This window comes from Apteryx mantelli, chromosome 1 (genome assembly GCF_036417845.1).
Source record: "Apteryx mantelli isolate bAptMan1 chromosome 1, bAptMan1.hap1, whole genome shotgun sequence".
Lineage (NCBI taxonomy): Eukaryota > Metazoa > Chordata > Aves > Apterygiformes > Apterygidae > Apteryx > Apteryx mantelli.
The window spans coordinates 185,570,421-185,679,034 of NC_089978.1; the positions used below are offsets into that span (position 1 = coordinate 185,570,421).

General features: G+C 36.7%; 1 protein-coding gene and 2 long non-coding RNA genes across 8 annotated transcripts; 1 reads left to right on the forward strand and 2 right to left on the reverse strand.

Annotated features, from left to right (window-relative positions):
* Positions 1-3,048: 3,048 nt before the first annotated feature.
* Positions 3,049-4,873, reverse strand: LOC136994854 (uncharacterized). Its single transcript, XR_010886690.1, has 2 exons — positions 4,702-4,873; positions 3,049-3,671 (listed from the first exon to the last, which is right to left on the reverse strand). It is a non-coding gene; the product is annotated as an uncharacterized lncRNA (long non-coding RNA).
* A 9,285-nt stretch (positions 4,874-14,158) lies between these two features.
* MON2 (MON2 homolog, regulator of endosome-to-Golgi trafficking) lies at positions 14,159-97,948 on the reverse strand. 5 transcript variants are annotated; one of them, XM_067314199.1, is made up of 36 exons: positions 97,726-97,948; positions 82,803-82,866; positions 78,310-78,437; positions 77,326-77,457; positions 74,608-74,737; positions 73,967-74,064; positions 73,167-73,292; positions 72,139-72,333; positions 71,193-71,317; positions 70,718-70,857; positions 67,134-67,287; positions 63,205-63,437; positions 60,554-60,635; positions 59,590-59,771; positions 58,077-58,189; positions 54,676-54,780; positions 54,247-54,327; positions 54,086-54,159; positions 53,917-54,007; positions 52,416-52,517; positions 49,962-50,072; positions 48,999-49,174; positions 45,462-45,624; positions 44,677-44,970; positions 43,751-43,949; positions 41,220-41,848; positions 36,735-36,878; positions 36,163-36,180; positions 35,769-35,897; positions 33,666-33,856; positions 24,934-24,994; positions 23,478-23,601; positions 22,439-22,646; positions 21,801-21,883; positions 19,611-19,753; positions 14,159-19,527 (listed from the first exon to the last, which is right to left on the reverse strand). In XM_067314199.1, exons 1-36 carry the CDS (start codon positions 97,834-97,836, stop codon positions 19,513-19,515), a joined length of 5,154 nt encoding a protein of 1,717 aa, XP_067170300.1. In that variant the 5' UTR covers positions 97,837-97,948; the 3' UTR covers positions 14,159-19,512. The 5 variants fall into 5 exon arrangements, with proteins under 5 accessions (XP_067170300.1, XP_067170319.1, XP_067170293.1 ...); XM_067314218.1 differs by adding an exon at positions 96,764-96,913 and having other exon boundaries at positions 14,159-19,753; positions 97,726-97,785; XM_067314192.1 differs by having other exon boundaries at positions 14,159-19,753.
* Positions 97,949-98,057: 109 nt separating this feature from the next.
* Positions 98,058-101,004, forward strand: LOC136991160 (uncharacterized). Of its 2 annotated transcripts, none has more exons than XR_010883203.1 (2): positions 98,058-98,140; positions 98,720-101,004. It is a non-coding gene; the product is annotated as an uncharacterized lncRNA (long non-coding RNA). The 2 variants fall into 2 exon arrangements; XR_010883204.1 differs by having other exon boundaries at positions 98,082-98,140; positions 98,653-101,004.
* The last annotated feature ends 7,610 nt before the right edge of the window (positions 101,005-108,614 follow it).

Genomic DNA, 108,614 nt, shown 5'->3' on the forward strand with positions numbered 1-108,614 from the left:
GCATTTCCCATGCCGAAGTGTACCCGCCTCCTCCAGCCCCTTCCCATTACATGCAAGCCTTTCACTCAAGCAAGTCCAATTAATCCCCAATAAAGATAACTTTTTGTGTTATATTTCTCCACTCATTCCCCTCTTCAGTGGCAGGACACATGTTCTTTGACAGAAATTCACAAAGTCTATACCTTAAGGCAGCTGAGAGGCTAACAGATGTTTTGACTCACCTAACTAAAAAAGTTGAGTACTTTCTCAAAAAGAAGGTAGATATCTAAGACCATTTCACAAATATCCAAACTTTCTTCTTCTGAATAATGACACTTCTATTTCTGCTGAAGAAAAAAACCTCACTACACACATATACCACTTGCAATATATAACCTCCTCGAGAATCAATGTTCTAGAACCATTTTCTATCATTTCTTTGAGTAACACTTAAGCATAGGATAGTGGAAGGTGCAAGTAAGTTAAGTTAAATATGAAGTATGCAGTCCACTTTCATTTATAATCACTAACGTAAGAATTTTCTAATGTTAATATTTACCCACTCTTGCAGAGTAAAGAAAGCACCCAATGAAGAGTTGTATGTACAGCTATTAAATGCACTCACTGAAGGGTGAAAAATACACCTGATATATTTTAGTTCAGTGCTTATGTATTTATAGACTTAACTCTCAAGAAACTGACATTTCCTCTCTTACTGTCTTGAGCTGCTTCCTATTGTAAGCAAGAGGTCTTCCTCAGCAGGCGTATTACCCAGGATCTATTAAAATAGAAGAACCAGGCCAACCTCCAGCAAAGACAAGTTCTCAAACACTAGTTTTGCTAGCTGGGAACGCAGCATTCTCCTTGGTGACAGAGAGGGCAACTGCACCCTGCAGGGAAGCAACTATCACGAATCTAAGATTTTAGGTTGATGTGTGCCAGTGTCTTTAAAACAGGCATTGACAGACAGTACCTGGAGGGATGAGCAGCTGGTGACTGTTCTTCACAAAATAGGTAAGACAATAGTGCAAAAAAGACATCAAACCAGCAAATAAGAGCATCTAAAGCTTAACCGACTATGCTGTGAATCTCAGTGTATTTTTTATTATTCCATGAGTCAAAAGAAGTGCTCAGAAAAGCTACATAAGAATGTTTCTTGCAGTACTTTCTCATCCAGCACAGCAAACAATACACAATAGAGATACTATGAACTAAATAACTTTATGCAGAAATTCCATCAACTCAGCCATGTGCCTATTTTAATGTTTCTGTAACAAATTCACACAAGTTTGACTGAGTGAAACCTCTGAAGAATAAAGGAAAAAATAATTCAGCAAGAAACAATGCCATAGACAATAATGTGCCAGCAGTACAGCTTTTTAATTGGCATGATGCAATTTTTTTTCCAAACTAATTCATCAAATCACAATAAAGGATCATTGAATTTACAAGATATGAGCCATTCTTTCCATTTAAGGTTTTCTCAGTATTTTCAGAAATACCAGCTTCAATTTTACAGCCTTACCCCTAAGATAAGGCTCTCCATCCCACTACAGAATTAATCTTTGTGCCTTGAAGCTTGATGCTGCAGCCCTGTTCATATAAATAAGCAATGCAAGTTGGACAGTTAAGCAATAAATACTGAGACTGTGACAAAGCTAGGGACAGAACTTGTCTGAACTCTTATTTCTATACTTTGAACTAAGACTGAGAAGTGTTCTGAACTAAGAAATGTATGAATACTCCTAAAGCAAAGCTAAACATCTTGAATATAACTCCCTGAGGAAACAATTCACATGTATGCACCCAAAATCTACCAAGCAATACATAACTGAGACCTACATAGACATGAGGAGAAACCACCTCGTGTATTACACAATAGGTCACGAGTAGTCCTCCTACCTGCATTATTTTGGTAGCTCTATCTTATTTTAATATAGGCTTTTAACATTCTCCTGAAATTTGAGGTTGCCATCCAGAGCATGAAGAACTGACTGCTCAGGTGGCAAATGAAGTTTAAGAGAGATATTTTATATAGAAGGTGAACAACCAAATGTTTAAAGGTAGTGGTATTGGAACAAATCTCTCATTGATCATCTTTTCAACAACCAAAAAAACCAAACCAAACCAAACTACAAAGGGAGCGAAGTCCTACTTTGATCCAGGTTCCCTGAGAATAGGAAGAGAAAGCAAAACAGAGAACAAACTCACACCACTCATCTTGAGGGACTCGGCTCCTTCACCTCCCTTACAACCAGCATGCAGAGACAAGCTCCTTCAAAGGAGCACTCAGATCAAATAATGTTAGGGTACTCCAAAGAGCAATCCACATCAGGGACCTACCTCTCCCTCCTCCACTGAAGACAGAGGAACTAGGGGATCAGCCAGCTAAATGCCTAAAGTTAGGTGATGAAAATACCACATTAACTTCTAAGTGGCTCTGTTTGGGAAATGCTGTTTGTTAGGATGCGACAAGCATGCACCTACAGCATCCATTTTCCATTTTCAATTAAGGTATAAAAAAGGCCAGGAGTATGTTTCAAATTTGTGGATAGTCAACAATTATGACAGATATTACTAGTAGATTCTCTTTGGAGTAAAATAACCATGAACATGTTAGTGTATTAGTGAGCATGAGAATATTTACTTTTTAAAAAGTGAAGTTTATGACAGAGCTCAAGTTATTAGATTATGCATTGCAGTTTACGAATGAAGTATTATTAAATTTGTTAACTGTGACGACTCCTATATTCTGCCAGACACTTTATATTCAGCAAAGGTGAAAGAGCAATCTTTACATGGGTTCTAAACAAATAATTAGCTCAGACATTAAAAAGAAAAAAGAGACAAAGGAACTGAAATATTTGTAAGTTTGACCAACTCTTCCCAGTAATAGAAATGCATTAGACCTGTGAATTACAAGCACTACTAAATCACCAACTTGTTAAGTGTTCATCTAGAGCTTTGATTTTCAGCATAAACTCAAAAGAGCAACCATAACCTGCTTGTATTTAGATCTTATAAGGACTGTAAAACTAACTCTCATTAAAAAAGAGACAGTTATGCACATTTATTGTAAGTGTTTTAATATATTCCAAGTTTATGCCATAGTAATAAATGGTCAGCACACTAAAATTCGTATCAAAATGATATCCTTAGCCATCACTACAAATATATCAGCAATATAATTAAGGCACAGTAGCAGTTTCATGGGTTTGCATCTCACAAAAGTAAATCAAGATACACAGAAAAAATATTTCAGAAGTTCACCTATAAACTGTTAGCACTAAACAGTACAATCAACTATACTGTGAAAAGACTACCTTATCAATGTAAGGAAAGTGATAATTACATATTTTGGCTTTTGTTAGATAAATACGCAGGATTTCATACCACGCAAGCAAGAGCGGTTAAGATCACACATACAAGGTTTACACATTCAGAACACAGAAAATACAAGACAGTCACTGATTTCCATCTTCATAAAACAGAAAATCCACCTCTTTCAAGGCTGCCATGTGAATAATAAGGTCTAAGTATTAGAAGAAATGCAGACGCTTGCTCTTCAGCCAAAATTCAAGTGCCCTCCAAACAGTGTGAAACTAGTGGTTTTTCATCCAGGTCTGCGAAAGAGACAATATCCTAGTGACAGGGCTCGAACTCCACGCATCTCAGTGGCCAAGGCTAGACTCCTGCAGAAGTAGGAGGAGAAGGAATTGTTGCCACCTCAGCAGCATGCAATCCCGGGAAAACAAAGGGGATTCCCATTGTCATTGTCTTCATCTGCAGCTGATCATCACCAGCACTAGCAAGGCAGTAGCTTGCGCAGTTATCTCCACAGCGGGCAATGTCACAGCCCGACCAACAGCACAAACTACTACCTCAGCCAGGGCCCTGGTGCACCCGACCCTTTCTGAAGGGGCAGAGTAAGCAGACAGACAAGACGTCAACGATAAATGCAATCAGAGGGAGAAAACAGCAGAAAGATAAAAGGGCTCTAGGGTCTTTTGATGATCCTCTTGTCTCCTTTATCTGCTGCAGACATCAGCCAGACTCCGCTCGCCTGACTGTGAAAAGCAAAGGGAAACCCCGCCCAGCTCCCTCCCCAGCTTTGCCCTTTTCCTTGCATGACCTGAAACCGACGGGAAGGGCTTCATTTATCAGATACATTACAGACCCCAGCTGGTACAGTAAAGATCACGTTTAATTTCAAACAGCCACAGCTCCGCAAGCCTATAACAGACGGGGAGGCGAGGGGAGAGGAAGGGAAGGGAAGGAGGGAGGAAAGGAAGGGGAGCGGCGGCGCGGCACACCAGCACCCCCAGCCCGCTCCAGCCTCTCGCCGCGTCCATCCTGCGCAGGAACCGCGGCAGCGCGGGAGAAGCCGGCGGCAGCGGCGGCGCCCACCGGGACCTGCCCGCGCCGCCCCCCACTGCAGTACTCCCGCCCCGGCCGCGGCCCCGCCGCTCCCCGGCCCTGCCCGCGCCCCCCGCCGCCCCGGCCCCGCCGGTCCCTTCCGCCGGGGGGGGGGCGGGAGGGCGGCGAAGGGCAGGCGGCGCCCGGCCCCGCCGCCGCTCGCGCCGGCTCGTCCGCGTGCGGCGAGGAGGCGCCGCGCCGCACCGCCCGGCTGGGACCGAGACCCGGGGAGGGACCCGCCGCCCCGGTGCCCTCCGCGGGGAGTCGCCGGGGGCAGCCCGGAGGGGGACGCAGGGAAGCGCTCGCCTTTCTCAGGCCGCAGACAAAAGGGCGCCGAGCGGCCGCCGCAGCCCCCACTGCTGCCGAGGCTCCGTCCCTCGCCGCCGCCGCCGCCTCCTGTGTGTCCGGCTGAACCATAGAGATCATTTAAGGCGGGGGGAGAGAGGGGCTCGTCCGCTGCCCACGTGACTGGACATGTCACTCACCCGGCCAGCGCCATCTTGGAGCGGGAGGGGGGACGCTGCTCGCAGCTCGTATTCAAGATGGCGCGGGCCGTGCGGGAGGCTGCTATTCACAGACGGACGCTGCGCCACTCCACTGTAGCTCTCCCTGCGATTCCTGCCGGACTGCACAGGAAGGTGCTACGTCCGTCCTGGGGGATGCCGGGAGGGGGAGACTCTACTGCTCTCGATCCGGGGCCCCATGAAAGACGCGGGAAAAGCGGCGGCCGGGGCGGAGGCCGTGCGCATGCCCCAGCACCGCCCGCGGAGAGCCGAGGCGGGCCGGTAGGGAGAGCGCCGCGGAGGGGAGGCTGTTCCTAGTGCTGGCGGTGGGGCTCGCTTATAAAACATCTTCAGGGGAAAAAAGATGTTTTAAAGTGGGAGTGGAGTCCCGTCTGTAAGTGAGATCAGCTGGGGGGGGGGGTGGAGGAGGGGGCCGGGAAGCGCCCGGGCTCCCGGGGCCTCGGCGCTGACGGGAGCCGCAGCCTGGAGGCGCGCACAAAGCGGCTCTTCGAAACCGCCGAAAAACAAGTTGTACCGGAGTGCAGTTCTTTCCCGACGGTTTACTGTCCGACTACATTGCATGCTTTAACTAGAGGTGTAAAGGTGCTCTTTCCACATCATATATGTGCAGTGTGATGAGGTTGGCCTACAACTGCTAACGTTAACGGCAATAAGTAAAGCTAAATACTTAAAACTTTTTAAGCAAGAAAGAGGGCAATTGTTTTAAAAGCACAAAATACACATTACATTCTGTGTCTGCGGGCTTTAACTTTTAAAATGAATTAATTTTTGCATTCTGTAAAGCTTTTCTACACAAATATGAAGCCTAGAAGCTTTTTTTTTTCTCCTCTAAATGGAAATGGACCACAGTAAGATTACTGCATACGAAAAACTGGACCTCACAGAAATAGATTGTAATGAGGTTCACAAATTCACAAAAACTACAAACACATTTTGATCAAATTTGTTTTGGCCCTCACCACCAACACATCTTGTGAACAAATCTGGGGGGAGGGGGACCCTCCCCAACAACCCTACCAATACACAACAGAAACCAAGTTGCAACGGTCAAAAAATGCATAGTTGGGCTTACAGAACCTGTATGAACAGCAGTGATCCAAAAAATGGAAATAACCTGGCTTGCAGCTTTCTAGTGCAAAACTGATTATAACATGGCTCTGAGAATAAAATCTGTTGCCTTTAGTGACAGCTTGCAGCAAATTTATAGCTGAGAAAGCCACGCTATAAAGCAGCCAAAACAGTCACCTTAAAGAAAAAGACAAAAATAAAATATTTTCTTACTGTCTTTTAGTTCCTTGTTTTTAAAATTGCTGCCTATATTAGACATCAGACTAGATTAGATCATTGACTGCTTAAGAGACATTTAAACCAATGACATACTGTTGGAGAAAATACATACCAAAAGAGTTTCTATACATTTACAGAGTCCATATGTTTTAATACAGACTAGAAAGTTAAAGAACATTCTACAGATGAGCAAACGGAAGCATCTAGTAACTCAGTCTTTTGCTTCTGGTTCTGGAACACAGTGCCTAATCTCCTCCAGACCACTTTCTCCCTATTCCTCTATTTTCCTATACAAAGCCATGTAATATTTTTTCTCACAAGAACAGTAAGATGTAATAGTTCTGCTATTTGAGGTCAACTCAGAAAAAGCAAAGTATTACGAAGAGATGAATGAACCAAGGAAATGCAGGATCCAGTTTTACTCAGTTAAGTTTGTGTACACATAAGGACCTAATTCTGAAAAAGAAACACTATAAAACTGGGAAAATTAAAGAGTTTATTAAAAAAAAAATTGAGGTGAGCAAAACCCAAATATTCCAGAGCTTTTTTTCCTACCCCAAATTTGGGGTAGATTATATGACAAAAGCTATGTAATAATGGAAAAAATCCTCCATATTCAGTCAAGATACTGAAGTTTAGTTAATTCTGGGGGTTTGCCTTTTTTTTTTTTAAACTGCTCTCCTGTTTTAAGGCTCCTTCAACAATATAGTATAAAACTACTTTTAGACGAGACACTATCATGTTTTGATGACTCTCCTTTTGCTGTACTAAGACCTTTTTTACATTAATGAGTTAACAGACTGAAAATCCATCTTAACAATATGAGCACTTTTAGGAAGTTTCTTGGACAAGAAGTTTTCAATTTCTGTATGAGGAAAATCAGCACTTCTGGGTGAAAGTAAAACGTAAATGTAAATCACTTCCATTAGGATGAATTTAATGATTATATAAATATATATATGAAGGGGCAGATAACAGTAGAATAGTTTCCTCTTGATATGAAGGTTTGATATGTTTATTAATTTAAATATTTGTAGTCTATCATATATTGGCAAGACATTTTTTAGTTGTTATCAGATATTATTAAAAGCTTGTTGCAGATATTCAGCATACTTCACAAATTTAGTATACAGCAAATCAGAACACTGCACTTTTTTTTTCTTGCATTTACATTTATCTGAAAACCAGAAATCTGAGGAGTTAGGATACTGAAAAGTAATGAATGAAAAAGTAATGAAAAGGATGTTTATGAGAACAACTGCATTGCATTCATAGGCGCAGGTGAATGCAGGTACCAATCTGCAAGCTCTGGAACCTAATGTTTGTTGGAGCCCTTCACTTCCCTGCTTCCCTCACAATCTCCCACACCCTGTAATGGCAAGGTTCTGATGGATTTAGAGGATCAGCACCCTTGATAACTTTCTGCAGCTCAAGTCTTCTTTACTAAAACATGAATGTCCAAAGACTTTCAAAGTCATGCTTACTAGCAAATATTTTTCTCTTTTTCCTTGAAGGTGAGGAATTCAAGGTGGAGAAATGCCAAAAATAAGCATTCAAGCCCCAAATCATAGGTAACAGAAGCAACTGTAACCTTGCTAACCTGAAACAATTGGGTGGAAAGCATCAGTAACATGCTATATAAAAACAGGAAAAATCCTCTAATGAGGAATGCGTGAAAGCATAGCAGGACCTGAAAAGTTTACTTTGTTTTACTGAGTTCATTAAGAATCTATTGAAAATCAAGGCAGATCATGGTAAGAAAGTGAGTTTACGGTTCAAACAGGGCCATGTTTTCTATATTAAGAGTGTATTTCAAGCCCTTAAATCGTCATCTAAATATTTAGACTAATGCAATGACTACAATGCTATCCTTGCATATACAGTATACAACGTATTCATACTTAAATATTATCTAGGTTGGGGTGGTGGGGGAAGACACACACACACAACAGCCAAACCTCAGAGCAGACCATAGCAAAGGACATGTTAAAAAAATAAAAATACAAAAACAAAAGCAAATGTGTGGAATGAATCGCCTGCTAGGACAGTCTACTTGTCTTCCCAGATTATAAATGAAAGCCACGCTATATAATTTTGGTGTAGACCTCCAACTTTTAATTATCTGAATCTCAGAAAAAGAATCCAATCAGTTGTGCCTCTCAAACTGAATACCCCATACTGCCTCACTGATAAATTTGATTCCAGGAGGAATGATTTCTGTCAAAATGTTTTTAATAATGATTCAAATAAGCAGGGAACTGTGGTTTAAGTAATTTTAACCTTGTTTTGCATCTGTATTTATCTTTCCTAAAAGATTATTCATATTATTTCATTAGCAATTATGTAAATGTTTGTAATTAAATACAGTCTTTGCACTAATATTGGCAGTCTTTTTCTAACTAGGGAGTACATTATACTTATTTAGCAATTATATAGCTTATCACATTTATTAGATTTTAAATTGTTAATTTTATTTTAATCAGAAAATGGTGCTGGGTACATTTTTTCTTGATTACTTAGTATTTTAATAGTTGGTATAGCACTCTATTTGGATGCAAAGTAGAATTATATGAAAAAAATGGTATTCAAAATAATTCTTTCTTAGACTGATCTGTTTTAAATGTATTGGGTTCATTCTTGAAATATATGTTGTTAATACCAAGGACAGAACTAATTGTTTCTGGCTAGCACTGCCTTCAGCTTTTAGATACAGTAGATCTCATCCTCACAGATCTATTCTATTTATGGAAGGGAAAAGCAAGCTTCTTTTTCAACTCCCGATCTGTTTCCAAGTTTGAACTAGTCATCTGAATTGAGCTGATGGGATAAAGTGAAATCAAACTGTAAGAATAAGCAACTGCTATCAAAGCATGGTTTAGCACTTCAAAAACTCTTGCTTCCTGCTTCTTACTCTGTAAAGAAGGGTTTCATGCTACTCCATTCATCAGTTCAGTACTTTCTTTTACCACTTTGGCAGCACATAACTGCTTAATATTTTAAGAGATGACAGTGCCTATTGCTTTAACACAGTTAGGAATTTCATATTTTCAGAGAAAATACTTAATTTAAATCCTTGTTTTCTAAAATAAATGTTTATCCTTCCCCATTTGATGTTCTAGGGCAGTGCTGTGTGCAGACTCTAGGGCTCATTTAGCGGCAAGGAAGTGCCAAGTGCTGCAGATCAAAGCCCCAAGGCATTAACAGATTAATGAAAATGTTCAGTAAGTAGATCTGCAAGTAATAGTTCTGATATACTCCAGAAATAGGTTCTTTGTACATGTACAGGCCAGCGGTACTATACCTGTAATATTCCTGTCCTCTTCCATGTGTTCTGATGAAAGAGGATGATCAAAACCAGCCTGCTGTCTGTCCTTCTTAAAGGTCTTCTGGGAGTGAGAAGAAAGTCGGCTGCAATTCATATGAATTGTCCTGTTGGTGGACATCTACTTTTGGTTGCCATTTTTCTGTGGGGCCTCTCAGCCCCTCATGTGACTAGGCAACAGTCTGATGTGACAGGGAAAGAAGTGTGAATCCACTAGCAAGGAAGCCAAAAACCTAAGAAATTCCTTGGCAACTTCAATAGTTTCAAGTAAGAAATAGTTAGCAACGAAAGCAAGACAATACAGTGTCAAGTTTCAAGTTCCCAATAATCTCTTATCCTCACCAGACTCTGCAGTCTAGAAGCTGTCAACTTCAGAAATATCATTGGTCATGGAGACTCATGCCAAGTCTAAGACAGATACCCTGTACGCAGAGAACAACAGTTATGATTCCAGCTTGAAGCCCAGGATCTTCAAACACAGGACTGGCAAGATGCTAAACAGATACTTGACATGCAAGGCATTTTCCTTCTCTTTTTATTTATAGGTAACCTGCCCCCCTGAAAAAACAAAAAACTGAACAGTAGACTGACAGGCATAGGCAGAGAGCTTCGAGTATGTTTCAACTTTGCAGTACTTTTGACTGAAGAAAAAGATGGTGGCTGTATATAATTCATCCTTTCTGTTAGGAACATGCTTCAGGTAGAAAGAAGATTATGCTGCTGACAATGAGATTCCTTTAGAAGTTCTTAATGTAGGCATCTGGATCATCGGTGGGAATAAACATGTATTAACATGAAAAGAAACAGCATATCATACAGATTTTAAAAATCAGATTATTTAAGAACTCCTCTAAATGCAGATAGTAAATTAAATTTCAGCAATGAATGCTAATCTCTTGGTACTGAAATGCTGTAGTTAGCATAGTAAGCATACTCAGAGAAGGCCAAAACATACATTTTTTTTTATCTAATCCATTTCATAATCAAGATGTAAATGCTTAAACAAGGAACTCAAACAAGGATCAGTTTCTAGCATGTTACTGTCAAACTGATAGGACATAAGGGCTATTATATTCTGAATCAGAAAACACAAAAAATGATGTAAACATGTTTCATTCTTAGCAAATTCCTATCAGTTGTTACTTACCTCATGGACATCCTGCTGATGCTAACAAACAGTTTTTATTTCTCAGAAAAAATGGCTAATTGATCTATAATTTCTATCTTCTCTTAAAAAAGCTAAAACACTGGGTTTACACTTTTAAAAGTCTTCTAGTAGCTCTCTTGTTTTATGCTAGTTTTCAAAGAGTCTGTAAAGCTCGTGAAATTGCTCTTTAACTATCAGGATGAAGTTCATCAGGCCCAATCAATTTGACAACACACAGCTATTTTCTATTCCTGTTTTTCCTTTTTCTAGGTCAACTTCTTCAACCTTTGTCACTGATATCAGTTGTGTGAGCCACATACTGACATTTGACTTCTGACTTTTTGGATCAATCATCTCTATAACAAATCAAAATAATCCAACACATAAATTGCAAAACTGAGCCAAACGCATGATCACTTGATATGTAAATAGTCTTCTCTTTCAAATAGTCAACACTTTTGTTGGTGCAAAGCTTTTAATACTTATGTTTTTATTCTCTGACAGTTGACGGTTTTATCTGATTTTGTTCCTTGACGTATTTAATTTCGTATGTGTTAACACTGTTCTTTCATGGTATCTGCATTTATTTATCTGACCTATATTTCCACCTTCTGTAGTCATCCCCCTTGTGTTTGAAGTCAATAGAGTTCCTGATTTAACTAAACTGGTCTCTTATTACAGCTCCTCTCCCTCTGCTGCATTGGGATATACTTTCAGTTGTGACCTTCCCATCTGCAAGGAACTGTATTATCTCCTCAGTTCCCCTGTTACCTCAGACTTGCCTTCTGTGAGATCTTACCCATCACTTTTCTGAGGTCTGCCTTCTTGAAGTCCACTCATTTTATTTTGATGTTCTCCCTCCTCCCTTTTTAAGGATCGTGATCATTTAATTTCACTGTCTTTCTCACCCAAGTTGTCTTAAACCACCAGATTTCTTCCTCACTTACTGGTGGTATAGTCATTCTTGATCCCAGCAAGTGGCTCCTAGAGTGTGTAACACTGTCTGTCTATAAAGGAGACAGCAGATACTTGGAACCTGATATAAATCTGAACGCTATAGCTCAGCTATGAAATGAGATTTACGAGTTCCTAGAATACAATGCAACCTTCACTTAAGGAAAGTATTCTCACTGAGGAAATATGCTTATATGCTCGTGCCCAAGTTGTACTGAAGTTTTCTATTTGAAGAGTGCTCTCCTGAGACTTTAGGTGAACTAAATATTGCACAGGCCTTGCTCATTACATTTACTCATAAACTGCAATCAGGACAAAAACTACCCATGTCCTATTAGCCTTGTAATGGACAAAATTATTTAGTAAACTACAATCAGTGATGTCTCCAAACAGTTTACATCCCTACCTAAGCAGTTTTACCTAAAGATGCTGGAGATGAAAATCCTTAATCTCACCTACATGTGAAAACACTAATCATTAAGAGAGAAGGCTTTTGTGTACAGAACCAGGTTCACAATAAGAACCATTCATTTGCTTAGAATATTTTGTTGATAGAACTGGAAGGCAATTTGAGAATTCTTGGAACAAGGCACAGTCAGTTCGCTAAGCCAAAGAGGAAAAAATCCAACATGATCCATTGGTACTACAGAGACGTTCAGTTTGGCATAGCTGATTCTTTCATAACACTATATGCATACTATACACATTTACACAAGCTGCAACATTTTGTAACCTCCCCTTTTCCCCCCAAGAAAAGTGACATGGAGAACAATGACATATGAATTATCAAAATGAATGTACAGAAAAAGTACTGTATTTTCTGAAGTTTATGAACCTCTTGAAAGTAGGGCAATTTCTACTAACAGTATTTTTTAACTCAGATTTGTTTTTGAAGAAAGACATTCTTAAGCATCCAGAATTCTTAGCTTGGGCTTTTCAGTTTCCTTTCCAGGAGCAGACCTATACTCTTGCATAGAGCCTGGGAACTCTGACTTTTGCATCACTTTAGCCCAAGTTTAGACTCTTCAGGTTCTCATCCATTAATTTTAGCTGCAGCACTATTTTCATTCTAGCTCTTTTTTTTTCCCCTCTCCTTTCTTAGCTAAATTTGTAATAAGCTGCTGTGGCTTCCAGAAAGCATTTTTATTTTTTTCCCCCCAGAGAACAAACAACCATATCTATTTACACCCAATTCTTAGCATTCTCTGGGATAATGCTGATTCCAAACTTAGCTTTTTATATTGATGACATTAAACAGTAATAGCCCAGTCTTCAGTCTCTTAGATGATTCTAATGAAAATCAGAATATAAAATAAAAGCTAAAATAAAGCTAAAAAACAGAATGAAAAATGCTCATTTTGAAAACAGTTCTCTGCAAGGGAAAATATCCATATTAATCCTTACGTGACTTTAAAGGATAGAAAGAGGAAGGAATTATTTTATATTCTCTAAGTCCTTTGCAGACTTTCTTCTGCATATGCTGCCTATTCCACTTATAAGTACAAAGAGGCACTACTCAAACATCTGTTTCTGATTCAATTTCAAGATCCATATAATTTGCTTAATTCATTTTAAAAATCCCTTGTAGTTTTGCTTCACCTACCAGATAAAGCGTCTTTCTTCCTGCCCATTTCTATACTGATTTGGCAGCAGCTGCTTTTTCTCCCTGCTCTTCATGCAGTTTCACCATTTTTAGTGAAAGACTTCCACGTAGTTCTTGGTATCTAAAGAGATTTTTGCACATCTCTACCTTCATCGTATCTCTGAATTTTCAACTAAATAAAACTAAAAGGCTGTAAGAAATGGAAGTGTGAGTTCCATTACAATTTATAATAAGGTAAAAGCAGCCTTGTCCGATATGCATTCCAACGTTCAACAGGGTAATACTAAAACTGTATATGTTTATGTCAGTACAGCAAAACACACATTTATAACTGAAACACACTTGTAAACCCTAAAGAGTATTTACTCCCAAAATGAAACCACTGTTCTACATAACTATTACAATCATTTTTATTTGACTTGCACTGGCCCTGATGTGCAATATACTGCATGGACAGATAGATGTCCCTGCCCCAAAAACATACAACTGAAGAAAAGCACACACCAGAAATGTATTGTCAGAAAAAAAGGGGTGGAAAACCCAGGGAAAAAGAAACAATACTGGCATCCTTATCATTCCTCAATGAGCAATGTCTTAAAGAAACACATCACATAGCAAAATAGTATGTGTTAAAGTAGTAAGTGTTAGTAAGCACTTACAGATAAGCCATTTAAAAAGATCAGATCAAATGTCCACGAACAGATCCTAATCTTAAACCAGTGCCTGTAAGTAATGTAACTAGTTTAGGGAGAAAGGAAATGAAATACTTACCAGATTGCTTCCTAGTGGTAAAAGCACATACCTGTTTTGTACAACTTAAGCAACCTTCATGACTAAATAATAACTGACTGCTTTCTCTCTGAATAAAAAAATAATGCACCATGCAACTCTAAATTTAGCCTTAAAAAATTAAGGAGAAAATAGCAACTATTTTGTTAGAATGAATTGCTGCTTATGTGCATGGCTCAGGAAGTTCTGACCTGAATAGCAAAATGAACAAACCTCAAAGAAACAAACAATTTTATACTGCTATATCGGGAGCAATTGAAAACGGTCTCAAAATCCAAAGGAATAATACATATTTTTTTTCCCCCGAACAAACAGATGAAATTCATGCTTCAGCTCAGCTTTCTTACTTCCCGTCTTACTCTGCTTTCCCAATAAATACTTTGTCTTCCACTAGATACCCAGTCATACAGGATAGCTAATTGCTAGCATAAGCAGAAGGATACCTTTATAGAGCTCATTGCTTTTGTGACCCAACACCTAAACGAAATAGGAATTATGATGAATTTACTTTTTTTTTTCCCCTATGACTGTAAAAGGTGACTTTATAAACTTAAACATTGTTAACATGTTTACTTGATTTATTCCAATATACAATTAATTTCACATACAGTAAACTTACAAAATACTGTTTTCAAGAAAAACAAACTAAAATTTCTGTAGATGTCTTATAGCTATACCTAAATAAATAACATTAAGAACACAGCTAAACAGTATTCTACAATGTGCATTACAATTTCTTGAGGGGGGAGAAGAGAACAGATAGAAGAACTTGTCTAGAGTTGCTACACTGTTACAGTAAGCAGGTCTCACTTCAATTTATATGTAGTGTACTATAAATGCAGATCTACATTCCTTTGTCAGAACAAGTACACTTAATAAACATGGAGAGATATTTTATGAGTACAGTGGCATATAAAGATCCTACAGAAGAACATTTTTGTCTCAACTCCAATATGAGATAATTCCATTTTTTTCTTGCAGTATCAGAAATGAAAAAATAAAACAACCCAACAGGAAAACAAAAGAGGATGAGAACAGAACTCACTAATTTAGATAAGGACACTGCTGGAACAACCTAGCGTTGTCATCATGTAATCCAAAATTAACTTATAAGAATTCTGGATGTACTCTAAGATGTTGAATCTGAGGCTACACAATTGAAGATTTTGCAAAGAATTAGACATGATATACTCGGGTCTTTTGAGGCAGTCAGCATCGATCAAATTTTTCTTCCTTTGTGAAGTCAAGCATTAGAACCTCCACTGACTACAGTGAAGTGTGAATTATACTAACTCACTGCTTCTGAGGACACAGTAAAGTGTATTAATTTATCAAAGTTTCAAAGGACAAGAAATTATCAGACATTATCAGTCTACATTTTAGGAGGAAAGTCTTTTCACCTGTGTTCAACTAAATACTTTCTGAAATTTTGATTTCCTCAAGGAATGCAAATATTCTGTCTATTAATATTTTGCTGATGGAAAATAAATATTCTACATGTACAGATATAGGCCATACCTATCCTCTAGTTTGGACCCCAGTTTAAACAAAACCCACACCCCCGTTACCTTTTTGTAACTTTCTGACATCCAGTATGACACTTTGAAAACCGATATGCTCCAATCTTACACAGCCTTATGGGCATGTACTAGTCTCTATAATCAGGATGTGCAAGGCTACTGTGCAGGACTTCCTTCTTTCACATGTAGAGCCTCACCTTAGGAGGATTCAAGTGGAAGGTTGTAGGAGATGCCTGGCCACAAAGGAAAGGAGTAGCAGGCTGCAAATTCAAGGTGAACACGCAGTGAAAGACACAGAATTGAGGCTTATAGAAACAGAAGAGGAGAAAATACGTTTTTTTCAAGAACAGCAATATTCTGAACTTTTAAATGAACTTCTGTAAAATATGCTGATGACTAGGACTTGTGTTTGCCATATGTAGAGATATGTTGAGAAAAGAAAAGGCATTAACCTCACTAAAAATATCTTGCCTGAAGAGTTCAAGGTCAGCTATGACATGGTTTGCCATTTTGCAAGAAGAAACAACTCAACCATCTGTTGGGGGGAAAAAACCTATCTGAAGAGTATGATGAAAAATTACTGAAGTTGCATAGACATACTGTTACTTGCTCCTGCAAATGTGTAATACTGGCCATACATACATGTGGCTTAATGTCCAGTAACATTCCACAATTCATCAATAAACAGAGGAGGAAGCAAGCATATGTACACAAAACAAATTTCCTGTTAGATAAGCATCTCTGATGATACGCAAATAATTACTCTGTTACCTTTAAGAATAAAACTTCTCCTACAAAGTTCCCAGTTTAAACCATCTGCTTTTTTCCTAATCCTAAAATTAGGACACTATATAATCTTAAACACTTGCTTACATTGAGGCAATGGTCATAGCATGGAGACGGACAAGTTTTCCCAAATAATCCAGTATCTTGGAATGACCCTTCTGATAATCTGTAGGCCTCTCAAATTTTCACTTTGGATTCCCAATCCAAGGCTTTTTTTTTTTTTTTTTTTTTTTTAAGGAGGGGAAGAAGAAGAAAATGTAATAGGTAAGGGAAGTGGTTACATTCAGCAATTTACGTTTATCATAAGGGAAGTGGTTACATTCAGCAATTTACGTTTATCATCTAACTTCCACTTTACTTATTTCTATACAGTCAACTGTATCCCTTTCTAGCTGATTTCAGTGACGCAGTGCAGGCTCCAATTCTGAAAATGTCCATGCATTTTACCTAATATACCTAAGCAGTCCTGCTGACTTGAGAAGAACAACTTGGACATGGATTTATATGATGGCCAATGTTCTTTCTAATTAGATTTCTTCAAGAACCCGTACAAGATTTGCCTTGCTAGAAATAGATGTAAAAATGTGACATTTTACAAATTCAAAAAAAGCTGTTGGCATCAAAAATATTTAGTAAAAGCTATAAATAGAAAAAAGAAACTAATACTTGAAGTTACAAGTAATATTTGAGTGCTGAACAAGAAGGCACAGTAAAGGGGTAATTCTTATTTACAGACAAAATTAGTCAATGAAAAGCCTCCTTTTTGGTTCTCAAACCATTTATACAAAATATGAGAAAAATTTAAATATGGTCAGCCTCACCTTGCACATCCGAAACTTGCCTCAAATAGCACAGGTATTGTTCATTTGATCATTAAGGGGGAAAGTAGCAAAGGTAGCTGATGGGTAGATTGTATTTCACAGCCTTTCAAAGATTAATGCCCATAAGTGATAAAGTATACTAAAGTCTAGAGGCTTAGAGAAAAGATATATACACATATATGCTAGCATACCCTCCTTTTTAAATATAGATAAAGCTGAAAAGAGTTTACTGAAGATTTGCTTCATTAGACAGAATATATCTGTGCTATCACTGAAAAAACAGACTAATTAGAAACAAGCTCATCCACAGTTTGGTCTGCATGTCACTTTCCAGAAATTCTGGTTAAGATGGCATAAACAAAATTAAGACCCTCTCCCGCCAACCTCTGTTTTTTAAGTGACTTTATAGTGCTTGTTTATCTTCCATTAGTTAGCACAGCAGTTGCCAGGTTTTCACTTCTCCAGAACTGATAAGGTTCTTAGTTGTATATGGGACCCAATTCTGCAATACACTGGAACTGCTTCTCCAAACAAGCTCTTTTGACACAAACCCATTAACAGGAAATATTTGTTTCCTTAATGTAAAATGTGTGTTTCTCTAAAAACTACCCACGTTTAAAGATTAAGTTCCATGCAACTTTGGTCACAGAGAAATACACAAGGTCTTAAAGCCCCTTGAGTATTTATTGTACATTCAAACAGAGAACTTTTGAAAAGGAGCATAAACTGGAGGCTTGTGGGAACAAGCTGTTCAAAGCTGTGCTTGCATAGCATTATTCACACATGGTACTTCTAACCCTGACCAGCTTGTCACACTTTCACTTGAGGCTCCTACAACTTTTACATCTGTTCACATGTACCAATGAATGTCCCTTTAGCCAGAAAAGTGTAAAGCAAACAGATATAATACCATCTCTTATGCATGATAATTGCTTTTAATATCTACAAATGACTTTAAGGATCAAGAACCTAAAAAAACTCTGAAATCCATAGAAAGGCACCTATCTTTCTCTTTTTTTTTTAAACATTGGCCTTTGTGCTTTCACATCACGGCATGAAAGTATGTGTGAATACAGGTGAAATATTATTGAAATCATAATTCATTAAATAAAAGTTTAATGTGCTAAGCCACAATTCAAGCTTTAAAAAGAATACTATTAAAAGTATTTTGTTTCAATAGTGTCTTATGTGAAAATGAAACAAAATACACATTTACTTAGTGCCAAATTTTAGTGCACTCTAAATGGTTAACTATCTTCAAAAATACACTTCTCATGATTTTATATCAGACATAGTTTATAATTAAAAGGTTAGAACAATTTGTTTGGATTGAAAAGACATTACAAAACAAAGCACTTAATTATTGAACAAAATATTACAGACAAGTATTTCAGATATTTGAAATCACCTTTCTTAAGTCATAATTCAAAGCCAGTGACATCTGTCAATACGGGCAAAGAAGGCAGACAAACTTCATGTATTTTTTTTAAAGCAAAGCTGCAACTACAAAAATGGATAGAGTTGAATAAAACAAACATCTTGAAACACGTATTTTATGAAGTGAGGTATGGTAGTGTTGAAGTGCTACAGTGGATTTCTGCATATTCAAACTTATTTCAGGTCAACTATTTTGAAGTTTGAGATCAGCTGATCATTGACTGTTTGCTGCAATCTTTTGTCATATGACCTCTTTGTTTAAATGTGCAATGGCCACAGAGAAGATACATTCAATTTAGCAAAAACTAACAACACGATCAGATATGAATAAGCATATCTGGCAATTAGAAGGCAAACTAAGTAAAAATGCAAGCATACAACTTATTCATAATAAATACATTTTCAAGCATGTAACTATCAATATTTTAAAAAGAATTTAAATAATAAATGCAACTATTTTATACAGAACTGTACCATTTATTATACACACAAGTATATCAGTTCCTTTTTTTTTTTTTTTTTTTTTTTTTTTTTTTTTTACAAAGGCTGGTTACAGATAATACGGAATGTTACAGTACCATCTTGCATAAAATTTTAGTACAATTTGTACTTCAAAAAAGGGTGCAAAACACCAGCCTAATAAATCTGACTGAATTGAAATATTTTTAGTTACATCATTAACATCATTAACACATACACAACAAGCTGTACATAAGCCCACTTTTCAATCACCACTTCAAGATACTGTAGCAAGTACATTAGATTATAAATGATTCCACTATTCAGTTAAATTTATTAAAGGTTTGCACTGCTACTCACTCTGGAACCTTTGAGATATAGTTTGTATTCATGAATTACTGAGCTCTTGTTAGTGCAGTTGAAAGGCAGTCAACACTGGTTGCCAAGTACTAGCCACAAGAGATTTCCTCAGAGAAAGATCACCTGGGAACAAACATTTTTGGATACTTTTTTCTTTCAAAAATTAAAAAAAAAGTTTTATGGGGTCAAGACTCTCCATTCTGTACCTTGGATGCTGGTGGATGCATGAAGTCCTTAAAGGGAACCAGTGCCTCTTTCAGAGCAGAACACACTTCTGACGATGAGCAGGTGATGCACTCTACTAAAGTTGGGTACAAGGCAATAACTTGTGCCCATGTGTTACCATCAACTGTAATGAAAAAAAGAACAAATTAAGTCACTTGCTGATTTCATACAACATTAATATTTTTACTACAGAAATAAAAAACTACTAAAAGCTAGAAGAAGTGGGAGTAAACCAATTCTCTAACGTGTCCAGTAGTTCTCTTTATGAGAAAGCCAGCAGCAGTCTTGGCAATCATTGTCATATACTGATCAGGAGAAGCATTTCTCTCATCCCAGGAAGGGGGACGTGGGGAACAGTCTAGCTGAACTGAATTGGCTACTCTACTCCTCTAAGGAGAAGGCCCACCAAGGTAGCACTTGAGTTGCCTTCAGGGTATGCCAAACAGCTTCACCTGTTCTGGCATAGTTTTACCTTCACCTTTTTATCGTCAGACTTAAAAACCACATTATCAATAAATCTGCCTACTCACTGATGCTATGAGTAAGGCATTACATCCTTCAGGAAACCCACCTGCCTATGTTTTTCTGGAAAGGCCAGTTTGTTTCGGGATGGACAGGTTTTTTTCCCCCTTGCTGATAATATTAAAAACAGGGAGATGGAGGGAAGTGATGTGTATGTTATTCTGTCAGAGTTGCAGAGTCCAGTGCAGCTAACTTAACAAAGAGTCAGTATTAGGCAGCATGATACTGCCTAATAAATAAACATCTGATAGCAGCTTGAATATCTGGAACTTTGGGAAAATGGGAACAACCAATTAATACGGACAGAAGAGTATCTATTTATCCAATACAGTCTTTAAATAAAAAAATTAATCTATTGTCTGACTGTAAATTTTCTGGTGAGAACCATCTATGCATACAGTAGATACAGCTTACAGGAGATAAAGATTCTTTATTATAAAGGAAGTTGTGATCTTCCATTTAATTCAGCCCTTTAAATACATCTGTCAACCATCTACTTGGGCATCAATGAGCTAAGACATCTTTCCTTCTCCAAGAGAGAAGCATGAGACGTGTTTGTGGCACTGTCATTTCTGTTTTGTCTGAGACAGCGGAAACATGTCTAACTCTTCATTCTCACAGGCTTAAATAAATAAATAAATAAATAAAGTCAAAATAATGCTAAATCAAAGAGTGTACATTTTGCTTTATTGGGGGGGGGAATTAACAGCATTATATTTATTATATTTTAAAGATTTATCAAAAATATCTAATACATTTTTATTTTAAAGGGCCTTGACAATGCTGCATTTCTTCTCTCTGGGATCACTGGAACAAAGCAAAATAATGTTTAAACTAATCAAAATGCCAATGAGTTACTATAAAATATCACAAAGTTTCAAAAGAAAAATTAAAGCAATCAAAGATATTCACATTTGTGTCACTCCAGAGCTTCAAATAAAAAGAATTATGTTAGCTTGAATAAAAAGAAAGGATCTTCAAGAAAAAATTAACATTCCATTAAAAATAATTAATGAGACTCACACTTGTTATATACGCTGTTTTAAGCAAAACTCTTGTTTATTCATCAGAAAGGCCTGACTAAGATTTTTTTTGCTTTATTATTGCTACAAATTATTATACTGCGTATGGGGGCAGGAGGTACTACAATAGAAAGGGAGGGAAGGCAAGACTTAAGTATGAACAGCCGACCCATTCATTTAACTTGTACACCCCTTTAGTTGCAGACTGCACCTAAGGGAATGAGATCCATAGCAACCTACAAGGACACCATAAGGAAAAAAAAGGATCTAGTAAGACTAGCAAATATAGTTATGTATATTTAAGAATTCTATAGTATTTTCTGGGGGGTTTTTTGTTTGTTTGTTTTTAAGAAGATACCAAGCTCTTTTTAATAAAAGATATCAGAGATGGAAATTTTCTACTTTGTTAAGCATATCTTATGATTTTATACTGTTAGATAAACTGGAAAAACTCTCCCCCTGGCCAATCTACCTGACATCTACATATACATAGAATTGCAAAATACCAAATCTTAAAAATTATACTTTCCTTTCCAATTTGTGTTTATTACAGGAAAGAATGAACATGTCTATGTGGCAGATATAATTTTATCTTGCTTAGAACCATGTTGTTTAAATGCAACTTACCATTTTCAGGCTGAGTTTTTTTAAGTGAGTCTATGAGAGTACTGACAGCTTTCAAAACAAATATGATTTCTGTTACTTGTTGCCTACAAAGGGAAAAATACAAACAATCAACTATACAATTTAATCTCAAGAATACAAATTTTCTTTGAAACTTACATAAAATAAAAAAGACAAAAATGTATTAAAAACAGCTGCAATGAAGCCTACTGAAAGGATATTATGTCATTACGGTTATCATTGGTCTTTAACTTTTCCACCATCATAGCTGTTGCTGGCTAGGATGGCTTTAAATTCAATATTAGAAACAGTAACAGCATACATATCTCAATCTGAAAATACTGATGTATGTGATTAGCTTTAAAATGAAAACAATCAATTCTATCAGTCATTCATTGAAATACCTTGCAGATTTAAACCATCAAAAACATTTCTGCTGAAGTTAAAACATAAGTAAGTTCACATTTTAAAGAATTTACTAATTTGACCTATACTTAGGTCAAATTTTTTGTTTCAACAACAATTACTTCAATAAGGATTCACAACAGTGCTACTGGATGTTTTATCTTACTTTGGAGGAGACTCTCCACCTCTCAGTTTAGAGACTACTACCCTTGATTTCCTAAAGATGTTGGACATACCGTGGAAGAGGACATTTGCCACTCAATCTCTCATCTTCTATGTAGCGATGCAATACATCCTGTGACCTTTTTAAGAGCACAGAAAGTGCCATTCTAGAGATGTAGCCTTCCTGAGGAGTTGTGACTTTATTACTGAATGAAAACTGGAGCAGTGTTTCAAAACATACTTTAGAAAATTCCTCTCTCATTCGAATATCTATTTCTGCTTCTGTCAAAGTAAAAAGTTTTATTTAATTGTGCAATGTGCATGCTAATACACTAAATGTTGCATTTCAATCAGTTAACTTTTTTGCAAAATACAATTAAAGTATCATTCCTATAGAATTAAAAAAAATTAACACTGATCTGAACTAATATTAAGAACACATTCTAAGAAAAGGTGACTGGACAATAATCATAATAGTCCCCAAAATAAAAGAAAATATGCAACACAATTATTAATGTGTCACCCACTTACATTGCTTTAATGATAAAATACATAAAATTATTAAAAAATGGTAACCCTGGCTCTATAGCATAAGTACTAATATTTGGTACTGTACAATCCAAATGTTTTTTTCAGTAATGGTTTATGTCCAGTTTCTTCATCTTTCTCCAAAAGCTCTAACTGTTTTTTCTTGAAGGCAGAGAATATATCTCATTAGTTATACCATACAGCTATGCTAAGATCATTTAATTTTTAAGAACAGGATTTTATGTCTCTCTTACAATTGTCTGAAATTATTATCAGGACTATTTCAACTGGCGTAAAGAAAATAAACTATGTAGGAAGTCCAGTAAAAACTATAAAGAAATACAAGTACAATACTGAACATGGTACTGACCAAGAAGTAAAGAAATAATTAGAAAAAAAAAACCCTGCATGGAATGCTCTGCAACTTCCATGAGATAAAATATAACTTATAAAACCAGTGATTTATACTGAATACGTGTCATGAAGCTTCAAGTTTTTATAAGAATAAGTACTGTCATCATTTTCTTTACTTTCTAATACATTTAAACACCATTTTCTGTATCTTTTGTCATTCAGGTACCATACCTGTAAACGAGGATGACTGAGAATGTATTGAGCCTTTATTGAGCATAGTCATTATTTGACCAACAAATTCCTTAGGAATAAAATTAGCATATGGCAGTATCTCTGTGCTGATAAGCTGCACCACCTAAAATAATATAAATATATTTATTTTGATTTTCTGAAAATTAAAGTTTATAATTCTAGTACACGAAAGGCAGATACATTAAGCAAAATACAATGTTCAAGAAAAATCTGAATATCCCTGCCTAATGAAACTTCAAAAAAATTTTCCAATGCTAGCTTTTACAAATTTGCAAATACATCCAAAAATTGTGGACTTCTGTATAACAGGTTAAAGCTGAGCTACTATTTTTGGGGGGCTTCTGAGTTTTTGAAGCAGTTATCACTCAGATTTCCACTGACATTTGAAATATGTTCTTGAAATTGAATTTACAGTTTTGAAAAGAGAAGATCAGACATTCAGAACTAACCTCCATCTCCCTCTCTCCACCCAATTCAACATCCTCATTAAGGCATTAAGACGTGTCACATGCTTATGATGTGACGTCTGCAAAGCAGAGCAAGAAAGGCAATTATCTAAACAGTTTAAGGCAGCGCACATTAACCAAAATGCTTTAAATCCTTGGCCTTGATGTTTCCAATCAGAAACAAAGTGGGCATAGATCTCTGTACGTTAATGTACCAGACCTCACAGTCCTGCTCTCTGCAGACAGCACCACTCCTACATTTATCTTGAAGTCTTTATGGTCCAGCTGCCACTCTGGAGAGATGACAGGAGATCAAACCCATAGCTATCACCTCCTCTTCTCTGCAACTCCCTTTCCTGTGTACTCCTACTCCCTGGTCTGCTGCACCTCTTTGCCCTGGAGCAAAAGGGGACCAGCCCCTCTTCATTCCAAATATCGTCTTCTCTAAATTTTCTTAAGTGTTACCCAACCAAATAAGATTTCCTTTACAATCACAGTGGTCTCTGTATAGCACAAACATGACATCATTTCTCCGTTTATGCTTTTTGGTATAGAGAACACATTTAGAGGGTAAACGTCATCACTGACTGAATACCACCCCTCAACACAAAAAGCATTTGCTGTACGTTTGATTGTCAGCTTCCTCCATTCATTTATAATGTAATTACCTGTGTAATTGCTTGACAATAACATAAAGAATAAGAATCAGAAAATGGATTAGAGGCAGAAACATGTTCCATTTATCCACTTTAGGCTATCTCGAACTCCAGATGACAACAAGAAAAAAATTTTTGGCATGCAGCTTCCTACTTTTTGCAAATTCTGGGCTTATGAATTTGTTGTCCATCTTGTTTTCAGAAAGGAAAAAATATTGCCAAGAAATACTGAATGGATGATTTTCAAAAATTATTTCAGGAGTACATGCAATCTATTAATGTCACTACCTTGTATGTTTGACAGTATAACATAATTTTCTGTAGTCTCCTTACCTCAACATCAATACTCTCATTCTTCTGAAATTCTTGAATTGAGAGATTATCAGGAGGTGTACTAAAAATAAACATACTACATTATACTTTTAAATTCACAAAATGTGTCAGGAGATAAATATGGGGGGAAATGCATTACATTTAAAGAAAAGTTATTACATGCATCAAGTTTGCACTGTATATGGTAATGATTAACAGTTTTGAATAAAATATTTTATGAATAATGATGCAGAAAATGGTTTGAAAGAAAAAAGTATAGTTAATAAGATTTAAGAGTTAAAACTGATGGACTGGATTAAGGACTTGCAATACCAACACCATCATTTTTCATACCTGTATAAATAATCTCCTTTGTCTTATATATTCAGAAGTTGCAATATCTGCTTAGCTTAATGCGTGAAGGTAATGTAAGGGATCACAGTTTATTATTTTTTACTTTTTCCCTGATTTTCTCATAATCTTCCCAAGATTATGAGAGATTTTTGATTTTCAGCATTACATTTGAAAAAATTAATTTTATATCATTTTCCTTCTACATTAAATACTTTTCTCATTCATGAGACAATACTTTGTCTCTCTTTTTTGAGAACTCAATGTGATACATTTGTTCTCATTCTTAATTAATTTTATAAAGAGAGAATCCCATTTTACAAACAATGATTTTGAAGATTTCATAACTTTTTGTCATTTATCCACTACATACAGAAATTTATTCACAGATAACATGTCCAGAAGTTCTTCAACCATGAAATTTACCCACTGCTTTACAAGAGGTCACCTTATCTGCTTGTAACTTTGGAAATCTTACATTATTTGATTGGAAATTTTATGCCAACTATCAGTGACACAGTTTTCTTCCAGTGAAGTTCTGTCTCATCCACTGAGTCATTCCTTGTACTTACTGGACCATCTGTTAAGTTGATCCAACTCTCCAGCCTATAAGAAAACTAACCATTTTTTCCTTTGCTCAATTATGCTTCTGCCAAGTTAGTGAGCTGAGTTCCTCAGGAGGAGAGAAAGAGAGGGGCCTCCTCTTTCGATAACAATCAACTACTTCATTGCTTCAGCTCAGGTGTTTTAATTTGGATCACACACTGGCTTTAAAGTGAATCTTTCAGTCATCTCCATTTACCAAACCTTGGCTCGCATCTGGTCTCAGAGAGCACAGAACTGGATACCTTTTTGATGAAACTAAACCAAAAGATGTACTCCAAGCTCTAGCAGATGTTCACACCACAGGAAGCCAGACTACAGCTACTCTGAAACAAAACTCCTAAATGAGCATTCCCTGGATGGCAGGTCCTCACCAGGAACTGTTTTACTCTACAGATCCGCTCCTGCTGCACGATACTGTTTTTGCTAATCGAGATGCAGTACTTAATGTATGATTTCTGCCCCCAAATAAGAGTTTGAAAGCAGGAAACCAAGTGTCAGGTTTGGGGGGGGGGGGGGGGGACATGGGTGGTGGAAATCAAAGAAGGTATTTCACTCAATGGACAGTTAAACTCTGGAATTCCTAGTTTATGATCCCACATCATGGGATTAGATGCTAAAATGTACACAGATTCAAAATGCAGTTGGCCAAATTATAAAAATAAAAATCTGTTATGAGCCGCTGGCAGCCTCTGGTATAGGAAGTTTCCAAGCTGCATAAATTGGGAGGTTGGAAGAGTATTACAAGAAAACATCACTACATAGTCACCTGGCACACCTCCTCTGGTATCCACTAATCTATCAGAAACGACATATAATAAGTCTAGATACCTATCTGTTCTGACCTAGTTAGGCTTTCCTGTTTTCCTGACATAAAGCAGAAGCCAGAATCCTAATGCCCATGTTCCTTTGAAATTTAAAGACAATTGTGAAACCCCTTGAAAATTGTAGGTTCTACTTCTCCGTCATGTCTTGCATAAACACTAGTTTGTATAGAAGATAATACAGTATTCTATCAGAACTAATGTAATAACTAGTAACATTAACAATAAAGATCTGAGACAAGGGTCTATAAAAGGTCAATATGATTCCAAATAGTAAATTCTCTTCCTTCTCCCTCAATTTTATGTTTATCTTTTTAAAACAACTACATATAAAATCTCCAAGCTAAGCAACAGCTTGGAAATTCTACCACTTGAAAGGAATGGATAGAAATAGTAGAAATAAGATTGCCTGTGGTACTTCGACTTACTGCTGTTGTGTATATTTGTGTGTGTTATGATGCATCTTAAATTAAATGAAGCTTTATTTTTTCCAGAGAAACCATCTGATTAAGTACACAGGACGGTCACTCCTAGGAGGGAAGGGAAATTATCTAGTCAGTCTGCCACATTCCCTGCCTGATTTATGGCAGAATAGGCAGATGCAAGGACAACAGAGTTCTGGACTGAACAAAGAACGAAGCTGTTTTGTAAGCAGCGGAGTCAGTGAAGCATGGTAGTGGCAGGCAAACCAGCATCCCTTGGCTTGTTTCCAAACTCCCTCCCCCAAACCCCAGCTTTTCCCCCACCTTCACACTCCCCACCAGGCAACAGCCCACTTGTGCAGCAGTAGTTCAGAAGCAGGTACGTGCTGACTGGCAAGGCAGCTGCCAAATATACGATGGTGGACCTGTGCCAGCCTTTTCTTCACAGGGGGTAGTAGTCTGGGGCTGCCTTCTCTATCTCACTGCCAATTTTCATGAAAGGTTTGAGAACTTTGGTGTCTTCTAAATCCGGTTAGTTTGGCTAACATTTTTTCCCCCAGTGTTCCTATATGATGCTGACCACGTCAATTCAGAGATTTTTCCAAGAGAGTTCTTTTCATCTTCTGGATGCTCAGCATGAGCATGAGACACCTGGAGTTCAGTCTGCACAGCTACAGCTAACATTCTGACAATCGTGACAGTATGCACCAATGTTCCCCCTTGAAAACAAAGATATCTCCCTACCTCAAAGGGATGTTCTGTAAATAACTTCACCTCTGTCTGTGAAACATTCAAGTGCTATGTGTATGACTAGACACAGAAAAAAGCCAAAAAGAAGAAAACAAAATGCTATATTTAATACTGGTTTGGATGTTAGGCAGTCAGCCAGTTTGGGCCTGTATGCCGAAAATGAAGAAAATACCAAGAGGCTGTTCAGTCAGTACCTTGTGTAACATATAAACAATAAAGAAGGTGACTATGCAAATCCTTTAAATAGTCATAGAAACTATTATGATGCATGCATATAAGACATGGTAAATTACATGGCAAACTTGCATTCTGACATTTCCTAAGTTAAGAATGCCTGACTTTCTGAGCTCAGGTTTACTTCAAAGTGGTTTTATGACCTATCTGTCTGGTCATCCATATTTGATCTGCCATATATGACTTACCAGTCCAGTCATCCATGTTTCGTCTGCTATATATGCTACAGATTATGCTAAACTCTTGTTCGTGTAGCAAGTTTCTCCCAAGTAAATAGATTTTTGTAAGGTGTCAATATGAAACACCAATCTAGGAGCCAAAAACTTTCCTTGTTTGATGCAATACAGCCGAACTGTACCAGAACGATCAAGAGCCAGTGAACACAAGAGGCAGTGCCACGCACACTGCCGCTCTGTTCAGCCTTTCCTATGTGTGGAGCTTCCAGCCACCGCCCACGCTGCCTAGGGAAGGGAAGGCTTTAAAGCATAACAACTAAGAGCTAACAGGCACCGTGAGACCTGCCATGCATAGCAGCACCCTGTTCTCAAGCATCTTTCTGGAAAGTATTGATTTAATTCCCCCATGTGAGCACAGACTTCTGCTCTAATAAATTATATACATACACATTAGTTGAATTTTATTTTATATAATGGCTTGACATGTTTCTGTGAAACCCTCTGGGAAGGAAGTATGATATGAAATAATAAGCAGACCAGTCTTTTACTAGAAGACAATTTTGCGAAAATTAAGTTATGTGAAATGTATTAATTTTAAAATGTCATTTTGGTTTATAATAAAAATCAAGATCATTGAGCCTCCTCAGATGTAGCTTGCTAGAAAAAAATAATAATAAAGCTGAAGCTTGTTGCTTGGAAGTTGTTAATTCTCTGACAGTAACATTCCACTTTATTTACCTCAGCTCTTTTTGCTATATTTTAAATTTCTTGATGCACAAAGCTGCAGAGATTATTTCTGCTGTGCTATGTACATTTCAAACATCAGTAAATACCTCCTCTCATTCAGCACCATACCTGCCTTGACAGCCTACTCCAGTCCAAAAGACAACGGCAAGGCCATGCAGACGAGGTTCACTATTTTAGAGGTCCACAGGTTTTTAAGGGCTTTTATTCGCAGAGGCCTTTTGGTTAACCAATGCCAATTCAGTTTCACTAGTGGTAGCAAAATTCTTCTAATCGAAGAATTATGAGCTAAGTTAGACCAAAAAAGTGTTTTAAAATGTCGGTTAAAAACTGAAAATGCCAGTGAAAGAAACAGCTGTATCTACTCTAGGAAAATTTTTGCTTCCTCAGCCAGGTGGGGACTTGGAGGATACAAAACCGAAAAAATTTACATTGGGATATTTTAATGCACAATGTTAAAGGGAAAACTAGCCAAATGTGTTACATACCACTGACAGAAGACTGACTGAAATAAGATATTTTTAAGTTTTAAAAAGATGTAAACATTTCATAATTATAACTATACCAGCAGTGCCAAGTCAGCTCTGAAGAATAAGGGTTTGAAGGTCAGATAAAAAAGGAAGATGTTTACCTAGCTTTGAATAAAGCCTGGACAGATAACAGCATGGAATATGTATGAACCTTAAATAGTGGAAAAAATGGAATATGAAAAGGTGTACAGGAGTAAAGGAGGAAAAGTAAGTTCCTTTCTGACAAACAACATTTCAGTTTCCTTGAAGCAGAGAGATCAGAAAACAATTAGATAGTGGTAACATGAAAAAGTTAATTTTCAGTTCTAACTGTATTCAGTTTTTCATTACAAGAGGTAGGAACAACTAGACATGCTGTATAATGGTAAAAATCCAGATAATGCAGTAATGCTATTAAGTCTTTGTCTCACTGATAGTCTCCCAGGATGTCTCTGAATTGCATTTTCCAAATTCTTTGAGCCTTTTCAATCCATGCTGGTCTTAAGCAGAGTGGCCAGATTTGTGCACTTCTGTACCTGACTTAATAAACCCTGTTGGACCAAAGCTCGTATTGCATGACATATTTGCAAGTTCGAAAGCCATCAAGAGATGACTGAATCACCATAAATGACAGTCAGCACTACAGTCAACAGAGTAACTAAAACTAAGTCAAATTTACAAGTCACAAATCTGACTAAGAGCATAGGGAGCGCTTCTCATCTGTGCCTTAGCTAACTGATTTTGGCAATACAGACAAAAATCGAGTACACACTCAAAGGTTTAAAAAGCACAACTCGTTAATATAAATACATCAGGGGATACATTGAACAACAGTCTTTGTATCACCTAGCTGACTTAAAAGAAAGGACCACCATAGTCTTTAGAATGTATTTTGCCACTGCCTTTTCCTATAATTTAAAGGTTGACATGTACTTCAGTTCAACAGATAAATTTTAGCTATTAGTTACTTTCAAAACAGTAGTTAAATTCTCCCAAATTATTCTTAAACAAGACACCACTATGCTTAACATATGATTTCTATTAGAACCATAACCAAGAAAAAAAAAAATTGAAAGAACAAAAAGTAAAATTGAAAATTCTGAATTCAATTTACTTTGAAACAGAACAACTACAGATGTAAGACACTGACTATACTGTAATTACAACCAGCTCCAAGACACAATAATTTAGAAATTTCCAAAACAAAAGGGACATTATCCTATTTGCCAAGGCGAGTTTCACAGCGCCTTGCACAGAAGTGCAGAAGGAAATAAGAAGAGAATTACCTCAACGTGGGCAACTTCCACAGCTATCTCTAGAACACTCCTGTCATCCCAGTGAGAGGGGCGAACTTCAGGAGCATTGTGGGGATGAGGAGGAGGATGAAGAAAACGAGAAATGACTGCTATTGCTAATTGTCCTGGCATAAGGCAGGCGTACTCCCTTCTTTAACTCCTACTAGCACCACGTGGCTCAGGCTGACAGAGGGCACAGAAAGGCTACCCAGTAACAGAAGGCAAAAGGCTACAAAGAGATATAGGCTCTAACTATAAGGAAGAGGAGCACGCACTTGGGAAGACAAAGTGCTATTTAACAGTTAGAAAAAGATGGATATTAGGAAAAAAAAAAAAAAGAAAGACTTAATAGCCATACAACAGACAACTAAACAGGCAAAAAAGCATCTACTAGTAAATACCCTGGAAGGAGTAAAAATAGTGTTCTGTAACAGCAGAAGCCTAGATAACCAGGAAGTTATCCAGCTGTACACATACGGGTCTATAAACCACCAGTCTACCATTAATATTTTACATTCTTTAGAACCATAATGCTTCTAAGTGAGAAAGCAGAAACGTTTTATACAACTTTTGTGAGAAATTCTTTAATTCTGATGAAATGCTGACCCTTAAAACTCACCTTGTAGGTAAAACTATAGAATATACTCTGGCCTTCAAAAAGGCAAAAACAGAATCTTAAGTGAAGACAGACAAGATTCAGGGCATCATAAATATTCACAGAAACACTGTTTTTCCTTTATCTCCAGAGAATATTCTCCTATGCAGAAGAGCTGGTAAAAGCTGTTAAAATTAACACCAGCAAAGATTGTTTTCAGTAAGCAACATGTTAAGATGGAATTTCTGTGGTTGGACCAACTTTCAAGAAAAATATAAAGCACTCAGTGTAAACTAAGAAAAACAGACAACATATTTGGCCAAAAAGGTCAGGCAGATGGCAGCAGATTATCTTGAAATACTTTTAAGAACCATGATAATCCTACTTCCCTGGATTTTTGAGTAGTTAATACCCCAAATTGTAGCAGTGCCAGTCTGGGTCAATTAAAAACATGCAATATGGATATGTTTCATTTGTTTTGCAGATATTTAGGAATAATTCATTTATAGCAAATAGTAGTACCTGTTCACAAAGTAACATTTAAATGAACATACGTTCTTCTACTGTAATCTCAGAAATCTTCATTGTAATACTCTAAACCCAATAATGATATTGATTGTAGGCTGTTAGCTGATTTGCTTATCTCAGAATGGAAGCAGCGCTAGTAACAGCAGCCAAAACCAAAAAATTACTGCAAAGATTATTTTAAATTAAAGAAATAGCATCAAAACAAAAATCTGGATGATTAATTTGTCTTTTGCATAGTCTTGATGAACTCTTTAAAGTTCCTCCTACTTAATAATACTTCTTTGACGTATATACAAAGAGAAAAGACAGTTTTTTCACTGAATTACCCTATTACCCTATTAACTAAATTTCAAATCTACTCATATTACAATATTTTCAATAATGGATGTATCTCTAAAATTAAGTTTCATTTTCAGTTATGTTTTTGGGCAAGCTGCTATTTAACCATTGTTAGTAAATACAGCTGTGTTTGGTTGTTGAATTTTTGTGTGTTTGAAAAGTGTATACACACCCACCTACACAGCCTATTATTTTTAGGTACAGAATTGCCCTACTGTTTTCTATTAAAAAGAGAGAGATTAATTTGTTACTGAAATCAACAATCACACACACAGAGGAAAGGAGGATGTAAGGGAATTTGATTTTTCGTACTCCACATCCTTCTTTAATTTGAGGCACAATTAGATAAACTATTCCTGAAAGGTTTTCATCCAAAGGTGTTCATAGAAACTTACAACAGAAATTCCGCATCTGTCCTAAGCAATCTTCTATAATACCTAACCTTCCTTACAATAAAAGTTTTTCTTAATGCCTACCCCAGGTAGTCTTTGCTGTACTGAAATTCATTTTTCGCTCGTCCTCAAGGGACAGTGAAAATTGCTCTAGAGCAACCTTTTACCCTATTCTATAGACTTACCATGTCTTCCTAAAGATATATTCTTTAGGCTGAACAGACACTCATAGGCCAGATTGATCATTATTATTGTTCTCTTCTGGGCTTTCTCAAAAGGCCTGCATCTACAGAACTCAATTCTTGAGAGATTATGCATGTACCTATATAGCCATCCGTCTAATTATAAATTCAAATATTCAGCTATCTTTTTTTCACAAAATATTAAAAATAAAGCATAGTTATTTATAACTTTCAGTCAGTTTACCTTGGGTAGAAATACAAATGCAAGATAACTACAGGTTTCTAAGTGAATAGCAATATTAACCAAAAATAAATAAATAAATCAGAACACCTAGTAGGTGGAAAATTTCAAGAACTCCTCAAGACAAATACATATAGTTGATGGTGCTCACCTTAACTGAAAAAAAAAAAAAAAAAAAATGTTGTTGTTCTCTTCAAATTGGAAGAAAAGAAAAGTGAGTACACATTAATAATTCTTTGTCAAATCTACAGTAAACATTCTTGGGAGTCCATGCAGAATTCCATGGGCTGATTAGAAAGCTTAGGCCTTTACTCAGAGCTCAGTTGAGCTATTTCTTGCCATGACATTTTACCTTTTCAATGAACTTTTCTGAAGTAGAGAAAGTGGTTACCTTTTTTCCTTCATTCATTAAAATCACTTCCAGAAATCAAAAATCCCAGAGATAAGGCCATTTTTACTGAACTCTACCAGCATATTGTTCTGTTTCTTTACTAAACAAATTACTTAAGAATATTTGCCAGTTAAAAAAAAAAAGAGAAAGAAAGAAAGAAGAGGAATTTGTATTTACCTTTTAGTGAATAAAAAATCTTCAAAAGTATTGGCTAGCTCTGGCCACATACTGTCAAATTTTCCAGAAGATGCATGCTGCCTTGCAACTGGTAGTCCAATAGAAAGAACTTTGAGAAGAGAGGACACTGCTAGTTTCCATGTGCTTTCAGAAGGACAAGAATATTTCAAACTAAGAGGTATTCTCAGCGTCTGCAAAAAGAAAGTTCAAACAAGATTTATAGTTGCTCAGAGAAATATAAGAATAAGACAGACCTCTGCAGAAGATCTCAGTAGATATTTTCATAGATGACAGTACATATCCCTATCTTTCCTCTTTTTAAAATAATTGTAAAGAATATTTATTGCATGCTATCTGGCTAAAGCACAGATCTGTTACCAAGCACAAGGTTAGGAGCTGGAGTTGATTCATTACTACATTGGAGATTACCTGATAATTTTCTTTTTCTATATTACCATCTATCATTTCTGCTAACCAGCCAGCCAAACAGGCTGTCATAGCATCTAACAGATTGCAGGCAGTTCATTAGCATGAGTATATTCTGGAGAGTTTAGTGCTGTTCCTAGAAAGTTATACCAAGTGCTTCCAAAATAAAAAAAGTCCCACTGAAATTAACTTTTTGTAAAATGCAAAAGTTGAACTGTATGCATCACTGTAAGACATTTGGTCATTACTGAATATAAAAACAGATGAAGTTTACAAGTAAAAAGAATTAGTGAAATTCCAGACATTAAGTCTGCAGTATAACTTAAATGTACAGCAGATAAAAACACAAGAAAACTTAAAAATCTGTTAGACAGCTTTAATATCTATAGAAGAAACTCATTAATGATAAAACATTTAGCACACATACTGTTTGCACTGTATTTACTCCTTTTAATATTGTTAGTCAAACAACAATTAATTAACTAGGAGCTGATACCAAGTTATCTTGGAAATCTCATTCTTAATTTACATTTCAAATATATTTTGACTACATTCTGGTTTTACATACATGTCTCTAATGTGTTTAAGGAGATCTCTGATTTAAGGAAAGCAAAGGGAGAACTCACTGTCAAGAGTGAGGCAATTGAAAATAATTTTGGGAATGGGGGGTTGTGAGAGCTAGGAATTAATCCTAGAGAAAAACAGAATATTTTTCTTCTGATACTATTGTTCGGAGGGGTCAAATCTTATTCCAATGTCAACATGGGCTTTAGAGAAATGGATAATCATTTTAAAAGTGTTTTCATCTACTGCAGTGGAATACATTAATATCAACTTTCTGAACTTTACAGAGAAGTGGCATTTATATCAGTTTCAACCTATTCCATTAAAACAAAAGTGGAAAGCAACTGTATTGAAATACAAAAATTCAATTCACAATAGATTATAAATAATACCACATAATTATTTTGAACATATTAGTGTTTTTAAATTTAGGTACAGGAACTACCTGAAGCCAGCCAAAAGTCATCACACACAAACCAAGGTCCCACATATATGTATATATATTTTTTTTAAACAAACATTTGTTACTACTTTGATTATTTGCCAAAATCATTTCCTAAAATGGAAACAAGGTCAAAAGAGGTTAACAGCTTGGTGATTTCCCCTTAAAAGCCCACTTGTGTGACCATAAAATTCTGTAGCTACATTAATCACACACAAGGGCATTAAGTGCACATCAAAACTAACAGATAGAACACAGCTCACAAGTACATGCCGCAGTAGATAGCTGATTTTGAGAAGTCCGAGTCTAGTCTTCAATGCCATATATAAAGGGTCAAACTAAGAGGCCTGCTTTTCGGATGCAGGTGCATAGTAATTTTTGACTTTGAAAGTCTTATTTTGTGGACTAACATATCTTTTAAATTTTGTCTTAACTTTGAAATACTGGTGCTGACATTATTGTATCATCCAGCTAAAGAACAAAATATACAGCCTAATCAATAACAGCATCAAAAGAAATTACCCCCTGCCCAACTTCATAAAAAAATCCATTTGATTATTAAAGCTTTAAACTTCACTGAAAGCATTCATTAACATTATCCCAGAATAAAACTCAAAGGTTTCAAAAATAAATTCATTAATTCATAGCATAAGCATGACACAAACTTTTACCTTAATAATGTTCTGAAGAACTTTCTCATTTACCACAGCTTTATGGCAAGCAGTCTTTTGATACAAGTCTACAACAACTTCCAACGATCTCTCAGCAAACGGTACGTAATTCAATGCTACCCATTCCGCCTAGGAAAAAGAACAGTAAATTAATGACCTGTTTATGAAAACATACTAGTTAAGGAATAAAAAATGTTTATTTTGCATTGAACTCTCCGTTTAATGCATGCAAGGTTTGCTAAGAATATGGTCCAAGCAACAAAATTACAAACACAATGTAGTCTGACTTTGACAATGTACTCTACAATAAAGTAAAGCACATTTAAGTAAGAGAAATGTTGCAATCTATGCAAGACAACTACATTAGGACAATCTTTAAGGAAATTTAACTCACCGGTGCAAATAGTTGTATCTAGTGTGATTCCATTGTGTTGCAGGACAAACAGAATAAGAAGAATTAATACATACATAACAGTTACCTCTTAGATTACACTGAATCAGACTGTCATGCTTAGTGAACAGCAGAGTACACAGATTTAAAGAACTACTGAATATGTTCCACTTCTCTACAGCATGTGCAATACAAAAATTGGAAGCTTGAAGGAATTTTCTCCATTCAAAATTATCGTGTCTTTATTAAATTTGTTACCAAATACAGGACAAGTTACTTTAGATGAATTCATTGGACAAATTCAGACACATTCACTATGTCTGGTGTTCATGCAAGACTTTTCCTATAGGGAAGAATACAAAGTATAAAGGAAAAGAAGAACTCAAAGGGAACAAAAGAGGATAAGAAAAGCATGTAAAAAAAAAAAACCCTAAAAAACTAATAAATTAACTCATTATGCAACACACACAGCAAAGTTTTTACAGATGGAATAAATGCATCTTGCTAAACAACCTCTATCTGAAGCTGAATTGTTCATCAGCCAAATGAAACAAATGAGATTTCTAATAAATTACCTGATTATACTTTGCATTTGCAATATGTTTGGTTTCCAGCTGTCCATACTGTGGGGGCTTACAGGAAAATTCTACAAATGCCAATAGCTGGTCAAAGATTGCAGGATACATTATCTGCATATTTTCTGAGCCCACGCATATAGCCTATACCAAAACAAAAAACAGAGAAGCTTAATACGTATCTTGAGCTTCACTATTCAAGAATCTGCCTCAATACTAGGACCTTCTAAAAATTCTAGAAATTGTAGAAATTCCCAGTATCACAAAAAGGAGTATGTTATAAAAAACACAGATTATCAGTCTCTTAGCTGCCTTTGTTAACAATGAAATCTACTGTTTTTTAGCTCACGATTGATTTTGCTATGCTAACATAATTCTAAAGCTGTAACAACACAATCAATATGAAAATAAACTGACTGTATAAATGCAAGATGAGTACTGTCATGCAGAAACTGGACTATGCAAGAGTCATGCTCTCTAAAACACAGTGTATAGTTTTAACAGTTTAAGGAAAATGAGTTTTATTTTATTAAACCAAATTATGTTGCAAGATACCTAGCCATATAGTTTAGCAAATACAGCTATCTCATTTGGTCTAATAGAAGGTATCTTTTCCTTACAAACTCTGCTATAACATGACAGCAGAATATGAGTCTTTTATAAGTCTTGTCTGTTGATCTCAGCCACATCTTCTTTAAGTTCTACTTCAAGGAATATTTAAATCTCAGAAGTAATTCATACAAGGTTTTTGTAAGTAGTCAAAATTTTATTTTACAGAAGGAAACATAAATCAAATGAGAATGATATGGTTTTAGCATAATTGAAACTCATAATCTTGCTTTAAAATGGAAAACATTTTAGGAGGAGTGTACTTAGATGTCAGTGGAATATCATGTTGTCATAGACTAATGATTTCCTGCTGCAATGCAAATCCCTAGGCAAAGGAAGAGCATTTATTTTTGAAGCCAGATACAACGATCCTGTGAAATTATTCAAATTATTTTCTTTCATATTAAATGCTTTGCTCTTCCTCCCAAAGTCCCTCTTCTCAAAGCTACAAAAACCATCTATTTATCGCTCCACAAAAAAAACCTTGGGCTTGTGCTGTCATTTTTCTCTGGGGAGAAATCAAAATCTTTTCCTTTAACTAAAGGTCGCTCATGACCTGTTGCAGCCAAACTTGGTCAAGGTGTGAAGACGTTTGAGTGCAGATCGCACGCCGGGGCTATGTTACATGAGCTACGACAGCAGAGAGGCTGGCGAACGACCTGAGGCCCCAGGCACAAGAGGGAGCAAGCAGCAGGGGTACGGCAGCTTGGTTGCTAGACCAAGCAGCACATTCAGGCAACCGACAACCCGCGGCAGAGTGCACTCTGAATCGTTAATAGCCTTCCCCCTTTCCTCAGCTTTCCGCAATATGAAACGTGCGGTTTTTGGCAGCCTGATGCTCAGCAACCTTAGCCAATGTTATGAACGTAGTGGAACACTCCTTCTCCTAAAAGGTCAGACTGCGTTTCCAGCGCTTGAGCCAAACGCTCTTCTAACTCAAACAGAAGAAGCTTGGGTGCTAGACACTCATCTCTGCGGCAAAGGGTAATTGCTGAGCTAACGTGTCTGATACACTGTAAAACAAGTTCAGCTGACATGCTGCTGCACTGAAGTCACTGCACTAAATTGACAGGTTAATGCAAGAGTACATATATTTAAAAAAAAAAGGATTCCACAGACCCATGGAAGGAAAAGAGCATCCCCAACCCCCTATAACTCTCACACAAATGTAACTTACTTAAGCAGATCTTTAATATTACCAAGACAGCACCTATAGAAGACTATCTTAATATCTATAATGGCAAAATTTTAAAATATATTTGCCATTCATTCTACTTTTCTACTTTATTATTACATAAGATAAGCGGCAACTGGTTCCAGGCACTACTACTTCTGTACTCTTGAATAAAAGCAATAATTACTTCTTATTTAAAGTTTGGGCATTAGTAGCTTCTTATTCTCAATATATCATGAAACTCCTCAAAAGTTTTATTTTACAAATAAAAGTGTTTTCCATCCATTAAAATAATAGTCTACTGGGGTATTTTCAACTCTTAAAATTAGTCATAAAATACTTATAAAAAAGGGGAGGCTAGGTTAGTCATTTTTGAAAATTCATCTAGCTTTCATTCATATTTTTCCACAATGCTTAGAAAATGAGAGGTTACAGCAATGAAAACCCTCTTCAAAGGAAAGAATAGGAAAGAAGTTCAAATGAGGAATATGAAGAAAAAAAAGAACAAGACAAAAGGTCTAAAATGGGCTCAATACATAGAAGTCTGGAAAAAGAGCAAAAGTTCCCTTCTAGTTCTATATTCTTGAGTTATAAAGTCCTTTGGCAGTGCAGACAATCACATCATAAAATCTCATTATTCAACCAAGTCAGGCTTCATCTTAAAAAACAGATGACTTTTTTTAAGCTATTCTAATTGCAAAATTGTTCCAGAATTTCTCAGAAAATCAGAATTGACCCGAATCTTCCTATAACAGTAAAGAACAAAACTTAATCTGAATCCATATGCAAACATGTACTAAACATTTTGTTTAAAAGAAGAGGACAAATATTTACATAATCTTCTTTACCTATCAGAGTAGCTTCTGCGTGTACACCTCAGAGTATTTATTTATTTCAACAGAGGAAAAAAAGATACTGTTGCGTTCAGCAAAATTAATTTACAGATGGCCTTTGCTCCCCACGAGCCCTGGCTGGCCGCCTTGTCAGGCAATTCTGCTGTGTTACATGGCCTAGAGGAAAGATCACCTGACTTCACAGAACTGACCAAGACCAAAATACATTTTAACTTATTTATTAATGACATAAGTGCTGTTCTAAAAGTAATATAACTATAGTAGGGCAGGAAATATTGAATAAACTTAGGGTACCTAAGACTGCCAATTCTAAGTCCGTATTTTCAAAGGGCCATGCTACCCATTTAGACTGTGTGGGGGCACATCTGTTTTTCACGTTTTTTTTTTTTTTTAAAGAAAACTTCAACTAAAACAGCTTAAGATCTTGATAAGAACAAGACTAGAGAGAGAAAAAAAAAGTGTAGTTTGTCCTCATGTTAAAAACTCTGGTATCCCTTTTTTTTGAAAAGTGCTAATGCCTGCAGGCTTTGGGAGCTAAGAACATCTGGACAAGGAGACCAGAAAAGAAACACAGAAAACTGAGGAGTGATTAAGTGAGGAAAACAGGACAGAAATGAAGAAGTGAAGGAGGGGAGAAAACAGGACTTGGGCAGAGCTGACCTGCAGGAGAGGGAAGGGTATAGAAGGCTCAAGACTAACTGGAACAGGACTAAAATTTAGCAAATATGACTGGTCTTAAAACTCTGTATTATTTATATCCCCACCTACAAAACAGACATTTGATACTAACTTCTACTCTACACTACTTCTAGCTCTGCTCTCAAAATACATTTAGGAATATTTGTTAAACATGCAGACTACAGGAATGACTGCAAGATAATGATTCTGCCTTGCTTGAGATAGGCCAACACACGCTAAGCACAAAGAAAACAAGATATTGAATTGCTGCTTATTAAGTAAATATCATGCGTGCTATGAGCAGAATGAGGCAGGATCCTGTCGGGGGTGGGGAGTATGACTGCATAGTTAAGTAAAATACATGAAAGCCACAAGAGGATGAAGTCAGGTTACATGGGCAGTTTTAATTCTGGCATTTCCTGATTACTTTCTTTTAAACCATGCTTAAACTAAATATATGATCTCACTTATTAACAATGTTATTTCTTTGGAATAAATACATTTTCTGAGAGAACAATCACTTTTGCAAAGAGACGTTTTACAATTCCAGAGAAAAATACATATTTTTTTTTACTGTCCAGTCATAGGACACCCTAATTTTCTGTTTTCTGATTCAGTTGCATGAAGGGTGCTCTTTGAGGATGAGTTCTATAGTAAGAATTCCTATGGCAAGATGCTGCATTTTCCTTAAACTACTAATTAATAAGAGGTAAGAAGGTGGTCCGCTGGAGACCTTTTCAGATTTTGTTTTGCAGGAACTCCAAGTTCTCAAAATCAAGATCACCATTGTTCTAGATTTGGTTTATGGCATGACCAGGGCAACATAAGGAACACTTTTAGGGGGGAATATTGCCCCACATCCACTTCCAGATTCTTATAAAAATACAATACTTTAATAGATAGACAAGTAAACCAATAAAAACATAACACAACATTTAAGGTATTTCTACAATCAAGCAAAAGTGCATTTGGTAAAGATTACACTATTCCTTTTCAGGTAGAGCAGCTGGGTTGCACCAGGAATGGAGTTCTGATTGCTCTAACAGTATGCTGGGCAATTGTAAGTAATTAAACAATTAATGTTTAAGTCACTACACTGTAGCTCCAAGTAGAAGAACTGAGCCACAGTATAGTTCACCTTTCACCACATGTTTGAAGTCACATTATTACCTTTTGTAAAACATCTAAAGCTGTAAGCACTGCTTCCTGTAAACTTGTCAAAACTGCTTCGGTATAAGATGGAAGGATGAAAGGCGAAGCATCAGAACTGATCGGAACTGAAACAGCACCGTGCAAAATGACACCCAGCTTTTGGAGATCATCCATGCTGAAACCAGTTTTGATGTGTTGGTAAAGAGCTGGGAATATTTGAATTAAAGCTGTAAGAAAAGGCTGGCTGGGAATGAAAGTCAATTTATCACAAGTAATTGGAGGCTTTGTACTTTCTGAGCCAATCCGATACCAGCTGTTCCAGGCTGCCCACCAAAGATTCAAATCTTCAATCTCATCTGTTATTACAGGCGGTTCAGATCCACTGTATCTTCCAATTCTTTCTCCTATGGAGTCAGTTCTCATGAACGATCTGCCAAGACTAGTGGCAGTTGTTGTCCCCGCAACCACAGGTACAGAAACATTGAGAGCGGGTGGTGTGTCAGGTTTCTCTGAGTCTCGGACAGGAGAAACAATCTGTAAGATTTCCTGGAAGCTTTTCAGAGCAGCCAAAGAAACTTCATTATTTTTGCTGAGTGCTGCTGACTGGATATGATCAAGAAGAACATCCCAGGCTTGGGAAAAGTCTCCTATTTAAAAAAGAGGAAACAAACATCAGCTTGGGGCTGGCTTGTTATTTTTTTTCCCTTTCTCTCTGAAAGGCTGTTGGTATACATGTTACTTTAACTCAGAGAAATTTCATGAGGTCGGGTGATTGCTTCATTGGCTTTTGGAATATATCAGTTCAGCTGTAACCAAAGAGAATGAACGAAATAGGCAAATACACAAATATAAGGATTGAAATAATAGATCACTCCTTATACCAGAATTTGCTAGCAATATATCACATACCACTGAGGGAAATAAGTTTTCTTTATTCTGGAGAGTAGAACAGATTTTTCTTATGCATACCAGATGCCTGTTGATTTCAGAAAGAGTTAAGCACATAGAAGAAATACAGAGTCAAGCCTAAAGTCATGCAATTTATAAGGATTTGATTTTAAAAATGCTATGATAATTATACTCTATAGTAAGATTTCATTTTGGAGTATAAGTTTTTCATCATTTTAAGATCATTTAAGATTTTCATTAAATTTAGGCTTAGCCTTAAATTTTCTATGCCGCTAATTACTGGTTTTCAATAATTACTACATCCCTCTAATGTTTTATTATTCATTAAGTTTTATCTGAAGTTTAAAATAGTCTCAAATCCATTACATTTCTTCAAATAACTGATATTCTTGACAGTTGTTAATATGTTGGTCTCTATATCACAAATAGCCAAAGACCATGATATTAAATGAAAATAAGTAAAGCATAACTTATTTTTAGTTATGCATATATTAACTACATACTATGACATGGTGAAGACATATTAATGCAATTTGGAATTCCCTGTGCAAACTATACATTAGTTATATCACATTTTTAAAAGTAATGTATGTCAAGTAATCCTAGTTAATTTAATTAGGAAATGAAAAATTGTTTTGAAATTATATCAGAACGTCTCTGATAAGAAATCTAAACCGAAGCAAAACATTTGTTCTAAGCAAAACTAACTCATGGTCATGCTGCACTCACTATATTCATTTATTTAATTCAATACATTTACATTGTTCAATTGTACTTAGTAATAACTAATAACAATATCTCGGTAAATAACCTAATGCTTATTTTTTATAATAAGAAAAAGAAAAAGGGAAAAATTAGAACCTGAATAAAAAGAGAAGAGGAGGAAGTAAAAGCACCAAGAGAAAATAAAGACTCCAAAAGGGGAGAGAGAAGATTTTAAGGAAAAAGAAGAGGTGAGCTCACTTCAGTTACCTTTAGCTGGGGAATAGACAACAGAAAAGTAACTCAAATTAACACCTTTGTCTAAGACTGAAACAGTGGATAGATGGGGAGTGAGGAGGCAAAAAGAATCACTTGAAAGAGCATAACCTTAACAACTTTCATGGCATAATGAGTCTCACTTTTTCTTTAAGAAATTCCCTTTTTTCCTTTTTAAACAGTTGACTTTTTTTTGACAGTTTTGACAGTTTTGACTTTTTTTACTCCATTGACTTTACAGGAGTTCTCTCTACATTTTAATAACATTGTTCAAACTTGACACACTGATGTTACAGAAGAGTTCTAGGCACATATTCTGTAACCTTAAAAAGACAAGAGGAAAAATAGGTTCTGACAATTTTTCTGATCTTTTGATTATTACTGTTACCAGGCTACCATAAACAAAAATTATTTGGTACCTAGAATTGTGAACAGTGAGATTTAATCTCAGCTACCGTGATATAGAAGATGAATTTGATACTTAAGATTAAGGCTCTAAGGAGCATGAATCAAAAACTCCATGATTTTCATCGTATTTGAGGTGAGACACAGCAGAACACACCTCTAAGATAAGATTCTTGCCCAGTACTCTAACTGAAAAAAATATACAAAGCTGAAAGTACATTACTGTATCTTTCAATAATTTTAAACTATGATTTTACCTAAAGGCTGCAATAAGTATCTCCTGGTGTTAAATATTCTTGCAACTCCAGCCAGTGTTAATACCCATGTCTCAGCCCACTGTTTCTCAGCTGTATCCCTTGAATGATGGATGAGGATGTTGCCTCCTCCCGATTCAATCTTCTCTTTGTCAGCTGTGGTAGAAGATTCTCGAACCCTATTCAACAGGTGAAATAAAACCTGTAATAGTCAGAAAAAGGGAAAAAAGCAACTCTTGAAATAAGATATTTGTGTTCATGCTAAAACAACAAGGAAATAGAAAATTTATTTTCCATTATCCTTTATGTCATTATGGAACCTGGAGAGTTCCCTTATTCTAAACAGCCTCTGCAACAGCAAAGAGTAACAATCAGCCAAACGATTAGTAAAGTATTACACAGATGTTCACTTGAGAAGGGCTAGAAACAGCATGATCAGAATCACCAAGAATAGTGTTAGTACTAACGAAAGGCCAACATCTATGGATCTCAAATACTGCTCAGATACAACAGGCAACAACTGACTCAGCTACAGCCCGATTTCTCCATAAGGCACTACTAACACGACCATGATCCAGAAAAGGACATTTGATTGATAGATCAAATCAGTCCAATTGCATGACCCTCAAATATCACCAGATCTTCACACAAAGGAAGGAGTAATTTATCTGTGCAGGAAAGGAGCACCCTTTTTATACTATGTTGGTATAAGAAAGAAATGATCAAGGTACAAAAATGAAGTTTCATAAGAGGCTTTAGGAGCCAGAGAAAAGAAAGTGTTAAAAAAAGAGGCAGAGAGGCAACTTCTGCTACCATACGTTGTCTCCAAAAACTCTTAAAGAAAATAGCTGATGTAACCTTCACAGGCAGGCTATTTTAAAACATGAATGCAATATTGAAAAACTTCAGTAGAAGCTCACATGTTATACCTTCCATATTACAGTGTGCCATGTTGAATGCTGCAATAAAGTTCCATGAGCAGCAATAGTAGAAAACAAGGTCTGCCCAGCACTTTTTCTAACTGCAGGTCGGGGATCCACACAGAGTTCTCCAAGTTTGGCATAGAGACATAACCAAAGACAGTCAAATGGTGGTGCAGGATGAAATGGTCTATTTAGCATCACCCCCTTTTCTTCTGCCTGCTTCTGCAGCACTGCTTCTTCTTTGTTTAGCTCCTTTTCGATTATTTCACCTCTTTGGAAAAAATAATCCGAAATATTCCACTGCAAAATAAATAAAACACATTGTTGGACAACAAAGATATTCTAATGTTCTTAATGATCATGAAATAAATCATTTATGATTTTCATGTTTAGGAGTATTTTGCAAAGTACATCAAATACACTGATGGAAGAAGATTAGCATGTAAATACTGCAAGATGCACAAAGCATATTTCTTAGCTGTAGCTTTTAGGACATCATTATACATGAACTACTAGAAAGGGAAATAACATATTAGAAATAACATATTGGTGAACATGTTTGCAACACAGTGCTATTTGTTTTACATAACCATGGTGTTACGCAGCATTAAAGATAAACTGTGCTCACTCAGTCTACATATGATTCCAAATGACTGCATGGGAGTTCTGTAATAATTCAAAAAATGGGTTTTGGCTTTCATTTGTAGGACAGACTACAAATTTATTTTCATTAAAAAAATAAGAAAATGAAAGCCAGAAGCAGCATCACTGTAGGTTAATATAAAACTCACCAACAAACCAATTGAAGTTAAGCTAATATTTAGCTCTTGATTGTGAAGTCCAAAGCTTCCTGCAACTTCAACAACTATCTGTAGACAAGTACATGGCATTGTTGGAAGAAAGTCTGTCACAACCAACTGAAGACACTGGAATGCAGTCCGTATTAAGGACTCTCTTAAGAAAACAAAACAAAAACAAAACACACACACACACACTCATTTCAAATTTCTTCAAGAGCACAGAAACTTTTTGAATACAATACCTCAGGAGACAGCATTATTAAAGAAAAAAAGAAAGATCCATTTAAAGTTTTCATGATAAATTTGAAACACTTAAAATGTTTCAATGAGGATTTTTTTTGAGATATAACATTAACCTGAAGCTTCAAATTCTGACAAAGCATTTTAGTCCATGTTAACTAGCGAAGTTGAAATTTAGACCCTCCAGTGGTCCTCAACTAGTTTTATACGCTAAAGCAAAGTCTGCTTCACTGTTCTGAAGTTCTAGGACTTGTTAATTTGAATGTGTAAGCTAAGACATTCTAAAAAAGCCACAATAGGCAAAACAAAGCTTAAGTTTAAGCATTATAAACTTCCAAAGACTAAGCTGTTCTGAACAGTTTCTTGTTTCAGGAGTTACAAAGAGAAATTACTTAAAGTATGCCAACCAGATGGAAAGGCAGAATGTCTTTTTACTTATTAGCAAAGATGCTTGCCAACTTAATGGCTGCTTGTATATAAGGTTTTACTTGCTTCAATACAGTATTATGTTAGACAAAATCTTTGGAAAATCTCTGCCACTAAATATATCTTTGATAAATATTTCACTTTCAGAATTGGATTCTGAATACAAATACAGAATAACACTACAGTATGGAAAAGGTTTATGAAAGAAGCTCTCACAAGCAGGATGGTCATCTACAACCAAGAACTTGCTTAGTAAGAGAGGAAATGAAGAAATCAAAAAGGAGTGGTGGAGTGTAGATAATACAAAATAGGGAAGGCAAACTGCTGCAGCTGCATTTAAATTTCACTATAGAATTTTTAAAAAATGTTTAATATTCAACCTAAAAAAAAAATTCAAAGGTTTGTAATATAGAAACCTCATGTCCTTCAGAATATATATTCCAGGAAAAAATCCAGAATACAGGTATGTTAGTTATACATTTCAGAATGCTAAATAAAAGAACCACTTTTTCTTTCTGTGTAATTCAAAGTAAAAATCACCAGTGGGTCTGTATTGTGGGTCACCAGTTTCTACTGTATTCTAACAGCCAACAGAAGATGGAAGTGAGAAGAACACACAAGAAACTTCACATGAGAATAATTAGTTACACCATTATTGTCCTATAAAAAAATGTGTACTGTAGTACACCCATCCTACTACAGAAGACCAAAGGTTTTATCTTTGCCATACTCAAGGAGCAAATGCTCATACACTACCTTCCCTCATATTCACTGCATGAGTTTATAATGTGAAACACACCCAAAACTGTTTTAGTTCCTTCTCAGCTAGAGTTCCAGAGGTATGTGATCTTCAAGGACTCTAAGGGAGAAGGGAAGGAGGCAGGAAATGAAAGTATGGTTACACTACTCACTTTGAATCGAGTTAATGGGAAAGTAGCTTCTCTTTTTATCTTCAAACGAGAGGCCACTAGAACAAATTCAAAACACAGTTCATTTCCCAATTAAGTTCCCTGCAGTACTATGTGTTTGGAGGAAGGTTTCAAAGTCCTTCACGCAAAAGACAGCTCTTCAAAATGTTAGATTGCTCTTAATGCTATGAATGAACACCCAAAAAGGAAATACAAATGCAAGAAACCTAAGCTTAGCTCTAGAAAACTTTAAGATTATTTATGGCTTTATTCAACCTTAAAATGGACAGGGATATCCCATTGAAAAGAAATTCTTCAAAGGAAGAATTCTTTTTGCTTGGCAGACTAGTGTGGTGCAATCAAGAAGTGACTGAAGTATCACTGGTGCTCAAAATAGAATCTTCTGTATTTATAGCAGCCTGGCAAAAGTTCCAAAAGATAAATGGATCTCTACCCTGGAAGCCAGGATGTTCACTGACCAGATGGAAAACACTTGTGAAGAAAGTCTAATGAATGATCAATAAGCTTAAAGCACAGCAATAGTGTCCACATCTCGTGATCACAACTATAAGCAAGGCAAGGTATTCAGTTGTTTCCCAAGGATAAGAGGTGGTTTGCTTAATTTTTTTTTCCTACTGCAATTGACATGATTTGGAAAAACAGTGCTACATAGTTGAAGGAGGGTATTCTATCATCTTTGTACTATGAGACTAAGGTATAACACAAGATCTTAGTAACATCTTGAGACATTTGCCAGCAAAGTATGGACCTGAAGCTAAAGGGATCTGAAACCTATCCCGAGAATATGTCAGTGCTGGTTCCTGTACATTAACAATAACAGTGAAAGTGAGACAGCATCTAGGAACCACAGAACACACTGTACTAAAAGTGGAAGCAGCAGGTACCAAAGGAAGCATGGTTAAGATGGAATTTTTCCTTAAAAAAAAAAAAAAAAAAAAAAAAAGTTAGCTGACAGCCAAGAGTGTCAAGATCCTTGGGGGATGTTTGGTGAGTACTGCTGCTAAAGCAAGTGATACTGGTGGCAAGAACAAAATCTCTCAAGCATTTGGAGGCAGTTAGGAGGTCTTGGTCAGAGGGCCAGAAGACAGAAGCTAAGGTGGGGAGAAAGGAGAGAGATGCACCAAGATGAATTCTTCTGACAGTTATTTGATGACCTATCCTCATACACACAGTCTTGACTAGTACCAAGGAAGGAATAATATGGTCTAAGTGTATGGATACAGTTCTTGGTGCTTACAGCTACAGGGTCAGATTCAACTGCTAATTTCAAAGGCACTTCTTGCAACTTCAGCTCTTGCTTTCCCCTGTGGTTGAGAGGATTTCAAGCACCAAACATCAGTACAGTTCATGCCCCCTATCTAGCAATATAGTAATCAGCTGTGTTACTCAGTCAAGGGATTCACCCACAGCAAGTAAATAATCTTCCACCTTTGTTTTAGCAGCAGCCACTGAGAAAGTAAGTCTTAAAAAAACAAACAAAAAAAAAACCCAAAAAACACAGATAAAGTTCAGAGGAAGACAGATACTAGAGGCTATCTAAAGATTTAAAGAGAAAAAGAAACAAGAGAGGAACTGCAAGCAACAGCTAAGTCATACAGAATTCTTTGGTGGCACCAGAGATGTGTCCACCAGACGGTTGCGATAAACTGAATTGGCACAAGGAGTACTCCTTGGTCTATACTGCATGCTGACCACAGAAGGTAGAATGTAACAATACTTTAGTCTTCTGGAAGATCAGTTCAGTAAAAAACACGTGCTACAGGAAAAATACCGAAACTGGATTTCTGTTGAGTAAAATTATTCATAAGCTAAAAATGACAATAAAAATCATGACTATCAACAGAGTAGTTATTAAAGTAAAAAACTAAAAGCAGAATTCTTTCTGCTGTTCTTATCTTTATTGATTTTTAATTTTTTTTTTTCCATCACTTACCCCTGATCACTTCGGATTGCCCCCATGACTCCAAGCACCAATGGCCAACCAGGTCCCAAGCTGTCACCCTGACTTTGCAAAATCTGCAGCACACACTCCAACTGTTTAATCCTGATATCTGGATGACTAATGTTTGACAGCTCCTTTAGTGGATTTAATAAAAGTAGCTGCAGTCTCTAAAAGTAAATAATAAAGCATATTAAGCATGCTAAAAATTAACAAATCTTTAATTATTCTCATATATAATATGTAAAACCATACAGTGCCAACGTAAGATTCTTAGGTTTTTAAAGTTACCTAAAAAGCTGAAATTCAGTGGCACACTGGCCCTTCTAAAAAAATGTTTATAAAGGATCTCAGCAGGAAATCTGTATTTTTTTTTCTTTTTCACCTGTTATCCAGGTCCTTCAGGGAGGGACCAGCTAAATGCCAACTATAGCATGCTGTCACAGTTGTATAAAAACATCATGCGATTTTATGCTGACCCAGCAGGGCTAGACTAAGCATCCTACTAAACACATCTTGGAAATAATATCCATTGAACCTCAGTAAAAATATTAGAATGTTTTATTAAAAATGGACTGAATAGCTGTAATTTACAAGGTAAGAAAATTTATTTTTTGCCTGCCACTAAATCATACATATGCTTCTAAACATTCTGAAACTGTTTTGCACTCCTGAGGGTGATCCACAATTCCTTCTAACAAATGGACGCAACGTGCAAGCAACACCATTCTTTGTTATGCGCTTGCAAAAGGAAGGAGGGGAGAGTTCATCAGAATACATGAGGCAATTCTCAATAGTTACATCTGAATGTTACGGCTTTAGGCTTTATAAACTCAATGGTAAAATTGCTTTATGAATGCCACCTACTCATTGAACTGTAAAAAACTTCCTCTAGGGAAGATTTTGATTTCATGTTCACTGCAAGTTCCAGAAAAGTAAAGCATAAACTTACTTTACCTGATTTTGTGATAAAGGAGGATCATGGCTGAACATCAGTCCTGCTTTAATGAGAGAAGTTAAAGCTTCTGCTCCCCATTCTCTCATTCTGGAGTTTGGATGCTGACAGACCTGAAAACACAACAGTTTTGTTTAAGGCCCTTTTTATTTATATATTAAATATATTCAATTCTTGGTTAAAAATTGGATATTTCAATTATAGCAGACTTTTACAAACAACTATAATAAAATATTATACAATAATAGATAAAATACAGCAATTCTCTAAACGATAAAAATTAAGTCTGACAGTCAAAAAGAAAACTTATGTTTTGGACAGACATACCTTCTGAATAAGGAAGCAACAGGAAGCAGGGAAAGACAGGAGGAAAGAAAATGAAGATCACAGCAGTTCAATTCAAAACATTCTCCAATGTCAAGGTACTAATTGCTAATTCAGATAATAATAGATTAAAAAGCACCAAAGAACTCTAATGCAGCATGCCTGAAACTCTTAGGTTTAATTTGGTCTTAGGATACTATGAAATACAAGTTTTACCTTCCACATTCAGTTTAACATAATCAACTGTGGAAGCATGATAGTAACCAAGACAATCCAAGCATCTGCTCTTCTATATGCTCAAATACAAAAAGTAACTACATGGTGAATGTAAAACAAGGCTTAGAAACCATTATTTCAAAAGCTTGACAAAACAATAGTGAACACTGAGAATCTGCTTAAGTTTCCAATGCATTTTTGTTTCTTTTTGTTCTTTGCATCCTAATTATCTAAACCTAATGGTTTTGCTAGTTGCTTTTCACAGAACAGCAAAATAAAAATACTATGCAAATCCATTCCACATATACAAACATACTATGAACTGTGCTCCCATACCTGATATGTGTCTGTCAAACAAGATAAAAGAGGTCTACAGTCTCATTGACCTCTAAATGATTATTTCTACCCACCCTTCTAGCCCTAGCTCAGATGATGTGAGAATTCAGAACCTTTCAAGGTCCAAGGCAGGTTCATAATGAAGGCAGATGGTTTGGGATGGCAGACTGTCTCCTTATTAGCCACTAGCAAAACTGAAAAGAAGGCTGAGACAGAATAGCTAGCTTCATGTAAAAAACCAAACAAACAAACAAAAAACAAAGCCTCCAAAATGCAGACAAGACATAGCTACTCTCCTGAATTACTCATATTTTCCTTACTCCATATTAAAAAAAAAGATAGAATTTGAACTGCTTCATGATACTGTGAATCTGACCAGACCATCAGTTGAGAGACAGGGAAGGAATTCTTCCCCCAGGTTGCATTTAATTGAATTTGCGGGTGGTGCTTTCTCCTTCCTCATTGCTCCTTGAAGACTTAGATTTAAAAGGAAATCAGACAACACTTTAAAATGTGTATTTTCTCCAAAACAGTGGCAAATATCCGTAACAGATAACAGACTGAAGTGGACAGCTTACTAGAGGACACATGAACTCCCAGGATGTGGATGGTGAACGTTATTTGCTGGGGGGGGAGGAGAGAAAGAGATGCTTTTGCTTTAAGCCTTTAGACTCTTGAGTATTCAAATTCTTTCTCCTGAAGAAAAGGTAAGATTACATGGAGGTGAGCTGATTTGCATAAATAAGGTTAGAGATGGCCAATCCCTAATACTGTTTGAAATAAAATTATTATAATGTACTGGTTCTAAGGAAGTGTCCAACACTTGCTGGAAAATGAGGAGGAAAATCTCTCTCCTTTACCCACTTTAAATCCAACCTGTTCTTGGATTTCCACTCCTCTACACATCATTGAACAGGATAAAAACTTAACAATTACAGACCCTCACTTGTTTTTAGTTCCAAATTCAAACTCAAAATTTAATTTTTTTTCCCCTGATGAAGCACGTTTTTTCATATGGAAGGTAAAATAGTTACTCAAGAAACTGAAATACGGTAATGACAACTATTTTGTTATTTATACAAGATTTGCTTCTATGAGACCGCCCAAAATGTTAGTTTACATTTACTATTAACAAAAAAAACCCCACAAAACAAAAAAAAGTTTGGTCAATCTAACGGCTTCAATCTATCTGGTAAAGGCACAAAAATGTATCTTAAAGTCTCCCTAGCAATTTGTACTATGTGAACCCAATATAAAACATTCTTGTGCTTTACTGAGTATAAATCATATGTGAAGTATTGTAAACTAATATTTATCACTGTGTTTATAAGATATAACACCAACAGACAGCACCATGAAGAGAAAGTCAGTAAGAGCTATAAAATACTGTGATTTAAATATTTAAATTCACCTTTAAATTCAACCTGTGATGTATTCAAGTTGTACAAACAAAGTGCATAAAACATCTAAATAGGGTTTAAATTAAAAAAAAAAAAATTACACTTGTGGAAATGCATTTCCACAAGATCTTCATTATCACAAATTAACTTCTGGGATGACTGATAAAAGAAAGCAGTTACCTCCAGAAGATGACCGGTCAGAGGTCTCCAAAGAATCTCAATCCTGTGCATGTTAACTAGTCCCGTTTCCAGTAATTTAGCAACAGCAAAAAGCGATGGTTCCTTTGTAAAATGGAATTTGAACACATGACTCTGAGGTAACTGAAATAATGTTAGAGCCTTTCTCTACATTATATTTTATAAATTAGGATGTAGCTAGTCTGCATGAGAGTACTGTATTTCATAAACTGTTGTGACAATATTCACAGCATAAGTAGCAGGACTGGAAGCTTCCATAGCAGCTGCAGTACTTCAAGAGAAGCCACAAGGGGGTAGCAACAGAATACCACGAAGAATATTCTTTTCATAATTTTTCACGTAGTTTTCTCCTAGTTTGAACATGGAGCCAGAGTCCTAATATTCCTTTCAAAACTCTCATTTTTATAAAACTGGTATGAGGCAGGACTACATAACATATTTTACTAGCAAAATAGACTTGTTTTCCATCATGACTTTTAAAGTCAGAAATTATATATAAACAAACATTATAGATTATTTCATTTAAGGATCCCCTTCTGCTTTATCTTCCCTCAGCTTCACAAATGCTCTGCAGGAATATGTAAATTTCCATTTATCAAATACATATGCAAATATTTACAATAGACTTCTAAAAAGAAAAACAATAATAAAAAAACAACATATATTCAAAGTTACTGTTGCACTGGAATTATTCTGCTCTTCACTGTTCCCGTTTATGCTGATTTTTTATTCTCTTTTTCAACCGATTTTAAACACCAACTACTTATTTTAGTTTATTTTCCTCTCTCTGCCTTAAAGAATTGAACTGATGCTATAACTGTCAGATATTCTAAACACAGAAGAGTTTAAATCAAACTTCTATTTACTTATTTTCTGTCACTATTATCTCTAGTGTAAAAGATCAAGCAACAGGGCTTTCAGAAACCCTCCTCTGGAATTAGATTATGCCTAAGAGAAGATATGTTCAATCCTCTTCAATCACAGGGTCTTTAACAATTCTGGGCCAAAAGTTGTTTTCTCGGCTGCCAGAAATTCTATCATTTTCCCAGGTAAATAAGAACTATCAGGCTTTTTTTTAATATCAAAATTGTCATGTTTATTCTTGAAGTGTATTATTAAAAAAAAAGGAAGTAAAAATGAGCACCTCACAGAATGTACTGTGCCATTCAAAATACCTAACCTCTGAATTTAAAAGGGCTTTTTAAAATTTTATCTACCGTAATCTGATTAATGGAAACCCATGACATTCCTTAGTTAACAAAAAACGTAACAGGAACACAGTGAAAATGCTCAGAGGATTTAGTAACCATACGAACCATTTTAATCAAGATATTTTCTGGTTCTTAACTTATTTTATAGTCTAGAGTATCAAATGTATTACTGGCTTAATATTAGAAGCAGTTAGCTTAAAAAACAAGCAGACAAATCTTCTGCCTGTCTCACAAAAACATCGAAAAGGAAAATAAAGGACTCTTTTTTCTACCTTATTGTTTCCGTAGGCCATATCCATGGCTTCCAGAGACAAGGAGCAAAGGGCATTTATTAAGTGATGTAAGGACACATCATCAAGATACCTGAAAAATAACAGCTATCAAAGCACTGCCAAGTTTGATACACACACATTATTTTAATTATAAGATGAGGTCTCTTACTGTGAGCTTTCAAAAAGCCTCGAAAGTATGTTGGATATAACTGGCAGATCAGTCATAACTGCTGTAGTCAGAACCTAAAAAAGAAACAGAAATTTATCTTATAGATTGCAACAGCAAACACTGCATCATCATTAAGCTACAGAATGAACAATCATGCTTACTGTACTGGGCCCTTCTACAGCTCTTCCAGGCTTTAAGGCACCCCCAACACCTGGCTTCAATCCCAGAATCCACACAAGATGCTGAAATACAAAAGGATGATTTTTCAACATAGATTTCTATAAAGTGGTAGAAATATTTAAACACATTATTTTATATTTATTTACACAGAAATATTTAGATCTCGGGTATTAGTGTTTCAGCAGAGAAATCTCTTCAGACAGAAAGGAAACTAACACTACCCGAGTTAGTGGGCAGCCAGCCAGCCAAACAGAATTCAAATGAAATGCTACAGTACTTATTCAAGGCAACTCAAAGTACACCATGAGCAGAATCAAAGCTTTTTCTATTGCTCACATAAACACTCAAAGACAAATTATAACCAAAAAAACAAGGCATCAGAAACCATACACTTATTTCCTATGCCATACCTGAAGAGTAGCCAGGACAAGTTGCCACGATGTACCAAGAACAGCTCCATGGCAGTGGGCTAAGCTGAGTAATGTCCTCATACACTGGATATTTTTTGAAGTCAGCTAAAAAAAATAATATTGTTCTACAATAATAATGTTTCTAGGAAACTTGCAATTTTTTTAAAATTTTTTTACTAAATAGCTTAAAGATTACATTTAAAATTAGCACTGGTGCAATGTATCTGTTTTACATAAGTAATTCATCCCTCAGTCTTATCTTGCTGGCGTTGAATACAGTTTGATCAGTGCCTTCTCTCCTCCCAAAAAGTCACATTATTTTCAGCGTTACAGAAATTACAGATGTTTTCATACAGGTGTCTAACACACTTTGAATGAAATGGTTATCTGGGTCATACGGCCCTGACTATTATTACAGACTTTAAGCACTGGATCAGGATACAAAAGGAGTATATGGATGTCAATAAATGGTGACAACATTAAGTCTCAATTATGAGTGTAAAAAGAAAACATCAGTAATACCCTAATGGCCAAGGCTGCCCTACAAAGGGTTGGAGAACGCTGCTTCACATGCATACACAGCCATTTTGGATGAGACCACCTCTGAGCTCTGAGACTGCAGACCAACACTCAGCTTATGCCACTTCAGAACACTCCCAGCAGAAGCTTTCCCCTAAATTTTGAAGAATTTTCAAACCAAATCCCAGAGCTTCTCGCACCTGACAAACTTGGTTTGCTTTAGGAATTGTTTCCTGGTGGAAAAAATCATGGCGTAACTGGGTGTGCCTCAAACATTTGTGCAAAGGTTATTTTTAGGTCAACATATTTAACGAGCACTCTATGTGTTCCTGTTCCATTAAAAGAAAAACATTTCTCCTTTGTTTTGTCATATCTTAATGTGTTAATGAAGAGTACATCCAACAAAGTAAAGGACTTGTAAACTGTGTGGCAAACACTGGTGACAGTATGTACAGTATAACAATCTGAAGACTTTCTCTTGGTGGAAGAGGATCAGGTTAGGGATCACTTAAGCAAATTGGATATACACAAGTACATGGGCGCTGATGGGATACACCCACGAGTACTGAGGGAGCTGGCTGCTGTCATTGCTAGGCCACTCTCAATCATCTTTGAAAGGTCGTGATGATCAGGAGAGGCCTGAGGACTGGAAGAAAGCAAATGTCACTCCAGTCTTCAAAAAGGGCAAGAAGGAGGACCCAGGGAACTACAGGCCAGTCAGCCTCACCTCCATCCCTGGAAAGGTGATGGAGCAGCTCATCCTGGATACCGTTTCCAGGCACATGAAGGACAAGAAGGCGATCAGGAGTAGTCAGCATGGATTCAAAAAGGGGAAATCATACTCAACCAACCTGATACCCTTCTGTGATGGAATGACTGGCTGGATAGACGAGGGGAGAGCAGTGGATGTTCTCTACCTTGACTTCAGTAGCACTTTCCACACTATCTCTCATAACATCCTCATAGACAAGCTGACAAAGTATGGGCTAGATGAGCTGACAGTACGGTGGATGGAAAACTGCATGAACAGCAGAGCTCAGAGGGTTGTGATCAGTGGCCCAAAGTCTAATTGGAGGTCAATAACTAGTGGGTGCACCACTGAGCATCTCTCATATGATAAAAGGCTGAGAGAGCCGGGACTATTTACCATGGAGAAGAGAAGACTGAGTGGGGATCTTATCAATGCATATAAATATCTGAAGGGAGGGTGTAAAGAGTATGGAGCCACACTCTTTTCAGTGGTGCCCAGTGGCAGGACAAGAGTACAAACTGAAACACAGAAGTTCCATCTGAATCTAAGGAAGAACTTCTTTACTGTTGTAAGGGTGACAGAGCACTGGAACAGGTTGCCCAGAGAGGTTGTGGAGTCTCCATCCTTGCAGATATTCAAAAGCTGTCCAGACATGGTCCTGGGCAGCCTGCTCTAGGCAACCCTGCTTGAGCAAGGGTGTTGAACTAGATGATCTCCAAAGATTCCTTCCAACCTCAACTGTTCTGTGATTCCATGATTCTTTGAATCTCACCAACTAGACTGAGAACTTTTTTCCAATACAGGGGAAGCCAATCATCATCCTCCAGGAAGGGAAGAAAAAAAAAAAAATCAAGTAAATATTAACAAGAATAGAGATGCTTCCATACAATGAAAATGATTACTTGCCTTCTTTATTACTATCTCAAGGCTGTGAATACTGAGAGGTCAAACACTGCTATTTCTAAGGGAGCTTTTCACTGAACTTGCCACTAAGTTTTACCATTTGGATCCTCTGGAATAATAATCCATCCATGTAAATCCCATTCAAATGGATTCTTCTAATTAAAAAAAACAACAGTGTATGCTAAAATATGCCTGGCAAACACAACATAGTAGAAAATAGGTCACTGACTTCCTGTCTGGAATTAGAAAATAGCCTCTTGCATTTTATGTCATCCAGCTACTTGTGTGTTTCAAGACTGACTCTGAAGTTTGCTATCTGGACACCGTTTTTTTTTCCTGCATCATCCAGATCCTTTTTCTGCACTTCAAAAATGAGACTGTCCTACCAAAAAATTTCTTCAGCCCATGAACATGATTCATTTTGGTTCCTTTTATTATATAAGGCCACACAACCAAGTTCTCTGCAGCAGAGACAGGACGACACAGAAATCATGAATTCTGAAATTGCTATGCTTTGTTTTGCAGCAAGAGGACTTCAGAGTTTTATTATTTTCCCTTTTAATATTTAGCTCTGACCATTTCTTAAAATATATGTCTTAAAATACCAATGATGATTTGAATAATTCTCCTCTAATCACACTCTGTGATGTAAATCACAGTAGAGATTAATCAGAAACCCAGTGTGCTTTTCTAACTAGGAGATAGACTGAGACATGTTGTGACGCTATTTCATTGAACTAAGCAGAGAACAGGCTACATGTAAAGGTCAAACCAGGTAAAACCGAAAGCAATAGAAGCTCCTGACCGAAGAGTGGGTCATAAGCAAGACAACCATAGTATATAGAACTGTGAAAACTCACAGGGGAACTGGAAGATCAAAAACACAAGTTCAAGTACTCCGGCTTTAACCGCATCTTCTCTACAAAGTCAGAGCCTGTCTCACAACAAAACTTACAAGCTAATCTTTGCACGCAGACACATAACAGAGCTGAGATCCAAGGGCTTTCAAACAAAATAGGCAGGAGCTGAACTAAAATTCAGATAAAAGCCTGGAGCAAACCTTCTTTACAATTACAGAGCTTTGCTGTCTAAATTAAGAGCCTAAGAAAGTATTTCAGATAAACAGCATTCTTACAAACAAAGATTATCTGTTGTCTCTTTTGAGACACAGTGAGATGCAGAAAGAATCTGTTAAGCAAGACAGAGAACATTTACAAGTTTTACTTACCATCACTGTTCCCTGTGGCTGAAGAGCTAAGGGCTGACCTACTGCTACAACTTGCTGATGAGACTCGCTTGAGGGACTGATCATTTGAACATTCTGTCCCTGAATAGAATACGCTAGAGGAAAATAAAAAAAAATTCCAAACTTAAAAGCCAGTACTCACTGTAGTAACAACCACCACATTCTGATAAACAAATTTCTGTGAATTTTATCACAGTACTAGCTTTAAGGTAGCTCACTACATTGAGATCTTCAAATATATTTAGATTATTATAGTATTGTTTTACAGGGTTAAAGGAACCAGTATTAATTTGTCCCTCATTAACTACAAGGTATGGCTTGCAACTTGTTAATATATATTACGTCCGAAATATTTGTGCAAGCACATACAGGTTGAGTATATGCCTCAACTCAGTTATGTGTATAAAATCACTCTGTGCTACTGTTGTACTTGTGCAGTCTGAAAATAAAGGTGTTATATCTGCTATGTTGTGATGTTTTTCCAATACGGGTCTATAAGGGATCCTTTTTGTAACTCAGCTGTAGAAAGAAGAGTAACATACCAACCTAAATATAAAAAGGTGAAGCTCACTGCTTCTCTCCCCTCAGAAAATCTAAAAAGCATATTATAAAAATATCCAGACATAATTTATTTTATGTTTCTAAACTACATTTGCAACTTGCAAAAGTACTGCACTTTAGCAGACAACAGAACCTCACTGTTAGCACTGTTTCACGGACTCACGATCTAATAATATACTCAGCTGGTGGGCTGAAGAAGAGGTTCTGGTCCTTGTTCCCAAACAAGGGTATTTTCATTTTATGTTAGAGGTCTACTGTTAGACCCATGTGCATATTCTCCAGGTAATTCCATTTCTAGCTATATAATAATTCAATTTCAAAATCAGAAACAGAGTACACCACCATCTAGCATATCCCATAACTTGGTGCTTGTAGCACTCTCAGGATGTGGGAAGCATCAATTTATTCTTTGTAAGCTGAAGGGAGCCAAGAACTTAAGACCTGCCATTTACTCAGTAAGTACTACAGTCACTAGACAACTATAGAAAAGACTGAAGTACACCACAAATGAAGGAAGTTCTATCCAACTTTGGAGTATCTGTGATTTTTGCCCAGGGACTATCCAAGAGTTTGAGTGTCTTAACTACACATCATACAAAGCTTTAGGATAGTAGATCTTCTTACAATAGGAACTTTAGATATATGTTAAACATTCAAGGAAGTAAGTTTTAGCTTGAGTAGAACAGTACCTAGCAGGCTTAGGATGCTGCAAGACTAAGACTAAGATCTGAAAGGCAGGCAGTCTAAATCCTGCCTGAGGATTCTGACTAAATTAATATAACCAAATACTTCATGCCAAAGAACACTACTCTTATTTATGTTTTCAACCACATCTTGAGAAAAAAGTTGGGGTTAGAGTTATTTTAACATGGACAATACATGTAACAAAACTAAACATATTTGAACATATAATAAAGGAAATGTTTATACATACATTTGCTGGACAGAGCTGCAGTTGTGCTGTTTAATACAGTAAGGGCATAGTGAGGAGGCAAGGATCCTTTGCAAATGGCAGTGATAAAGGCATCTCTTGACGTGACAAGACCTAATCTTCCACAAAGTGCAGCCATGGTCAACTCTGCTTTTAAAATATTTTCAGTGGCAGCTTCATCAGTGCTGAAAGAGCATATATCATTTAGTAGGAATTAATCTACACACAGAAAAAGCAGCTAACCGAATGTGAAAGCAATGAGAACTTACACTTTAAAACTGGCAACACAATAAATGCTGAAGAGCAAGCATAACCAATCAACAAAATTATTTAGAATCATTTCCTATAAAATTGGTCTTTAGTTCTGAATGACTTAGCACAAAGCAGACTACAAGGAGATATTTAACACTGACTTCAGAAAAAGGGGGTTGATAACTAAAGACTCCTAGAAAAGGGCAGTTAAGTTGCCAAAGTTTTTACCTACTAAACAGCTATTCCACTTCAATGGAAAGACTGTATAGTGCTAACAAGTACTGAAAAATTATTTAGCCACTTTATCAACAGTAATCAAGACTTGAGAGGAATCATTTTAATGCGACAAAACATTCAGTCAAAATAAAAAAGAATTTAAAAAATGAAATCGTTTAAACATAAGACTTTGAAAATGTAATTAACTGCTCTCTATGTATTAAGAGCTCCATGTGCATTACAAATATGTACAACTGCTCTATGTACATTAGAGTTTTATGCCACACTTTCAGGGACTTGCACGTAGTTTACTCCTAACAGATCCTCACTCAATCTACCCATCACTAACACACAAACTTCTCTGGTATTGTCTGCTTATGTACTATGAAGAGCTCTCTGTCATACTCTCTCTGTCAATTTGAGCAGTTTCAAAACTCAGTTCAAGATATAACTGGGAACACCATCTATGAAAGAACAAGAGATACAAAAGATGAAATACCTTGCATCAAGTAGGAGGGATAATGCAGCAAGAAGACCACACCAACATGCATTCACCATTTCTTCCCAGACAGGTCTGCTAACTTGAAAGAAATGTATATACATGTTTGTAGCAGAAAAATATAACTGAAAGTTATTAAATAAAATATTGGCACCAATGCACAATGCTCACTGCTGGATCTTGTAAAGTGTATTTAAAAAACATATATATGTGTGTGTGCATATACATATAAATGTATACACACACACACACACACACACCAGTACCATTTAAACATCCACATTTAAAATAACATGGCTGAAGTAAAAAAAGTCATCAATGCAACTCCTAATATGGAAACTACACATTAAAGGTACTTTTCATTTACATTTCTCAATACATTCCCAGCATCACTTATCAACTTATTCATCAGTGACCTGGATGAAGGGACAGAGTGCACCCTCAGCAAGTTTGCTGATGATACAAAACTGGGAGGAGTGGCTGATACACCGGAGGGCTGTGCTGCCATTCAGAGAGACTTGGACAGGCTGGAGAGGTGGGCAGAGAGGAACCTCATGAAGTTCAACAAAGACAAGTGCACGGTCCTGCACCTAGGGAGGAATAACCCCATGCACCAGTACAGGTTGGGGGTTGACCTGCTGGAAAGCAGCTCTGAGGAGAAGGACCTGGGAGTGCCGGTGGACACCAAGTTAAGCATGAGGCAGCAATGTGCCCTTGTGGCCAAGAAGGCCAATGGTATCCTGGGGTGCAGCAGGAAGAGTGTTGCCAGCAGGTCGAGGGAGGTGATCCTCCCCCTCTACTCAGCCCTGGTGAGGCCACATCTGGAGTACTGCGTCCAGTTCTGGGCTCCCCAATACAAGAGAGACACGGCACTACTGCAGAGAGTCCAGCGGAGGGCTATGATTAGGGGACTGGAGCATCTCTCTTATGAGGAAAGGCTGAGAGAGCTGGGCCTGTTTAGCCTGGAGAAGAGAGGTCTGAGGGGGAATCTTATCAATGCATACAAGTATCTAAAGGGAGGGTGTCAAGAGGATGGGACCAGAGTCCTTTCAGTGGTGCCCAGCAACAGGACGCGAGGCAACAGGCACAAACTGAAACACAGGAAGTTCCATCTGAACATGAGGAAAAAACTTCTTTCCTGTGAGGGTGACAGAGCACTGGAACAGGTTGCCCAGAGAGGTTGCGGAGTCTCCTTCTCCGGAGATATTCAAAACCCGCCTGGACACGATCCTGTGCAATGTGCTCTAGGTGACCCTGCTTGAGCAGGGGGGTTGGGCTAGGTGATCTCCAAAGGTCTCTTCCAACCTCAACCATTCTGTGATTCTGTGATCACCAAATCTAATAAACTCCTTTGTGCTTACCACATAGAATTAATTGTACTGCACACAGTGCTTACACTAAATTACACAAAAGACCCTACAAAGGCATATACAACGATTTTAAGACTTTGTCTATAAAAACAAGCATGCAGAAGTGCATAAATTAGGGACATGGGGTAGGCAAGAAACACACACTGAAATTTTGCAGTGATGGAAAGACATCTCTCCCCTGGCATTTATAATTCTCCAGGTTCCTGGAACATTTTTTCATTTCTCTGACCTAACAGGAGAAAATTGTAGGTCTCACAGACCTATAATTTGCCCTTATCATTCCCACGCTCCTGCCTCCCTCTGCCCTGCCGCGCCGCTGCGCAGAGCCCGTTTGCCTCAGCACCATGGAGAGCTCCACGGCTGAGGCGGCCAGAGCCCGCGGCCAGGACGAACCCACTTCCCTGCTCTCTGCAGCGCTGATGCCTTGGCACCAACCTCACCGCCACAATCCCGCCTTCCTGGTACACCATGTAAAATCGCTCCAGGGAGCCAAGCCTTTCTGCATGTGCATATACTGACTCCTCATATGCTGCACAAATACAAGCCCCTGTTATTTCTGCTTCTAAAGAAGGTAAGTTCTTCCCTGGATCCTTATTTAACATCTCTCCACTAAAACATGTGTCTTCTCATCTTGTCACTAGAAACAGAGTTCTGTAATGTGCTTGTAACTGCCACATTTCTTTCAGTCAGGATCTCTGTTGTGACCTTCCTGGATCTCAGTGTTAAGCAGAGTTAAGAACACAAGAAGGCAGAATAGTAGTCCTGGAGAACACAACACCTATTATCACTCCCTCTGCTGTCCCAATCCCACACATACACGTAAATCAGTATTAAAACACCATAAGGAGACTATGGCTAAAGTGCTATATGACAGAAACAGTACATAAAAGTCAAGTATCTTTTTATAACCTACTGCTGTTCTGTTAAAACAAACAAACAAACAAAAAAACCCTCCCAAAATTAGAAGTTATTTCAGAAACTTTAAAAACTATTTCCAAATATTTGTTCAAACATAATTAGAAATGATAAAAATCACTAAAAATTACTATTTCATTGAAAGCTTTTACATAATATTTCAAAACAATAAATTTAAACAACAAAGCATGAATTATTTTAACCTTCCTTCTCATAAAAGTCAAAGTAATCTTAATGATGTAGATGCTAGAATGTCTCCATAAAAAATTTAATAATAAAAAGAATGTACATATATTAAACATACAATTGTACTAATAAGATTTCATTTCTTGTGTTGTAATTTGTGTTATTTGCATTTTCAAATACCTAGGTCTTTGTCTGATTGGTCAGATACAGACTGCAAATCTTGCTTCTCTGAAGACTGTGCTGATGATGAGGCTGCCTCTGTTGTGATCTGACTGACTGTTTCAGCTTCTCCCAACTCTCCTTCAATCATGGTAGTGATACCCCGGACAAGATCCAGTAAACAGTGAAATGCCACTGACATGGCATAGCCTTCAGGAATTGTAGGTGGCTCTACTTTGTCCAGCATTTCCAAACTAAAAAATGGAAAGCATTACAAGTAAATGTGTAACAGTACAACTGTGACAAAAAACAATAAGAAAAAACAAGTTTCCAAACACCCGATAACTACAAAAAGGCCCCAAATATCATCCTTGGAGAGTTACAGAAACTCCAGAAAATAAACTACTTCACAAATTAAGTTACTAATTAAAATAGTAAATAAGTCACTAAATAAAATAAATAAAAGGGTAGAAACTCCAAGTATAGTATGTGGATCTGCAAATAAATATTAAGACATTAACACATATAAGGAAGTGTCACTGAATGAATTCTGCTACTCGTATTCTCATTCTGCTTAAAGCTACTGCAAAAGAACCTTTTCAGAAGAATGTACAAAGAGGAAATAAGGCGGTGTGACAGTGTGAATATTGTTATAACAAATTGAGAACAAGTCACATGTTCCGTGATCATTATCACTGAGTCCATAAAACTGGAAAACCCTGCCACTGGAAGATAATATATGACCAAATATTCATCACCTCCCATCAACTATGTTAAATGCATATGTAAACAGTGAAAGTTATTTGTACAAAGAGGAACGGCTGACATTATTCACTGCCAAATGCCCTGCAATTAAAACATCACTATTCTAGAGCTGTTGTCTCATTGCCACTTTTCTTCATTTTTTTTACCTTAAAAGCACATAAAGAACTGCCGAGTTACAAATCCTGCAGGAAACAGACTGTAGTTGCTACAGCACCAGTGTCTGCCCAAGGAGAGTCAGTCCTACAGAAACTACCTACCACTCCAACAATCAAAAACCATTTTTCATGATTTGGTCTACAAACCACTCTTAGGGCCAGGCACTCCAGCTACAAGTTAAAGACACTTTTATACCACCTTATCACCAGTCCTTTCTGCCCAAAGGCTTTTCTTTCTTTCTCCCAAACAAATAACACTTCAGATATTATTTCTACTTTCTACTTTCCTATAGAAAGTAGCCTTAGATATCTGAAGACTTATGAAGTACAGGTAGTTCAACTTTTGTTTCTACTATCAGATCTAGAGTGGGACAAGGCAGACACAAAGTGGTGGGGGAAGTGGAGACTAATGCTCATTCTATGGAGGAACAGTAAGGACAAAAAATGTAAGGTAATTGTTACTCTGGCTTTGGTGTCCCAATTAAGTGAGGCACAATGACTCCATAAAAGAAAAAGGTGTAGTCATGAAAAACACAGCTGTGTCAACTCAGTTTGGCATTCAAATAGGTACTGATTTGAAAGGTACACTTGAGCCTCAGCGCAGTACTACGCTACCACAGGACTTCTACACTGTAGCTGGCTATCATCTGGCTACTTCGGAGAATGTGGCAGAGAGAGAAAAACCGCTGTGAAACCCTAGAACCAGCCAAACTATTTGATGCATGCAAACCTTCTACTTTTGCTTAAACCCTCTCTACTTATTCCAAATCTTGTTGCATGTAGCTCAGACAAATTGAGGCAGCCTTTCAGGTTATGCAGAAAACCAGATTGCCTAAAATTGGCCATGGGTGTCTACAAACACCTGGCCAATAATGAAACTAACAGACACTAATCAACAGGCTACACTGTTTCCTTTAGTACAAGCCTATACTTTTCCATTAGCAGCCTCACAGAATGCAGAATAGTTGGAAAAACATTCATCATGACTTACAAGCCTTTATACAGAGATTAATAAGTGAGTTGGTTAAGCAACAAAAAAGTAATAATACTGCATTCTTTCCATTAAGTCTTCATCTTTTTTTTTTCAATTCTAATCGACTTGAAGTACATCAAAACAGTAAACGAAAAGAGTAGTATTTTTAATCTTGTCACCAAATTTAATGGAATTTTTCAACAGAAGACGATTTTTTTTTAAAAAAAGTATGACTTCACATTTAAAATTCAATTTAAAAATAACCTTTGACAAACTGTGTGCATTATACTGTACAAAACTATAAAAATGTCACTGCTAATGAGTACTGAAGTGTTAAAAATGACGGACATTTGAAAAAATCATATTACATCTTGATACTACAACAATTTCATACAGAATAAGCCTATAAAAGTTTTGTCTTTTTCAAAATTACTGTAATTTTATTTTATATTTCTCCTTTCCACTCTAAAGTCTTATGCTGCTAACACTGTCATGTTACGCATTTTTGACCAGGAGGTCTAAATTTTGAAGTCGTTAAAATAATGGACTTATTTAACAAGTGTTTGAAAATATTTCTCAAAAGGTTCTTAATTCTGGGATCAGAACCCTAACATAGGTTGTTTTTTCATATTCCAAAAAGTTTATATTAAAAAAACCTATATGCTTACATTTACTAAAAATTGTTCATATTAGAGAAATTTTGTTCACAACATTTTACACTACTAACATTTTTTAAAACATAGCAGTTTTAGCTCCTACAACTGAGAATAGAAAATTTATATACAGAAATAATTAAAATCATTATTGAGTTTTATAGTTAAGACACATGCGAGACAGACGTCATATACCCTTATTTTCACAGATGGGAGAGCAAACTACTGAAAAATGATGTTACTTGTTAGAGTTACAAGGGAATGGGTATGACAAGTCTTGAATGCAAATCTCCTCCATCTGTTCTCTAAAACACATTTCCTTTCTCGTGTAAAGAGGAAGACAAGGCACAGTGATCTGGGAAGAGACAGGTCTACCCTGGCAAAAAGTCATCTGTTAGCTCTGTTCACAATTCATGTCCCTGGAATCAAATCACTGCACAAAAATGAGATCTGACCATTTTATGAAAATCTAATGACAGCACGAGGAGAGAACCCCAAGGATGGGATGGGATTCCCAAGAATGATTAGGTAAACTAAAAGGATATTTACAGGAAATATTAGAACAGAAAGTCAAGAGGCAATGTTTAACACATGCAAGCCGTTAAACTTCTGAAATCTGAGGATGAATTTTTCCTTTTAAACCTCAAAGGCAATTAAGGGAATCTCTGCATTAAAAAAGTACTGAGAGCCAGACTATTTGCTGATTTCACTGAGTATTAGTACACCAAAATCTTGTGGGCTGTGCAAATAATTTGCAGTTTTGAACAGATGACCCTCAATGGTCACGACTGACATGAAAAAACTTCCACTATTTCAAAACCTCATATTTACAGCTCTGTAAACTGAAAATACAATCGCCATTAAACAAACTCTTCAAGAAAAAAACTAGCTGGTCATACTAAAAAGCATTCACAGTCTAACCTTGGTATACAGGTCAATATATTCCAGTGCCTGGAATGGCAACCTGTCCAGCATCTATCAAAATATCCTGTTCCATGAGAACTGCCATACAGTAGAAGCACTGTGGAAAGCTATTTTCCACTCACACTAATGTTCCCCTGGTTTAATGCCTCTCTTGTTTGCCATTACAGAAGCCATTAAAAGATATTCTAAAATTATTATTTACTATAGTGAGGCCTAAAACTTAAGAGTTAACACTGCAATGGTGTGGTAAAGAAAACTGCAACAGACGCTAAAGCCATAGGGGATATTTGGATCAGAATACCAAACACTAACAAAACAATGAAAAAAAATGAGATCGCTTCACTGCACTGACAAAAACAAAATCTCAACTGCCAGTGGAATCAACACCTCCATATTAACTAATTTTAAAAATCCTTATATAATCAAGTTGTAAATAAAGATCTTTATTATATGTATTTTTAAATGGAAAGTGGTACTTACTAGGTAGCTTTAGCACTTCCTTGTACTGTTACGTTCAGGATAGGTATCCAGGTACCTCTGTACTCAAACGCAGGTAACACAGTTGCACCCCCCCCCATTCCAAGCACTCCTGGGGTGGCTTGTGCTGAGCCAGCGCTCCCTGCCACATTGCTTCCTGTTCAGGGAAACAAAGCGATAAAACTAACCAGTCTCACAATCTGATTTTAGTTACCACCAAACATCCTTTTTCTGTACTTAATTTTTATGTTGAGATACATGGATCAACCTGAGACCACCAGCTCTGGGGGGAAAGGGGGAACCACTATATTCGTGCTCCCCCTGCTGTCTAAAACACAGTATTACGTGCAGAGTAGTTAGCTTAAAAGGCACTGTTGATATCAATTGCTCCGTTTTCAGTCATAATAAAATGTTTTTGTGAAAGGTACAGCAGCAGCAACATTCATAACACTCTATGAGCAAACTAAACTTAAATGGCCTTGATGAAAAAAATATTTTATATATATTTTATATATAAAATAAACATTATATATATGTAAGTGTAGCATCAAACAGATATTTAAATAAAATGTCATGGATTATTTGAATAGCTACATCTAGAACTCATGAAATTATAGGAAATACAAGTTAGTCACTCCAAGAATAAAGATCACCACAAACTTGAAAGATTTCAAAAATGCAAAAGCCACATGAAGAAATTCAGTAGTTTAAGAACTGCAGGGTTTGAATCTGTTCTGCTCCAAGCTAGAGGAGAATAAACATCAGGGAAGAGCCAACAACATGTCAACCAACAGCCATAAGTGAACAAATTTTGATTCCAATCCAAGAAGCCAAAAAAAGCTGACAAAAGGACTTCTATATAAACAAGTTGATACTTATTAGGAGTAGGTGCCACAAGTTCAGACTGTCTCTCTGTATAGACAAAGGAGAGAGAAAAGGCCGAGTCCTCAGGAAGGTGCCACAAAGCACCTATATGCATCAGTCTAACAACTTTCATTTTGGTATGTTCTTTTTTAATGATATAGAGAGGCTAATTCACTAATTCAGGCAAAACAAATGCACACAGAAGCCTATGCACTTTAATACAGTAAAGCTTATCAGATTAAAACATAAATCATACTGCTAAACCAAAACGGTCAAAGTACTGCCACTAACACAATACACTGGTGTAGTTATTTGTCATCCCAGTGTGGAGTTAGTCATATAAAATCATCTTTGTACCAACATAACTTCTTACAGTGAAAGGTAAAAGGTTTACACCTGTATAATAAAGGTGATACAAAGCTTAGGTAGATGCAGCTTTAATCTTCTTCTATGAAAGGGCTACCTTGTCGCAAGATTGAAGTTCAAAAGACAACCGCATGCTCATAAGGTATATACAGTTATCACAGGATTATCATAATAATTGGAAGATTGAGAGAAAATTAAGTTGCACTGATCTGCTCCTTGTCTGTTATACGTGGCCATAGGAGAAGAAACAGAAAGAGAAATGCATGAGAAAAACTCAGACAGGAAGAAAAAAAGGTGAAAAGTTAACGGAGAAAATGAATTGGAATGATAAGCCAGAGAAATAGTAATAGTGCTAAGGACAAGACTGTATTACAGTGCTGTTTCAGACTAAGGAGAAATGTAAATTTGGAGAGTGAATATTTAAGAATAGCTTCTTGCATATGTGTGCATTCCATGATGAAAATTGCTTTTCTGATTTACCATAAGGGGTTAAACTAACCCAAAAATAATAAAATTGCTCTGTCAGCTTCCATACAGACAGCTACTGAACAACAGCTACCATGATAAATGTCTCCATGTAAACAATGCAAACACCAACTTGGAATTCAGAACACACCAACCTTTATGAGTGAGCACTGACATGTATGGGTTTAACACCAGATTTTTTAATGTTTATTAATTAAAGCAAAATTTATCTCCACATATCCCTTAAACTATAGCAAAACCATAATTCTCTCTAATGTCCTAGGAGGAAAAGAAAGACCTGCTAACTTAGATACTTCTTTGACTGCTAGTGCAAGAATAAATGACTAGGAGAAAAAGTGACAAAACTGATTCAGTTCTTACTGGACAGGTTTCTTTAAAAAAAAATAAAAATAAAGAAAACACACACACATGATCAGGCAGTTTCATTCTTTCCTCATTCATAGCTCTTGCACGTAATTTGGCATAACTATGTATATTTGGCTAACTTTGATAAAAAGTTGAATAGCACTGGTGATGCACAGATTTCTGCAATGAAAAATAGGAAAATATTTGTGCCCACTTCTGAGACACTCCTTTAGGCATTCTGACGCCTATCTCTTGCTGTCTAAAAGCAATCAGCAGCAGGGAAATACACTGACCATTTTATTTCCCCTTAATACAACAGCATTTTGAAGACAAGGTTATTCATTTTCAGATCCCTTAGAAGAAAAAGATACGTTTTTTTTTACAGTACACTTAACTATATACCTCAGTGCCAGATAATCCATTTACCTCCAAAGCGCTCCGAGTCATGGTTACCAGACTGCACAAAAAAACATTCATGAAAGCACAAATAAATACACCCATACAAATCTACTTTCCTGATAAAACTGTAGCCTGAGCCTGATTTTCTGCAAAGTTTCCCATTATAGAAGCTGGAAACCGTTTGTGACTTCAGTGAGAAAGTACTCACAAAGCTTAATGACAAAGATTCCCATTTCATTCTCTTTGCGGGACAAACACATACATTACACAGTTTTTAAGCTGACAGGGTCACTCTCTTGATATTATATACCTATTATTTTATATTTTTATTATTGATACATTATCAGAATAATTATCAAATTATTATCTTGTTTAAGAAGGCATGTCAAAAGAAACACTTAGAAATTATTTTTATTTTGTTTGTTGCTGGGCTTCTGCTTTCAGAGCCATGTGAAGAAGCAGAGCGCCCTAACTCAGATGTGACTGCCTGCAAAGGGATTAACAATAAGACCATTCCTTCTTACAAAAATAAAAATATACCTAGTGAAATGCCAAAATGGCTGCAAGGAAAGAATCTAGTTTCAGTAATGAACTATTTTCTGCCTACAGGAAAAGCAAAGATCATCTGTAAAACACAGATCTTCCTTTCTATCCTTTGACTTTCTTAATCCAGTTCTGGCCCTAAAAAACAAAAATAAATTAGCTTTTGTCTCTCAAAAGAGGAAGCAAACACACACAGTCTTACTGCTTCAGGTGTACACAGCCCTTACAAAACCTCAAAACAAATTAGGCAAGTAGAATCAAATTTGCAGTAGTCAGAAATCAGAGGTAAACCCCTCAGTTTCCTTCAGAAAAATTCTGAACCAGGAGCTTGGTCACTCTAGAAGCGGATGCAGCTGGATGGGTAATGCTCTGCTGACTGGGGGCTAAACCTATGCCAGGCTACAGGTAGATAAAATCATCCATTGTAACAGACCTGAAAACATCAGTTTACCTCAAGCAAGCTTTTCACCTAAATACATGCTAAATTACAGAATTGTACTAAACCAAATGTATAAACTGGAACAATTCAAAATTATAATAAGAAAATATTGGAAAATTAAAACAATAGTAAGACAAGACTTTACCAGCTTGGTTTGGTGTTGCTGATGTATTCCCTGTGCTTGTTACAAGAAACAGTGACTGGATGAAGGACCCCAGTGCATTCACGATATCACGGAAAATTTTAGTGGAATGTTGCTTCATATCATAGGACTGACAAAAGGACCTGTAAAATATTTTTAAAATTATAGTAAGTATTTGACAAATTAGAGAGTAAAAGCACATTTTAACTGCAAATATTTAGGTAAATAATAAAATTTAGTTTTGGGTAAATGCTTCTTTAATACTGGTGAGACACAGAGGGTTTGGGATAATCAGATAACTATAATTCAGCTACTCCTGGATAATAAGCATGGTCAAATGCATCCAAAAAAAATCATCTTGAAGAGTTTATTGTCTAAGTTTCTAAATATTTACAATACTTTCGGAAGTCCTTTCCACCAGAGAAAAATAAAAAAAATTCTTCACTTTCACATAAAAGTGAAGTTCGATATGTTGTACCTTAATAGCTGAGGCTGCACACAAAGCCTGTGAATAGATTCTACTGCAACAGCTCTTAGCCACTGTGGTTTGTCTGCATCCAGAAACTTAACCAGCAATGACAGAAAGATTTCACATTCCGTTACCTAAAAAATACAGTTCACAGCCATTAAATTAAAAGAAAAAGCCTCCTGCAAAATATTTTCTCCAAAAAACTTTTGTTCCAGATTAGGAGACCTATACTAGCAAGTTTTGCACAGGATCTAAAAAGCTTTAACAAGCATTCACTTCAAGTAATATACAATATATGCCTAATAATCATGATATTGTTTTGCCAAGCTAACATCACATATGTAATTGTATTCCAGAAGTTAAATTCCTTACAGACATTTCAACAAAGTTCTAAAATGTGCTACAACAAAGAAATGAAAGAAAGAAAAAATCTTTTTTTTCTTTTAAACAAATACTGTACCTAAAACTTGGGAAGTAAAAACCAGCTGAAATGTAAGTGGCATAATAAATGAACAAGGTTTTAAACTTATAAATATCTTTTATAAACTTTTTGCCAACACTTTATTTAAGCAACAGAAGTCAAAAGCCTCTTAGCAACTATCATCAAGCACCACAACTAACATATTCAAAGCCAAACAAACAATACAAGAGGATTTAAAGATTCCCCAAAACTTAACTGAAAGACAGTCAAGTAAAGGAACTAACCTTTTGGCAACTACAGAAAAATCCAAAGACAGTTAACAAGCTACTCTGAGAAATTATACAAGTAGAATGGAGAATGCTTACTTGTAGAATACAAGTAAACACAAACACATATAAAAGGAAGATATAATTCAGACTTTCCTTCCCTCACTATAGGTCAACTGTTCCCAACAGCTAACACTCTGCTGAACTCAGTACCAGTACACACACAGAAAACCAGATCTGTATAAATAAAATTTGAACATATTCTTACCAACAAACTGTAAAACTGCTTAATCAAAACAGAAACTACTCTCAGCAAACGCATACAGATGGGAAAATACGGTTTTTCCACTGGTGCTGGGGAAGATGATGCGCTGGAACCTTGTCTGAATTTGATATTTGGGGAGAAGAGCTTTATAACAAGAGGGCATACCCTTTCTTTAAGGAGAAAACTGAATTCTTGATGCTGAAAAAGAAAAAAAGAAAAATTCATATTAGGAACAAATTATACAAATGAAAATCAATTCACAGCTTAAAAACAGATTTTCTTTAATTGCTACCCGTAGCTCTGATTAAGCATCTTATTTACATTTAGTGTTAAGACCAAGTGCTCTGAAGTCACACAAATCTTTGTATAAATTACACACTCAGGAAATGAAAAGCAAGAACAGCAGACACCATTAAAAAGCTACCAAAAAGCACAACAAAATGACACCGTCAGGTTCATACCACACACTCCTCTTGTACTTTGCAAATTATAGTAAGATGCTAATACATCATTTATTATATAATTAACTTCTGAATTTAGCTACTGCCTGTTAAAATGTGTTACTGAAAGATCACGGTGTATTCACATGAAGCAGAATCATACAATTCTAAGTCACAATTCCTACTGCTTTGCAGGTGGGGGGAAGTTATTGTTTCTGTGGAAATGATGTTGCCACAAACTAAGCTACACAGCTGTATCATCAACAGTGTCATAAATCATGCAAGAAGATAAGGAAATGCATCTTTGAAGGAGATATAACTGGCAAAATAAAAAGTAAAAAAGACCTTACTTACAAAGTACCACACGCTCTATAAAAGGCACAAACACACAGAGTTGAACATATAAAGTGTATGGGATAGAAAAAAGCAGACAAAGTACGTGGTTCATTTCTATCAGGAAAAGAAAACATGCAAAAGTTACAGCTCCTCTAAAGCAGCAGTATATTGACACATTCCCACTAAATTAATGAGGATTTAATTTTATTACATATGTCAGGAAAAATCCTAATTTTCCTTCCAAGAATTAATTACCTGTAAAAACACTTGTGGAAAGTCATTGAGGACTGACTCAAGAAGTTCAAGTCCAAATGTCCGGGTCATTTCTGTCATACCCACGAGCCAGTAGGGAGCATCAGCATTAACTAACTGGCAAAGATCCTTAGAAAGAAATACATTAGCTTTTACAGTCTCTTCACAATCCTTTACTGCGATAAAGTTTCCAAGTTTTCTGAGTCTACAACGAAATCTAAACTCACTCCCTTCTTTGTGATGAGTAACTGTCCACTTTAAAGTTCATTTTTCTCAAATACACCTTTTACATAAAATATCAAGCAAAAAACCTTTTTAACAAATTTTAAACTTTGGTTGTATCCTTTTAGTAATCATGTTCATTCCTGCTCTCAAAAATACCTCGAGAAAAGTGAATTTCATAAGTAAAAACGATTTTTATTGGTATAATGAATATAATCATTATTTTTCACTATATTTTCTACATTACAATGCCATACCAAACACAAGAAAAAAGACTGAACTATGGTGCAGTGTTTGGCTAAAGCAAAAAAGATCCTTGAAATTAATGCAGACATGCTTGCTTAGTTATTAGTTAACATTTATTTTAAAAACCTTTTCTAAGCCACTTTGTCCTCATTTTCTAATCATTCCTCTGGGATGTAACATTGCATTGCCAATTACAATAACTATGCAAAAGAAAACCTGAGGCTCTGGTTAAGGAGCTTATCAATATGCTGACAGAAGATTTTTGAAATTCCTTATAGTGGTAGAGAAGCATCCAATTATAACTGCAAATGTATAAGTGTATGCTCTGCAATTACCTGAAAAAGCATATACGCATCTTTAGCACATGGCTTCAGTGTACTGACAGATCTTCTGTTACTATTTCCTTGAACTGCAACTGGCTGTTCAATAGTATCTATGTAAAAAACAGAAATGAGTTTTGTGAACAAAAGAACTGTTCAAAATCAAGTACACGTTAAGTGTTCTTACAAACACAGATTCTGGAAGAATGGTCAAGTAATTCTTCCGCAACTTATCATTTCTACAGAAATAAAGGTTAGACTGAATATCAAAGTTCATGAATACCAAGCACTTAAAATAAGTGTTCTCTTCAGAACTATCACTAAGAGTTATTTCATACTAAGTGATCTAAATTACCTGCACTTTAAATGACTCTCTTGCTCCAAATTCCTTTGCAATACCAGCCTTAAGACCAGTTCTCACATTAAGAAAAATCTATTTGATATACTGATGTACAGATTTGGACCTACGGAATGGCTCAGGATTTCATCTCCTTTCTATACACAAGTACATGTATAAAAGACAATAAAAATTAATAATGTCTATTTTCTTTTAACATTTATGTACTTTTTTTACTGTCTATCTGAAAAAGATAAGCATTTGATGTGTGCCCAAAAAACAGGTTACCACAAGAGAGCAGAATAAGAAATATACCCACCTTTGTATCGTTCATCTTCAGCAACCACTCTCTCAAATACAACAGTAACTACCTGTCGCACTGTAGCTGCTGCCGTGTTATTTGTGATATTATCTTTTGTGAAGTGCAATCGAAAACAAAGTACAATTGCCTGAAAGAAAAGAATTTAATCTCACAACAATATATCTATCTTTTAGCCAAGAGTCAAGAACGCTGATTGGAGAACATTTTCCATTGTAGTTTGGCAAAAAGTTATCTGAAAAAATTTATTTAATCATTGTAAATTTGAAGAATCAGAGTAGTTTTGTGGATTGTCCCACAGAAAAATCTCTTTTTACTAATCCCCCCAAAGGTAAGCTAGAAATGGTATTAATGAAGACATTATGATGCACCTGTACAACTATAATCATCATACAGAGACTACACAGTAATCAACCACATAAAAAAACTTGTATTAATATTAATGTCAAAAAAGATTTAGGATTATATGGTTAATCACAGAAAGGTCAGGCAATTCCAAAGCTAAGATACACATAACCTATCGCTTCCTCTCCTGTATTACATCACAGCACTTTCACTACCACGTTGCCTCTGCTGCAACTATTCCTCTCTAAGGTGCGCATTTTCATGTGTCATTGGGCTGGCACAAACACCATCTCCCATTGGATTTGATATGACCTCTAGGTTAACCTAACAGCAATGCCTATTTTAAGGGCCTTTTCAAGAATGTTTGCCAGTAATTTTCTTAATTTCAATCAGTCAAGCTAAAAACTGCACAAGCAACATACATGTCTGCCTCAAACTGACTTTTTCCAGGAACCTTTCAACAAGACAAACCTTTCAGATATTTCTTAAAAGAAATTTCTACCTATTTCAGGTAGGAAACAAACAATCCATCATTTTACCCATGTTAAGGCTTACATTTGGTTCACCGAGAAACTCTAGTAATTCCACTCTAGAAATTTTACAGGATATCACTCTACGACAGGAATTAGGGGTTTTTTTTTCTTCCCCCTGTCAAAATCTGCCCTAATTTGACTATAAACTTCTGAAAAACACTAGTTTTTAATGTATTCTAAGGGATTTGTTAAAAGTCCAGCAATTAGATCTTCCAGTGATTCCATCACGTGAGCATGTTCTGGATCAGGATATATCCTAATAAGATATATCAAGACAAGATATCCTGTCCTATAGGACAGGAGAAAAGTGCTGGGAAAGACCTTTCCTAGTTATTCAGCACTGCTGTGATCACATGCTTTTATGTATGGTGTTCAAAAGGAGAAAATTTCAGGATATGAAAAGGAAGAAGAAATGAGGGATGCTAAAAAAGGTGTTTGGAAAGTGTTTAAAAAAGGCAAATGAAATGGGATGTAGATACCAAGAACCTAAGAATAATGGGGAGAGAGAGGGTACATGGAGGCAGAAAAGCAGAATAAATGAGGGAAGAGATGAGAAGCACACTGCTATAAAAGATATGGGATATGCAGAAGAGAAAGTTAGGGTGGACTTCAACAGACTGCCTCTCTCCAGAGCCTAGATTAAAACTTGATAAACTGCAATGTTGCAAGTCATTAGAGAATATCTGCTATCCAGTTAAAGACCGAGAATCCCACTTTCTAAAGTATTTCCATTTCATTCATCAAAATTTATGGTTCTGCCACAGAATACCTATTTTATGAAGAGTTACTATACAAGGCTGAATAGTTTATATGAGGATAAAGACTACAGAATTTAAGGCTTCCCCACAACTTTAGAAAGGAAAGGGAAATAAGGCTGAAGATAGAAAAAAAGTTCCTGAAACTAGGAATTCATTGCCTTTCACCCATTCATTAGAGAATGAAGGAAAAAACTGCAAACACAATAGCAAATAATGGAATAATATTAATCAAGCTGAGGTTGTGTAACACTACTTCGGAAACAGATTCAGTGCAGGGTGGGGTGCAGCTTCTCCAAACGCTTGCCTAGTGAAAGGTTACACTGTGCTATATGCTCTGATTTCTTCAGTTTGAAATCATACACAGAATAATTTAGCATATCAGAAGGATAAGCAATTGCCCAGCATTTTAATTTAAAATGCTCATTAAGTCACAAATTGATTACTGTGGAGGAATTAAAAGACAGATTAACAAAGAAGCTAAAAGAAATTCTGTTCTCAGAGTCTAGATATGAAGACAATATTGACATAACAGAACCAAGAACCCCCCCCCTTCATCATTTCCAAATGCTTCATATGTAAAATTTCTCTCCATTTTTCCTCTATGAAACCAGTTGCTATTGCAAATTGAGTTAAATTGTAGTTTTAGGAAAACCAGTGTAAGTGCTAAAAATATTCTTTTATATCTCCTTATGAAAATATTTTATACAGAAAGATATTTGTTGTTATATCATGCCTGTTAAAATATGGTAAGAGAAAACAAAACACAAATGTGCTGAGCTAGGAATTTTAAAGATCCAGTACTACTCTTTCACATTTAGAATGATTTTAAATATCATAAAGATAATAATTATTAGATGCACAGTACGCACATCAGTATATAGGTTTAAGCTACTACAGAAAAAACCCTGAACCTTACAAAAGATTTCTTCAGCAAAGCCATCATTTATGAATGACAGATATTTATTTACCAGTGGCCTCTAATGCAAGCCTCTTTTCTAAAAGCTGCCCACATTCTTTGGTATGACTGATGTAGCTGATTTAGCATATTATATGTACTATAGTTGGCACTAACAAATTCTTACCTTGGACAGCGCTTCATCATGCACAACTGTATTGGTTGTTAAAAGTACAAGAACTGTCTGAAGCAATTTAAGTTCTTCAAGACTATTTTCCATCAGTTGCCAAAGCATATTAATAATGTTTCCTGCTGCAGCCTACAAAGAAATTATTTTGTGCATACAATTAAGATGTTTATATACTGCTAAGTCATGTGTACGCATGTAAGAACAGCACTCTTGTAACTGAATATAACTGAATTTGACTGTTTTTCTATATCACAGGACTACATTTTGAATATAAAACTAATTTCATTGTCACAGGTGTCTCTAAATATTTTTAAAAGTTGATCTTTCAAGTCTAAAAGCTGATTTTTCTTTTTAAGTTGAGAAATCTCTTAACATGTAGTCCAAATAAAAGTCCATACTTTTTTACTTGAAAAGGTAGAAGAGACAGTACAAAGACATTTTACCCTCAAATTTCATCCATGACAGAAAACACTGCAATTTTACATTATGAAAGCACAACTGAAGATATATTTTAATAATATTACTTTCACAAGCTTCTTAACATGCTGTATATGCAGTACCACAAAAGATCACATGGCATTTAGGAAGGAAATGTAGCAGGAAATGTGTCTCCATTTTACATTATCTTTTAGAAGTAACATACAACAAATGCATCACAGACTAAATTTTGTGGATGCAACATTTAGTAAGTTTATCACAGACTATATATGTTCTGCTCCTGCAGTACAAGTATGCAAACCAAATGAGCTGTTTTGAATGTCATCGATTTCCCTGTCAAAGTTATTATTTTTCCTCACCACCTTTTTTAATGCTTAAAAAGAAGGTTTTCTTTTAAATTACTATTTTTCTAAAAGTAGATAAAAGCAAATTTTGCAGGCTGTGTTCATTATATTACTAACAGCCTCCTACAAAAGGGTGTTTACCTCCACTTAGAAGCCTGTATTTCCCACACTGAAATATTTATATGAACATTTATCTTACCTCTGAAACAACTTCATGGGACATGAGCCTTTGTATGGCTGCTAGACACAGCTGAGTGATCTTTGGTTCCTTTGTTCCACAACCCATTAGAAAAGGCTGAACTACCTCTGAGCTGTTTTCTTTCAATGCTTTTGAAAAGAGATATGGAAGCAGTCAATTTTCAGTACTTTGAAGAACACAATGCAAAATTTGTTAATCATCTCCATTAAGAACAATAGAAAAGCAATCTGCAGTCTTGGAAATCTGGGAGTTATTTTTGCACCAGAAGGAAAAGCCAACCGAAAAAAGATAACAGATTGCCAGAGCTCACTTCAACATTTGATCTGAATAAGTCTCTACTCCAAAACACCTTCTCCCTTACGCACTCTTTCCTTTCTCAATGACCTGCTTTTCACTGAGTGACTTCCTTAAAGCTCTCTCTAGCCTTAGAGATAACCAGTCTTAGACTGGCATCCTTTTCTTTCCGCTCTACTTCACCTCTGAACTGAATTCAAAAGTGACACAAAGTGTGGTACAAAGAGACATACCAAAGCACATGGCATGGGGGGCAACGGCTAAGCTAAATGCCACCACCAAACAAGGAGGAAAAAGAAACTGGGCTGTTTGAATCCTGGATACATACACCAGGCTGGGAATTTTTCAACCAGGGTTTTTGTGAGAAATGGCAGCTTATTAAAATGAAAGCTTTTCATGAGAAGTGACAAGTTTCATGAAGTTCTCGTTTTTTAAAAAAAGAAAAAAACTTCACAGTTAATACAACATTCCACAGTGACATTTTGAAAAGTTTTTCCCATAAAAGCAATTCAAGACATCCGAGCTAAACATCATGGAATTAAAGAAGAAAATATTTCTAAAAGATCAAAGCAAAGCATGATTCAAACCAACTGAGTGATTTTTTGATTGTGTGCAAGATTGTTGATTCATGCAAAATTTTAAGATTTTAGCTGTTCATTCCCATTTCAGATAATACAAATTTCCTCACGGTTGAAAATTCACAGTGTGTTCTTACACTGAATGTCTTTCCATATATTTTAGTCTATGTGTAATAAGAGAAATACATTTATGAAAATGTTTTACACACATTTCTAGAGCAGAGCTCTTACCACAAACAAACAAAATATTCTCACATAAAACTACAAGCATGATCAACTTCAATTTTATTTTGTCTGTTGAACGATTTGAGTAAGTTTGGCCCTCAAGCAGGGTTGTTATTAAGTACCAGAACTGATTTGAAGAAATAAAATGAAACAAACATCAAGTTAAGAGCTACAAAAATATATTTAATGACACTGAAGCACTAGCACACCATGAACAACTTGCTTTGAAAAGAACAGGCTAGAGTAGGTTACAGATGCCAATTTTTATAAGGTAATAGTTCTTAACACATAGGGTAATAGCTATTAACACACAGACAGTCCAGAGTTGTGTCAGTCTCTTCAGAGCCAGTACAGGGCAGCAGTTAAGTTGACAGAAGCTGACTGAGGACCAAATGCCTAATCAAAAACAATAAAAATGTATTCATTCCCATTAATGCAGACAAGTCACTGCCTGTTTAACACTCTGCTTTGATGTCTACAGTTCTTTTTAGCTACCAAGCGAATAAACCTCCTTTTAAACTGTATCAACCATCATTATTCTTCAATGAAGCATTCCATGATTTTCTCATTAAAAAATAAAAAAAAGGCTAGCAAATCAAAAAGTGGAAGTGAGTTCCCGTTTAAGACATATAATTTAAGTACCTGTTAATGTTTACATGTGAGCTAGATGTCTAAGCTCTCTTTATAGTCTACAGATACCTATTACACAGAGCCTACAGAGCCTAGAAACCTCATCATAAAGGATGCCTCTTACTCATATAAATTTCCAAACTGCCACCAAATTCCAATCATCAAGAACTAAACTCAAAAAGATATAACAAAACACTTATTCTTAACATAAGACTTAACATAAGACTCATGATAGAGTTCTGAAAGGCAAAAACGACAGGGGAATTAACATATAATGGGATAAAGAAAAATTGTAACTTTTTACAGTATCGTTCCTGTAATCCATTAAAAACAATCCCCCAACAGCATCTATACAAGCATTTTCATTATTAAGCTGAACAGTTTACATGCTTGGTAATCTGTACTACTGACTATTATATTAGCTTCAGTCTTAAAATACACGCAAGAATTTGCTTATATCAAGGTCTGCTTCCATTTTACTATACCAAAATTTTATAGAAAAAGAAATAAATGATACTAAAAAAATAAATCTTTCATAATGAACCACATCACACAAGAAGTTTTTGCTAAAAAAAAAAAAGACTTAGTACTTCATTCCATCAGCAAAGATAATAACCCTTATTTTTTTAAAAAGAACTTCTTTAGCAAAAGTATGAACTACCTAAAAACGGCACATCTTAGAGCCATGTGGAAATAACTTCTCACATTTATCTCCTGTGATCTGAAGCTCAAGCTAAGTTCTCTTTTAGAAGTACTGAAATCTTCATAAATAAATTTAAAAGCACATATAGACTGCCAAGAGTGAAAATTTTGAAACTGCTCAATGTAACTTTTCCAAGAGAAAGAAAGAAACTAGATCAACAACCTCAGAGTTCTGGCAAGTTAAACACATCTCACCAGATATTACAAACATACAGAAGTAATGTTATTTTAAGACTGCATCTATTTTCCAAATAATTAGTCTTACACAGTGCAATGCTTCAAGAAAGCGAAGTTCAGCTTATTTAAGAACGTGATATAATTGTTCTATTTCTGTGAAATGACAATGTTTCCATCAAAATATAAAGAAAAATCATATACTGATCAAAATTTATTTTTGGATATTTTTTAGAAAGCCTATTAGTTGCTCCTAAATTATCTAGCAGCCATATTTGCTTCACCAGATCTCACAATTAGAGCAGCCTTTTTCGGCTTTATTATTACTAAAGAATATATACCATCTTCTTCAAGAAAACTGTTAAATAGCATGTAGGAGACAACAGAGATCTGGATATTACCTTATCTACAAGATTAGGTTACAACTGACAGCTTAAAAAATACAAGAATCCATAAAGAATTGGGAGTGTTTAATGGCATTATGTTTAAACTGTAAAACATTAGGATAAGGTGCAGGCACAGTACAGGTTCCCTTCTGCCCCTCAATTTCTCCCTGGAAAAAAGTTACTGTCCTATTAGCAAATATCAACAAATCAAAGTAATTTTTAGGGCCTGATGTTATTTCAAACCTCATACCAACAAATCTGTGCAGTTTTTGGGTGAGTGAAACAAATACTAAATATATCTTAGTTTAAATCTTTCAAATGAAAATGCTTACAAAATTTGACCAACTACCAGAAAGTGTTCCTTCAAAAGGATAAAAGGAAAGACTGTCTATGTATGCCTAGAATCAATGATCTTTCACATCTCCTCACTTTGAAATGAAGAGTAAAAACTTGAAAACTTGCAAGATCACAAACCAGCTTTTAAAAAAAAATGTAAAGATCTTTACACAGTAATATTCCGAAGAACGCTGCTAGGTTTCCAGATGGCTTACTGGAGATCCGTCTAGTATGTTTGTGTATTTTGATGCATAGCTGACATTACCTGGCATAGTTTTCCCACTTATGTCAGCATTCATGACAGCAGTAAAAACAAAGAAAATAAACAAATAAAAAAGAGGCATTAAAGTGAAATATTGAGGGGAGGGGCTGCTATTTCAAATAATTCTAGAAAGTGCCTCCTTAACAATATTTAACTTACATATCTCAAAACAAGAAACAGATTTACGTTTCATTAAGTTTCATTTTGACCTTTCCAGTAATTTAGCATTGTAAGGATTTTGACTACAGCTGCTGTAGACACTCATGTATTAATACAGGGACATTCAAATTTGGCCAAGGGCTCAAACAGCAATTGGCAAGAAGCCTTCACTTTACATGCAATTTAATAAAGCTGAAGAAAGTTAAAGATACTGTATTAAGTGGTTACAAAGCTGCAACTCGCAAGAGATCTCTTGTCCCTCAAGGCAATGATACATCTTAAATTGAATGACCTTGTCTCAGACTGAGATGAATTTTTGCCTGCCAGGTACAAGTCTCCCCAGGCTAGACTCTGATGCTAAACATTCAGATGAGGATCACGCTGCAGAACTCTATTAGAGCACTCAACAACAGCTCTGGCGAATGTGGGCAGTGAACAAGCGGGTGAGAATTTGGAGTCTAAGAATTTCATTTTATTTTTCTATGTTGATGACTACTTTTGTAGAACCACCACTGAAAATGGAGACCTTCCTCAGCATCAGTACAGCACTAACATGAAATAGGAATAGCATAACGGATTTCTCAATATTACTCGATTTTTTGCTAGGTGCCAAAAAGTAAAGTATCATTGATACAATGCACACTAAAAAGTCTGTAGGATTATTACACAAATCCAAAACATCTTTTTAAAGTTCTGATCTGAAACCCAAATTTACTTTTCCCACTGCATTGATATTGAAATAATTACCTGCCAAGATATCAGTATTTCGTGCAACTATCGTTTTCACTTTTATTATTCCTGATTCAGCAGCCTGTAAGAGAAAAAGAACAATCAGTTTAGATGCTATTTCATATATCATTACCTGAAGAGAAACAAACACATCTACGATAAATAAAAATGCATAATCTCAGAGCAAAAACACTTTTGTGGTGTTTTCAGTAAGCAAAGTTAATGCAGCAGTGAAGTCTTTCTAGTTTCTGAAATTAATTTCCAGAATTCTACAGAAAGGCATTTATTCTGTGGTTCAGAATTTTCAGAAAACAAAAAATTTTCATTATATTACTTTCCAGTCCTATGAATGCAAAGAAAAATCACTAGTAAACAAGAAAAGTGATAAGTAGTTTTTATATGGCTTTAAACAGTAAAACAGTTACCATTATATATTATATCATCCGTCACATTTACCAGATCAAAATTCTGAAGATCTTGTGAATATCGGTAATTATATCATCACTTAATACTTCAGGGATGAAATCCAGTTAATAAACTAGATGTGGTACTCAACACATGAATTTCATCACTGTTCTTCCAGTCACCTAGTGGTATTTTCAGTTCTAAAACAAAGGCTTCTGCTAACAACGGGTACTAGAATGAACCCCATTTCCCCCTGGATTTTGTATCCTAATTTCCATATGCAATTAGCCCAATGCTGTAGCTGCAGTGCCATGTATAAGCTCTACAAGCGTTGTTCCCTGCCCACAGCCTCGGTTCCTCCCGACAGGCCACACCATCCGCAGCAGGAATTCCTGCCTTGACCCATAAGTGCTACCGGAGTTGCCAACAGCAGCACCCACTGCCTCTCCCATGGATGCCCTCTCCGCTGGCCAGGAGACTGAGTGTGGGTGTTGTGCGGCTTCACACACACAGGTTTTCCCCAAATCACAGGACACGGACTACTGGAAAATATTATTTTGCCAAATTTAAAAGTACACTACCACCTTTTAATTCAGTTTCATATTTCTGCATACTTTACGCACTAAGGCTTTCCACTTTTCCCCTGATTTTACCTTACTATTTAAGGAAGTATGACGGCACTATATAAAACAGATTAGAGAAGCAGACAATCTGTGGCAGCAGAAATGTGAAAGCGACAGTACATAAAATTCTACCATATAGTGACATTTCCCTTCCATCAAAACACTATTCTAATAAGATTTCCCAGAAACTCAGATTAAGATGAGTATAAATTTAAAATCAAACATTGTAACTGAGACTTCATATACATATTTTATTTCTCAAAATAGCTAAATTAGAAATAGAGAACTTCAATTTTCAACATTTTTGTAGTTCCCAACACAAATACAGAGAGATGAAGCACAGCCGTTACCATCATTACATTTGAATATATTTGTGAAATTTGGGGGAATTATATAAGCTTTGCTGAACACAGTGTTTCTACTTAAAAAATTGTGTAATACACACACACAGTGCCTGAACTGCCATACAACATGCTCAAATGAATGCAAATTGACATGCAAATATATCTTCTGCATAATTAAAATGAGGCATGTCGAATGCAGCTCTCATTTATTTTAATTACGTTAACTTAAAGTGTTGAAGTGTCTAAGTTTTAAGTCAATCCCTGTTCTGCTTCAGTTATAAACTGTAAGCTAATTGGGGGGGGGGGAAGGGTCTTGACAAAACAAATTATTCCCATTAATTAATATGAAGGATTTGTCACAGTCCAAGTTCAATTATCTCCAAACTAAACCTCATCACATCTACTGGCAATTAATTTCTTTCTTGCCAGCAGTGCAAACTCAATCTGCAAAGAAATACTAAGCCTGCCCACACATGTGACATTCACACATACTGTGGCCTCTTTGGATGAAGAAAGAAAAAATAATTTATAACACATACCCCAGTTAGCTGTTTCTACACTGGCTTTATATAAAACAGCATACTTTTTTTAAAACTAAGGTAAAATAAAAGAACAACTATTAGACATTTTACTATCACTCTAAATACAATAAGTGTTTTTTTTCTTTCCTTACAAGATACAGGAAGTTCTATGATTATCTGGATTTTGCTTTGGTTTCTGTTTAAAATTCTAAATCAAAACGTTGCAATTATAAATTAATTATGTTGCACACATCCTAGAAAAAAAAACACTCAACTATATATGTAAAAAACAACTACATACGACCATTTACAAAAAATGACTTTCGTTGAAAAAATAACCAACAGAAAAAAATGAGACTATAAATAGTTATCTGGCTATCCTATTGACATCAATATAAAAGTGTATTTGGATAGCTTCGATTTAACTTGGCAGGTTAAAATGGGCATTAAGTGTACAGATTACATGAATTTGAAAATTACTACAGCACTCTTCAAGACATTGCTCCATTATAAAAGGATCTTATAAGAACACTAATCCAGGAGATGGCCAGTATCATACTGTACATTTACTGGTATAAATATGATAATCTACTTTCACATAAACAATATAAGGCTCCACGTTTTTAAAGCAGCTACCACTTTTAAAAGTAGTGTTATCAGAGTTTCAGTTAGCAGCACAGTAAATAGAAATAGTCTAATGAGCAAGTCAGAGCTCTTTATTTTTAAAAAGAAGCAAAAGTACATAATTCCTGTGGAATTACAAAGCTCAAGTGTACCTGAAACCTTCAGTCAGATTTCTTATTCTGCTACTTTAATACCTGTGTACTGAACTGAAATAAAATACCCTGAACACACACTAGCCATTAATCGTTTGTTCCACATTTCTGCTGAAGTAATTGTAGCCTTCAGTTTGGGGAAAGGGAATCTTCAGGGAGAACAGACACTGATTCTCAGTCATAGCTCATAACCAAATCAATCTTCTGGATACTGGCAACAAAACAGTCAAAAATCTTGTACGAAACTTCATCACGGCCCTCTGGGTTCAAGCACTTGCCTCGTTATCTTTCTGCTTCCGTAGAACTTCCTAGATATTTGCTTATTACATGGAAATCACCCTTAATAGAAACCAAAGTAAAGCAAATGAAGAATTTATTTACAAAAATCAAGATATACACAGTGCAGCTGCAAAGCTTATAGAAAAAGTAAACTGAAAAGAAAGCTATGTGTAATACCAACCTCCTAGAGCCAAAGTGCCTCTTCCAGTGTACAGTCTGACAGTGAAAATGTTCATAGCTCCCTGAGAATTTCAGCCTACAGCTACATTATACACATATGCTGTCTTCACAAAATATGAATTCCCACATCCAGATCTCCCGTTTTTTACCCCACCTTTAATAGTTTCTCAGATCCAAAACTCTTCCCCTTCTCACTGACTTCTTAGTCCAAATAGGAAGGAACTTTAGTCTTCCGGTCATTAGACCTCCATGTACACTTTCCAATCTTGGAGATGTAAACGCTTGTGTAAGGCCAAAAGCACCAACCGCGAAACACAGACAGCTAATTACTGTTCAGGCACTCAGCTAACTCCAAGCAAAGAGTTAATCCACCCTCCAGAAGAATCGACATTTTCCAACAACTGGGTTACGTTCAAGTCCCAGAGTTAAATTTCCTAAAATATGTGCACATAAAATATAAAGATTTATAACTATATTATATTTAGGTATTAGGACAATTAGAGTATGCAATTCTACTGGTTACTGTTCAGGACAACACAATGCTAACCTACCAATATCAGAAGCACAGTGATAACTGAAGCTGAAGTGCACCAAGCCGTCTGTCAGGGAAAAGCCCTGAAAGCTCTCAAACTGAACTGCAGAGGATCAGCCTACACTATCAAAAGATACCATTGTAGCTAACTCCATGGTGATGACAATGTTGATGATGATACTTGGCAGCTCAAGAAAAGAATGGCCAGAAGGAATAACGGCACAGTGTATACTTGAATATGTAATTGTGTAATTATTTAGGGCAAAGACATCACAGACCCCCCCACTGCAACGTGGCAACGCATACGGACATGCAAGCAAGGGGCCACAGGCTTGACTGCGATACGATCTGACAGCACATCAGTTGCTCCATGGTAATTCCTATGGACTTGCTCTTTCTCTGGGCTATGTGAAAGAGCTACCCTTTTTTCATTGAAAAATAATAATATAGTTACTAACTTTTCAAAAGGGAAAGACGACACAAAATTCTAATACAGAAAATCTTATTTACAAGTGACCCTTTTCAGGAAGTGAAAAGAACATCCATTATCTTTACCATAGCCACAATTTTAAAAAGGTGTTGAGCTTGCTGATCTTCAAAGGGACTGGTACCTCTCAATTAGGACCAGAGGCCAGAACTTCTTTCTTTTTTTTTTTTTTTTTTAAACACCAAGAGATATTCAACAGAACAGCAGGCCTGAGCTGAAATTTCTACTACGGATTATCTAATTCAAAAAAATATTTGTGTGTATGATCTTCTAAATGGGATAGTATTGTTACCAAAAAGTAATAAAATCAAAAACTTCCACCACTAATGTTTTAAATGACCATTTGCATCTCAACTAAAAGGTCAGAGCAAATTGCTACCTCCAGAGATATTAAAATTGCTGTAAGGTTTGCTGTTCTTACTAAGTAAGCTTTTGATTTCTCTCTTCTAAAAAAGAAAAGCATTCAGTACTTTCAGGAATAATAATCTGTGTTGTTATTTACATCATTTGTAAACTTTTTACTAAGACTGGATCTTATTTTTTCTATTCATCATTATTTGCCTTTCCAACTGGAATACTAAACCTATATCCAATAGTTTAGACAAGAGATACTCTAAAGTACAGTTTCACTTCATACTTGTTCTGGTGTGCTTTGCAAAAGCACACTACAAACTATTACTGTACTGCAGAACTATTCTTTGGAAAAGGCCACACAAGCAAAAAAACTTCCACACTAAATCAGTCCCATGAAAGTACTCAAGTATAACACATCTGTGTGAAAAAGGGCTGTATTTTTTATCTTCTTCATCAGGAGTACAACCCCTACTCATACCCTTCTCTTTTATACAGATCTATGCTCATTCTCTCCATATTTAAACTGGTAAAATGCTGGTTCTGATTGCATGGCACTGGGTACTGACAGGGATTTATTATATTAGATGATTTTTTGCATTTGGATTAGAGCTTGCTCACGTCCTACTGGCTCAGAGAAAAGTCAACTAGCAGAGTCTCTGGGAATGTAGCATCACGCACTGTAAAGGAAGACACAGTTATGGAGTACGTAAGCTAAATACTTAAGCTAACTGCACACATACAAGTCCACGGAATCAGAGAGGAGGCACTCAAAGGCCAAGGTCAGTGAAAGGTCACCCTCTCTCAGGGTCATGGTGACTGGGGAAGGTTACTGATGACTGGAAAAAGGTAAATGACACACATATCTTCAAGAAGTGCAGGGAAGAACATTAAGAGAACTACAGGCCAGCCAGCCTCACATCAGTCCCTGGGAGATTTACAGTGCAAATACTCCTGGAAACCATTTCCAGGCACATACAGGGCAAGAAGATGATCAGGAACAGCCAACATGAATTTACCATAGGCCTAACCAACTTGGTTGCCTTCTACAATCAGATGACTGGCTGTACGGCTAAGGGGAGAGCAGTGCATATTGTATACGTTGACTACAGAAAGGCCTTTGACACTGTCTCCAACAGCATCCTTATAGTCAAACCGGTGAGATATTGGTGAAACAAGTGGACAATAAAGCAGGTGAAAAACTGGCTAGACTGTCAGGCTCAAAGCATGATGACAAGCACAGTGTAGTTCAGCTGGCACCCAGTTACTAGCGGCGCTCTTCAGAGATCAATACTAGGGCAAACAGCATTTAACAACTTAGCGACCTGGATAACAAGATAGAGTCTGTGGACAGACATCTAATTGGGGTTTCAGTATGCTGGAGGGCAGGGTTGCTGTTCAGAGGAACCCACACAGGCTGAACAAGTCGGCTGATAGGAACCCATGAGTTCAACAAAAGTACATGCAAAGTCCTGCGCATGGGATAATTTAAGCCCATGCACCAGTACAGGCTGGGAGCTGACTGGTTAGAAAGCAGCTAGCTTTGCAGAAAGTGACCCAGGGGTCCTGCTGGACAGCAAGTGGAACAAGAGCCAGCACTGTGCCCTTATGGCAAAGGTGGCCAACTGCATGCTGGGCTGTATTAGTAAGAGAATAGCCAGCGGGCTGACAGAATAGAGTTTTCCCCTCTGTTTGGCATTTGTGAGTCCACTGCTGGAGTACTGTGTCCAGTTTTGGGCTCCCCAGTACAAGACAGACATCAACATACTAGACTGAGTCTAGCAGAAGGCCACTAGGACAGTCAGGGGGCTGGAGAACAACGTACAAGGAGAGGCTGAGAGCTGCACTAGCTCAGTCTGAAGAAGACATGGCTGAGGGGAGAGCCTGTTGCTGTCTACATGTACCTACTGGGAGGCTGTGGAGAATGTGGACTGGTTTGCAATCACTGTTCAGATTCATACCCCATCCTGGATATGTGTACAAGCAGAGAAAGACAGTAAGGAAAAAGGAATGGAATAATTCTTATTTCATATCACTTGTAATTCTATAATTTCTGCTCAAGTTTCCTACTGTAATATTTCTTTCACAGATTCTTAGCAATCATGGTAAAATATTATTAATTTTCCTAAAACTGAAAATTATATTTCAGTAAGCTATTTGCATCATCACATCTTCAATGGAAAAGCAGCAGCAGCTATAATCTTCTCACTATTTTAAGCTTGGAATGTGCAATTTACATGAATTGTTGAACGGCCTGACCTTTTTTTTTTTTTAATCAAGAAATTAATACATTTGCCTTTTTTGTTCCTGTTACCTCCATTTAGCATATAAATGCAAGAAAATGCAGAGAAATGGTCAGTCTCTATTCATCTAGATGACAGTTTCTTTAACTGTTCATAGTCTACCTGAGACAGAAGCAAAATTGCTCAGGTTTATTCTAAACCATGGTCTAGTAGTGCTCAGTGGAAGAAATAAATAATGTATATCCCAACAGCAGGGACAATACTTGAAGATACCAAACTCTAATCCCTGCTAGACTCTACTCAAGATCAGTACTATTCTCAATTACTGATGCTCCAATACTCTGAGAAAAAAAATAGACATGTTAATTGATTCTATTATACAATTTCTCCACCACCATAAGATTTATGATATTCCATATTTTTTGCAGAGAACCTTGTTCATTTCCAGCTTTAGTGCAACTATATTAGTTGCCCTGATGTTAAAAGTGCGATTTCTCTTGACAGGAGCGATTACTCTTCTAGTCTACTAATCTTCTGAAATTGTCAGCTTGCAGTATCAGCAACCAATTCAGAAACCTGAAGGTTAATCATCAATAATGCCAGAAGAGGTGCCAGTGTTATCTAAATTGCTTCAGAGCTGTTGTGTCACCTGATGTGAATGTGTATGTAAAGATAATGAAATACAAACATTTAATATCACGAATTTTCATTTGACAATCAAAACACTACACCTCAGCTAGAAAACCATCACATATAAATCAACCAACTGAATCAGAGCAAATAACATGCAACAACTCATTACTAAGCTGCACTGATGGAAATGTAAATAAAAATGTTAACCAAGATTTGATACAGAAGAAACAACTACTTAGCGAAGATTTGAAGACGTCTTAGTCAAACCTCTCTCTTGCATAGTAAGATAGTCAGGATGTATGTAATATTTCTTTATATATGTGTGTGTGTGTGTGTGTGTGTGTACGTGGGATGTATGGATATCTTAACAAAGTCCATGTCAAGCATTAATATATTTTTGAATAATCCATCAAGTACAACACAACTGATTATAAAAATCACTGAAATAGAGCATTTGAATTTTCATGACATATTTTTGTCATAACAATCATATTTCTACACAAAAATCTGTTTCAGAGCTTTGGGAGATTTGTGCTTGAAGTTCAAACTAATTTTGTGTTCAGCTTGTTGATCAGAACAGATGGGACCAGACAACTCTTGAGGCATTGCCACAGATACTATATTCAGAGTCACCTAGTCAGAGACTGTAAATCCATGACAGTGACAGCTGTTTGCCTGGCACCTGGTAAAAAGAAACCACAATCAACAGTTTGGACACAAGTTTAGAATCTGGGTCTCCAAAATCTAATTTCCAAAATACGGGTTTCCTGTATAATGTTCAGGAAGCCATGGGAGTGGAGGGAATTCAATCTGAGATTAAGACACAGGAACTTAAGTATCTAGACTCCCACTACACTGGAAATTTAGTCTCTACTGAATGCTCCTTAGTTCTTAAAGCTCCTCCTTAAAATAATTCAGCTGAATCACCAGCAGGGGCTCAATACAGTTGTCTAAGCTTGGGCCTCCATATCTGAGACATCTACATGTGGACAGCAGGACACAGTGCAGGACATATGGAAGACCCATGCTTTCCTGGACTAGCTGCTGCAAGCCAAGCAAAATACATTAAGGCATCTCAAGTAGCAAAGATACCTATGTGTGGATGATGGACCGAATCAACTCCCTTGGCGTCTACTGCAAGGTCCTCTGAAAAGCTGCCCAGCTCCACTGACTGTATTGACTGTATTTCCATAATGAACAGAGCATATGTGATCAATGAATAGGCACCTTAATCCTGCATTGAATTCTACCTTTAAAAGTTTACAGATAGATTGAGGTAAAGAAAGTTTTTTCATAACAGTTCTATAAATACTGTATTATATCTTTTAGGATAGTAAGAGTGATAAATTAAAGTTTTAAGATACTATATGATGGAGAAATTTGACCTACATGCATAACGTCAGCCATTCTTGAACACATGGCATTTCTTATCAAAGATTAAAAGACAGAAGTAAGAGCAAAAGGTCAAATGAAATTTAAAATTATAATAAGTCTTGAAACTTAGAAGACATTTGAATAGAAGATGATGGTCCCCCAGAAACGTAACAGCATATTTTTTAAAATAATTTCTTGAAAAAAAGTATTACTATACACAGATTATTTTTGAATAAAAACACAGCAAAATTAATTGATTCCAAACATGAAGTTAGCAGACTTGGCAACTGGTAAAGATTAGCAATAAGAAAGGGACTGCAGGAAATATTAGGACTCACCTGTTTCAAGTTACCAGCTCAGCTACTGGCTGGCAACCAGAGAACACTACAGAATAACTTCCAGTCACATGTGCAAGACACATGCTTCAGTGGAAGCTGCCTAATTATGAAAATATGCATTTTTACAGATCACAGTTTCTCCATCTCGAATGAATTTTCAAAACATTAGTTAAGTGTTGACTCATTAAAGCAAACAAAAAACACTTTCTACAGTATTTGCATCTTTCTGAACTAATGCTGTGAAGACTTGAAAATTAACCAACTTGGAAAGCTCACTACAAGTTAAGCTCCCTCCTATAGGCTATAGCTTCAGGATTACTTAATACATTTTAGTAGAAAAATAAAGCAAAAAAAAACTTGGTTACCCCTACAGAGAACAATTTATGTACTAAGGTCTGTTCTATGCCAAGTCCATTTGTTTCCTGTTTTTTCACTGTGATAGGTGCATGAACACAGCTCTCTCAAACCCATCAATACTAGTAATACATTAAGTGACTGAAAGGGCCAAATTACAAAGCATTTCAGCATATCTTTTTCTTTCTTAATCCCTCATTTGTCTACTGGACTACAGTCAACAGACTTTCTGAAATACTTGCAAAACAAACAGCTAATATTGACATACCACACCTAATTTTTTTTTTTTTACTATCCATTACAGTTGCATCAGGAATCCTAAAGTCAAGATTTATCAATATGAATATCTGAAGATCACTTGAAAACTATGAACCTAATTAACCTTTGTAACACGTTTAAATATTGCAATATATCCTTACATTTGCTTTCATGTTGCTACCCAACAATATCAGAGAGATTCCCTAAAAGAATAAGCTTCCAAACCAATTTTTCAGCATTAGCACTAAGATGAGTTCAGTATCAGCAAATCATTCCAGAACTAGAATGATTTAATTAAGTGGATGCAACTGTCAGGTATATCTCCATACAGAGAGCAGTGGGCTTCAAAGGAAGAAATGTATGAATAAAACTGTGTTCACAGTACACAACAGGGAGTCCCTAAGAAGGGGCCATATAACTTACAGTGTAATGAAACAATTTCAAAAACAATTTCTTACTTATCCAGAAGCTGCTCAAGTCTGGACTCTTTAACCTTTACTCAAAGAACTTAAAGCCACTTGCCTATAGGTAAAGTTCTAATAAAAGAAGGAAAATAAGACTGCAAAATCAGATCCTATTATTTCTCCTAGATATAGTGAATCAATTAACTACATTGTTTCAAAAATACTTTAGTATGCCAAAGGCATACGCAACTCAATAAGTAGTTTAACAAAAGCAATTCTGCTCCTTTTCAAAGGTCTGGGAAAGAAACAGTATGGAAAGGATATCAAAAAATATCTTTCAAGAATCTCTAGAGAGCACTTTCACTGAAATACTCCAAGCTAAAGAAGTGCTGCTTTTCAAAGTGCCCATGTAAAGCTTAGGGAAGTTGAACATTATTTCTTTTCCACTGTTCCAAGTTACTCCAGCAGCAAACATCCTAAAACATAAAGATACTACAACTTTCAATCAATTAAAGAGCTGCTAAGTGAAAAGCACACCTCTCTTCCACGACTGGTTGAGGCCATGCAAGCTGACCCAGTCACCCAAGCATGCAGTTCCTGCTCTTCTCCAACCCTACCTGCTCTTTCCTTATCGCTCTTCTACCTGCCCAAACATTCCTGTAACTGTGCAGTAAGCTGGACCAGGGTTAAACTTTTTCTGTGCTTTTTAAGTTCCTTTGGTTTTAATTGATAGTTAAAAAAATAAAAAAGCCCTGTGTCAACCTAGAGGCTACAAGCCTACTTAGAAAGCTCAGATGGCTGGACTGGATCTATGTAAACAACATGGAGTTATAAGACTGAAACAAGTTTGACATTCAGGTTGAGAAGAATTTTCTGGTATGCTTCTGCCCCCCCCCCCTTTTAATTCAATTATTTCTGTTAAATATAAATATTTTTCACTGTATTTCTAAGGTTCCTTACCCAACCGAATCATCTAACCAAATCAGATGTTACTTACATAACAGTATTTTCAACCAGAATAAGGAACATTAGACAATTGATTTAACACACTAAATTATTTTCAATATTATGATAAGATGAAGTTCATACTCCAATTCACTTTCTAAGCTAATTTTTTTAAATTAAGGATTTGTTGTTTAAAAACAGACCTGAAGCACTTCTGCTAAATTACTCAACATGATGGCACAACAATTTTTCAAGATGATGGTTAAAAACAGTACTGTCTGCTTTGGCACACACCCAGCACAGAATATTCAAACTGCGGTCACTAGCAGGTTAAAATACTGCATTGAGCTCTGTTATGTGTATCGTGCAGGTCAATTCAGAGTCAGAAGTTAAGCACTACTATGTATTAATAAAGAACAAAGCCTAAAGACCCCATATTAAAGACAGAGAATTATGGCCAAGTAATACTGTCTTCTAAGAGAAACATCAGATTACTTAATATAACATGAGCAAAACCACTGCTGGTACCAAAGACTGCTTCATCCTCCTTTATTTTAAACTCCAAAGATACAGTTTAATTTATGTTTGTCCTGAAAGCCGCTCTCACCTCCCTGGTTAGTGTTTGTTTCTATAACTGGGATATGAAAAAATACTGAAAACAGGAGTACGTTTTTCAGCAGTGTAATTAGTTGTACATCTGCCAATATAAACAGTTTTGGCATATCACAGACATGCAATCACCAAATCACTCTTTGGTCACAGTATATAGCTTTCATGTTTAGAGTATTTCTGTAGACAATCTTAAGCAACATATAGGGTTTATACCCTAATCATACAGAAACAGACAAGAAAACCCTAACAACAAATAGATGTTGGTCTGAAACCTAATAGTAATCAGTATTCTCCACACCCTTAAAAAAATAAGTCTAACACATGGTTAATCCCAAAATACTGCCAGCAACATAATGTCAAATCCACAAACTCTTTCCGCGGTTCCCATTTTGCACAGTATTAAGTGACATGACCTAGCAAAATAAATGGTTCTACTCATGTGCATAATCTGTCATACACAACAAAGAAGTAGTGTAGACTGCTTTGGGGGCAAAAATGCATTCTGTTATTTCTTAGGAAGAAATTCTTTTTGTTTGTAAGGGGAAGGAAGTTTCAGGGTTTGCCACATACTTGTAAGTTTAACATTGGGAGATATTCAACAGTTTCAAGGTTTCTTAACAGATTATCAGAGCATTAGTAGAAACCTCAAAATCCACTGTTAGAAGTGACTGGACTTAAGAACTACATGATCTCCACATAAATACGACTTACTAAGAAAACTTTACAGACTCAAAAGTAATTGAAACTATATGAGACAAAAGTGCTTAAAATACCAAAGAGTTCAAGTTCCATTCCCAGCAAGATCTTAAGACCTTAATTCAGGTACCTGTCTGAGGAGAAGGTCTAAATCTCACAGATTTCAAAAGACAGCCAGCTGATCCCTTTTCTGCTGACCCCCAAAAATCTGATAAAGCTGTCTGTGCCATCTACCTGTCTGTTCAAAGAATCATTTAATACTGTTTTGCTCTCTTTGTACCTAATAAATATGGCATTAGTTATATAACGTGTGTGTGTGTGTATATATACATGCGCACACATGTATACATATACATAATAACATGTTCATTACAAACATATTTAGAAGGTGAAAACTAAAACCCCGTTTAATTAAAATGGGTATTATTTTTCTGATTATGACACTTTAACTCCTTACAGTAGTGATTCAAAAAGGTTTTGTTAACATTAATCAGTTGAGCAACAGGCAGAACTGGGAACTACACTACTTCCTTTATCAGCAGCAAAACTACCAACTAAACTGATTTTGCAGAATTTTCATTAACACTATTAATATAAAAATCCAAAAGAACAGAGTAGACAGAAATAATTTTAGAAAGGGCTGATGATAACAAATAGCTGTGAGCAAAGTTTCCCTCAGAAATTGAAAGGATTATTAGAAGCAGTTTACCTGTACACAGCACCTATCGAATCTAACAACTATAATAGAGCTCACAACTATTATTTTAGACTACGTATTTTTCAATAGCTTTATCACACTATGACAGCATTAAAAAGTGACACGGAGGCACACATATCAGCTGCAATATAAGCATATAAACTACTTGGCATGAGGTGGAAATGAGAACAGTCTAGTTATATCACAAGTCAACAGTGAGATCATAAGTATTAGGAATCAGTTTAAAGAAGCCTACATTTAAAAGCAGTTCAAAAAACTGGCACTGTTCCAAATCAGTAAGAAGAAAATTCAACTCCTCTGATCACTAGCTAAATCCAGTCATGATTAGAACAAATGCATATGATTCAAATACCAATTCATCAGTTCAGATCTGACAGACAGAAAAGTAAGATATCAGTTTCCTTTAAAACTAGAGAGAGGAAAAGAAGAAGAAAAAAAAAAGGGGCTTCCAGAAGCAGGAAACAGTCTTACTTCCTCACAACTGTATCATATATCCTACTACAGGACTGCTACTCACCTCAGACTTCTATATAAGGACCCACAATTTGCTTCAGAAAAAGTCCCACCTCTCTGTGGAGTAGTACTGGAAGGTGTTCACAAATACAACCTATCCAAACTCCACACAACTGTGAAAACATTTTATTAGCAAAGTAAGCTATATAAACTGCTGTCTAGATGCAAAAGGGAACACAAAAAGTCACACACAAGAATATGCTAAACATGGAAAACAAGCAAATACCAAGAAGTGTACGTGCAGTGGTTATTTTAACCTTCAGCATGGCAGATATAATGAAGCATTATTAAAAATACTAACTTAAAAATTACATTGCCCATCTCCTCTGTAGATCTTGAAGAAGGTAAACATTATCACAGTGGGGAAAGTGGTTCAGCAACTTAATAACTTACAAAGTCACGCATTAATACACCGGAGAATGTGGAAATGGAACCTCAGCCTCTCTCTAAAATACACACTGGGCCTTCTGTCCAAATGATCACAACCTTTTCTTGATTATATGTGACCACACATTCTCAAACACACTGGTATTCTTCTGCAACCTGCAATCATACATAACATGCTCTACTACAGTACAGCACTTCATGCCTTTCAAAACAGCACAATCACTAGCTTCAATTCATATATTAAAGTATTTAATACTTTGTATGACACTAAATATATTATCACTTAATTAAAACTAAAGTCATACTAAATACGCAATTCCTTTCTTCCAAATTGGCAGTGTCTTTTTCATATCTTCACAGATACCTTTCTGGTCCTGCAACTTAATCTCAGTTTTTCCTTCCACCATTGTGTGGAAAATATATTTTAAGAAATGGCAACTCACAAACTACTGACAGAGAAAAAGTTAAATTCACTGTATAAATATACTAAAAGAAAACATACTGTTAAAGTGTATACTTTTAATTAGAGAGAATATTCTAATTTCTCTTCAGCTGGAGTAATCCTAGTTATCAAGATAACTGAAGTCTCGAGCTGCAAGTACAGTAAATCCAGATTTGAAAGATAAAACATATAATCCAGTTAAGGTAAGGTTTTGTTTTGTTTTAAGGGAGAAAAAAGTAACCTAAAGTACTCTGTCCCCCGAGTTTCTCCAGTTACAAGGAGCTGTCCCACAGACACCCCCCCACCGCCCGGCTGAGGAAGCTCAGCTATCCCGGCCGAGCTCCCCGCTTCGGCACCGCGCCGGAAGCACCAGCCCCGGACACGGAGCCGCCGGGCGAGCCGCGGCCGCAGGGCACGGACCGCTGCCCAGCGCCGGGCCCGGCCCGGCGGCTCAGCCCGCTGCCAGCTCCCGCCGCGGCGCCCCGCCTTCCGCGGGCCCCGGCGCGACGGCGCCCCGGCCCCTCACCTCCTTCACGGGGGGGAATTTTTTGCGGCATTCGAGGCTCAGGCCCCGCAGGTCCCCCTGCATGTTTTCCAGCAGCTTCTTCACGGCTTCGGGGCTGCTGGTCCCGGACATGGCGCCGCCGGGCCGGCCCCAGGCCGCGGCGGGAGCTGCTCCGGCGGGGCAGGACGGCGGCGCCTCTCGCCCACCGACGCGGCCCGACACGTCTGCGCCCCAGCACCGGAACCCGTCACCACGGCCCCGGCCCCGGCCCCGGCCTCGGCCTCGGCGCCGCCCCCTCCGCTCCCACAATGCCGGGCGCCGCCAGCGCCGCGCGTCAGCCCGCCTTGCGCACGCCCGGCCCGGCCCGGGGGCGGGGAGAGCCGCGCCGCGGCCCGATGGGGGCCAGGCGGCGGGTGTCGTCCGTCCCCGCACGGAGGTGAGCGCCGGGCCGCCGGCACCACCGGGCCGTTACGGCGGGAGGCGTCTGGGCAGCGGCAGGGCCGGCCGCGGTTTCGCGACAAGCAGCACGTCAAAAGCCCTGTCGCTTGGGAAGTGCCGCGGGTGCAGGGCCGGGAGGCGGCTCGGGTCGCGTCGGGGGTCGCCGCGGCCGGGGCCGAGGGGAGCCGCCATCGCGGCGCTGCCCCGGCTGGGCGGCCGCCGCTCGGCATCTCGCTCAAAGCGCTGTTTCGTGCAACTGCGCCACGGGCGTCCCTGATAAGCACCCTTCGCTGAAGGGAGCCGGCGCGGAGGTTCTCCAGCCGGTAAACACCGCTGCTGGTGGGCTCCGAAAGCCCTCTGCCGCCTGGGTGTCTGGCTCTCGGAGAGCAGGTCTGCCTTGAGGGTGGTTAAAAACTGTGAAACGGACTCTTCTGGGTGGTGGGGTTTTTTTGTTTGTTTTGTTTTTTTTTTGTTTTCGGTGTGTGTGAAGTACTTCACTTTCTTCTGCAGATTTTAACTTTTGTATGCTTGGCCATCTTTTTCTGTCCACAACGTTTCTATGCTTTTCTCCACGTAGAAGTCGGACTGAATTCTTAGTTGATGAGAGAAACAGAGGGGCAGCACCTCTACGAAAACAGGACGGAGGAAGGGACGTGAAGACGCTTCCAGAAATATCTTATTTGCAGTAGCTCTACAACAGTGTTCCCCCTTTTTTTTAAAAAAAAAAAAAAAAAAAAATGCTACCTAAGCCATGTTTCAGCAGCAGGTGCAAACAAAAATCCTAAGATCTTTAGCCAGTAACTGTAGCATTTTGTAATTTTCTTGTGTAACTTCAGCCACTGCAAAAGCTTCGCTCCCAAACAGATTGAATGCTTTTATGGAGCTTCTTTGTAGAGGACCCCATTCATCATCAGACAGGTAACACTTCACAAAGATTTTTGGTCTTCACTGAGGTAATTATTTCTCCATATCCTAGTTGTGGTAAATCTGGTACTGCAGTGGCTCTCCTGCTGTAGTGCAAAATGATACTGTAGTAAATCCATAACCCCAGAGAATTCCAAAACATTTTTGAGTTTCTATAGTCTGTAGTCTTAAAGCTTGAGAACACTGGAAAAATTTGCTAATTGCTAATGCTAATTTTGTGCATGTTTTACTCTTTTGTTTAGCAAAAGCAAAAATATTGTAAACAGTCAGTTTAGTCAGGGGACTACTCATGTTGTGAATGCCAATTAACTTATATGAAAGATAGATGACTTTCTTTTTCTTCAATCAAAGCCATAGCAGTAGATTTTTTTCCCTGTTTCCTCCCAGAGAAATGCCTTATATTAAGAGTACTGAAGGTATATGTTCAGAGGAGATGGGCAAGGGTGATGTGCCCATGAAGTTCAGGGAAGAATGTAGGGAGTAACTGACCACAGCTGTTGCAAAGAAAGCTGAATTTATCTTAGAAAAGGAGGACCAGAGGGCCTTTGTTTTAGATAAACAGCTATATCAGTTGAGTGGATCAACTGGTTGTGTAAATGTTTTTTCCCTGAGTTAATCCGAAGAATGTGAATGTCATCTTGAGTTAGCCAGACCAGCACGGGGGGAGTGGCTCAGCTTAACATAGAGTGTAAAAATAAATAAATAAATAAAACAGCCAACAAAAAGAACTTTGAAGAGAGCAACGGGCTCAAGCTGGTTTCAACCCATGTATTACTTCCCGGTGACTGGAGATGCCTGGCTTTGTGATGGTGAGCGTATTATAGAGACCTGTAATGAGAATCAGGTTTGTACTGTGACTCTCCTGTATATTGCAATTGCTATATTGTATGAAGTGCAGCTTCGCTTACTTTACAACTTACGCTTGTATTGTGATTTCAGTAGGTTGCTGTATCATTCTGCTAAATCCAAATACCATGTAACATCAAATATCTACAAATAAGTAAATTTGTTATTAAACATTAAACCCTCCATGGATGAAATATCTAAAAGAACCTGGTCAGAGTGTATTGTGCTCTGACAATTGTGGGTTTTTTTTAAAAAAGCATACAAATATTTAGGAACAGTAATGGTTAATGCTTTGGAATACTTTGAAAACTATTACAACTTTCTTAGAAATAAATGCTTTTTGTATTAGTGTGTGTTTTAATTAATACTGTTTGTGTGCAATGATGGTTTCTTAATCTAAAGCAGATTATTTCATGATGTCAATTATTTTTATCATATTAGCTCATGTGTTATAATACTTGCTGCTGAATTGTCTTTTCTTATTCCAGATACGTAATGGCATAGAATTGGAACATGCTATAGGCTCTCTATACTTGCAATGGCTTGATAGCAACCTTGTCACCTTTATTAAATGTAACATCTAAAACTTTTTAAAGGTGTTTTTGGCTGACATCCCACCCTTTGGACTAGTCGTAATATGGCTCAGTTTTGCAGATCAGGGAAAAAAGGACCAGATGCTACTCTCATTTGCAAAAATTATTCATGTTCTTGATTCTTAAAAACTGTAGAGCTGTTGAGCATTGGTGTGTTTTCCCCCCCCCCCCCAAAGTCCTTGAACTTTTCCCTGACAGCATCATGAAAGTCTATTTAATTTATCTCATTTGGAAATTCATTCCTTCTACTCACTCTATAACATAATAAACTTTTACATTATTATATGTGTTCTTTTTCATTTTTCAAAAATTTTTTTAAATGCCTCAGTTTCATTTCAAGTCACTTTTGAGTCAAAAGTGGAACAGTTTGTGTGGACATCTCTGAGGGCACATTTTTGACTAGCATGTTAAAAATGCTAGTTAGCTGTTAAGCTTTGTATTGCACTATGGTTATTATACTGTTGTTTGCTTTGTTATTAAATTATATGTTATTTTGTGATGGATGGTGTTTGGAATCATTCACGGTAGCTTTATGACCCTAATTACCAACAGAAATGCTCATGAAACTTATTATGATTCATTCAGTTACCTCTTGGAACCACTGTTCATGATCATTTCAAATGATGTGCATCAGTCCTTTTTATTATATTAAAAATGGGATAGCACTCAGCTGTATTAATTTCAGGTATCTACTCAAAGCTATAATCCATCCTAATAGACATATACAGATTCAGACTTTAACTATGAGAACATGGTTCTGTTGCCACTGTACACAGAGGCAAAACTATCAGATTTCACTGTGGCAATAGAATTGGACTCAGGCTGGTTGGAATAACCGTATTTTTTTTCTCTGAGTTCCTTCTTTCATTTTACTTATGCTCCAGTACACTTCCATAACTGATATGCATCTATATATGGAAACAATACTAAATGAACTTCAGGATATGAAATATCATCAACTGCATGGTCAAGTAAAGAGGTTTGCAGGTGTCTCAGATATTTTCTCCCCTGCAGAGTTAAGGCTCAGAATGGAAAGAGTTTTGCCTTGTAGTAGATTAAAAACAGACACTGATATCAAAAGACAGTGAGATTTTAGTTTAAAAGAAAGTGTGAGGAGCAGCTTAATACAAAATCTTTCCTGTAATCCTTCATTTAAAAATATATGTCTTGCATTGGTCTGTGCAAGCACAAACAAGCCTGGTAGACACCCTTTACTATGAGCACTTCATAAACACCTTTTTAAATTACGGACAGAAGAAGTTGAGCAGGAGTATTCCTCTGGCCACAAGGGGTTAAAAGCAGAGGTGACGATCCTCCCCCTAGTACCTGATTTTATTTTTTTTGTATCCAGTATGAGCCCTCATTCCTTTTGGATGTGGCTGCATCGGAGATTTATATCTACCAGCAACTCAGGGATTTTTTAAAAATGTAATATTCTCTCATGAACTGCCCTTGTGCATTTAGCCCATGAACCTTTTTGTTTAGGTATTAGTGTATATTTACATGTTAGTACAAGTTTTTACAAGATTTATTTGTATGTTTAGATTTTGGTACGCTTTTTTTTAAAAATCAACTACAAGAGCAATTTGCATTGCTGTCAATGAATCATCCTCTTGGTCATTTGTGAGCTATCAGTAATTATCTCATGTTATCTTTAAGGTCGCTGACAAAAATTTTAAGTAGTAGATGCCCAAAGTGTTAGACCTATGACATGTATTGGATACTCAGCAGTGATTCCCTATTAGGTTACAGTACAATTACTTCAGGTCCGACACACAAATCTCTCAACTGGAGGCTTACAACTCCCATGTATACAGCCAGCAGAGTTGTTTTTCCCTCTTTCCTGCTTGAATCTCATCCAAACTGATTCATGGGGTTTTTTGTGTTGTTCTTTTGAATGCTACTAATTGAATCAGCTGAACCTGTTAACATCTTTTCTAAGAAAGGACTGTTGTCCACTGCTTGAATTAATTTGTTGATAGAGCTAACTGTAACAAAAGACCAACAGATATATGATATTCACAAAAAGTCATCAGCAGCTCCCATACTCTTCATGCTTATTTTACAACTGAGGATGAGTGAGAACAGATTAAATAACTTTTCCCGATCACGCAGGAAGTGTGTGGCTGACTTGGCAAAGAAACCACACTGCGTGCATGAAACTGAAACTGTCTTTCATTCCCTTACACAATAAGTATTATCTTATTGATTACATAACTGAAGTATTATCTGTTCAGGCAGCATGTGTGAATTTTCTCTGCAGGCAAAGAGAAGCAATAGTCACCATAGCCTGTAACATGGTAGGTACACAATACATTTTTTCTGCCAAATGTAGGAAGTAGAGAAACTATGATAGAGATGGCATGACAATTGCTTATGCTGAAAAATCCCCTACTGAACATCTGTGCTGCTACATCAACCATTAGCACAGCAGGAGAGCACCTTTAGAGGATGGAGAACCTTCAGCGATGCCACACTTCATATCAGGGTTTACTGCAATCTTTATGTCTGTTGTTAATAAGATAGGTTTAGAAATAAAGGCATAGATTTGTTGAAGCAAAATAATTCTGATTCTAGGTGGTATTTTTTGATCTAGACCTCTTACTGTAGACAGTGGATTCAGCTGCACTGCCTGGAGAAGTCTTTCCCTGAGTATCTCATTCTGACTGCAGAACACGTAATATAAAAATGCCTGTCAAGAATGTCAGAAATATGCATTTGTGCTGCAGTCTCTTTATTTTGCTCCTCTCCCAAGTATTTGCCAAAAAAAATTCCCCATGTATTTTTAATCTTTTCCCTTTTCTCTCTTCTTCAGCTTGTATGAAAGTGTAGAAATATTTCCAGACACCCAATAGCCAAGAGAATTTACTAATCACAAAGCAACATGAAAGAGAAGGGTGTTCCCGTAAGTAAAAATAACTTTTTTGGCTGCTGCAGCAGAAAGGAGACGCCACTGTATGCTTTCCCCAGACTTTTGTGAATCCTTAAGAAAACAGTACCAGATTGCAGTCTCAGGGCTGCAGATTGATACTATTACTACAGAAGAGTTGCCATCTACTGAGTGAATTGTTAGGTCCTTTGTGTTAAGAGTGCTTGCCAGGAGTGACCTCCGTCTGTGTTGCACACACTTAACCACGTAAGTAGTATGGAGGCCAGCACACTACTTAGGTTTGTTTTTTTCCTCACACTTCCACTGCTGCACTGCTAGCATGACCCAGCTTAGTTTGTAGCAAACTCAGATCAGTCTAGAAAAGACTCATTATCGCTATTTACTTCTGAGCACCTCCAGCACAACTGTCCCCACAGCTAACTGAAGTGTGACTAGTGACTTATTTTATGGGCAGGTCTTTCTATAAGCCATATGGATTAGAGGTTTCTTAAAGTAGAGATCTTTATCAAGAGCTTCTTGGTATAGCAGCCTTGATTTACTTTTTTATGTTGTGCTCATCTTTGTTGGTGTATAAAGATTATAGACCTCTTGAAACACTCCGTTCTCTTCATTTCATTCGAAGACTTTGCCATTTGTATAAATATTTGCTTGGCTGCATGTGGTTGTGTTTATAAGCAGCAGCCTGAAAGAACTTTGTTACTCAGGTTGAGTCAAAAGTAGATAAACAAAATGAACATACTTCCCAGAGAATTTGGAAGACATCCAAAAAAAAAATCCAGTAATAAGGAGCCATATGCATTTCTTTCTTTGTAGTAAAATGATTATACAAATCACCTCCACATGTAAATATGTATCATCCCAAGTAACGCAGGACTATACCACAGTAGTATCTATGATGTCCTGGATTATGTAGAAGCAGGTACACCTGCATCCAGGTATGCATACATACTGCAATTTCACGATTATCGCTGGAATTTTAGGAGCATTTCTAGTTGTATTAAGTATTTCACAGATTGGAACCCTTTTTAGGAGTTGGTTCGCAGGGCATTGTGGATAACTTGCCTGCCTCCTCGCACCAGTATGTGGATGTGTTCTTGGCTTAACACTAGCTTAAGCATAGGAAATTCCAGTTCTGACTGCTCCTCATTCCTGCCAAGAGCCGAGCCCAGGAGCTACCAAAGCTACCAAAGGAGTCATTAGGCGGCATGTGCAGGAAGCGTGGGGATACCTGTTCAGCCAGTCTCAGACCTGGCTTCCTCCTGACAACATGATCATCAGTGGATTCCTGTGGCCATTTATTTTTTTAGGAGACTTCACTCACCTGCCCTTGTTCTAAAAGTAACAAAACTGCACCATAAGCTAAGAAGATCTGATAAGCAATTTAATTATAAAATTAGCAGTTAACATATACTAAGTATTGACAAATTCTACTAAAACTTCAACGAATGGCTTTGCTCCTGATTAGTTCAATCACACTTTGGTATGCAGGATACAAATGTATGGTGGGCTTGAAGGTCTTATTTTGATGGCAACAAGATCGTAAAAAGCTGGACCAGCATTACTGGTAAAGTTACAGTAGCGTTTCAGAGACTTCCTTTTTTTCCCTTCTAGACATTAGGAGCCTTCCCTTGTAAATCTGTTCCCCAAAATTATTAACACAACTATTGCTCTCCTCAGTATGTCATCCAGTACTAGGACATGTAAACTGCAGTTTTCTAGATAATGAATAGTGAGGGCTCATGTAAAAAAATAGTGGTTTTTTTCTATTACTGCCTTATTTCAAAATGTCCTCATAATGTGCTTGAATCACCTGAAAATTGTTTCTTTTTTAGTGGTTTTCTGTATCTTTGCTAAGAAGTTAAATCCACCGCTGGGAACCACATTACTTTTGTTTTCTTTCCCTACAGGACAACGTACATCTATTATTAATTTCAGTTCTCAGCCTCCTGTTAGTCACTTTTGCAATATTTGCTTTTTTTAATCACAGGATTCTGCTTTCTTACTATGTATTTGAAATCCTATACCACATTCTTATTAGTATTTTACAGCTACTTTCTAGTTACATTCATCTTTTATATGCATGCAGTATAGGTTTTCCATATTCCTGACCTTCTCTTCTTAGCTTTGATTCATTGTTTTCACGTAAATTCACAATTCTCCCCTATTTCTTTCTCTTTGCCATGAGTTGTTTTGCTTTTGTCTCCTACTAGTGTATAGTCATATTAGAATACTTGGTGTGTTTGTTCTGGAATGGATTGTGTATATTTAATTTAAATTTTAAATCTTCTTTGTTTTCTTTTAACTGTACATTTCTTCTCATAGAACTTTTTTGGGAAGACTTTATTGGCTAAATAAATTGATATCTCTATGTGGGCTTTTTATTTCAAGAAAAGAATATCATGTCAGTCAAGTCCTAATAATATTGTCAAAAGCTACTGGGAAAACTTAGACACTATAATCCATCACACTTGATATTAAGGGAGCAATTTACATAATAAATGAGCTTTCTATATGACAGTCTCTGGCTGAGCATGAGATTAACCAAACAAAAATCCAAAGATTATATAGACAGGATAACCAAATGCTTCCCATAGTAGGTGGTTCTACAGATTTCTTTGGTTTATCTGTTCATCTTGGCCACCTTATCTCAGAAATATTACGGAAATCTCTAAGGTTACATTTCTTGAAGACAACTTCTAAGGCATTATTTCCTATACTAAAAAACAACATGTATACCTAATATCAAACTTTTTGTAAAAATCAGTTATTTCAACAACTCAGAATAAATATTTTATAAAGAAAATTCTGTTGTGTCTATCCCATCAGTTGATTGTGATTATTGTGTATTATGGGCATCAGAAATCTGAATAATTATACTAGATCAAAACATTTCTATTGACTTTACTTCCCAGAAATTAGCTTGATTAACCTAAATTGTTCACAACATTTCTTTCATTAAGAATTTGGAAAACAAAACCTTTTTTAGTATATAAATGTTTTTCTTTTACAAAAAAAACCCAAACACATTCACATATGCAGAAACACATTGGTGGTACAGAATTTTTTAAAGGGAAATAGAAGTGAAAATCAAACTGCCATTATTGACAATCCAAATACACTTTTGAAAGATATGTTTGAATCCAGGTTTGAGTTCTACAAATGCTTGGGCATGAGAATATTTGTGCTTAAGCTGCTCCTATATCAGTTTTTGAGGGATAAAAGCTTCTGTGTGCTAATAGACTTTAAAATCCATTCAGAAATATTCTTTTTTTGTTAATCTAATCTGCTAATAGGTGAGCCTGAGCAGAATTCATGCCAAGAATGATAGAAATTATTCAGGTTAGGAAGGACCTCAGGAGGTCCTCTGGTCCCACCTCCTGCTCAAAGGAGGGCCAACTTTGAAGTTAGATAGAACTTCAGAGTTCAAACATGTTGGTCAGGGTCATATCCAGTTGAGTTTTGAGTATCTTCAAGGAGGTCCATCCTGCTTCTTCCTTTTCAGTAAAAAACAGGTGCTTCTTCATAGGTATTCTTTATTTCTTTTTGACATAAAATAAGAAACTTGTAATACTAAAATTATTTTAATAAGAAAAGAATGGTGTTTTGCACATTAAATCTCTATAGGAGCCTATAGATAGTGAAGCTTGGTTGTTCAAAAGAGGCTATCATTAAAGATGTTATATTATCACATTATCCCAAATACAAAGAGAATTAACAAAAGCTGCAAGTGAAATTGCTTTTTGCCTCCTTCCCCCTCAGCTTCTACCATGTCAAAATCCTTTCAGCATCTTTAAATATGCTATTGCTGCTTAAGCACTATAGTCACGAGTGCATTAGAAATCCTTGCTCTAAATAATTGCTTTGAGTCAAATGTGCAGGTTGGTACTGACTGGCACAGAAAAATCTGGGGCAAATCTCTTGTACTGCAGAATGAGGAAGCGTCAGGGAAATACATGCAAAGGAAGCAGAGCAGCATGTCTGCTACGAGACGCGTGGCATGTGTGGCCTGTCACTTCCAAAGCAAAGTTTAAATAGTAGCCAGCACAAATTAAAGCACGCAAAAACATTCATCCATATATGCACTTAAGAACCAGAAGGCTAAGGACTGAACATGGGACTGTTTCCACTTACTGCTTAAATTTGTATTTGGGATCCATGCCATTCATGGCAAAGTTATACAGGACATTAGTCTCACCAAATAAATAGGTTCATGTGGACACTGCATTTACTTCACTGAGCAGCTATTAAGTCATACCAAATTAATCAGCATGAATGGTGACACTTTACATTTGATTTGGAAATACAACTATGTTTTGCAACTTTTATTGACATGCTCATGTGTAGAAGAATTATATTAAGGTTTATGGAAACTGATGTTTCACTGTTGGAATGTGAGGAGCAGAATAAAATAGGACTCAAGTATCTTTTTTATCTTATTCGGCAAATTGCACAAGAAAACTCATATTATATAAACTGTCTTAAGCTATATGTTTCTTGAACACCACTGAGAACATACAACTTAACTGGCAGAAGATATTGTTTTGTTTGTATTTGCTCTTCATAAGTCTAACTAACTGATACAGAATTACAAATTACTGTGCCTTCTATTCACAAATTTTCTCCTCAGCTGAGAGAAACACTCACGTTTACAAAACACCCACAGAATAGTATGTATTTTGCAACACTGACAGATGTTAAAAACTAGTACAACTCATCTGAATTCTTCTTTCCACACTTTTTCACTGTGTTCTGAAAAACTATTTCCTGCCCTCAGAACCAGCAGCAGGCTGCATTTCCTTTGCAGGATTTGTAGTTTTTAATTTTCATTTTTGAGGAACTGAGCATTTTTCAGCACAGATGTGTCTGAACCTGTCATTGTTCATTAGCAGAAATCTGCATAAATCAGCAGCAATGCTCACCCAGTATTACACAGAAAGAATGAAGAGAAAGGTATGTGTTTGGGATTAGGAAGTAACCAGGAGGAAGAGTTACTTTCAGGAAATTACAGTAAATCAAAGGGGTGTTCCAGCCGTGTTTGGTGTTGCTCCATGAATGTGATTTTGTAAGTCAGTAGTGATGGCGCTGAAAGAAAAAAGTCATCATTCCTTTTTCTGTCTTGAAACAATAGCCTGGATTTTATTCCCCCACTGACAAATTGTAATAACACTAGTGAGTGAAGGCCTTGACTCAAAACACATTGAGCTCAGAGGAAATTACAG

Excerpts from the sequence above, each read along its gene's own strand:
- MON2 (XM_067314192.1), bottom strand. The coding sequence starts at position 97,836 with ATGTCCGGGACCAGCAGCCCCGAAGCCGTGAAGAAGCTGCTGGAAAAC. Across the intron at positions 82,867-97,725 it reads AATTCCCCCCCGTGAAGGAG|GCTGCTGAATCAGGAATAAT; the intron begins GTGAGGGGCCGG and ends TTTCTCTTACAG. Across the intron at positions 43,950-44,676 it reads GGCACACTGTAATATGGAAG|GTTTTATTTCACCTGTTGAA; the intron begins GTATAACATGTG and ends TGACTATTACAG.